Raw genomic sequence first — 142,985 nt, 5'->3', positions numbered from 1 at the left:
GATGGGTGCAGACAGCACAAGGGCAGCAGGGGCTGGGGGTGGGGGCAGTGTCCATTATGAGGGTCCATGCAGAGGTCAGGTGAGGGCAAATGAAGCTGGGGTGAAATAACAGGATAGAATTTACCTAGATGTGAATAAATGCACAATGAAACCAGGGCGTGTGTGTTCATGCACTTGAAAGAAGGTAACAGCGCAGAGTTGAAATGAAAACTCTCCTAACCTGTATCTTTGTGGTGCCCCCATGGACTGACAACTGGGAACAGGCGTCCCTTCTGTCCTCCCTTCTCCACACCTCTGAGACAGGCTCAGAAATCATGCCTAGTATGAAGGGCAATCTGGAGGAACGCAGTGGGTGCCTGGTGCCTGCCCGGATCCCCTTTATCAGGCCTCCACATTCAGCCCCAGCTGCTCGATGTTCAGGGTGGTCCTCTTTTCCAGAGAATTATTCTCAGCCAACAGAGCCACCTGACAAAATGTCTGAGATGTCTGAGAGGTTCCCTGGGCTCCTCACAGCCAATGACCGCCGGATTGAGTGAAGGTGGTCATAAAAAGCCTCCTTCCTGGGGCACCTGGGTGGCTCAGTCGGTTAAGCATCTGACTTCGGCTCAGGTCACGATCTCACGGTTCGTGAGTTCGAGCCCCGCATCGGGCTCTGGGCTGATGGCTCAGAGCCTGGAGCCTGCTTCCGATTCTGTGTCTCCCTCTCTCTCTGCCCCTCCCCCGTTCATGCTCTGTCTCTCTCTGTCCCAAAAATAAATAAACGTTAAAAAAAAAAAAAGCCTCCTTCCTTCATGGGTGGTGCCGTTCATGCCCCCAAGCCTCCTGTGGGGTCAGGCCTCCCCCTTGCCTGGATTTCTCCTGGCCTTGCCTGCGTCTCCTCTCCTCCTCCACGGCAAGTCACCCGCAAAGAATTCACATCTCAGGCTTTGCTAGCAGGGAGAAGTTAGGCAAGCTGTATCTAAGACTTGTCCATTCTGAGATTCGCGGGCCTGGGCTTCATCACGCGGGGCTCCCCAGGGAGAACAATGAGCAGGAATCCTGTCTCCTCCATCTTTCTCCTCCAGTCACAGCACAGAAATTCTTCGAAAAAAATGTTTTAATTTGAACATAGTTGGTACACAACGTTATATTAGTTTCACGTGTGCAACATGGTGACTCAACTTCTCTCTGTTATGTTGTGCTCTCCGCTAGTGTAGTGGCCATCTGTCACCACACAACCTAATTACCATACCGTCAACCATATTCCCTATGCTGTGCCTTTTACTCCCATGACTTATTCATTCCATAACTGGAAGCCTGTATCTCTCACTCCCCTTCACCCATTGCGCCTGTGTTTCCAACCCCTTCCCCACTGGCAGCCACTAGTTTGTTCGTGCTTCTTGTGTATTCATTTGTTTTCTTTGATTCCACATGAGTGCAATCATATGGTATTTCCCTCTCTCAGTCTGACTTATTTTACTTAGCATCATTCCTGCTAGGTCCGTCCATGTTGACGCAAATGGCTCAATATCACCCTTTTTAAGGCTGCATAATATTCCATTATATATCTTCCATATGCATTCACCTATCAGTGGACATTTAGGTTGTTTCCATATCACGGCGATTGTAAATAAGCTGCAATAAACACAGGGGTGCATGTATCTTTTTGAATTAGTGTTTTCATTTTATTTGGGTAAATACCCAGTAGTAGCATTATTAGATCACATAGTGTTTCTATTTTTAATTTTTTGAGGGACCTCCAGACTGTTTTCCACAGCGGGTGTAGCAATTTACATTCCCACCAACAGGGTATGAATATCCCTTTTTCTCCACATCCTCGCCAACGCTCGTTATTTCTTGTCTTTTTGATTTCAGCCATTCTGACTGGTGTGAGGTAATACCTCATTGTGGTTTTGATTTGCATTTCTCTAATGATGAGTGATGTTGAGCATCTTTTTTTTTTTTTTTTTGATATATGAAATTTACTGTCAAATTGGTTTCCATACAACACCCAGTGCTCATCCCAAAAGGTGCCCTCCTCAATACCCATCACCCACCCTGCCCTCCCTCCCACCCCCCATCAACCCTCAGTTTGTTCTCAGTTTTTAACAGTCTCTTATGCTTTGGGTCTCTCCCACTCTAACCTCTTTTTTTTTTTTTTCCTTCCCCTCCCCCATGGGTTTCTGTTACGTTTCTCAGGATCCACATAAGAGTGAAACCATATGGTATCTGTCTTTCTCTGTATGGCTTATTTCACTTAGCATCACACTCTCCAGTTCCATCCACGTTGCTACAAAAGGCCATATTTCATTTTTTCTCATTGCCACGTAGTATTCCATTGTGTATATAAACCACAATTTCTTTATCCATTCATCAGTTGATGGACATTTAGTGTTGAGCATCTTTTCGTGAGTCTGTTGGCCGTCTTGTCTGTTGGTCATCTGTATGTCTTTTTTTTTTTTCTGAAAAATATCTATTTAGTTCTTCTGCCTTTATTTATTTACTTATTTACTTATTTCTTTTTGAGAGTGAGAGAAAGCACAAGCCGGGGAGAGGGGCAGAGGGGAGAGAAAGAGAGAGAGAGAGAGAGAGAGAGAATCTCAAGCAGGCTCTATGTGCAGCACAGAGCCCAACACAGGGCTTGACCTCACAACTATGACATCATGACCTGAGCCGAAATCAAAAGTCAGATGTTTAACCAACAGAGCCACCCATGTGCCCCTCCTCTGTCCATTTTTTTTTTTTTAAAGATTGCTTGTTTTTAGTGGAGGTGTATAAGTTCTTCATGTATTTTGGATATTAACCCCTTATTGGATACATCCTTTGCAAATATATTCCCCCATTCAGGAGGTTGCCTTTTTGTTTTATTGATGATAACCATCCTTCACTGTGCAAAAGCTTTTTTATTTTGATGAAGTCCCAAATGTTTATTTTTTCTTTTGTTTCCCTTGCCTCAGGAGACATATCCAGAAAAATGTTGCTACAGCTGATGGCAGAGAAAGTATTGTCTATGCTCTCTTCTAGGATTTTTATGGTTCAGGTCTTACATTTAGGTCTTTAATCCATCTTGAGTTTATTTTTGTGTATAGTATCAGAAAGTGATCCAGTTTCATTCTTTGGCATGTAGCTGTCCAGTTTTCCCAGCGTAAGAGACTTTTTCCCATTGTATATTCTTTTCTCCTTTATCACAGAGTAGTTGACCATAAGCATGTGTATTTAGTTCTGGGTCCTCTCTTCTTTTTTATTGACCTATGTGTCTATTTCTGTGCCAGTGCCATACTGTTTTGATTACTATACCTTCATAGTGTATCTTGAAATCTGGAATTGTGATGCCTCCAGCTTTCTTTTTCTTTCTCAAGATTACTTTGGCTATTTGGGGTCTTTTGAGGTTCCACACAAATTTTAATATTATTTATTCTAGTTCTGTGAAAAATGCTGTTGGAATTTTGATAAGGATTGCATTGAATCTGTAGATTGCTTTCGAAGCACACACATTTTAACAATATTAATTCTTCCAGTCCATGAGCATGGGATGTCTTTCCATTTGTTTTTGTCACCTTCAATTTCTTTCATCAGTGTTGTATAGTTTTCAGAGTATAGGTGTTTCACCTCCTTGGTTAAGTTTATTCCTAGATATTTTATTCTTTTTAGTGCAATTGTAAATGGAATTGTCTTCTTAATTTCTCTTTATGCTACAACATTATTAGTGTATAGAAACACTATGGATTTCTGGGTATTAATTTCGTATCCTGCAAAGAAATTCTTAGAGCACCTACTATGTGCTACATACACTATTGGGCTCTGTAAGAAGTTAAGAGGCACAAGACAAGGCCTCTGATTTCAAAGGGTTTAAGTTCTGGTTAGTGGGAGAGAACATACCTGTCAAAAGGGAAACAGTCATATATGCAAGCAGCATATGCCAGGGCCCAAAGGTTGAGAGACCAATAGATGTGCAGAGAAGGAAGATGATGCTGCAGTCCGGAAGGGCTCCCTGGAGGAGACGCTAGGTGATTTAAAACGCCCATAAGCAGAAAGGAGGCCTGGGGAAGGAGCTAGGGTTCAGGTGGCCCAGTGCTCAGGCCACACAGCAAAGTGGAACTCTGCAAGGAAGCAAGAGAGGTAAGATGAGAGGCCTGGGGGTGGCAGGAGAGACAGGATGGCGCATGAGACCAAAGTTCAGAGTCAGGGTGATCAAGGGAAGGAGGCTCAAAATAGGGAAGTCCATTTGTCTCGTTCACTGTCATCCTGCTTCCTCCCCTACAACACCTAGCGCAGTGCTGGGCACAGAGCTGGTGGGTTGTAAGTGTTTGCTGAACAGGGCCCTGAACATGGCTCCCCCCTCCTCCTCACCCTCTTCTCAGATCCAGGCTCTTCCAAGCAGGAGCAAAGGCTGTGTGATGGGGATGGGAGGAGTGGGAGGGGCCTTCCGGGTCAGCGTGATCTGGTCCCCTAAGAATCAGGGAAGGAGAAGGCCCCTCCTTTCATCCCAGCAGGAATTTAATTAGGAGAGCTAATTAGTGGCCCAGGAGGGAAAGATGAGGCGCTGGTGCCCGTGTGCGTGCAGGAGCCTACGGGCTGAGGATAATTTCAGGCTTGTCTTCGGCAGGGAATGAAGCCGCAGGAGCCAGGGCTGCTGTGGTCAGACAAGAGCCAGGGCCCATCCCCCTCCACCAGGGACAGGCCCCGGGGACACGCACCTGCATATATACACGCACATGCACACTCACACAGACACATCACATCACACACCTACACACCCACACACGTGCTCACACGTGTGTGAGTAAGTGTGAGTAAGTGGCCTTTCACCCACGTACCCACCCGCACAGTTCAGACACCGACACACGTACACATCCACATGCACGTTCGTGTACAGCCACGTTACACGCATACACACTCATGCACGTGTTCACAGCCACACACACCTTCACACACTTGCCCACACACGCACATACATTTCCCACACACTCATACGCACTCACACACTCGCATACACATTCACACACATACAGGGGGAGCAGTTTTGACCTTCACGGCTCCACACCCCACCCAGATCCCTCCGTCTTCACTGCGCTCCAGTGTTCTCAGCTGTGTCCCAGGGCCGTTAGCAGAGCCGGCACCCTGCACCATATGAACACCAGGGCTCACACCTCGGCCCTTGACAAGGTCCTCTCCCACCCCTCTGGCTTTCTCAAAAGGAAAAGAAACTTCAGAAAACGGATGCTGTAGTCTCCCTTGCTCCCATGGCTTGCACATCCCAATGTGAGAAAGTTCCTCCTCCCAGCTACCATCAATTCTTTGCAGATTCAAGCCAGGCCAGGCCAGTTCTCACGGAAAGAGAATGTTCTCACTTGACAGCAAGAGGTCCAATGAGAGCCAGAGCCAGCCACACCCCAGAGCCACATCATAGGATAAGGTTGGGGGCTTTGGGTCTGGGCTCCAAGGGTTCTACACCAGCTCTGAGCAATCTTGGGCAACTAAACCTCTTGGAGCCTCAGTCTCCTTGTCTATAAATGAGGGCAGGCACAGTTCCGGACTGTGTAAGAGTAAGTGAAATTATACATGTAACGTGCTTAGCACGGAGCATGGCATAGAGTATATGCTCAGTAAGTTGAACGCGTACCATCACGGAGGCCAAACCCAGCTCTCCTGGCTTCCCGCTTCCCCACCAGGGTTCACTCTTGCCCTCCGGGTCTGGCTCCCTCTTGCCTTCCTTCCCTGTCTCAGAATAAGGAGACAGATTATTAGTACAAATTTGATCAAAATGACACATGGATTAGCATGTACGCTGCAAAGTCTAATTCTGTTTACTGTTCTAGGGGAGCATGCAATTATTACAGGGGCTGGGACAGAGTGTTTTTAATAACATTTCTTGTTAAGATTTAATTATAGGAAATTGTATTTTCTTAATCACTGAAAACTCAACTGGCTAGGAAGAGAATCGTGATAATTTTGTTTGCAGTTTATTAAATCCTTAGGATATTCTTTCTCTTACTTTTGCTTTTATTATGTGCTGCTGCTAAGTGCTTTTTTATCCTTGGATCTGTGAGGAGGGAGGCCTTTGGCTCCCTGCCTCTCCCGCCCCCAGGCCCTCCACTCCTGGCAAACTCAGATGCCAATAACCACAGAACTAAAGGAACTTATGAACTTGAGTTGTTCAGTTTCCTGCTCAGTAAGAAGAACAGGTGTGTTCTCCTTGTCTGAAGTTTGGTGGGCTGAGAAGTCGTCCACTGAATACCTGGCCCTCATACCCACCTCCCCTAGAAACCCAGCCTCAGGTATCTCTGTGTCAAGAACCCCCAAAGGATTGCAAAGGTGACACTGTCACCTGCCTGCATTCACAGGGTGTTCCTGACCCCCTCAGGGAGTCCAGAGCCTAGTAAAGTGCCCTGAGGGCACTGTAGGAACCATCAGACCCCCTGTCTGTTCTCTTTTGGATGAGGCAGAACTGGGCAGGGGGTTGGGGGAGGTTATGCCTATAATTGATCTTGTATGAGGCCACTTTCCTACCAGACGTGAAGAACTGGGGACACGGAAATGGATATGACAGAGCCCTGCCCGGGTTGTCCACAGGGCCCTCCTGCTTCCTTTCTGCAGCTTCTGCGCGTGCGTGGGGAGGCTCAGGGAGTCAAGGGGGCCGTGGAGAGAGGTTTACACGGAGGAAGCAGGATGTCTGCAAACGAGAGGCACAAAGGAGCCACAGTCTACCAGTCTACCAGGAAGCCATGCTCAGGGGAAAAGATGCAATATTATCAACAACATGAAGAGTGATGCTTATAAACCAATGTGAGATGCTGGCCCCACAGGGATTTGTGCTGCCGTGGTTAAGTAAGAATTCTTGAGCCAAAGGAAAGCATCTCTGACTGTGAAAGCCTGTGATTCCTGAATTGTGTGTGTGTGTGTGTGTTGGTGGGGGTCCTCTTGGCCTCAGTCACGGCTCCAGCTCTATCTCTACCCAACCCCATGACTCTCCAAGCCTGGACCATCTCCATACCAATGCTGTGTTCACAGGCCCCATTTCCTCCAGAGAGCTCCACCCTTTCAGTCAAAAAGTGCCAACCTGTGTCTAGCCTCGGGCTCTCCTGCTGCAAATCAAACCCATGTCCTCTTGATCCTTTGGGAGGTGGCAGAGAGGGATGGTGAGACAACAGATCCAATTCCCAGCGGAACAGCCTTCCCCGGACACATCTCCAGTTCTTTCCACTCCTCGCCAAACTCTGAGCCCCCAGCTCTCCTAATGACCCCCCAGTGGCCTCTCTGTTCCCTCCATGTCCCTTTGGTGTCTTTGTTCTCTGGGGCTGGCGAAAGCATGCCTGACAGTGTTAACCCCTGATGGCAGAGTGCAGGACATCAAAGAGGCGGCAAGAGAGGTGATGGATAATAGATGTCTGAAAGCATGAATGATACATATGCAGATAAATGATGGATAATGGGGCCTGCATGATGTATAGGCAGCTGCCGGAGTAATAGATGTGTAGGTACATGTAGATTAATGGAGGGAGACAGTTTCAGAGACACAGGGGCAGCTGGAAGGACTGATCCCGGATCAGTGGTAGACGCATTGATCCTAGATAGGCAGGGAGATCAGAGGCAGGGCCGGTAGCTAGGAGACAAGACAGAGAGATATACACAGAGAGGGACTTTCTGGACACAGGGGACTGGAGAAAAGACAACAGGCAACAAACGGACACCCACTGCTGCTGCCCAGGTATGCATGGTAGGTCGCAGGATACAGGGGGTGACCTGAAGGAGCCGGAACACATGGACAGGTGCTGGATGTGCCAAAAGATGACGAATAAATGGGCAGACCCTCTAATTGGGGGGGGGGGGGGTCGTTTCTCCCCGTGGCCTCCCTGGGCCCTGGGCTGAGCTCCCGCGCCACCGGGTGAAGCCCCGGAGGCGGGGTGCTGAGCCTCTGGTGGCCGCGCGGGGGCGCCCACGGAGGGGGTAGGCGAGAGGAGGGGCGCCGAAGGTGGGGGCTGCGGGCTGCCGCGGGGCCCGCACCGGAGTTTGTTTCCATGACGGCCGGGCCCACGTGACCCCCTCCCCACTTCCCCCCGCCCCGCCTCCTTCCCTTCATAAATAATGTCCCTCGTTGAAAACTGCTCCCCAAGGAAGGGCAGGAGAAAGGCTTCTTGCTGGGCTGCTTCCCTCACAATCGGAGCGAGTCTTTGAAGCCCGTCCGCCTTCCAGAGCCGCCCGAGTCCGTTTGGTCCTTTTCCCTGTCCCTCCCTCTGTTTGTCCCTCTTGCCCTGTTTTAAATCCTTTCTCTCTCACTACCCCGCCTCCCTGCTCCCCCGGTCTTCAGGGTCTTACCGACCCCAGCTCCTCTCCGGAGCCAGCAGGAATGGGGTGGAGAAGACAGTGAGGGAAGCTATTGTTCTGGAAAGGGCAAGGCAAACTCCTGGGAGAATTGGGGTGGGGGTGGAGGGGGCTGGCTGGAGCAGATGAGACCCCCTATCAGCTGAAGCTGTCATGAAGCCGAGCTGGGGCGAGGGGCTTGTCACAGCCTGAGTCTGGCTCAGCAGTCCATCCCAGCACCCCACTCCTCACCCCCACGTCTCTCCACCCCCCCACCCCCCACACCCCGGGAATAGAAGCATCCGGAAGGAGGGAAAGGCAGGGCCCTCCCTCAGGCCCAGCTTGGGTGGTACAGCACTGCATGGGAGGAGACAGGAGGGGCATTAGCCCCAGTAGTGGTGGTCTCAGGGAGGGTTAGGGTCCTGGGGGTGAGGCAGTCACTCTGGAACAAAAGACCCCTTGCCTGAACCCTTGGTTTCCTTGTGTCCCCTGGAAGCTGGAGCCACAGACTCAACCCCCCAGAAGAGACAGACCCTGCTGACTCCAAGGCATGCCTTCACAGCTCTTGTTACTTATTACTTATTACTAAGTAATAACCACTTATTACTACCCACCCCCCCCACCCCCCCCCACCCCCCCCACCCCCCCCACCCCCCCCGCCCCAGGCACCTTGCAACAGAGAACCCTGGAGAACCTTCTGCCGAGAGGCCAGCCAGGGAGGCACAGAGAGGTTAAGTGACTGGCTTAGTGCACCACAGCCTGGAAGCTGCAGGGTTGTAGCCACCACCAAATCCAGAAATTCTCAGTCCTGGAGAATTAGGGAAAGCAGCAAGGAAGGAATGTGAGACACACAGAGAAGTAGTCAAAGCGGGGCACAGTTTTCAGGAACTGGTTTCCCCTTCAAACAATGGCCAAGTCCCCATCCCTGCTTCACATACCCCCCTCCAGTTCTATACCCTGAAGATTAAAAAAAAAAAGCCAAGCTGACTACTTGGCCTCTGCCTGGAGGAAGTGATACCAAAGCAGTCTTTAAGAAACAGTGGGGGTGGGGGTGCCTGGCTGGCTCAAGTTGGAAGAGCATGTGACTCTTAATCTCGGGGTCAGGGATTCGAGCCTGAATCCTATGTTGGATGTAGAGATTACTTAAATAAATAAATAAACTTAAAAAAAAACACGGAGAAGCAGTGGGGGTCCTCCAGGATCAACTGGAGGTTAAAAGGGACAGAGAGGGAAATCCAGGCAGAAGGGGAAGCATAGCAAAGACAGAGAGACACGGAGTGTGAGAGGAGTAGAGACAGCTCTGTATTCCTGGGGTGAAGTTTCAGCAGGAGCAGAAAGATATTTCAGAAGAAAGAGGCAGAGCCTAGTTCCGGAGGTCTTGCTGTCCATCTGAGGAGTTCACAGTAGGGAACTGAAGGGTTTTGCACAAAGGAGTAGTAAGTTGAGATTTGTGACATAGGGGGTGGATTGGAGGCCGTGGGTATTAGAGACAGGGAGGCCAGTTAGTAGGCTACTACAACAGTCTGTGGGGGCAGGGAATGATGGGGAACCACATCAGGGCAGTAAGAATTGGGTTGGGGGAAAAGGGAGAGTCCAGAAATATTTTGGAGGTCAAAGCATCGGGACCTAAAAGAATAGAGACAGAGTGAAGAAAACTGAGGTCAAGGCTGACCCCTGGATGTCTGGCTTGGTTGTGGTAAAGGTAGAGCCACCCTCTGAATGGTCCTAGGAGAAGAAGAACAGACTCAGGGGACTCGTCCAGGTGGAGCATGTTGAGTTTGAGGATGTGCAGACCAACTGGGGGTAGTTGAATATTCTGGCCTGAGCCCCATTGTTTGTGGTGGCTGAATTCCCAAAGGGGAGTAGAGGCGACTGCCTGCGGCGGAGAGAGCAGGGGCCCAGCAACAGACACATGAAAGGATGCTCAACATCACTTATCACCAGGGAAATGCAAGTCAAAACCACAGTGAGATATCGCCTCCCTCCTGTCAGAATGGCTAGTATCAAAAAGACAAGAAATAACAAGTGTTGGTGAGGATGTGGAGAAAAGGGAACCCTCGTGCGCTGTTGGTGGGAATGCAAACTGGTGCAGCCGCTGTGGAAAACAGTATGGAGGACGCTCCAAAACCTAAAAATAGAACTACCCTAGGATCCAGTAATTCTGCTCCTGGGTATTTATCCACAGAAATTGAAAACACTAATTCAAAAAGATATATGCACCTCTATGTTTCCTGCAGAATTATTTATAATAGCCAAGGTATGGAGGCAAGCCAACTGTCCATCAATAGATGAATGGATAAGGAAGATGTGGTGTATACATACAATGCAATATTAGCCATAAAAAAGAATGATACCTTGCCATTTGCAACAACACGGATGGACCTAGAGGGTATTACGCTAAGTGAAATAAGTCAGACAGAGAAAGACAAGCACTATGTGATTTCACTTATATGTGGAATCTAAGAAACAAAACAGATGAACAACAACAACAAAAACCAAATGGACTCTTAAATACAGAGAACAAACTGGTGGTTGCCAGAGGGGAGGGGAGTGGGGCACAAACTTCCAGTTATAAATTAAATAAGTCACAGAGATGAAAAGTACAGCATAGGGAACAGAGTCAATAGTATTGTAATAATGTTGTATGGTGACAGATGGTGACTACACCTGTGGCGAGCATTGAGCAATATATGGAATTGTCAAATCACTGTGTTGCCCACTTGACTTGAAACTAATATAACATTCTATGTCAACTATACTTCAGTAATAAATTTTTTTAAATAAAAATAAAAAAGAAGGGGCCAAGACAAAACTATCAGAGAGAGAGAGAGAAGGAAGCTAGTAGAACACTGTGTTGGGGAGGGAGGGGAGGAGAGAGGGGCTGATGAAGGAGGGAGGGAGAGAGGGGTGCCAGGTCAGATGCTGCAGAAGGTGCCGGTGAGAAAAAACACCAAGGGTGCCCCAAGGACTTGGCACCAGGGATTTAAAATTTGCTTTCATGTTTATTTGTTTATTTTTGAGAGAAAGAGAAAGTGAGGAGGGCAGGGGTGGGGAGACAGGGAGACAGAATCCCAAGCAGGCTCCACACCTGTCAGCTCAGAGACCGGCACGGGGCTCGAACTCATAAACCATGAGATCAGGACCTGAGCCGAAACCAAGAGCCGGACACTCAACCAACTGAGCCACCTGAGTACCCCTGACACTCGGGATCTTATTTATAATCAGGGTCTGGCAGGAAACTCAGGATATGTTCAAACTGAGTAATCCGAAGGGAGTTTCATGAAGGTGCTGGCAAGGTGCAAAGGTGTGGAGAAGACGTAGGGAAATCAGGAGGGTGCGGTGAGGGGCCAGGCCAAAGGAGACCTGGGTGGGGGAGCCATGTGGAGGAGTCACTGGCCAGGAGCCATAGGCAAGGGGAGAGGAACACAGCCAGCCTCCTGCAGCTGACAGGGAACAAGTCAGGAGATTAAATACCTCGGCCTCACTCTCCCCCTTCTCTCCACCACCTGTGGGGCTCCCCATTAGCAGGGCCCACCTGAAGCCACAAGGCAGGGATCCTGGGCCATGCAGCCTGGAGCCCAGGCGCTGACCACCAGGCCCCACAACCCTGGTGAGCAAACAGATAAATGCACTGACCCATGGAACTAGCAAGAATGGGGTGGCACTGGCTCCGGGCCCGTCTCATTCCTTTCTCTCCTCTCTGTTTCTTTCTGCCTGATCACTCATTCCTCCCTGACAGGGGTAGCCCACATCTAGCCCCTTCCTGTGTCTGTCACCCCAAAGGAAAAGTTGCTCTTCCCTGCTGGCTCCAACGGCAAAATCCCAGGAAAGACGTCTGAGTGGTCTGGCCCAGGTCACATGCCCATCCCAGAAGCACTCATTCCACTTGGGGTGGGGAAGAGGAGACTTGTCCACGGCAGGAGCCGCCCCAGGAGCACTCAGCCTGGGGAGAGGGCGGCAGCTGCTGAAAAGCGGATACTTGTGGATTAAAGCTGGGAAAGTGGTGAGGAGGCAGGCTGGGACCAAGATACAGCCCTTGGTGTTTCTAAATGAGACAGGAGGTGAGAAGGCAGCAGAGGGAAGCTTTCCTTCCTTGCCTCCTGCTGGGCGGACACCAAAAATACAGAGATCTGTACTCCCACACACCCACAAACACACATGCTTGCATATATATCACTATAAATATATGTATATATAGGCACATACGCATGCCTATACAAACATGCTTGCTCACTTTACACTCCTGCACAAACATATACATAGTCACCGATGTTTATACGGTATCAGTCAGGATAGGCAAGGTTGTGCTGCCCTAACAAACAGCTCCAAACAATCTCCGTGGCTTAAGACCACAAAGGCTTCATTCTTGCTTATACGCGATGTCCATCACAGCCCTTGTTCATTGTGGTCAGCCCAAACCTTGCTGGGCACCGTGCCAGAGGGAAAGAAAGACCTTTGGAAGGTCTTGGGTGATTAAATCTTTACACCCAGAAGTGACACTTTCTCTTCTGTTCACTGGCCAGAACTGGTCCTATGGTCCCCACCCAAGGAAACCGGAGACCCAGAACTTCTTAGCAAATAGCACTAATGATGACCACAACATAACACAGACATGTGTTCACACACACACACACACGCACGCACTCACTGCCCTTCCCATGGCTTTTTCATTTCTCATATCCTTGTGTTTCTCAGACCCTCACAACTCCCTGTTCCCAGCAATCAGGGTTAAAAGTCCCTTCCTGGAAACCAGAGGTCATGGAAACCCCCACCCTCTTTTACTTCAGGCCCAGTCAGCTGCTAGCAGCTCTCCCTCTCCCAGCAGGGCACAGCCAGGCATCTCCCCTCCCCTGGGTGACTACTCCTCCTTACCTCCCTTGCCCCTGCTTCCTCCCTCCTGCTGAGGACAGATAAAAGGGACAGCTGCAAGCTCCCCACTCCCTCCCTGCCTTTCTTCTTTCTGCGATTGCCTTGGGAGCTTACTGAGTGTGTGCTGGTAGCACAAGAGAGGCAGGCTTCTAGGGGGCTAGAGAGACAAGGAGGCGAGGCCCAGAGGGCCTGGGGGTGAAGGGAGGTCAGGCAGACACCAGCAAGGACCCTGAGAGGGCCTGTGATGCAGGGAGACGGACACAAATGGAGAGAGGCAGAAAGGAGACGAAAAACGTGGCAGAGAGACCCAAAAACACAGCAGAGCAACAGAGGCAGATGGAAAGAGACACAGATTGACAGAGACGAAAACAGAGACAGAGAGATGACAGAAATAGGTGGAAACAGAGACACGGAGACTGGGCAAGAGAGATGCTTGCAGAAAGGAGCGGGACAGAAAAGACTGTTGAGCTCCAGTGTGGAAGTAGGGATGTGTCAAGAGTGAGTGAGTGTGTGTGTGTGTGTGTGTGTGTGTGTGTGTATTACCATACAGCCCTGGTTTTGAAGCCATTTTATCATTCGTTAAAATGGACCAGTGAGAGGCCCCTGAGTGGCTCAGTCGGTTAAGCGTCTGACCCTTGATTTCGGCTCAGGTCATGATCTCATGGTTCCTGAGACTGAGCCCTGAGTCAGGCTCTACACTGACAGCACAGAGTCCGCTTGGGATTCTCTCTCTCCCTCTTTCTCTGTTCCACCCCTACTTGCACTCACTCTCTCCCTCTCAAGATAAATAAATAAACTTAAAAAAAAAAAAAGAAATGGGCTAATGAAAGTGGGCTCTGAGGTATCTTTAGAGATGGGGAGAAGATGTGTCCCTTTTCAAGCAAGTGGCCGGGTTTGGGGCCAGGCAGTAAGCTCAGGGGACTGGCGGGGGTTTCCTTGGAGATGTCTACTGTTCGGCTCAATCATGCTCGTTCTGTGGGTTGGAGAAAACTGCAGGGTCTGAGCTGTGAATATATTCCCAGCTATCTCTGCCCCACCTCTGCCACCTGCTGCAGCTGTGGCCCGGCAAGACGACCCTGGAAGAAACACAGAGGGAGACATGTGGTCCCTGTTCTGTGCAAGGAGTGGAGGTGTCCCAGGCTGGGAAGAGAGGCAGATTCCTGCCTTCAGGGGGCCCTGGGTCTGAGTGGAGACTTGGGCTTCATTCATTCCTTCACCAAAAAATCATGGAACCTGTGCCAGACTCTGTGCCTGACCCCAGAGACGCTGTGGAAGACAAAAGCCACAGGCTCCCCGTATAGTTTAGTACAGCTGACAGACTCCAAACAAACTGCAATTGTATAATGACAAATCAGGTTAAACGCTACAAAGGAAGACAGCGTCATGTGCGAGGGAGATTCTTCAGACTGGGTGCTCAGGAAGGTCTCTCCAAGAGGTAATATTGTGACCAAGACCTTCCTGATGAGAGGGGGCCAAGCAAGAGGAAGAGTGGGTGCGGCATGGGGTGGGGAGTGGGGAGACAGGGCCCAGGTGGAGAGAACAGCCTCAGCAAAGGCCTGTAAAGCAACACCAAGCTTGGGCGCCATACCAAGACCCAAGGAAGGCCAGTATGGCGGGAGCCGTGAGCCAGGGCGGCCCCGGGAGTAGGACCAGCCAAGTGGGCAGGCGTGTCCAGGGCAAGCCCTGCACTGTGGAGTGTATTCTAAGGGCAACAGGAGAGACATGAGTGGTATCCCTCCATTCGTGTGCTGGCACCTACTATTTGTCAGGCGCTGGAAGCCAGCTAAGGTGTTGGGGTAGGAGTCAGAGGACTGTGGAGCAAGGAGACTAATGCACATGGTCATGTTGCTGCTTTGCTTAATCCCCCTCAGTGGCTCCCACTGAACAAAGTCCAGACCCTTTAGCAGGACTGGCAACGCCCTGCCATCCTGTCTCCACCTTCCTCCCCTGTCATTCCTCTGCCTCAGACTCAACGCTCCCCACCAGGCCTTTGCACATGCTGTGCCCTCTGCCTGGAACACCCTCCCTGCTGCTCTTTCCCTCCCTCTGCCGACTCCTAGCCGTCCTCCAAGACTAGCTGCAATCTCTTTCCTCTTGGCGAAGGTTTTCATGAGTCTGGTCCCCTCCCCAGTGAAACGGACCACCCCCACTTTGGGCTTCCCAGCATCAGGGGCTCGGGAACATTTCCCTGCCCTTGTCTGTCTGTGTGTCTGTCTCCTGGATGGAGTCCTGGAGACCACCGCTCTGCAGGCCAGCTCAGGATCCCCGGATGAATTGCCCACCTGTTTAGAGGCAGGGCTCTTTGTCCCAAGGGGTTTTCCAACGTCCACACCCCAATGCCACCTCAGGAGAATCGGAGCTGAACGCTTGTTTGTAGGGAGAAGAGACAGAGGGCCAGAATCTAGGAGATGTGTCTAAGAAATGTTCGCAAGCCTTTTGCCTCGGTGCATCCGTGAAAGCAAGACGGGGCACCGGCATCCGTACCGGAGCCCTCTGGGAAAATGTGACCAGAGTTCCCGTTCTTGCAGCATCTGCGCAAACCTGCGGTCCCATCTGGAAATATGGCCTCAATAAGTGCTGCTAGTGTCCCCCTTAGTACGCAGAGGACACAGGCTTCATTAAGCTGGATCAGTGACCTTCCTGGAATGGATCATTCGAGACATCTTCCCAACAACCGAAGTAGTGCTGGCTCTTTGTATGTGAAATTGTTAAAACTTTAAAAAAGAAATGTTTCGAGGCAATGAATGGGGGGCAGGGTTCAGGAGACAAGGCAGGGTCATGGTTTAGCAGCGGGGCTAAGGGGTTCGGAGCTGGGAGAAGGGGTGGACCGGGCAGCGGGGCCGTGCTGAGGACTCTGGGTAATTGAGGCAGGGACCCGGAGAGAAGGTCAGGGAGGGGAGATGCTCTCCATCTCTGCTGTCAGGTGCGCGTGACTCGGGGCACCGTCCGGGAGCGCCAGCCTGAACCTCTGCCTAACCCCGGGCAAGTGCTGCTGCCACATGGAGATTGTTATCCAATTTGCCACTGTCTCCTCCAGAGACTTCATGTGCTGCCAGGACGGAGGCATAGGGAAAGCCTGTCCCCCAGGAGATGACCTCTCCAAGATTCTTGCCATGCTTCTATTTCAAGGAGGACATAGATGTCTGTGCCGCGGCATCCCCTTGGGAGGACCTGGGAGTGGGCGGCGGCAGGGGACAAAGCTAAAAAGTCAGGGAGAGGGGGACAGAGGTCAGGAGAAGCAAGGCAGGGGCGAGGGAGCCTGGGGAGAAGGAACTATCACAGAAAATGGTACAAATTCACCAGGCCCCCAGCCCACCATCAGGGAGGCAGCAGGAGGAGGGCCCGTAGAGGGCTTGCCTCCGAAAGATGGAAAGCTAGGGAGAGAAGAGTGGAGGCCAAGGCGAACTGTTCCCATGGCTGCTGGCTCTTCTCTTCCTGAGCACTCCTGGCGGGAAAGGGACATTACCAAAGTCCAGCGTGGTTTGGATTCCCATAAACCAGTCCCCAGAGGCCCATACAACTGAGTGAGATCCCTGGATGGCCAGACTATCCTGTCAGCACCTACTGAGGCTGGGACTGCCCTTGGCATCTAGAAAAAGAAGGCCGCACTTTGCCCAGAGCCTGACAACGGAGACAGCTGCATTCGGCCCCTGATGCACAGCAGGGCAGTGGGCCTGGGGTGGGGGAAAGGCCCTGTGACGTGGGAGATGGAACAGCCTGACCTGGAGAGATGTGGCAGCAGCAGGGAGGAGGACACAGGCCCACTCCAGACCGTGAGCTCAAACAGAAAGACAAACAGGGATAGAGACAGGGACTGGAGGTTGTGGGGAATGGAGAAAAAACCAAGAAGCAACACCAGTTGCTGTAACAGGCAGGTCCCTGCATCTCAAGGGCCTGGCCTATGAAAGTTCACTTCTCTCTCAGCCACAATCCAATGCGAGTGTTGGGGTGGCCTGCCATGTGGCCCGTTAGGGCCCAGGCTCCTTTCTTTTGTGCCTCTGCCTCCCTTAAGATCTCTGACTCCTCCTTGTTCAGCCAGCAGAGCGGGAGAGACACCGGAAGGGTGCCCCCAACCCTTGATGCTTCTGCCTGGAAGTGACACGCCCCCATTCCACTGGGGAGAACTAGGAATGTGGCCCCACCTAGATGGAAAGGGGCCTCAAGCATGGCCAAAACTCAGCCCAAAACTCGTCACCGTGGAATGGGGTTCGTGAAATTGTGGCGGACTGCTGGTCAGCTCTGTTTCTGTTGCCAGCATTAATTGGACATTTCTCCTGGGCCACACCTCTTACAAAATGCAGTTTATTCTAGTCTTCACAACAAGCCCTGAAAACCAAAGACTGTTAATCCCTTTATACAAGGAGAAACCAAAGCTCAGAGGGGTTAAGAGGCTTAGCCCTTGGTGGGGAAGCGGGGATTTGAACCCTGGGACTTTCAGGTCAGGGCCCAAGGCATTTCATTTTCCCAGATCACCAGGCTGTTTCTCTAGCAAATGGCTGAGAGCTGGAGATGGGCAAACAGGAGGGAAGCAGGAGGCAGCGATGAGGAGTAAAGGAAAAGGACGAGGGAGAGAGGACAGGAAAGAGGGAACTACAAATAAAAAGAAAACTGGAGATTCCCATGGAAGGAAGCAAGTAGTGAAGCTTGAGGAGAGAAAGAGCTGGAAGGAGATTCCAGGAAGCTCTTGGTCCAGACACCGAGTCACTTGTCACACCCTCGCACCTCCTCCAGTGAAAATGAGCTATTCTCATAGACAGTGTGGGCCCGGCCTCTCCCCTCTTCACTCCTCTGCCGCTTCGGGGCTGCTCAAGGCCGCCTCCTTTGTGAGCTTCTCTGCTTGGCCTCACCCCTTTGAGGAAGGATCTGGCTTTAGCTGTCCGCCACAGGCCTGAATTTGAGTCCCACCTCTGCAAGTACGAGCACCAGGTGTTGAACAGTTGAGGGCTCAGTGACAATGCAAGCACTTTATAAACGCCAACAAGAAATGGTCCCGGGAGCGGGGGGGCATTCTGAGGGGCGTCCGCTGGAAAGAGTGGCAAGACGGGGAGCAGCCCAAGGGCTGGGGAGGCAGCTTGAAGCCTTGCTGCCTTCCTGCCCTGGATGGCACGGGAGGGAGGGGAGGACGGAGATAAGGCATCTGAAGGCAGCTGTGTTTCCCAGCTGCCCTAAGTCAGGAGCAGCTTTCCTGACAGGGTGACTCGGGAAATGAAAAGAAAATGAGTTGCTAAAATGTTTTATTTCCCTGGCTGCGTCATCACCGTGGGTGCAAGGACTGCAGTGAGGAGCCGTGCATCACTTGACCCCTCACCTTAGTGGATGATGGAGGGTCACTGCTCCCCGCCTTGCAGGCCCCAGAGCAACCCTGCCGCTGCACAGCTTGTAAATCGTTATGGCCCGATGAAGAGCTCACCCTTAAATGTCACTTACTGGGGAATTAAGGCGAAGACAGGCATTGGGCCCGAGGTGGGGGCTGACGGGGTGGGGAGTCAGCCTCCCCAGGAAGGGCAGTGGGACACTAGGTCTGGGGTTAATGAAAAGTGCCCCTGTCCCCCTGGGTGATCATTATCTCCAATAATTATCCCTGCTCCTGTGGCGGAGGCGGGGTGGGGGAGACGCTTGAAAAGCTGTCATTAGCCTAGATGGGCTAAGAATAGAGAGCTGGCTGGCACCATGGACCTGGGGTCCTCATCCCCTCCTGCCTCCTCTCTCTCTCTGTCCCTCTGTTTCTCTCCCGCTCCCTCTCTCTCTCTCCCCCTCTCTCTTTCCTTCCCCCTCCCTCTCCCCCACCCCTTCTTTCTTGTCTTTCTCACCCCAGAGATCTGCATGGTTCATGGGCTTCTCTCTGCCCCAGTGGACTCTGAGCGCAGAACTGAGGAGGAATCTTAATGAGTCTCCGGGCCAGAGGGCCATGGTTGGGGGCTGCCACGCCAGCTTCACTTTCTAGCTTTGGGGCCAAGGAGAGGTCAGCTTCCAGCTTTTCCTTGGAGGCTCTTTCCTGGAAGAAGTGACACCACAAGTCTCAAGTCATCCCAGCAGTGACCCTTCATGCCTCCTCTCTGTCCCATAACCTTTTTTTTTTTTCATTGCAAAATAAGTCTCGCATCCAGAAAAGGACACGGAACAAATGTGCCATTTAATAAATTATTTTATGGGCACCCGGTTGGCTCAGTCAGTTAGCGTCTGACTCTCGGTTTCAGCTCAGGTCATGATCTCACGGTTTCGTGAGTTCGAGCCCCGTGTGGGGCTCTGTGCTGACAGCGCAGAGCCTGCTTGGGGATTCTCTCTCACGCCCTCTCTCTCTACCGCTCTCCCACTCACACCGTCTCTGTCTCTCTCAAAATAAATAAATAAGCATTTAAAAAATAATACATTATTTTAAACAAACACTAGGGTAGCCACCACCCCAGCCAAGGACCAGCTCTAGCAACCCATGGACCCCTTGCCCATCCGCCTCCCTCTTCCCCAGGAGGTCCCAGGCAATCACTTCCTGCTTCTCTTTCTAGTCTGTGTGCTCCCTCAGTAATACGGTGCTGTTTTGCCTGTTTCTGAACTTTACATAAATAGAATCGTATGTTACATATTCTTTCATGTCTAGCTTTATTCAACCAACCTGGTGGTGTTTGTGCGACTCAGCAGTGTGGTCGGTGTAGTCACAGTTCATTCGTTCTCATTGTTGTAGAGAAGTGTTGTCTTCGTGCCCATCTGCCCAGTCCCGCTGTCACCAGCTGCAGCACCTTAGCGCTTCAGGCCACCCATACGGTGGGGACACAGCTTGAGTCTCGCAGCAGCTAGGCAGAGCCCTCTGCAGCCTCTGCAGACAGACTTGTCTAGATGGCACGGTAGGAGTGCTGGGTCAAAGTGAGCCCCGGGCTCTGGGCCCTGAACCCAAGCTCTCCCACCCTCCTGGGAGTGCTGTGTGCTAACAGGGAGCCTAGGGAGACTCTGGCACCCACAGAGAGAAGTTCTAATGGTGGCATCCCAGGCATGGGCAGTAGCTGGGGAGAGAACTTGAAATAGCATTTGGAGCCCAAGTGTTGCCTGGTAGACGTTTGCTGAGTTAATGAATGATCGCCTTCCCAGGATCCCTCCAACCAGGCTTCTAGGTGGCCAGCCCTTGTTCCCTTCCCCGCCGCTGCCAACCACACCAGCTCTCGGCTGAGAGCTTTCTGAGACTCCAGCTTTCTGAGATTCCAGACTCATAACCTCCCTCCTGCCTTGCCTCTCGGTGACATTAACTGCTCTACACACGATACCTGCTTGCTCCTGGGCCCTGGAAGGAGCCGTGTGGACTGCTTCCTGTCACCTGTTGCAGGTCTCCCAGCCCGTCCTGCCCGGAAGTTCCCTTAGGTCTAATCACCATCCCCCTCACCTTCCTCACCTGACCCCCGCGCCTTGACGTTGCTGCCTTGCTGGCTGTGATCAACAACAGTAACTCATCAACTGCATTTTGAATGTATAAAGCGCTTCCTAATAACACTAATCGCGTGTGGACAGCTATTATCATCCTGTTCCAAGCATTGTACATTTTAAACTCATTTAACCCTCAGAACCACCTCTGCGGCGGGGACTATTATTATCCCCACTTTATAAAGGAGGGAGCTGAGGAGTTAAGGAGCTTGTCCAAGCTAGAGTTGCCAGATAAAATACAGAATGAGCAGTTAAATTTGAATTTCAGATAAACAAGGAATTTTTTTAAAGTATAAATATGTCCCAAATGTTGCATATCAAATTCAAATGGGCATCCTATATTTTTGATTTCCTAAATCTGCCAGCCCTAGCCCAAAGTCCCCCAACAAGTAATGGTGGAGTCGGATTCAACCCCCAGCTCGCCTCTGCTCCACCGGGACCCACGCTAAGGCCCTGGCGCTGGCAAAAGGCACAGATGGATTTTAGACTCTTTTGTAAATCAAACCAGCAGAGCTAGGAAGCAGACTTGCTATGGAGGCTGAAAGGAGCCCAGTTTCTGGCTCCAGGAGATAAGATTTAGAGAAGAGGCTGCTTGCTGGGAATCACTCAGCTCAGAGCCTCCAAAGGCCAAGGTCAAGTCCCCTGGGTTTCAGATCACCTGGGGGCCAGTGACCATACCCTTTGATTCCTGTTTTCCATGCAGCCACAGGGGTTGGCCCTGCCCTGCCCTGCCCGGCTCAAACCCAGGCACCCCAGTCCTTCCAGCTCTCCAGAGGACCCCCGTTTCCAGCCTTAAGACTCATAAACCACCTCGTCTGACTGCTAAAACCTCGCTAGGGCCTTCTGCCCTCTGCCCTCTGCCCTCTGCCCTATGCCCTCTACCCCGTCCTCCGCCAGAGCTAATTGCTTTATTTAGATGTGATGTGGCCACAAGATGTAACTATGAAAATTGCAAAAATGACTATGTGGTGGTGTCGGAGGCTGCAAATGGGGGTATGTGCTTTTATTTTGCACCAAATAACGCATTTACTTCTTCGGGGGGAAGCCTGTTTGGCAGATAGCGAAGGCACTGCTAATAACACTTTGCACTGAGTGCCTCAAACATAGAGGAAGAGCCATGAAAGGGTCCCATTTCTGTTCCCGACAACTTGAAAGCTCCGCGAACACGCGTGCCTCCTTCCTCAAGAGCAGAGGGAATTGTGAAGAAAATGCTGTGCATTTTCGCTTTTAACTTGCTGTTTTGATCCTTTCCAGCCACCACATTGTAGAACCCCTGGAGAGACTGGGGGGGGGGGGCAGCTGCGGGGAAGTGGGTGTCTGGATGTGGAGGTCGGGGCTCCCCCCTTCTCCCTCCTTCCACCACCCTCTTAAAGGGCAGAGCAAGAGGGAGCCGCCTAAAACAACTTCTGCCCTGGCTGAGGCGCAGATCTGTGGGCAGAAAAATGAATCAGGAGAATTCTGTTTTGCCAGTTTGGGCAAATGATGCTCCATATCTGGGCCTCAGTCTTGCTGGGGGGTGTCGGGCTTCATGATCCTCGTCCGGACAAGGGGGCTCGTAACGAGCCCCGTACAAGGATGCCGTGAGGGCTAAATAAGTCAGTTCATATAAACGGGCTTAGAACAGGGTCTGACACATAGAAGAGCTCAATGCATTTAGCCAGAATAACAGTTATCATTTTCTGAACAATGAGGAGTTTAGAACAGCTCGGGGACCAAGGAGATAAGCGTGTGAGGAGATGGGGTGTGAGGCCATAGGGAATGGAGCAGACTATGACTAAACTACAACCTGTGTGGACAAAGTCAAACATAAATTGAAAAAAATACTCGGCAAGGCAAACGAAATGGGTCTGCGGGCTGCCCACAGCTCTGGGTCCACCTGTTATAACTTGGTTGAGCTTCAGGAGGGTCCCTTCTACCATTAAAAACCTATGATTTAGGGGCGCCTGGGTGGCTCAGTTGGTTGAGCGTCCAACTCTTGACTTCAGCTCAGATCATGATCCCAGGGGTGTGGGATAGAGCCCCATGTCAAGCTCCACACTGAGGGTGGAGCCTGCTTGGGATTCTCTCTCTCCCTCAGCCCCTCCCAACCTCCCCCCCCCCCCCCCGCCAATTAACAATAAATAAATAAATCTATGATTTAGATCCAGCCTCTAGCACTCAGAACTAGAAAGTGCCTTGGACCCATCAAGTCTGACCAACTCCCTCACCCATTTTACAGGTGAGGAAATGGAGGCCTAGAGGCGGAATGTGCCTTGTGAGTTGTACGTGTGGAGGAGGGGGTGGACTCCAACCCAGGGTGTCTGTCACCCATGCAGGGCTCTTTCCCATTCATCCTCCTGGCTTGCTGCTGTGTGCTCTTGGGGAAGCTCCTGTACCACTCCAGGCTCACTGTTTCCTTCCCTGTGGAAGGAAAGGCTTGGACTGCATGCCGAATGTGGGTTTAGGAGCAAGGGAGGCCTGGATCCGAATCCTTGCTGTGTGACCTGGGCAAGCAATGTCAGTCCCCAAGCCTCATCCATCGTCATCCACACTACCACCACCAACACAGCTCACTCTCTATAGGGCTTGCTGTGTGGAGGCCCTATTTATCCTAAGTTGCTTTACCTGGATGGACTCGTTTGTTCCTGACGACAACACTGGGAGGTGAGTCCTATTATTATCCCCAATTTGTAGATGAGACAACTGAGGCCCACAGAGGTCAAGTAGCTTGTCCAAGGTCATGCGCCTCTCTTGGCTTATTAGTGGGAAGGAGTCAATGTCCACTGTATACGCCAGTGTGAACATCAGTGCCCCACCCCCAGCCCCAATCTAGCCAGTGCCTTCTAGGAATCTGTCATCACAGCCAAGACTCCCAGGAACCAGGAGACCTATTATGCACCATATGGCTATAGAATTAATAAAGTGTTGTAACCAAAGATTGGAAAAGAGATCAGGGGACTCAGCTCCCGGAGTGAAACTATTAAAAAAAGAAAGAAGCCACTCAGCTCTGCAACAGGGGAGTGGGAATGGGGCCCAGGTCTCCTCTTAGATGCTGGGCAAACACCAGGCGAGGGAACATCCCTAACCGGCTCAATGTGTCTGCTGTTGGTCATAAAGACACAGTTTATTGGTGCTGTGGTGATAGGAGAGCCGAGAAGTAACAAGAGGACCTCTTTGCAAGGGGGTAAGGAGGCAGGTTTATTACTTCGGCAAAGAGAGCCACTCAGCGCTGTGACTCCCATCCTGACGACAGAAGGCAGAGCCCACCTCACCGGGCCTTGGGGCTGCAACCCCCCATCAACCTCTGCTCACAGGCGGGGGGATGAATCAGACTCAGCATAGCCTTTGCCCTTCCTCTTTGTTTTTCTGGAGCGATGTCTACACTCTACCCCAATGGCAGAAGCCAGAATAGGCTTCCTGACTTCTGCTGTCCTCCCTCCTTGCCTGTCCAGGCAGAACTGAATTGTTCTCACCTTCTTCTGCCTTTCCTGGTGCCAGGGCTGCCTGGGTTCAAATACCAGCTCTGTCACTTACTGGCTGGGTGACTTGGGCAAGTCACTTCACCTCTCTGGGCTTCAGTGCCATCATCTGTGAAATGGGCATAATAACAGAAACCACTTCATGGGATTGGTATGGCGATTAAATGAGGCACGTAAAGCCCAGTGTTTGACACTGTGTAAACACTCAATAAATGTATTTTTAAATTATTATTAATACCAGTTTGGCCCTTACCCTATTGTATTATAATTTGACAATGAGTCTGTCTCCTCGACTAGACCATGGGCTCCGGACTTCTCCTGTCCTCCTAACAACCTCATGATGTAGTTTCTTTTGTCTTCTTAATGTTTCTTTATTTACTTTGAGAGAGAGAGAAAGAAAGGGACAGCAGGGGAGGAGCAGAGAGAGGGAGAGAGAGAATCTGCTGCCAGCGCGGAGCCCAACGCAGGGCTCGAGTCCACGAACCATGAGATCATGACCTGAGCCGAAATCAAGAGTCAGACGCTTAACCGACTGAGCCACCCAGGCGCCCCTCCTGATGTAGTTTCTATCGTCTCCATTTTAAATATAATGGCATTGAAACTCAGAGCGATTAACCAACCGGCTGCCCCAGAGTCACACAGCTGGTACCAGACGGGGAACAGATCTGAAAATTAGACTCTGTGACCCTTACATTTTGCAACCAGGTCCTCAGCCTGGGTGACATCCAGGGGCTCCCAGTTCTGCTGCTTCAGTGCTGGGCTTTTGGGCAGTAAATAGTTAAAGATGCTACTCCAGACTTCAGGCAGGAAACAGTTAAGGAAAAGTACAATTCCAGGGAGGGCCCAGAAGCCAGAAGCCAGAAGCCAGGTCTGCCGGCCTCTGGGACACGGTGCCAGGAGGCTCAGAGGAATCTGAGCTGCAGAGGGCAGCTGCCATCACTCAGACAAGGAAACACCAGCTGGAATGCCTTCATCACCGGGAAGGTGCTGCTGCTGTCAACCAGCGTGCACACACGGGGCCAGATATGCAGAGATGCATACACACGGATGTATACACACACAAACACGCACGCGTGCATGCACACGGGTGTGCACACACACTCTCACACACACCCACTCACCCCCTGCAAAGCTGCGCCAGAGGGAACCACTGTGCCTGCTTCCTCAGGAGGGAGGCTCAGTGTTTTGCCAAGGACGCCTGGGGGGTCCTTGTCATAGGAGAGGAATTTGGATGAACGTGGAAAGTGCAACTCTGGCAGGCAGCACTATAGGGAGGGCAGGGGGCTTCCTAGAGTTTTGCTCAGCAGGAGTTCAGTGTGAAGGGGTGAGAGGTCAGAGGACCTTAGGGTTAGCAGATCTGATCTCCCTTGGCTGACATCCATCCAAACAAGTCTATGACCCGACCCTGCCTTTCCCCTCAAAGAGGCTTTGCATTTTTTTTTTTTTTAAGTTTATATGTTTTGGAGAGAGAGAGAAAGTGAGTGCGAGCAGAGGAAGGGCAGAGAGAGGGGGGACAGAGGATCTGAATCAGGCTCTGTGCTGACAGCAGAGAGCCCAATGTGGAGCTCAAACTCACAAACCGTGAGATCATGACCTGAGCCAAAGTCAGACACTTAACCGACTGAGCCCCCCAGGCATCCCAGAGGCTTCACATTTTAGCGGACATCAGATCCACCTGGGAAGCTAATTTAAAAATTCAGATCCCTGGGTCACCCCACCCACAATCATCCTCCCCATTTGGCAGGTGTGGAAACTAAGGCTCAGAGAGGCTAGGTAACTTGCTCAGGACCACACAGCAGAGCTGGAATGGAACTCTGGGGCCCAAGTCCTGAGAGGCCAGTGCCAGGCTCTGTCTCAGGGGTAGGCATCTGAGGAAGCCACAACCGATCCCTTGGGGAGTGAGACCAGGAGCAGGGGGCAAAGGTAGGAAAAAGGGTCGGGACCCCATACTCAGAGGCAGGCATTCCAGGCAGGGTTCTGTTTCTACTGGGGGCTGGAGGCTCAGAGAAGAAACTGAGGCATGGTCACAACTATGTGGACTGGCTCGGCATCGCTTCAAGACAAGTGCCTAGTGGTCAAGGACACTGGCTGGGACTATGTGACCTCGGGCAAGTGATTTGGCCTCTTTGAACCTATAAAAAAAACAACAACTGGGGTAGCAGCCATCCCTACCGCACAGGGCTGTTGTGAGGACTAAGTGAGCTAATGTGCCAGGGGTCCCCGGAGTGGGGGCGGGGGGTGTCTAGCCTCGTACAGACCCAACCACGGGTGACCCCCCTCCCCCCAGCCCGAGGTGGGTATACCACCCCAAAGCTGCCTGAGGGCTGGTGCACTCCTCCCGGCCCACCCCGGGCCACCTTGAAGCCAGCCCGACTCACCTTGCTCTCCAGGAGGGGAGCAGAAAGGAGGCCGACCCTGGCTCCGGATGCAGTCAGCCGGAGCTGCTAATAGAGTCTCCTGCCCCCGCCCTGGGCTGCCATCTGTGCAGGGCCGGACGGACCTGACAGTCTCAGAGGGCAGTTCATTTATAACCGGCCCTGCTCCCCATTTGTGCCCAGCCAGAAGGGCCACGAGCCCCAAACCCTCAGCCTCTCGGCAGGAGAAAGAGAGGAGAGCGAAATCGGGAAGAAGTTCCAGCCTCGAATCCTTTCTTCCCAGGGACGGGTAGACAAAGGGGCACGGAGGTGAGGCCTCTGTCCTTTAATTCCATCTATCAAAGCCTTGGACTCACATCCACACCTCATTAATCTGCACACTTTACTGAGAGGCAGGAGGGTGAGAGAGCCCGCCAGAGCGGGGGCTCTGCAGCCCGACGGACCCAACCTCCAGTGCCCACCAGCTCTGCAGCCTTGGACAAGTTGTTGACGCTCTCTGGGCCTCTGTTTCCTCGTCTATAAACCAGAGACCATAACAGAAGCCACCTCCCAGCGCTGTTGTAAGGATTAAGTAATAATACAGATAAAGATTTCGAACAATCGCGGGCACATGGTAAATGCTCAACTGTCATTATCAGCTGCTGGACCATCTGGCCTCATCGTGGGCACTGGGGGGGGGGGGGCCCACATATGAAAAAGGAGGCAGACGCGCCTCAAGGTCTCCCTGGGGGATGGGGGAGGCATCTGATGTGTAACAGGTTGGGTGATTGGAGAAGGGCCACACGGTGGGGCGGGTAGTAGATGGGGAGGGTAGCAGAGGGTGTCCCAAGGAGCAGCGGCAGAAGTCCAGGGGTCTTTACGGAAGGGACTGGAAGTCTGGGCTTAAGCCACTCGGCCTGGCTTATGTTTTTCCCTCCTTCATTCTTTGTTCACTTTCTGTACGACTCCTGAGGGAGAAACCGACAGAGAACTCATCTGTGGTTGGTCATTTTCCTGTCAAGGGACTGGCCTCAGGCCACCAGGCATTCCTTTAGGATCTCTGCCCCCTGGTTGGCCTAGGACTCCATCAGGCCAGCGTGGTCACCGCGGAAGGGGAAAGCACAGTGTTGACCAGGAACCAGGACGCTCTGTTGTTTTTTGAGGAGTAACCCAGCAAGGGCCCCGACCAGGAGGCATCTTGTCCTAACTGTGCATGGGGGTGAGGCTCCCTCACATGTGGTATCTCCCCCACTCAGATATTCAGCTCTCTGAAGACGCAGTCACTGTTCTGTCCCCTTGTTTAGGGGCTCCCTGAGGACAGGGTTGTCTCCTCCCTCAGGCTGGGGTTCACTGAGGGCAGGACTGTGTCTCCCCCTCAGACTGGGCTCCCTGCCGACAGGGCTGTGTCTCCTCCCTCAGACTGGGGTTCACTGAGGGCAGGACTGTGTCTCCCCCCCGCCCCAGACTGGGACTCCCTGAGGGCAGGGCTGTGTCTCCTCCCTCAGACTGGACTCCCTGAGGGCAGGGCTGTGTCTCCTCCCTCAGACTGGGGTTTGCTGAGGCAGGGCTGTGTCTCCCTCCTCAGACTGGGGTTTGCTGAGGACAGGGCTGTGTCTCCTCCCTCAGACTGGACTCCCTGAGGGCAGGGCTGTGTCTCCTCCCTCAGACTGGGGTTTGCTGAGGCAGGGCTGTGTCTCCCTCCTCAGACTGGGGTTTGCTGAGTCAGGGCTGAGTCTCCCCCTCAGACTGGGTCTCCCTGAGGGCAGGGCTATGTCTCCCCCTCAGACGGGGACTCCCTGAGGGCAGGGCTGTGTCTCCTCCCTCAGACTGGGGTTTGCTGAGGCAGGACTGTGTCTCCCCCTCAGACTGGGTTTGCTGAGTTCAAAGCTGTGTCTCCCCTCAAGCTGGGGCTCCCTGAGGGCAGGGCTGTGTCTCCCCCCTCAGACTGGACTCCCTGAGGGCAGGGCTGTGTCTCCTCCCTCAGACTGGGTCTCCCTGAGGGCAGGACTGTGTCTCCTCCTTCAGACTGGGATTTTCTGAGGCCGGGCTGTCTCCCCTCTCAGACTGGGGCTCCCTGAGCGCAGGGCTGTGTCTCCCATCTCAGACCGGGGGTCCCTGAGGGCAGGGCTGTGTCTCCCCTCAGACTGGGGCTCCCTGAGGGCAGGGTTGTGTCTCCCCCCTCAGACTGGGGCTCCCTGAGGACAGGGCTGTGTCTCCCCCCTCAGACTGGGTCTCCCTGAGGGCAGGGCTGTGTCTCCCCCCTCAGACTGGGGCTCCCTGAGGACAGGGCTATGTCTCCCCCCTCAGACTGGGACTCCCTGAGGACAGGGCTGTGTCTCCCCCCTCAGACTGGACTCCCTGAGGGCAAGGCTGTGACTCCCCCCTCAGACTGGACTCCCCCCTCAGACTGGACTCCCTGAGGGCAAGGCTGGTCTCTTCCTTCAGACTGGGGTTTGCTGAGTCAGGGCTGTGTCTCCACCTCAGACTGGGACTCCCTGAGGGCAGGGCTGTGTCTCCTCCTTCAGACTGGGATTTGCTGAGGCAGGGCTGTCTACCCCCTCAGACTGGACTCCCTGAGGTCAGGTCTATGTCTCCTCCTTCAGACTGGGGCTTTCTGAGTCAGGGCTGAGTCTCCCCCTCAGACTGGGTCTCCCTGAGGGCAGGGCCATGTCTCCTCCTTCAGACTATGGGTCCCTGAGGGCAGGGCTGTGTCTCTCCCCCCCCCCCTCGGACTGGACTCCCTGAGGGCAGGGCTGTGTCTCCTCCTTCAGACTGGGATTCACTGATGCAGGGCTGTGTCCCCCCCTCAGACTGGGACTCCCTGAGGGTAGGGCTTCTCCCTCTCAGACTGGGGCTCCCTGAGGACAGGGCTGTGTCTCCTCCCTCAGGCTGGGGTTTGCTGAGGCTGGGCTGTGTCTCCCCTGTCAGACTGGTCTCCCTGAGGGCAGGGATGTGAGATAGAGAATTAAAGTGCAGGCAGGTAGTGGAAAGCCCGGTGAGAGGCGTAGAGCCCATGTTTAGGCAGTGGGGGTTGATGGAGGGCATGTCCGGAACACCCTCTCTTCCCGGCTCCTGCCCCAGCCAGCAGCTTTCACAGACCTGTCTCTGGCTTCAGGGGCAGGGAGGAGTGTGAAGGGCTCCCCAGTGCCCAGCCCTCTCCAGAGCCCCAGAAGGAAGCTCCTGTGCTGTGAGAGCCAGAAGGACCCACTCTACGCATAAACCACACAGACTGCTTAGGTTTGAGTTGCTGCCCAGCTAGTGTTTGTTGAGTGAATAAATGCAAACATGCCCGCCAGTGATTCCCCAGCCTAGATGGCTCACCTTTACCACACTCCATCTTTCCAAATCCTCCCAGGCCAGCCCGAATTCCAAACGGCCCAGGCACAGACTCTCTCAACCTTCTTTGACCCCCTGCTGCATTCGAGCACGGCCCCGGCCCTCGACTCCAGTCTTCAACCGTGGCACGCACTGGACTCGACCTGGGGAGTTCCCTAAAACACTAATGCCCGGCCTCCCCATCGCGGATTCTGATTTGATTGCCTGGGTGTGGGGCTGCAGGGCATTGCTTCTGTCTCCTTCCCCCGGGTAATGCCAACAGCTGCAAGGTTGAGAGCCATGCAATTGAGAGATCGGGCTGAGGTCTCCTCTAGAGGAAGGGGAAGTTTTGTCACCACTAAATCCCAGTGCCTAGCACCATGCTTAGCACATAGTCCATGCTCAATAAGTGTTTGCTAATAAACGATTGCATGACAGGTGGGCCGATCCCCCTCCTGGAGGTGAGGTAGTGATTAAGAGCTTATCTCTGCGGACCGACAGACTAGAGTCAAGTTCTGCCGCGTCCTCAGTCTTGGGCACGTTGAACCTCAGTTCCCTCATCTGTAAATGGGGCGAATAACCGCCCCTTACCTCGCAGAGTTGTTCTGAGGGAGGATGGAGAGCATATCTGCCAAGGCTTAGCTCAGGCTGTTTGTGTTGATCTGGGTCCTGGCAGGAAACAGACGGTTCATTCAAACCACCGAGGAGAGTCTATCAGAGGGGTTAGTTGCAAAGATATGGGCAGGATTGAGGAAGGAGCAAGGGATGGGAAGAACCCCGGAGGCTGGCAACACTGGGAAGCTATTAGCACCCCTAGGCCTAGAGGAAGATGAGGAGAAAGCAGTCGTGGGGAGCCGGGAGACAAAGCTGTGCTGCAGGAGAGGGACCGAGACGGGGCATCGTGAGCACTGAGGAAGCAGCCACCGCATCCCGAAACACCTACCTCAACCTTACCCCCCTCCCTCCTCCATTTCTCAGCGCAGCCTCCTCCTGGACACTGCCAAGCAGGGGAGGTCATGGCGTTGTCCATGAGGTCAGGCTCCTGGAGCCACAGTGCAGGGAGGAAGAGGGCAGAGAGTGGGTTTGGAGGAACAGACAGAAGATACGCAGCACTTGCCATATGGTAAACACTGATGAAATAGTATGACTATTATTACTGTTCAGGTGGCTCGCGCGGACCATTTTGTGACATCTGACTTTGACATTTAGCGGTATCATCTGCACATGTCAGCTCTCGCTAGCGTAGCAGACGGTTTAGGGGCCAGGCCCAGCTCCTCAGCTACCCCATCTGCACACAGCAGGTGCCCCATACGCACTGGAGAGAGAAAGGACCGCAGGAAGGAATGACAGCACATTTCCGTGTTCAGCCATGGGCTTCAGCATGTTTGACAAGCCATCAAAATGGCTTTGCGATAGCAAGCTTCATTAAAATGGAAGCATGGTGCTCTAGTATGCAGATGGGGCCACTTTATTACTTTTTAATTTGTTTACAGAAAGCCCATGTTTGGTGTTCACCATCTTCGCAAATAGTAACAAATGGGCATGTTTGCTGCCTCCAAAGCTGTGGTGTCCCTGGATAAATAGGCTGAAACCGCGTTTGAACACTGCGCGTGGTTACTCTTAATAGAATCTGACATGCTCCTCAAAATGTGTGGGAGGCTGAGGGGAGGGGGATGCTAAGTGTGTGGTTTGCGGCGTGTGTATCTTTGGGTGACTCATGCCCTTCTCTGGACTCACCTTCGCCATCTACACGATAAGAGCCCTGGGCCAGAAGGTCCCCACAGCCTTTGCGGCTTTCCTATCCCAGGGCTTTGTAATGCCTCTATCACCCTAGAAGCTACCAACCTCCCTGAACCACCAGCTTCCTGACTCCCAAGAGAAGCCCTCTTCACGAAAATAAAATAAAACTACACATTACCAAATGCATTTTGAAAATGGGTCAAATTGAATGAAGAATACTTAATGGAGCATAACTATTCGAGCGACAGTTACAAATACTTACGCTGTAGTCCCCCAACGCAACAACATTCATAAACCCACCGGGACCCTTGAATCCCAGTTTCACTCGTTATTAGCTATGCGATGTTGGGAGAGTTACTTAACCTCTCTGTGGATCGGTTTGCTCATCCCTGAAGTGGGGTTAATAACGACACCCTCCTCATACGGCTGTTGTGGGGCTTAGATGCATAGTAGTATTTGTATCAGAGAGAAAGGATTTAGGACAATCTCTGTTTCATAGAGTTGCCCATTCAGCGGAGCCTGTCCCATCCTGACCATGCCCAAGGAAGTGGCCCAGCCCCATGGGTTTATTTTCTTTGCAATGCTCATCACAACCTTCTTATTTATCTCTCTCTTTAATGGCGTTCTCTCTCCACTTCAGTTAGGGCTGCGGGAGGGCACGAACCTTGTCAGTCTTATTCCTGGCTGCCTTCCCAGCGCCTAGAACGGCATCCGACTGGTTCTCCACAGATTCTTGTCCAGTGAATGAACGTGCAGGGCATGGGGACCAGACTGGAGCATAAACTCTGAAAACCAGTGGTCAAGATCGGGCCCCACATGGACCCCACACGCACGTACTGTGTGTTTCATACACACATATCCAACCTCTGAAGTCTTGGCTCACGGGACTGTCCTTTAACTGGATTTGCGTTTTGACTTTTAGGATAAAGCAAGATCAGCAAAGAAGGCACAGAAGCACCTTCTGTTCCTTGGGGCGGAGTCTGAGACCCAGCAGCCTTGCGCCATTACCTGGGCCTTCGCTCCAGGGGCTGGGGATAATGTAACTTCTTATCCTGGAAAGGGGCCCCCAGCAGAGGCTCCCAGATGATGTACCCCTTTGGGTGCCCAGGGCTTTACAGTTTAGAAAGTTCTCTTGGAGCCCTCATCCCACCTGATACCTCCATGTGAGAAGGGAAAGCCTGCACTCGCTCAGGGATCATGACCCCACCCCCCACCACCCCATTTTATAAATGCAGAAGCCAGGCGTGGAGGCAGGACAGACTTGCCAGCCTTAGGCAGCCTGGCCTGGGCTCTTTCCAATAATGCCAGGAGGCCACCCGCAGAAAAGAATATTAAGTACCCTGCTGATTAAATCAAAGAAAGGAGTTTGTGCATTTCAAATAAATTTCCAACCACAAAGGGAATGAAACTGAAAGGAATGGGCTACTCTCAGTTAACCAGAGTATTCTGTTAACCAGGAACATACCCTCCCCCAACCGTCAGCACGCTACCTGGAAGCATACCTTGGAGATCATCCTGTCCGGTGTTCTCAGGATTTCAGAAATTATATCTATTTCTATGTATCTTTTTTTTAAGTTTATTTATTTTGAGGGGGGGAGGGAGAGAGAGAGGAGAGAGAGAGAGAGAGAGAGAGAGAGAGAGAGAAGGAATCCCACGCAGAATCCACACTGCCAGCACGGAGCCAGATGAGGGGCTTGAACTCACAAACTGTGAAATCATGACCTGAGCTGAAATCAAGAGTCAGACACTTAACCGGCTGAACCACCCAGGTGGCCCAGAAATTATATATTTCTAATTGATCACTCTAGCAAAGACTCAGGACCCAGTACAATAAAAACAAAGAGTCCACCTTTCCTGAGAAGCATTTAAAGGCATTCCGTTATTACCCAACGGAATGGGTAAAAATACCCAACCAAGTATGCACTTACGATGCTCCAAGCACTCTTCTCAGCCCTTCAGGTCACAACCCTTAAGATACATCATTTTCCCCTATTTTATAGACGAGGTACAGAGACGTTAAGAAACGTGCTCAAGGTCACACAGCTCGTAAGTCGTAGAACCAGGATTCACATCCAAATAGTCAGGTTCCTGAACTCATGCTCTCCAAGGGAAAAAAAAAATCTCAGTAAATTTTAAAGAAGTAAAAAGACACAGCAATATTGGTAAAAAAAAAAAAAAAAAAAAAAAATCATTTTATTGCCAAGGTTTTAAATCACAAAGATAATGGTTAGCAGTTGAAAGTCCTGACTATCATATCATATAACTTTCCTTATAATTGTACTACCAGTGAGTGAGGCTGCAGCAGACGGTGTATCCCATTGACTGGCAGAGGTGGCAGAAAGTGAGTTTGGGTCACGGTTATAAAACACTGCTAACGACCGTGATTATGCTATGTCTTCTCACCTCTGTTCTTCTTTTATGTGTACAAAACCCAAAGCCCAGAGAGGTTGGGTGATTTGCCAGAGGTCACACAGCAAGTGAGCTGGAGAAGCTAACCCACTCAATTCAATGAATGTTTATATAACATCTGCCACGTGACTGAGTTATGTTCTTTGCACCAGAAGCGAAATAGGAAGCCGGAGGCCAGATCGTCGTAAGCCAACTTGTTAGCCAGTCTAGGACTAAAACAGCTCCTTCCCTTGCCCCAGCTGTAGCCCGGGGCTATTTTCTGCTGTTAGTGCAGTGGCCACTGTGGGGTAGTCACTTAAAGGTTTTAGACCTTGGTTCTCCTCAGGAGAGGAAAAAGGAAAAGGCCAGACGCCTACTGTTCCTTTTATTTGGGGGCCAATGAATCCCTCTCACCTCTCAGAAACTTCCAAATAACCCTCTCCCTTCCAGTAATTCTAGGAGAATGAAAATTGACTCCCACCTGCTTCTCCTACCACCATTCAAGCTAATCGCTCAGGGAAAGGCAGGGACAAGCTTCTCTGTGTGCCAGGGGTCTCCCCTTTCTCCTCACCCGCCTGCCTGGGGAGACTGATAATCCCCATCAGTGATGTCACAGGACTAGGTGGGGAGGGGGGCCGCTGTCATGCAGGGGACGTGAAGACAGAGGTCTCCAGCCAGGTGGCTGGGCAGCGGTCAGAGCAGAGGAAGGGGCCCCGGAGCCCCTCCCAGGGTCTGCGTTGGAGGCTTTCGCATGAAGCGACAGCAGCTTATTACAGCTAATTTCCTTCCCCTTGCTAGAACTGCAAATCCACAGGGTTTTCACAGCATATTTGTGTATCTGGCACTCTCAGCCCGCCTCCCCTCGGGGACCATAAGAGATGCTGAGGAAAGAAGCAACATGGTCTTCCATAATTTCAAAGTCAGTTCCAGAGTTAATAATAAATTAAGAGCTGGGGGCGGGTAGAAGGGGACTAGATGTGGAAGGCCCACTCACTCCCTGCCAGTGTAGACCGGCCCCTCCAGGAACATCTTCTAGGCGTCGGGGGAAATAATGGGAGCTCCGGGGTCTGAGATGCTGAGGTGGCTTCCCCAAGGTTACAAGGCCACTAGACCCCAGATCTTTGTGGTACCTAACCCGGTGGGTCCCCCACCCCCCAGGATGGCCGGGTGGGGGATGGAAGAATTGAAGCACATTCTCTCCCATAGCTATCTTTCTCCCTGTCCGTGGAGGGTTGGGGCACCCTAGCAGGCCCCAGCCCCCCTCAGAGCACCTGCTGATCCCAGAGAAAAGGCGAGACAGCTTTTTCAGACAGAACTGGAAAATTCTTCTCCCTGGAAGACAACTAAACCCACTCACCTCTGAGGAGGTTTCCAGACCAGCAACCACGCCAGTTGGAAATTCAACAGTTCCAAATGCCTGTGTAATTTTGTTATTCATTTTTTGGTCCTAGGAAGACTATCTCCCAGACTGGGAGCTCCCTGAAGACCAGGGGCTCTGCCATCAGACTGGAGGCTCAATCAATTCTTGTCAGAGCTAAGATCTCGAGGGGACTTGGAAGCAGCAGCAAGAGGACGCTGGGCACCACTGGGTGGGTTGAGCCTGGAGAAGACAGGGTGGGGTTGGACAAGATGGCTGCCTTGGAATCCCAGAAGGGCCGTCCTGTGAAGGCTGTAGAATTCACTCTTTCTATGTGCTACCCCCAAGAAGAAGGCTAGAATTAAGGAGAGATGATACAGGGAACTGGACTTTGGTTACAGAAAAGGATGAACTTTCTAAGAGAATGGATGGGCAAGAGGTAGTGAGCCTCCCATTATTAAAGGGGGAGCTTCTGAGGAGGGGTCTGAAGCACCAGGTCATAGCTGGACCAAGTGCCTTTAAGATCCTTTCCAAACCCAAGGGTCAATCAGTGATGGTGGGTGTTCTAGTCTCCTCCACCCTCACACCTAGGACTGTTCCTCCTGATAACCCCAGGAATGGGCCAGAGGCAAATGGGCAGGAGGACACAGGGACCCAGCCCCAGCCAAGGAGGCCACTGAATAAATTAGTCAGGCAAACAGCTACAACAGAGATGCATGAACACATTGTGGCTGCTGCAGGCCTGGAAGATGGCCCCACTCTCTGTAGCTGAACAGAACAAATAAATAGGAAAATAAATCTTCCTTGCTGACCGGGATCGTGTTCCATCCTTACTACTGCGGGAGAGCAAGGCCTCTGCCCACCTAGGACACTACGGGGGACCCGCTCATTCTTCATAAGGGAACCTGGGCCAGAACCAGGGAATGACTTGCCCACAGTCACACTGTGGCTAGTGGCTAGCAAGGGGCAGGGCCAGGGCAAAGCCCTGGAGCTCCTTCCTTGCAAGCCAGTGCTTTCTCTCAGTCTTGGCTGCCCCCACAGTGCCATCCGCTCCTGCAGCAGCTGGGATTCCTCTTTAAAAATATGTTCATCGCAGGCAAGTCCCAAAGTGGACAGAGAGATGATATGTGCATTATTTGCTGACCCAGGAAGAGCAGGCACAATGAGCTCCTGACATTTCTGGAATATCAAGGAATGTGTTACACTCAGTCTCCCATATTTCCTCCCCAAGCCATGTTGTCTCCTGAGCAATTGGGAAGCACAGACCTTCGTCATCCTTCACCTTCCTGTGCCTTTTGATTCCTTCCAGGAGCCCCTCCACACCTAGTTCCTCCAGCTGCCTGATGGGCTGATAAACTCCTCCACTGGAAGATAGTAGCCGTTCAAAGTATTGTTCCTTCCAGAAGAATTTACTTACTAAGTAAGGCTCTGCTAAGAGGGGAAGGCTTAATATAGAGCCAGAACCCGGACATCAAGGGCTTTCAGGATGACAGGGAAAGATGTGGGGGGTCAGAGATGCCTTCCCGGGGCTCCTTGGCTGCTCCCTGATGAGGAAGGAAGGCTCAGGTGGAGGTGGGGGCACTATCCAGGAGGGGAGGGAGATAAAAAGGAGCCTGGGCACACCCGGAAGGCTGGGGGCAGCCCTCTCCACCAGGAACCAATGGCAAGGCTGTCCCCAGCCACCATCTGAACCAACCAACCACCATGAACCCACCGCAGACCATCCACTTCACCCACCAAAACAGACATCACCAAAACGTTGCTGTGGGGTGACTTGGGTGGGCTCTCTCTTGGAGCTAGTTTATCACATGTTGTCGGCATGCCAGGGACTGGATGCAGTGACCTCCGGGGGTCCCCTGCTGGAGATTTCTAGCCCCATCAATCCCAGGGCACTGGAAGAAAGGAGCAAATTCTATGTCCGGGGACTCCTAGGAGCGTGTTCACAGGCTCCAGAGCAGGGCCTGAGCAGGGCCTGTGGCTCCTGATCCCTCCCCCACCCCTCCTCCCCGACCCAGGGCAATTTCCCCAGAAGTGTGCTCATGCTGCGCCCTTCGAGCCTCAGCGCCAATTGACTGGATTTCAATCAGAAATCCATCTCCCTTAAGGACCGCTTTGGATAAAAGCAGAAGTAACCTGCAATCTAGATGCTGATGCCAAGTCATAATGGGGGAGCCGGAGAGAGGCCAGCTGCCCGACTCGGGTCCCCAGCCCCCAGCGAGAATGAAACCAAGCTTTGGCTGCGGCTGCGGCCGGCCGACTCAGCTTCCACGGACTTACAGGAGAGGGGTAGAGCCTGGTCTCCCTCCATCTCTGCTACCCGCCGCCGGCCGAGCCACCGAGCCTCGCCGAGGGGTTAATGGGCTGCTAGCAGTTGGCCAGGGTCCGGGAGCAGCTGTGCGCCCTGGGCGCGCCCTCCGGGTGGTTCCCGAAGCGCGCGTGGCAGGGGCTCCGGTAGGCTGGCTAAAGGGGACCCGACATGCCCTTAAGAGCAGGAGGAACCGGGGGCTCAGTACTTCTCCCCACCCACAGACCCCAACCTCATCGGAAGCTGCCACTTCTGTCACCCGTTCCTCTCCTGACCTATACTGGAGTCAGGAAAGGGTCCCTCCGAGAGAGGACGGCTGCTCCAGTCCCCTCCCCGCCAAGACCCCGCACCCTGCGGGCGGGGCCGGGGCTGCAGGGACAGGCGGGACCCCGCGGAGCGCTGGCGGCTCTGGTGCGCAGCGCGGGCAGCCTCCCTGGTAAATAATGCACGCCTCCCAGTCGCGGCTGCAGCAGGTAGTGTATCAAAGTAATATCGCGCCGCGAATTGCAGTGTAATCGCCGTAATTTAGGGCCCCATGGGTGAGCCCGTTTCGGAAAGGCTGCGCGCCCGGACGGGCAAGGTGACTGGAGCGTCTGCGCTGGCTTTGACCTCTGGATTTCCTCCAAGCTAAGTGAGGCCATAAAAAATTCAGAAGCCCAGGCTGTCTCCTAGCAAATGGGGTGTGGGCAGAGAGATTGTATTATCTATCTAGACCCAGAGAGACGGATGCGGGGCCGGGAGTAAAGCGCTGTGGCTGTGCGCGCACAGCCAGACACGTTGGTCGTTGGCGCGCTGCATTCATCCTCTCCCAGGTGGCCGAGAAAGGCCCGGACGGTGTGTCCAGGGCGCCCTGCCAGAAGCGAGGCGATGTTTTCATTAGGACTTGGGCGGCCCCTGCAGCCAGCCGGCGGATCCGTTCCTCCCGCGGGCTGCTCAGCAACCAGCTTCCAGACCCTCCGAGGACCCCGTTTGGCGGCCGCCGCCGCTGCTCCTCCTCCCCCCCACCCCCGGAGCTGGGAAGTCGTAGGGCATTAATATTCCTGCCCAGGTCACCCTGAGGGGCAAGCTGCCCGCGTCCCCTCCCCCAACCCCGCCAGGGAACGTCGCTGTGGGGTGGAAAGATGATAACAGGAGATGTATTTGCAGGCTCCCTTCTAACTTCTTGATGGGAGCCAGCTGGAAGCGCACGAGCTGCGCTGTCCCTCTGCGCTCCGCCTCTGGTGACCTACAAGGTGATAATCAGGAGCTTCTCTCAGGAAAGACAAAGAAATGGAAAAACTTATCAGGCCCTGCAGCCCTGTCACATTGCATTAGCGGGGAGCCTGTGTATTTGGCCCTACTTTCACTTGGGTGTCAGAGGGGCTGTTTCCTGGATCTGTAAAAGCCCCTCCCCCCACCCCAGGCCTAACTGTCTGGACTCAGGCGTTCTCTTCCCTCCTCACCCCTCTCCAAATCATTTCCATCTCTCAGGGAAGAGATGTGACATACATCAAGCTTTCCTGGACTGACAGTCAGCTGATGTTCCCCACCCCGGTTCCACCCCCTGGTTTTCTCTCTGTTGCCTGGGCAGTGAGCTAGTAGGGCCCCCACAAACCAGCAGTTCCGGCTGAAACTAATCTAACGCTGTTTATTTATTACACTTCAATTAAAAATTAAAAACAACAAGAAAGAGATTTCTGTGTGTGTGTGTGTGTGTGTGTAAAGATGTCCAGACTATATTGTTAAACAGAAAAAGCAAGTTGCAGAATAGCATGTAGAGAGCGATCTCATTTGTGTTACATTTTAAATAAAGGCTATATATACTCACATGCTTGCATATGCATAGAAAATGTCTGAGAAGATAAAAAAGACTGTTAACAGCGGTTGTCCCACGGGATGGAGAGAAAGGGACTTTAACCTCTTACTCTTAAATTTTTGTACTGTTCAATTTTTTTCAACAAACAATTGCATTGCTTTCATAATTTAAACATAAATCTTTTTGAAAATAAAAGAAAAGAAAGAAAGAAAGAAAGAAAGAAAGAAAGATCTTCCAGTATAACCCCTTCATTTTAAACCAGGCCCAGAGAGAGAAAAGGAGTCTCCCAGGTTGCACAGTGCCCACATGGTAACCCAGTCCCTGTCCTACACTGTTCCCACACCAAGCCCCTTCCCAGGCACACAGCCCTGCCAGTCAGGCTCAATGGGACTGCAGGGGGATCATGGACCCCTTTCCCAGAGCAGGAAAGGCCTCTGACAGGAGCATGACCTGATTCAAGGGACCAGCCAGATAAAAGAGGGGGAACCAAAGACAAGAGTTGGAGCCAGATTTGGACGCGTAGCCAGTGTGGCCTTTACTTGCCGGTGGCCCTGCTTTCATCCAGCCCCCACAGACCCAATCTTCTCATGTAGCTGGCTTCTCTTGGTCCAGCCTTAGCAAGGATGAGTACTGAAAGGTCATGCCTAGAGTGTCTAACCATCCTGACTTGTCCAGAACCGAGAGGGTTCTCAGAATGTAGGATTTTCAGTGCTACAACTGAAACTCTCCTAGGCAACCCGGGACATGGACAGCCTCGTGCTAGCCATGTCTACAGCAACCCCCTGAGAGTTTGGCAAGGGCACCCCTTGACAACTCAAAGATGAAGATTCTAGGTTATCTCCAGGCGAGGACAGCCAGCACCTGCTCTGGCTTTTCTCAGAAGTATGAAGCGGTAAGAGTTAATTGATGTCTTGTCAGTTGTGATTTCCCCTCAGTTCAAGTACATGCATGCATGTGCGCATGCACACACGCACACAAAACACCTCCCTACCTCCCTTAGTCTGTCCAGAGGCACGTCAGCCAGGGCCCAGCAATACCGCCCAGAGCCCCCATGTGTCTCTGAGCAACATAATCCTCAAGAAATTCTAGAGCCTTTAATTACACACGGGGTGCATCGCAATTTCTCATCTCTCCCTCCCCACCTCAGGAGACAAAAAGGAAATTTCACACCCTAGTGAGCCCAGCTCGTCTTTTCCTTTTTGATGCCAGCCTGGGGTTAAAAAGCAGGGACAGGCAACACAAACCTCCTCTGGGTTCTGATACTTTTTCTGATTTTGAGATTCAAGGCACGCGTCTTAAAGATCATAATCTGGTTTTGCCATGCTCGCCTTCCCCGCCGATTAATGGCACCCTGGCTTCTGTATTACAGCACCCAGAGTTCTGCAGAATGCCACCTTCCACATACCCTCCACCTGCCTCTGGCCCTGCTTGAGACTGATAGCCCAGAGGAGAAAAGGCTAAGGTTAAGCAAGGGAATCTTCACAGAACAAATGGGAGATCCCAGATCAAGTGCTGGTTCTGTCACTAGCTAGCTGTGTGACGTTGGACAAATTGCTTCCCCTCTCTGATCTTCGGTTTCCTCATTCATAAAATAAAGGGGTTGACCTAGGTGGTCTCTAAAGTCCCCATAGGCCTCAGCTTAAATCCTGGCTTCCCCTTCTAGGCGGGTGAACTTGGGCCAGTTACTTAACCTTTCTGTGCCTCGGTATCTTCATGTAGCTCATTGGGTTGCAGTAAGGTTTAAATATGTTAATATTTGTAAAATCCTTAGAGCAGTGCCAAACACATACTAAAGCACTTGTGACAGAGATATCGGTGCCCCTACCACATGCCCTCTGCTCTCACGAGTCCACATGTAGCACTTGGATTTGTCGGTTTCAAGGATCTGCATTTCTGTGTCTGACAGCTTTCTTCGATCCCCCCCCCCCCCCACCACCTACCCCACCCCTGAGCTCCAGGCAGCCTGGAAATGCAAGCAGTTTAAGTACCTGCTCACAGTAGGGAGTTGCCATATAAATGCCCAGCAACCTTGTCCCTCGTTGAGACAACTCTGAGGCTTGTTCCACGCGGTTTCCCAGAGGCCCAGCAGAACTGAACCCAGGATCCAGGACGGTAAGTGCTCTTCAACACACCCTTTATCGGCTTTCCTCCTTTCTCCGCCTGCCTCCCAGTGCTTCCCAAGATCACCCTCCAAATAAACTCCTTGCCCACAAACCCTTCCCTCAGTTATCAGTCTGTGCCAAGGCACTTTAGGCATTACTTTCACTCGCTGCAACAACTCTGTGAAGTGTGTGTGTGATTGTTCTGGGTTACAGGTATGGAAACTGAGGCCCACAAAAGCTAAATGCCCTGCCCAAGATCATGCAAGTAAGTAAGTGGCCCGGCTGGGATTTGAACCCAAGTGTGTCTGACTCCGTAGGCTCTGTATTTCCATCCGCCTGCCTCTGAATCTTGCTCCAGGGACAGACACCTCATTCCTTCGGAGCTACAGCAGCAGCTCCTTTGCTCCAGGCAGGGAAAAGGGGCACGGGGCCAGGGCCATCTGTGAAATTTCCTCCCTGGCAGCCACTGAGAGGCCACCCAAGGACTCTTTTTCCAATCACACAGACAGCCACAGAGCCCTTGGGTGGCGCAGTCCTGGGCAGAGCCGTCAGGCGCTTGGTACCACAGCCCCAGTTTTAGCGCAAACATGTGGGGTCCCTTGGGGGAAAGCGGCCTCCCAGGGCGCCAGGAATGGACGAAGCGGCTGCCTGCCCCGAGGGGGCCCCATGTTTCCTGGCCCCCCCCACGGAGCCTCCCTCTTGGCCTCAGAAGTATGTGCAGGAAGCAAGAGCAATGGACCATATGCCTGAAACTGGAGGAACCAAGCCTCACAGCCATCCCCCAGCAGAAGACCTCGCTTCAGACTCGGGCTCATTACGGTCCCTGATGTTTTAAGTCAGATTTTATACTTATCAATAGCTTTTATACGCACATGGTTCCAAATTCACCAAAGACTCCCTCCCTTCTTTGCACTCCACTTTCCCTCCCTGAAGACAACAGCTGCTGTTGCTGATTTACTGTGAATCCTCTCAGAGATATTCTACGGATAGACAAGCACACAAATGTAGGCATTATAGCACGTCGTTCTTTTTTCTCCAGAACAATATATCTTGGAGATCTTTCTATATGAGTACATAAAGAACTTCCTCGTTCCCTTTTATGGCTGTTAGTATCCCAGTGTATTTATGTCCCATAATTGATTTAACCAATCCCCAATGGATGGATATGACCACCCATTTCCACTCCTTTGCTAATACACACCTTGTACATATGTTATTTTGCATGCTTGGGAGCAGGTAGGAAAAATAGCTACACATGGAATTTCTGGGCCAAGAGATACGTGCATTTGTAATTTTGAAATATGCTGCCACACTGACCTCCAAAGATGGCGAGTCATTTGCGCGCCCACCAGCCATGTGCCCTGCAGAGGGCCGGCTGTGCCTGGCATATATGTGCGTGCTGACTTTGATCTCACAAAGTGAGAGGGTGGCGTTATTATCCTTCTTTGATGAGAAAATTGAGAGCGATTCAACTTTGCCTAAGATGACCCAATAAACCTTTTTATTGAGCCTTTAATTGCATGCCAGGCTCTGTGCTAAGCGTTTTACGCTCATTATCGTGTTTAACACTCCCAATAACACTATGAGGCAGTTACTCTTACCATCATCATTCATTTTACAGAGGAACCAAGTGTGGGAGCTCAGAGATGTTAGGTTTTCCCAGCATCACACAGCTGCCTGTGTGCACACACTTGAACAAAGAGAACCCGACTAAGCAGCCTAGTATCTGTGTGGAGGGAGTCTTATTTATTAAGCACCTGCTGCATACACATAATCATTTAAGTTCCACAATAACTGTATCATTTTACATTCCCAGCTGAAGGGGAGCACTAAGAATTCAGGAGCACAGGAGTAAGTAAGTGAAGGCAGATTTGGGAAGAAGCCTAAAACCCAAGCCGAAGGCATGCCACCTACAACATGGACAACAGTGAGCTAACAGGGCTGATTATAGGTTCTCGAACCAGGACGTGACTTCATCAAAGTCGTGTTTTAGCATACTAACTCTGGTGGCAGTGCTTTGCACATGCTATTCCCCTGCTCAGAATGCCTTTTCTCCTTTTTACACCTGATACACATGGAGAATTATAGCTGAAAGTTCTCTGTGAAGCATTCCCTGACCCCTGGGAGTTTGACTAGGTGCATCCACACCCCTATGATAGACGGAGAACCCCCAAAAGCAGTGGCTGGGTCTTATCTTTGCTTCCCCAGGCTCTTGGTCCGGTGTCAGGTACGGAGTGGGAGCTCCATAAATAGTTATAGAATGAATGAATGAATGAACGAACGAAGGCCTGACAGAGATAGTGGCAGCAGGAAGAGAAAGGAAATAGGAAGCCAAGTTGAAGAAAGACAGAGAGGGCCTCTTGACTGGTTAGGTATAATAATAACAGCTTACATGCATATAGCACCTACTGTATACCAGACCCCATAAAGGAGGTACTATTATTATCCCCACTTGACAGATGAGGACACTAAGGCTTGGAGACATTACCCAGTCAGTCAGTGCCTGAGGTCACACAGCTAGTAAGTGGTGGAACTAAGCTTTGAACCCAAATGAGTAAAGTCAAAACTCTCTGTCCCGGGAAACTGGCATCACGATGCCCAGAGCCCCTAGGTCTTCTGATCTCTGCTCTGTTGCATTCGCCCTGCCTTCCCACCTCCCGCTCAGTTATCACCTCGAACACTCTTACAGGACCCAAGCTGCGGCCCCTGTAAAATGTACAGCCTGGACAGAAGGGGCAGAGTCCCCTCCTTTTCTAGCCCTGTGTGCAGAAACGGGAGAGCATGTGGAAGTGCGGGCAGGAATCAGAGCCCCACCCCAGTGGCTTTTGGCCTGCCCCAGTGGGCTCTGGGCGGGCAGCCAGTGCAGGCTGTAGTGCCTGCCATCTCTCAGCTGCACCTCCTCCTTCACCCAAGTCACACTCCACACGCTCAGGTTCCTTTGTGGTGGGTGTTTTGATTAATTTTATTCTAATTAATTCAGTAATCTCAAGCTGTTTGCAAAATCTGCACCGAGCACTTCTCTGTGATGGATCTGCAGAAGGGGCTGCAGACAAACACACGATTCATTTCTCTGTTGGCGCTATATATATCTTACGGCTCGGAGAGGGTGGGCTGGGGAAAGGCGCAGGAGCGCTGCCTGCTTGCTGGCTTTCAGAGTCGTCTCCCAGATGCCCTCTGCTTGCTCGGGGCCGGGGCTTTTATGGTTGGTGGCGGGAGGACCAACACCCCAGAGGCTTTCCTGTAGGCAGGCTTGGTGGCACTTCTGCTTCTTCTTTTTTGTGGTTCCTTGGGCAGTTTGCTTAACCTCTCCAACTTCGGCACCCTCACCTGGAAAATGTAGGTGAAACACCTGCCCTGGCTGCCTCATGGGCACTCAGAACCATCTAGAACTAGGAGGACAGGCTTGGGAAACTGTACAGAAACAAAGCGCTGCTGACATCATTATTGGAGAGGCAGTAGAGCATGATGGTTAAGATTGCCGTACCCTCTTTCTATCTGGATACTTTTGGAGAGGTTACTTCACCTCTCTGTACCTCAGTTTCCACACCAGTAAGACGGGGATGAAAAGAGCACCCTCTTTATAAGGATTCTTGTAAGGATTAAATGAATACGAGTTTTTAGAACAGTGCTTGGCATGGAATCAAGCACTGTACAAAATTACTATTATTATGGTTATCTCAGCCATCTTCATCCCTTTAAAATCTTTGCAGTGGAACACAAGTGCCCAGTTAGGCAGGAAGCCTTTTCTTATTAACAGTAGTGAAACTTGCACCCCAGTCCCAAAGCATCCATCTGTCCCTCATTTCTCTGAATGTATTGAAGTCTTCAGTCATAATCTCTATGTCCTCCTTGGGTGGCCCATTTTCTTTTCTTTTTTTCTTTTCTTTTCTTTTCTTTTTTTTTGCCTGCTCAATGGAACAACCCAGATTACAGGACCTGTCTTGCCCTGAGTCTGTAACTCCCATGATCCTGAGATTAAAGGGGCTCCGTCTGTGGCTATTCCAGAAGTCCCATCCAAAGGGACCTAGAGGCAGCAAGCTGATGAGAAGGGAGCTCATCTTGAAGCTGAGTTTGCTAAGTATACACAAAGATTTTACTTACAACTAAATAAATATAGGAAAGTTTCTTTTTAATTGAGGCAATATCAGTTGTCTATATAAATAACGATTTTCCTTTGTATGGAGGGACACTGGAAGGGAAATATGGAAATAGTGGATGAGAATCTCACCCAAATATACCCTTGGAATCTGTACCACGAAGAAGAAAAACCAACCAACCAACAACCCGGAAGAAAATGGAATGGAAAGGGAAGTGATGCTTTTGATGGGTACTCAGGGAAGGCCTCTCTGAGAAGGTATCATGTCAGCCAACTCCTGAGAAATGAGAGGAAGCCCCTTGTGTTACCATATGGGTTATCATCAGTTCATGGGGCACCTGAGTGGCTCAGTCGGTTAAGAATCCGACTTTGGCTCAGGTCATGATCACTATCAGTGCAGAGCATGCTTGCGATTCTCTCTCTCTCCCCGTCCCCCTCCCTGTCTCCCTCCCTCCCCCCCCCCCCCACCCATGCATGTGTGTGAGCACTTTAAAAAATAAATGAATAAAAATAAGGAACTTTCACCATCTGGGCCATGAGCACCTCAGACAGAGGGCACAGTCATGCAAAGGCCCTGAGATAGGAATGAAATGAACTTGGGGTGTTTGGAAGACCGACAGCAGTGGCTGAGGAGGACAGAAGGATAAATCAGAGTCACAAGGCCACCAGGCCCAGACTAAAGGATCTCATAGGCCATGGTAAGGAGCTAGGTTTCATTCTAAATGCACTGGGAGCCCTTGGAAGGTTTTAAGCAAGAAAGTGACCCAATCTCATTTGTTTTTAAAGGTCACCTTAGCTACCTTTTTAGAATTCATTCATTCATCATTCCATCCATTCATCAACAAGATTTACTGTGCACCTACTGTGTGCCAGTCTGTGCCAGGAACTGGCAGTTCAGAGTTGAGTAGGACATTATCCTCCCCTTATAAAGCTCAGCATTGATGAAGAAACGGACATAGAGATGACTTAAAGGCGGGGTGGCAAGTGTCATGGTAGAACAGGGTGCCAGGGGCCTGGGATTGGGAACAGAAAAAGCCATTGTAAGAGTAGTTGTCCAAACTGAGTGGCTTCAGAATACCCTGGAGGGATTGCTAAAAATAGATTGCTGTTGCACACAGTCTCTCCCCACAGATTCTGATTCATTGAATCTGGAGTGGGGTCTGGGAATTTGCATTTCTAGCCAGTTTCCAGATGATGCTGATGCTGCTGGTCCAGGGAGTGCACTTTGAGAACCACTGGATCAGAGGCTTTCAGCTTCTATGGACCAAAAAAGGCCTAGTTCCTGGAATCTGTTTCAGGACTTGAGATCCTGGACAGTTCCTGGCATCTCCCTTTCATATTTTTCTTCCCGCCCCCACAAGGCCTGAGACAGGGGAGCCTGCTGAGCAGGTGAGATTGGCGATTTCCCCACGATCTCCCTCCATCGGCTTCCCCTTGAATTCCACTCAATTCCTCCTTTCCCCTCTCCCTCCCTGGGAGGCACATCTTCAAACTCTGTCCTGCAACTGAAGGAGCAATTTCACTCTCAGTCGCTTTCATTGATTCCTTTCAGGATGCAGAAGACTTCAGTCACCACTAACACAGTTCCCATTCAGCCAGCCGACAGCCTTCATCTCCCTCCTTCTCAAAACTGTGCCTTGGGCTGGGGGATTCCAAGTCCCGTAGCCTTCATCTGCATGTCATAGACTTTATTCATTTCACACCCTAGTGGTCAGACATCTCCCCACCCCCTTCCTCTCTTCCTGCCCCCTGCCTTTCTCTGTGCCTTGAATCTCCCCTTCTCTGTCATTTTCCCCCAGTCCCCTCCCCTCCTCACCCCTTTGCCCATGCCTTTTGTGCTAAATTTGGCCAGCTCTCCCACGAAAACCTAAATTACCAGGGTTCCTGGTTTCCTTGGCCCTAAGTCCCTCAAAGGGACAGGGCTGAGGTTTCCAACATCAATCAAGAGCCTGAATTTCAAAATTTATTAATTCTCCAATTTGGGGTTTTCCCAACTATCCTTCAAGACTAGAAATATCCTTGGATTTTCAGGGGGCAGTTAATTCCCCTCCCCTCTCCTCCACCAGACTATAAACTCTCTGAGAACAAGGAGCTCTGCTACTCAATTCTGAGATAATATGCTCAGCACACTGCCTAGCACCTAGTACACACTCAGTAAATGGCCGCTTTATTATCACCAGTATGATTGCCTCGCTATTGTTATTGTTATTGTTATTGTTCCCTCCTTTGCTTGTGTCTTGCCCGATACCTGGCACATAGGGTCTCAAAGCCTTCCAGGTAAACACATAACAGAATGCAGAGCTGTCATTCTTACCTCACTGGTCTCGCCTCCTACTGCCTCATTCGCCTGTAACAGCTTCGCTCTCATTTGCCTTTTTTTTTTTTTTCTTAACTGCCGCTGTGTTCCGAGCCGGAGCATTTGAACGATTTTTGTGCAATAACTCCCCACCCCCAACGCCCAGATCTTAGAGGCCTGGGAGATTAGTGTCAGGAGATTTGGTGGGTAATGGGTTCTGGGCAGTAGCAAACGGCCCCCTTTGCAGAGATACAATTATGCAGGTTACACTTCCCTGGCTTCAGACACAGCCACGGACCTCAGGGAAACCGGTGTCAGCACGTATGGTGCATGGGGCCACATTATACAGAATATTCTCCACTTGCCGTAAAGCTGTTGACAAATATATAAGAAACAAGATGGTTTTCTTTTCCTTCTTTTTTTTTTTCTCTGTTAGCCAAATACCGCAGGCCCTCGTGAGTCACAAAAGTTTTGAGATATTACTCAGGAATGTAGGAGGAAAACTCCATATTTCCCCCTGTCAAAGGTTTGGTTTTCTTATTTATTTACTAGCGTGCCACTGGGTAAATTGAACCCTGAACAACATTAAAAGGAAATAAACATATCTCTCAGCTGCTCACGGACCTGGCGCTCACCAGGGAGCTGGGTTATCAACAGGCCTCCCCAGCCAGGGATGAAGTTGCAGCCTAGAGGTGCAGTGGGGTGGGGGGGGGGGGGCGGTCCAGGGGCCTGCAAAGCAAGCGACCTTCAGCTCCCCACTCCAGGTATATTGGAGGTCCCTTCCCATCCACCAGCCTCCGAGACTCACGACAGACAAACCCCTGTACTCGGTGTCCACAGCAGCTCCAGGTAGCAGAATGGCTCCCTTTTTATCCCCACCTTTGTCCTTCTTGTGCTTCTTATCAACCCCTACACACACACACACCCAGCAATGACAAACAAACCAGAACCATAGGAGGAATGTCATCTCAGAGTCATATCTGCATGGTTGAAATCTAAGGGTGAGAGGCATGAGAGCCTCTTAAGGCCTGTTTACAGTCACTGAGAATCAGTACTTACTTTTGGGGAAAAAAATACACACACACACACACACACACACACTCACAGCTATGGTGAATGGATGGATCCCTCTCACCCTGAAAACCATGACAGATGAGTTTTGTTCAGACCTCTATGCATTTTAAAGGTGCATTTAAACTAAATCTGGGTCAGTGGAGGCACCCACCCAGCCCTGGCCTGGCCTCCTCTCTCCCTCAGCAGGGGGGCAGCTGACCAGGGCTTCGTTCAGAATTCAATCTCGCCTGGTGGGGTGACTGCTTCTCTCTCTCTCTGCTCAGTTTCCATAATGAGAAAAGCTGGACCTTCTCCCCAGGGGACAAGCCTGGCCCAGGTGGGTTTATAGGGGTGAAGGCAACGTCCCCACTCTCCTGTCATTTTCAGAGACCTTGACCCCACCACAGTTGTGCCTCAAGGCTGACCTGGATTATGACAAGCAGTCCCCACAGTCTCCTAGAATGCAAAACCCGTTTTGGCATTCCTTCTCTTGCTCAAGAACCTGCAGAGGCTTCCATTCTTGCTCAAGAACCTCCCAGAAGCTCCCACCACAACAAAGCTTCTTCTCAGTCACAAACCACAGGCAGGGTCTGCCTGGAGCTTTGGGTTGAACAGAACTCCAAGGCCCAGCGTGGCTCAGCAGGGAGAGTGTAGTGACTGATTGGCAGGGCCTGCCATGGATGAAGGTGAGATATTGGAAGCACCTTTGCTGAAAAGCTGTCTTCCCTGGGCTAGAATTGAGACCAAATACCTCTGCTGTTCTTCCAAATCCCTCCACTGTCTGGCCCCTCTCCAGTATCATCACCCACTACTCGCCAAGGCCATCCCATCACGTTGTACCTGGCGTGGGCCACCTCCGCCCAGCTTCCGTGCCTTTACTCCGGCTGGTATCCTCACCCTCCTGCCATCTCTCCATCCTTTGTCTATGAGTTTGATTCCTAATCCTTCTCATGGTCCAGTTTAAATCCCCCTCTCCCATTAAATTTTCTTAACTGCTACAGTCCGGCTCTCAAAGCACCCAAGGGCACTACCACACATTGAAATATCTGTATGTGAGGCATGTTTCCTATTCTAAGTGCTCATCTCCCCAACGTGATTGCAAAACCCTCACCCCGCCATCACCTCCCAATAAGAATCACATCTTAATTTCTTTTTGCACCCCCCACAGCACTTCACACGATTCTTGCCAACACCCAGCCTGGCCACAAGCACTTGCAGATTACCAGGCCTTCTACAGGTTTAGACAAGTGCTCTGAGATCTCTGGGGTCTTAGAAACCAAACCTGTGAGGCCAAAGATGGAGTCAGATGGGCCTGCCTTCACTGTGCACCCTGTGGCCTGGGCACAGCCTAAATTTCCGAGCCTTGTTGCACCCATCTGCAAGATAGTCAGCCACTTTTGTGCCCCCTCCTTCCCTGCCCTCCAGGCGAGGGGCAGAGTTTCAATTTCTCCCCTGCTACCAACAAGCCAGAAACCCAGGGCCAGGGACCAGGCCTCTCTGAGTCCCGGGGTCCACCCCTATAACATTCTCAAAGGAGAATAGGTCTTCAGAAAGGGTTTGCTCCTTTCTCTTTGGTCCTATTCCCTGACGCACAGTGGAGGGTGACTGGGGAGTAGGTGAGGAAGGGGGAGGCAGGAAAGTTGTGGGGCCCAGCATCTTACCCTTGGTACCACTCGCCTTATTCCAGAGCTCTCTAATTCCGCCCACCTCTCCTTGGGCTAGGGAAGGGTTTGGGAAGACAGATGTGCTTTACAGAGTCCACAAGGCAGGAGTCGGGGGAGCCTTTAGGCCTCCACCGGCTAGAGGAGGAAGGCAAATCTGAGGCCTACAAGTCAGTCATAGGATAAGTCAAGGTGGGGTGGGGAAGGCTGAAGGCCCAGCAGCTTCCCTGAGGAGCAGGGTCAAGTGGAGAAGGGCTGAGAAGACAGACCCCAGTTGGAGGTTCAAAGAAGGATATAGAGCAAAGGTCCCCCAAGCCCGCAGGGCCCTGGTCCCACCAGTCACAGGACCCTGCCAATCAGATACACACAGATCTTTCTTTACACCCCCCCCCAACCCCCGCACAAGGACCACACCCCACCCCCTTCTGCATACGCATAGATCACAGCTGTTCTGCCCCGCCTTCCCCCAGAGGAAGGGGGGGCTGCCACAAATAGTGATTACACGAGTTATGGAAAAATATCTGTGGCCCAGTTAAGTGCAGAAAGCAGGACACAGCACAGTTTGTACAGTCGGAGTACCACAGGGTAAGAAACGTTGAGAGGCCAGATCCAGCAGATGCTGAGGGAACAGGCTCTAGAGCCAGACCACTTGGGCTTAAATCTCGGCTGTCTCTTCCACGCTGCGTGACCTTGACAGGGTACTTGACCTTTCTGTGCTTCAGTCTCCTCATCTATAAAATAGAGAGGACTAATATGGGCACCCCTCTTGAGCGAGTTAATCCTCAGAAAGCACTCAGCACAGTGCTTCGTAGCACCGTAGAAGCCACTGGGAAGCAAGCTCAAAAGCGTGCAGACTTTTGTGTCTTTGACGGACCGCTTTATCCCTGCACCTAGAATACCACCTAGCACGTAGGAGGCATCAACAAATCTTTATAAACGAATGAATGGTGGTGGAGAGGGGAGACACACAGATCAGTCAGAGGCTGCCACACCCCCCACTCTGGGGGAAGCAAGCACACACTCTGTGACCATCTATATGAGTCTGTCTTTCCACAAACACTGAGCATTCACTCTCTGCCCAGCAATGCGCTTTGGGGTGGCAGGGGTACAACACGGGGTGGAGGGAAGCCAGAGACTGCTGGTTATCTCCATTCCTTTCTCCCCTTCTTCCCCAGTCCTGGAAATTTGGCAGATCATATGACCAAATAGAATAAAGACTACATTTCCTGGCCTCCCTTGCAGCTAGATATACTCACGGGACTAAATTCTGACAACTAATGTTTAAAGGGAAGCGTCAAGCGATAGCTTCTGGAAGTCTCCTTAATAGACAGGTAGCACTCACTCTTCCCCCGGTTGACTGGAAAGTGATGTAAGGACTGGCATTGGAGCAGTCATGTTAGTCTGTGAGGGGTCATTGGTCATGAAAGCCATCTGTCACAGAGCAACAAGATGATAGGAGCCTAGATCTTGGGGGACAGAGCCACCTGGGTGCCAGACTTTCAAGAGAGAAAGAAATAAAACCTCTACATTGTATAAACCAATATTTGAAGGCAGCCCATCTCCATCCTAACTGATGCCTACTGCTCCATTGCTGGTAACCATAGTCAACCAGGGAAACGGACCAACTCTGCTGAGTCAGGTGGTAAAGGACACGCACAGGGCACTTACCGTGGGAAGAAGCACAGAGGCTAGGGGTGGGTGGGGGGGCGAGGAGGGGAGAGACCACAACCCAACTGGGAGGAGGATGTGGGGGAAGGGGATTTCAAAGGATGGGGAGGAGTTTTCAAGATGGCAGGGGGGAGAAGGGAGAACTCTGGGAGGGGGGAACAGAATTTTGTCCCCAAAGACCAAAGAAGGTTTTCCAGAGTGAGTGGAGCCAGACTCTGATAAGAAGGACTTTGTCAGGGGGCGCCTGGGTGGCTCAGTCAGTTGAACGTCTGACTTTGGCTCAAGTCATGGTCTCGCGGTTTGTGAGTTGGAGCCTTGTGTCGGGCTCTGGGCCGACAGCACAGAGCCTGGAGCCTGCTTCAGATTCTGTGTCTCCTCTCTCTGCCCCTCCCCTGCTCATGCCCTGTCTCTCAGAAATAAATAAACATTAAAAAAAAAAAAATTTTTTTTTAAAGAAGGACTTTGTCAGGCCAAGGCTGGGAGGAAGGGCATTCCTGGATGAGGAATGGCAAGTACAAGGCTAAGAGGCCGGGGCTGAGGGACAGAGACAGTTTGGTGTGGTTTGAGCACAGTGTGCACAGGGAGAGGGTAAGAATCATGGAAGAGGAGTCACGAGTGTTTTAAACCATGTCTGGAGCAAGACTTGAAAGCTGTGAACAGGTACCTAGTGTTTTAAGTGGTTTAAGGAGTAAAAATCCCTCAACTTCACCACAATCCGATGAGGCAAGCACTCTCCTAATCTCCTTAGTAGATGCAGAAACCAGGCACAGGGAGATGAAACCCCTTGCTCCTGGCTGCATGGCAGTGAGAGATGGGGTTCAGACTGACATCTGGGCAGTGGGACCCCTCAGCCTGCGTGCTCCCCCCGAGACCCAATGTACTTTCTCAGAACCGTGGACTTCACTCTAAGTTCTTTCTTTCCTTCCACCTGCCCAGGCAAACCCCTGCCCCGTCCACACCTGGCATCCTCTGCGGGCTCATATGAGCGCCGGGCCCCCTTATGGCAATGCCAGGAGATTTTGGTCTTGATCCTGAAGGGAAAGGGAGAGAAGGGACTCCAGGGAGGCCCAGAAAGTACAGAGCAGCCAAAGAGAAAGGCACATCGAAAAAGGGGGGCCTTTTGTGTTGGGGGTGAGATTTCCAAAAGGAAACATCACGTATCTAATCTCGTGTATACGATGGGGAGTTAACGACCATCTACATGTTAGTGCTTTTCTTACGTGTTCTCATTTACACCCACACATCAACACTATGCAGCTGACACTCTCACCGTCATTTTACAGACAAGACGAGGCACAGAGATGGCAAGTAACTTGCCTGGGGTTGCCCAGCTCGTAAATGTTAGAGCCCGTCTGTGTGACCCCCCAAGCCCACCCTAGGTGGCCTCACTCTTACAAGATCTCTGTCAGAGATCTTTATATCCATGACAGAATTCTGTTCAGATGCTGCTGCCTCTTCCCTCACCACCCTCCCATCCCCCTCCCATCCTGCTACCACAATCTGTAGTCAACATATGCCTCGAAAAGGCGACAAAGCCACAGACGTCCTCAGAGGTTTAAAAAAAAAAAAGTAGTATTATTATGCAAGAGCTGAGAGAATCATCGCTAGAAACACCCCTTGCCTTACGCAGTCCTGGCACGTTTGGAAAACCCGTCCTAAGACAAGGATCTGACTGCCTTCGGGCACCAAAGACCTTGGACTGGTCCTCCTCCACCCCCTGCCTCAGGGAAGGAGGCCTCTCAAATACCGGCTGAGCTGGGGAAGCGCCCCTCTGGAGATGGAGATTTATGTTTCCCCAGCTCGGGCCATGGATTTGTGATAACCTCTCCACAGGGAGAGGCCCAAAGCAGGGGTGCAAATCCGGGGGCCCGGGGGTGGGGGAGTCGGTGCTGCTCGCTCAGAGCTCAGCGTGCCTTGGTCCCTGGAGCTGCTGCCGTGGGCCCACCGCCTCCCCAACTGGCCTCAGCCCCTCAGGGCCCCACTGCCCAGCTGTCAGTCCTTCCAGGGCTTTGCACCAGCCTATGGGTGGCCTGCTCCAGACCTTGTGGTATTTTAAGCCCCAACTTGAGGCTGACTGATGGCTGGATACTGGGCGGCCCACACGTCTAGAGTTCTTCCCGGGAGAAGCCCCAAGTACAGCCCAGTAAATCAATAAACAAATTAATAAGCAAATACTGCTGTCTGCTGAGCCGAACTGGGACTCCCGGAGAACAGATTTCAAATCAACAACAGACGGCCACAGGGCATGCCGGGAACCAGGGCATCATTTCTGGGTGGAATTTTCAAAGCCCCCCCTTGCTCCCAGGACTAGAGACAAGGTTGGGGGCCGGAGCCAGCAGGGAGCTGAGGGGGACAGAGTCTGTTATGGAGGAAAGCGTCTTTCGGTCCCGAGTTCATCTTTCATTCTCACTTGCGCGGGTCCGCTGTTTCCTGCCGAGAGCGGGGCTTGGTGCGCAGCTGGCAGGAGCTTTGATCTGGGTACCACGGATGATGATGTGGGTGACAAAGGAGCCCTGAGTCACACAAGGCACCAATTAAGGGAGTTGGCCCTTTATTGCCGACTCTCATCTACACGAACAGGGGCTTCTGTTCACTTCCCAGAGGGGCCTGCACAGGCAGGAGGAGGAAGGCCCAGCAGCCAGGTGGAAACAGGTGCCTGTGGCAAAGGACAGACCCCGGTGGGCGCCACCCCCATCACCCCAGTTTTTGAGAAAGTGTGCACATAGGGTGCCTGGGCCTGGGGAAGACTGTTACTCCAGCTCTGGGCAGCCCGCACCAGATCCTCCAGGCTAGGAGGCCCTGGTAGAAATCCCTGTGCCAGCCCCCTCCCCGGGGAACAGACCCCCCACCCCGCCCCACCCCCACCCTGCACTGCCCAGGGCCAGGGTCAGGACGCAAACAGAAATGCCCAACAGCCGAAAATAGACTCAACCAGACCTCCAGAGAATCTCCAGCCAGGAGGCCGGTGGCGCCCTTTTCTGAAAGGGACTCCAGAATGCTCGCGTCTTCTCTTTTGTGCTCACAAATGCCACCCAATCGCAGCGAGGCCACTGAAGCTGAATAATAAGGCAGAAAGAGTGTCTGCCTGGGGCGCTGGCCTCTGGGCTGTCTGCCAGGGCTGTCAGGCCGCCCAGACTTCAATACCAACAGAGAGAAGGGACAAGAACACAGCTCCGGTAAAGGCTTGGAAGCTGGGGAGGGAAATGACCTGTCTTGTGAAGTGACAGAGTTCAGCCTGCCGGAGGCCTTGTGACGCGAGGCTGTCGCGAGGAGGCCCCGGGTGGGCAGGCTCTCCCCCACTGGGCGGGCACTTAATGGTGCCCACGGTCAGCAAAGCGGACCTTGTAAGCGCTGCCCTGCCTGGTTGCCTTACGGCTGGTGCTGCTCATGAGCCTGGGCCTACCGTTTCTCTTACAGTCGTTGGCGAGGGGTCTTGTCAAGCAAACAATCTTCAGAAAGGAGGACAGAGGCCAGCCCCAAACACCCCAGGACACTGGGAGGATTCTGATCGTGCAGTGCAGATGCTGACAAACCCCCCGTGATCCTCCACGGGCTCACAGAACAACATCAAGACTCATGAATATGTTCCCCTGCTGATTCAGTCAGAGGGTACCTGCTCCGTCCCAAGCACCTTTGGAGGAAGGTGTCCAGCTGGTGACAGTGAGCAAGACAGACATGGTTCCTACCCTCCCTGAGCTTGTGGTAAGAAGGAAGCCCAGCTTGCAGATTCAAAAGGTGGGCTGGGGTGGGCAGGACACTCTCCAGAGGGAGGGCAGGATTTCAACAGGGCCTAGAAGCGGGCTGGGATGGGCTGGGAGCAGAACACATTGCAGACAGTGGGGAGGAGGCTGGCAAAGGGCAGAGGCCAGGATCAGCCAGTCAGGGAGAAGAGGAGGCCAGCCTGCCCAGAGGGAAAGGGTATGGGGCAAACATAAACCTCTCCCCCTTCCAGGCCAGGTGGAGGGGCAGAGGGCCCAGCTCCAGGGCCTGACTCCTACCTCCCAGGCCACTGGCCCTGAGGTGCCCAGCTAGCCCAGGCCAGGACGGATCCCATACCAATCACCACATGACAGGAAGAGAGTAGCGGGGGAGGGGTTTGGAGGAGCTGAGAGAGGAAAAGAGATCAGGGCACAAGACGGCTTCCTTGCCTGCCCCAGGGAAGCTACACAACTATAGAGCACAGACCTGGGGGCCGAATCCTAGCTCTGCCTCTTAATAGCTGTGTGGCCTTGGGTGAGTCACTTCCCTTCTCTGTGTTTTGGTTTCCTCATTTGTTAGATGAACGTAAAAATAGTACCAATGTCCATAAGTTGTCATGGGATTAGATGAGTTCCTGTGTGTGAAGTGCCTAGAAGAGCTTCCAGCACATAGTAAGAGCCCTGTAAGTTTGACTCATTACGCTCAGGAACAGGCAGCTGGGCCTCCTCCCGAGGAGGGTGCACCGGGCCCAGACACTGTCAGTGTGGACAAAGGGAGAAAAGAGAAGAAAGGGGGGAGAAGTAGCCCTGGACGACAGGCTGCTCTACCGTTTCGGATGAGCCATGGAAGCCAGGTAGGAAACCACTGAGCTCTGATGTGTGTGTGTGTGTGTGTGTGTGTGTGTGTGTGTGTGTGTGTGAGAGAGAGATTTAGGTACAGTCGAATGCACTACTCTTAAGTGCACAGCTCAGTCAGTTTTTACACACGTGTACACTCCTGTAATCACGATGCAGGTCAAGATGATATTTCCGTCACCCCAGAATGTTCCTACAGGGACATTGGCCTTTACAAAGCAGTCTGCATCAAAGCAGGGAGCCCACATCCCAAGGAGGCATGAAATAATCTATTGGGGTGCCGCTTCTATTTTACCTTATCCTTTTCAATTTGGCTTTTTGTGTGTACTTTATAATACATATAATACATTAACACAGTTGTGTGTGTTTAGAATTATTAATAGATAAACACATATTTGCTGGGGATATGAGCTGAATATCTCCCCCCTTGGCCCTCCTCCACCCTGCCCCGAGGCTCCCTGCCCTGGCGTTTTGGGTAAGATTTGGTTAATAGGAGGGTTTGTTGGAGGACAGTCCAGGGAAGGAATTTATTCTCGTGCCTCCCCCCACTGCAGAGCCACCTCAGACCGCTGTGTCCCTTACTAGAAAGCTCCTCACAAGTTGACTCTCTCCCTCCAAATTTCTATAATCATTCCCTTCTCTTCCCTGTGGACAGAGGGGTGGTCTTTTCTCTGCTTACTGCACAGTCCCCTTGTGGTTCCTGTACACCCACATCTCTTTTTTTTAAGTTTATTTATTTTGAGAGAGAGAGAGAGCGGGGGAGGGACAGAGAGAGAGGGAGAGAGAGAGAGAATTCCAAGCAGGCTCCCCACTGTGGGTGCAGACCCCGACACAGGGCTTGAACTCATGAACCATGAAATCGTGACCTGAGCCGAAGTCAGACGCTCAACCGACTGAGCCGCCCGGGCTCCCATACACGTACATCTTTACAAAGAATCCTTTGTATATAAACTCTCTTGGATTACCCTCATTTAAATAGGACATCTGTTTCCCCGCCGGGACCCTGGCTGATACACAGGCACATCCTCAAAAATGTTTCACCCACAGGAGTATGTGATCCAAACATTTGGAGATCGCTGTTAACTCCGTGCTCTGTTACCCAGAAATCTGGACCCATCGGGGCGGCCTGGCTCTTCCAAAGGGGAGAGGGGAAGACAGCAGTCTCCAGCGTTTGTTTCCCCTCTAAACTTGGAAGCAGCAGGTGTTTGGTCTGCTTTAGAGATGGACCTGACTGAACTCCCACCTGTGGCTCCTCATCCAGAAGACGGGACAGTGGGGGCTGGGGTGGCCATGCCTCCTGCTCACCCCACTGCCTCTCGGTCCCCATTTCCTGTCCGTGAGGGGAGTTTAATGGTTTGCTTACAGAGGTACAGACAGGGTTTAGGGAAGCCCGCAAGGGGTAGCCCAGCACCCTAGGGCTGAAGAAAGTGGGGAGCCCCTGAGAGAGTAGCAGTGTGGATGGGGCCGCCTGACAGTGCGTAAGGGTGGGTGGAGGGCACAGCCAGCCCGTGATGACCTCACCAGGAGGGAACTGGATAATAAAGTTCCCGTCCTCACTCCCTTCCCTTCCTCCAAACGCAGCAGGAAGCCAGAGGTCAGGGGAGCCCTCGGAGGCGGCCAGGAGGCAGCAGGATGTGGGAAGGTGGGATGTGGATCTGGAGGGACAAGGAGAAGGTTTCCTGTCCAGCACCAGAAACGACCTCTGTTCCCGAAAGGCCTTGCCGCTGCCCCCGGGGCCCCCGGCCCCCCAGGCGCTCAGCGTGGCCACAGCCCAGCTCCACACAGCCCTCCAGGTACCAGCGGGAGGGACTCTCACCCCAAGCAGAGGCTGGAGGAGTGAGTGGGAGGATCCAGGCAAGCCGAAGGTTGGAGGAAGAAATCTGAGCCTTCCAGGCAGGCGGGTGGAGGCAGCTAAGCTGTAATCTGGCTAACTCCTAGCCTGAGCCGGCACCCAGCAAGGACAGAATCTCTCTGAGTCCTCACAGCCTCAACGAGAGGAGGTGAGGGAGAGGGGAGGCCATAGATAAAAACGCCGGTGCCTCCAGCAAACCATTTAGGAACAGCTCCTCCTGAGCCTTTGTTCACCAAGAGCACACGGAACTGATTCTCTCTTTCCCTGGAGCAGGGGTTCTGGTGTTTATGGCTGAGAAGGAGAGGGGAGGGGAGGGAGAAGGGGAGAGGTGGCTGGCAGAGAAGGTGGAAATGAGTTCTCTCGCCCTCACCCCTGGGAAAACTCGGACCCCCCCCTCAGACCCGGCTTGCATCTTTCTGACTGTGTAGCTCCGGGCAGGTTCCTGCATTTCTCTGGGCCGCAGTGTCCTCATCTGGAAAGTGGCAATCATAGCACCCTCTTCCCCGGGTTCTTGGAGGAGTAAATGCGACAACACGTGTGGAAGCATATGTTCCTCACCAGAAGAAACGGGGGATGGTGGGCAAGTGCCATTTTATGGAAGACCCAAAAGGAATACTCGTCTCTAAATGTGTCTTGTTGAAATAACAGGACCTTTCCCCCGCCCCCTATGGGTTTGCTGAGTGTCTTCGTGGGCCCCCCTGCCCTGCAGGCTGCCTTGGAGCAGGGGAGAGGATGGGGGCTGGCAGCTGGGCTGGAGGTCAAACACAGACATAAAATGTGGGAACTTTGGGGGTAGGGGACACAATTTGGGGCGCATTTGGCAATTCTGGCAAGGGGAAATTGCCCCAGAGGAGGCAGGCAGTGTGGCTAATCATAGCTAGAGTCAGAATTCCAGGGGAGGGGCACCTGGGTGGCTCAGTTAGTTGAGCGACAGACTCTTGATTTCAGCTCAGGTTGTGACCCCAGGGTCGCGGGATGGAGCTCCAGTCAGCGCGAAGACTGTTTAAGATTCTCTCTCCCTCTCGGGGCGCCTGGGTGGCTCAGTCGGTTGAGCATCCGACTTCGGCTCAGGTCATGATCTCACGGCTCGTGACTTCGAGCCCCGCATCAGGCTCTGTGCTGACAGCTCAGGGCCTGGAGCCTGCTTCGGATTCTGTGTCTCCCTCTTTCTCTGCTCCTCTTCCACTCACACTCTGTCTCTCTCTCAAAAATAAAGATCAAAAAAAATTAAAAAAAAGAGATTCTCTCTCCCTTTCCCTCTACCCCTCCCCTGTGCTCTCGCTTGCTCTCCTCTCTCTCTCTCTCTCAAATAAAAATAAAAAAGAATTCCAGGTGAGGGGAGCCACCGAAGTAGAAGCAGGAGACTGGAACAGGAACATCACCCAGGAGGGAGGCAGGGCAGGGGGCTCTGTGCTGGGGCGGGCTGGTAGGAAGGGCCACATACAGGTCCTGGGACAGTCCATGCTGTCAAACACCACACCATGTGTCTTGATAACCTCAGATGTAGAGACCCTACCCCAGAGAAGCCCCTCCAAACCTTTGTCCCTCTTGCTGTCTTTCTGCTACTCCCTCTGAGCAAAGCCCATCCCTGAATTAGTCCAGCCATCTGCCTTTATTCTCCAGATTGCTGAGGTCTGCAAGAGAAAATGATTCCTTCTTATTTGTCCTGGAGCCCCTGCAAATTCATTCATTCATTCATTCATTCATTCATTCCCACATTTATTCATTCAACCAATATTTATTGAACATCTACTACTTATGTTCACTATTCTAGGCCCTGGGGGATACATCAGTGAATGAAATGGAGCCAGGTCCTCAGGGAGAGAGACAATGAACAAAATAAATGAGCAAAATATAGAGGAGGTGCTATGGAAGAACAGGAAGGAGAATAAGGGGACTTGGGAGGGGGCATCAACTTAAAGAAAGTAGCCAGAGAGTATCTCATCCAGAAGGTGGCTTCTGAGTAAAGACCTGAAGAGAGCGAGAGAGGAAGCCATGGAGGCATCTGGGGGGAGAGTATTCCAAGCAGCGTGAACAGCAGGTACAAAGACACTGGGGAGTGTGGAGGTGGGAGTGGGCCTGGCATGTCTGAGCAACAGCAAAGGCCAATGTGGCTGAGGTAGAGTGAGCAAGTGAGAGTAATAGGAGGTGACATCAGAGTTAGTGGGCGGGAAATCCAGCTGTGGAGGGTTGTGGAGGCTATTGGAAGAGCCTCAAGACCTTAACACTGCATTTGGTTTCCTTCTTTCAAGCCACACTTCGGTTATTTCAAAATGTCAAATCCCCTGTGTCAATTAGGGTGCATTCGGCAATTAGGATGCATTTGAAAAACCAACAGTCAGTGGCTCAAATCGTGAGGGTATATGTTGTGTACTGGACAAGTATCTGCAGGGAGCAGGTCCCAACACTAGTTTAGCAGTTCTACAGATGTCATCAAGGCCCCAGACTCTTCCTGTTTTTTTCATTCTGCCACCCTTAATGTGTCTCCTCGTGGTGACAAGATGGCTGCTGCAGTTCCGAGCCTTGCACGCCCTCCCAACGGCTGCCCAAGTAGAAATGAAAGGGTCAGGCAGAGAAAAATTGTATGTGTACCGTGAGAAGACAGGAAGATTTTCTTCTCACGTATGTCTCTTATCATGGAGGAAACAGTTTCCTAGAAAACCCAGCAGACCTTTGGTTTTGTTGACCAGAATGGGGTCACATGTCTACTCCTAAGCCGATCACTGGCAGAGGGGACTAGATGGTCATAACTGATTTGTATCTATCATGATTCATCTTGGGCCTGGGCACACTGACTGGTGGAGAGGATTTGGCCTCTCTTAGTGAGGGAGAAGGAATCCTGTAGAGTAAGTGATAGGTAGTGTCTGCCATGCCCATCCCAGTCCCCACTGCTCCCCTTCTAGAGCACAAAGAACACAGAGAACTTCAGGCTCCCTCAACCACCCACCTGCCCTCCCATCCCATCTATGACCCCTCCAGCTGTACCCTGGAGCCCAGCCCTCAGGGTCACCACTCCATTGAACTCATCACTGTTCTTCCTAAATCAGCCACTCTGCCCGACTTTCCTGTCCCAGCAAATGGCAAGACCATCCACTGGTCCAAGACAGAATTACCTGCTTGTAATATGTCAACCAGTGTACCGGTGACATATTACATTAGCATCATGTGACGTATTACATTAAAAGAGAACGTGATACACAAAAAGAGGTTTTGAAAGTACCCGCATGGTTTCGCTTGGCCTCTTGCAGTCTTGCCATTTGCTGCGAGGAGAGGAAATTCCCAGCAAACTGTTGTCTCCTCTGCCTGAGTCCCCAAATGAGACATACACGGAGCAGATGCGAACCTGAGCAGGATCACCCCAGCTAACCTGAAATCCTGTGAGCAAGAAGTAAATGTTTGTTGTTATAAGCCAGGGAGATTTTCTTAGGATTATTTGTTACTTAGCATTTTTTGCCAAATCGCGGTAGTAGCTGACTAATACAAGGGACGTTTAAGTTGTTTCCAGTTCTTTGCTATTGCAACAAGACACATGCTTGTAACATGTCAGCTGGTGCACGGGTCCATCTTCAACTTTTCTGGTTAATGCTGATTTGTTTTCCAAAATATTGTACTAATTCACATTCCACCAGCAGTGTTTCAGAGCTTCCGTGGCTCCACACTCTTGTCAACCCTTGGTTTTGTCAGATGTCTGCTGATCTGATGGGTGTGAAATCGCATTGCCTGTCTAACTCTTACTCACCTTTGCCTTCCTCTGAGCCTTCTTCCCTAGCTCCCCAGTCTGTTTTTTTTTTAATATTTATTTCTTTCTTGGGAGAGCGCAAGCAGGGGAAGGGCAGAGAGAGGGGTTACAGAGGATCTGAAGTGGGATCTGCGCTGACAGGCTGACAGCAGTGAGCCTGATGTGGGGTGCAAACTCACAAACCGTGAGATCATGACCTGGCCTGAAGTTGGACGCTCAACCGGTTGAGCCACCCAGGTGCCCCCCTAAGTCCCCAGTCTGAACTAGGTCCACATTCTCAACACATCCCTAGCTCCTTACGTTTGCCTCTCTTACAGGGCTGGTAACATGGCATTGTATTTCTCTTTCAACCTGTCTGCCAGCCCCAGTATAGAGATCAGCACTTAGTAGGCACTTAGTAAATAATTATTGAATGAATGTTTGATGAGAAACTTTAAGCAAGCTGGTCAGTTCCTGAGTGTACGAGTTAAGACAACTGACTCATCACAGGTACAATACACATCAAGGTGTGTAAAATGTCAGAGACTGATTGCTTTTCATGTGGGTCTCTGATTTGGGCTTTGAATGCTGCTGGTTTTTATGCCGAAAATGTGATCAGACCAAGGTGGATCTCAGGAGACTAGCAGCAGCTACAGAAGTGAGTGAAAGCTAAACCCTAAGGGTCTGGGAATGTTTTGCGGGGAAATGCGATGTAAAAAAAGCAGGTAATAGTAAACAGCTAGCATTTACTATTGTTGCACACTGTTCTAAGCACTTTCTACATGTATGGAGGCTTACAGCAACCCTGTGGGAGTAAATATCAGAGGAGGAATCTGAGAAAAGCAACTTGCCCGAGGTACACAGCTGGTGTGGAGGACCTTGATGGGTTTGAACTCAGGCAGTCGGGCTTCGGAGCCTGAACTTTTAATCTCCATTCTCTGTTGCTGTTGGAAACCATCACATGCACCTCCAAGGCAATTGCTTTAGAGATCATGGAATTTGCCCCCCCCCCCCCAGAGATCCCTTCCCTGAAGTGCTGAGGACCCCTTTGGATGGCATGGTTTTGTTTGATATATCTAAGGTCATATTCAAAAGCCAGAGTTCTGAGGGATCCTTGAAAATGCATCTCTGCTGCCAGTCAGCGTGATGGAAAGAACACAGATCTGGGAGCCAGAAGACTTGGGTTTAATCCACTCTTGGCCACAGTCTTAGTTTAGGTTATTTTTGTTGTGAGAAGGAAGAAAAAACAACAACAACAACTCCAAAATTCCCAAAATGAAGACGAAATACAATAAGGGGTGGGTGGTGTTCGTGGCATACCCAAGTGTTGAACCAAGAACTGGTGCATTGATCGGACCATGCATTCTTTCTGTGCCTTTCTTGCTAGGCTTAAGACCATCATCTCGTTCCAGGGTCAGATTCTTAGGTGATGAAATCTGATTGGTCCAGCTTCAGTCAGGTGCTCTCCTCAGGTCCCAACAGCTGTGATGTGGAAGGCAAGATCCCATAAACCTCAGAAAAGGGGGATCGTTGTGAGCTAGGCAGATTATCTCTAGAAGGTGTCTAATAAAGTTGCAAATTCATTGTAGACCTTAGGGAATCCATCTTCCTTCCCGGGACTCAGTTTTCTCATTTGTAAAATAAGAGCTTGGATCTGTGTCTGTTTACCATTTTATTTGCTATGCTTGGCATATGGTAGATGTTTAACAAATGTTTGTTGAATGAATGAATGGGATCCAGCCATCTCTGTATTACCTTCTGATTCTGATAGTCTGCCTTCTGGAATGCTTATTTTCAAACTGTGGGGGTTGTGAGAGCTGACAGTGAGGAAGAAGAGGGAGAGGAGGGTAGACAGACACCAGCTGGAGGTGTCCAGGGAAGCCATTTGAAGCAGCCCTTTCTCTGGGCATCTTTCCAGTGTCAATCCTCTATCCTCACCAAGCACAGCCTCCTGGACAGAATTTGGCTTCTCTAATGGACTCTGCCCCTGGAGGGATAGTGCCCTTTGTAACTGAAATTGGCTTCCTGACAATAGACAGCACAGTGTCATTTGGTCTCAAGGAGATGACCCTGGTTTCGTTTTTTGTTTTGTTTTGTTTCGTTTTTCCCCTGGATTTGACTCCAGTGTCTAGAATCCAGACTCTTCCAGTTATTCTATGACCCAGGTGGGTCACTTAACCGCTCTGAACATCAAAGTCTTCATCAGCCACACAGATATGAGAATATTTGTTCTGCCTCATTCATAGGAGCGCTTGAGGAATATTGCACGTAAATTACCCAAAATAATTGAACTACATTTATGGCGTGCTAATAAGGTGCTAGGCGCATCATTGTATGCTAAAAGGGATGATTTCATATAATCCTCACACGAATTTTATGAGGTATCTACTATTATTATCCTCATTTTTTTATAGATGAGGAAACTGAGGCTCAGACGTTAAATGACTTGCCCAAGTTCACACAGTTGATGAGCAACAAAGCCATGTTCGGAGCCACTCTGAACCACTAAGCTCTACGGCCTTTGTCGATGGCCCAGCTATAGACAGGTGCATGACAAGGTGGTGGTAATTACTATTATTGTTGCCCAGAGCCTAAGCCCCCTTGGTGAAGCTAAACATTGAGGTTCCTGACATGGGATCCAGGAAACCAAAATTTGCACCCCAGAGAAACAGAACTTCAGAGTATACTCCCTTAGAAAAGAAAAAAAAAAAGTCTAAATATTATATGAATTAAGAAATCTCTAGGCTGTAAGTGAAAGAAACTTAGCTCAAACTAGCTTACTCAAAAAAGGAGATTTCTTGGCCTCCATCCTGGGAGGGGCAAGGGTGAGGAACATGAGCTCCAAACAGCTGCTGGGCATCCTCTGTCTGTCATAGCTGCTGTTTTCTGCATGCTGCCAGCCTTCTCTCATATTTCACATGAGCTGCTTCTTCTCGAGAAGAGTATAGCTCCCAGCCGTTCCAGGATCACATCCCAACAGCTCTACAAGCAGAGCTGAGGTGGAATTTCATTTCCCAGCTAGAGATTAAAAATCTCAGTGAAGAACTCCATTGGCCCAGCTCAGGTCATGCGATTGGTCTGAACCAATCACTATGGTCAGGGGCATGTAGTTCTATGATTGGCTGCCCAACTTGAGTCACATGCCACCCATATGAGCAGTGGGAGTGGGTCTATTACCAGAAAGGAGGGGCCAATAGAGATGGCCACACAGAGATGGACTCTGAGGAGGGAGGAGATTTCCGAAGCCAGCGGTCACCCCAGTTTGTGTCCTCTCCAACTGGCGACTCCAACCTTGGTTGGAGTCCTTCTCCTTCTCAATCGACATCTTCTAATAGAAAGTTACTTAATGGGCTGTTAGTTTCATATTCCTGTCTTTTTCTTTAAAGGTGTTCAGTGGTCTAGATATATAGAGGGTGAGTCTGTCCTTTTCTGCAAGTTACTGCATTCATGGATGCACCTCAGCTTCCTTGCCTACAAAATGGGGCTGATTGAGCGTCTACCTAACTTTCCTTACGGGGGCGTGTGAGGATCCACAGAGCCAATGGATGCGAAAATTGCTTTAGAAAGAACAAAGTGCCATATTTACAAACACAGGATGTATTTATTGATTTATTTATGTTCTTTGTGTTCCAAAACAGGATTTGAGGTAGTTTACCAAGATGCACACAATAGAGTGAGATAAAAATAGAGTGAGAGAGCAAAGGGAAAACAAGGGTAGAAAAATAAAATAAAGCCAGGGAAAACACTAGTCCTTTGAAACCTATGCTCAAAATCCCTGAACAAGTTCACACCTGAGCTTCCTCATGAACCAAAATGTGGGAAGCGTGATCAGTTACAAAAGAGACAGTAGCCATCAAGGCAAAAACCTAACAACATGCCGGGGAAGGTCACACAGCTTATCTTGGCACTAGCATCTGATCAAGAGGATATTGTGGATATCAAGGCATTAAGGATATGCATATTCAATAATATTTAGATCCCTGTCCTTTTGTTTTTGCGATGTCACGTGACATCTACTTCAGGGTCTCATGGAGACTCATCATTTATGATTTGATTCAATTTAGCTAAAAAGCAGATGCCAATTAAATAGCGAGCAAAACATCCCTTTCGTCTCTTTTGCTTTCTGTTTATGGTAAAATGAGATTGGGCGCAAGGAGTGCTACATCGGTTCCCCAGTGAAGTACAGGACAGAAAAGTTCGAGCACCTTGGCTTAGCCGAAATGAATAAAAATCACCAAGACATAAAACTGATCCAAGCAGGCCATAAAGACACCGCTGCCTTTGCCTCAGAACTTGGGCTGTAATCTGCTGTCCTGGAACAAAATTCAAACATAAATCAGCCTCCACTGTATTTTTAACCACCTACGAAATTCTTCATTTCCTGCCTGAAATGCTTCTGACAGTGAAGGATTCCACTCTCCCCCACTCCTGCTCTGAGAAGGTGCCCTCGAGGCAGTGGGGGCGCGGAGATGAGGGTTGGGGTCCAGGTATGGGCCCCACGGGTCAGGCAAGCCCAGGATGGAACAAGGGATAGAAGAATCGACCCAAGGGTCTCCATGACAAATAAGACAGGGCTGTGGCTAGCCTACACAGCGCTTTTGTGCAAAGTTGAAAGGGTGACCCTGTAGGCATGGGAAGGCCCTTGGGGTCCCACCTGCACTGTCCTCTCTTCCATCGTCACCTAACTTAACCTTGTCCATCCTGGGACCCACAGCCTAGACAAAGCCCACAGCATTCTCTTTTTTTTCTGAGCTCTAATGCATTAATGCCAGACAGCTGGCATTTAATTATATGATGTCTGGCGTTCACTATTTCATGTTGTCAGTCTGTCTCTCTAACTAGATCGAAGCTATCTTGAGGTTAATGATTGGTTCTTATTTTACATGTCTCCTTTACGGTCAAGGAGGGCACCTTATGTCTAGGCACTTGACATATTACAAGGTCATTAAAACAGAATCTTAAGGTGTCTAAGCTATCCAGTCCCCCGCCCCATGCCCATTTCACAGATGAGGAAATTGAAAACCAAAGAGGAGGCTTTACCTGCCCAAGGCCATGCAGTGAGAACCTGGCCTTGCCAGGAATGAACCAGTTCTCCTGCCTGCCAATGCAGTGCTCTATTTCCCTTAAACACTTCGCTCTAAAACTCATAAATAGTTCAGAACCACAGCCCTCTGGAGAACAAAGATGGACAGACAACTGGCCCACAGTAATCCATCTGTGTGTGGGCAGAATTTCCAGCACAAAGCCAGGCCAAGCTGCAATAGGCTTGGCAGACAGCTCCCATGGGAATCAAAGCTGGTCTTTATATGTACCAGGGGGACGAAAGGACGTCGGGGGCTTACCTGGGGCTTTTCAGCCTCCCCAGCACCACGGGGATCACACTGACTATATGTCTGGACACGTGAAACCCATGACTGATGTTCTCAGCAGGAAAGACAAGTAGAGAGGTGGAGAGAGCATCACAGAGAGACCCTTGTGCATGTTGGGGGCTGCCTTTTGCAGTGAAGCACTCATCCTTGACAGCAGGAAACAACCCAAGTATTTGCCCCAAACTCCTTACAACAGATGCTTTACAACAGTGTCAAAGCTGATTGCAACCAATACCAAAACAATGTCAAAAAATACCAATGGCAGAAGTTACTAAGTGAAACCTATACTGGAAAGCTGGCCCCAGAGGCATCTCTCCTGGTCATTCACAAAGCACAGCACCAACCACTTCAGAATTCTCACAACAACCCTACAAGCCCGGCTCCACAAGCTCATTTTGCAGACGTAGAAAACATGGCTTAGGGAACTTAAGTGTCTCGTCCCAAATCACACCACTGCTAAGTGGCAGAGCTGGGATTGGAGTTCGGGGCAGTCTCCCTCACTTCCCTTACACCCCAACTCACACACACTCTGATTCCAGCCCCATTTCAAGTACTTGTCCCATCATCAGAACCATGGGGCAAGGTTTGGTGTGGAAAATCTGAGGCTCTTCCAGGAGAAGGATGATAGCTTGCCCAGCATTTCACAGGGGAATTGGGGACAGAGACAAGGGACCGAAGCCCACTTAGATCTCTGTGGCTTTTTCTTGGTGCAAACAAATGCAGAAGGAACCACTTCTAAAAGAACACAGTGTTTTTCCCCCCCTCTTCTCACCTCCCCTGTGCCTGTGCCTGTGATAATTGGGAAGACAGAGTCTGGTTTTTCTGGGATTGGAACCAATACTGTGAAGAGTGTTCTGACAATAAATGCTGTTGATTGACAGTTGATGGACAATGTTCTTGAGTAAGTTTTTCCTGTGCTGGGTGTTGAGAACTGCTCTAAACAACTGCTCAACAGCCTGCCTCCTGTTCAGACAGGATTTACTATACTTTCCCTCTGTGGGCCTCAGTCAGGCAGCCAGGCGAGATGGTATCTCAGGTCCCTTCCAGCTCCATCACTCAATGACTCTATCAAGAAGAGAACACAGATCTGAAAACATTTTTCCTTTCCCCCCCCAAGACATTGAGTTGGGGTTATCACTCACACACACAAACACAGGTTCCAGTGGAGAGATAACTAGTCAGAAAGTAAGGAGCTTTGACTCTGGTATCATCCTCTTTGACCCAAAATTCCACTTGTGTGAATTTATCATAAAAAGCTATGTACACAAAGATGTTTGCTTTGGCATTATTTGGAAGTAATGACTAATGGAAGAATGTCCGATACAAGAATGGCATATACTTACCTGGCAATATATACAGCTATCACAAATGATGATTTGAAAGACATGGGAAAATGTTTATGACTATTTTTGAAATTGCAGTTCAATATCCATTAATGGGCCATGAAAGAAACTTAAAAGGTTTCCTACCACCAACTTTATTTTTTATTTTGTTTGTTTGTTTATTTACTTATTTATTTTATTTTTTTTTAATTTTTTTAACATTTACTTTTTTTTAATTTTTTTACTTTTTTTTTTTTTTTTTTTTTTGAGACAGAGAATGAGCAGGGGAGGGGCAGAGAGAGAGGGAGACACAGAATCCACAGCAGGCTCCAGGCTCTGAGCTGTCAGCACAGAGCCCGACGCGGGGCTCGAACTCACAGACTGTGAGATCATGACCTGAGCTGAAGTTGGACACTTAACCGACTGAGCCACCCAGGCGCCCCTACTTATTTATTTTTAAGTAGACTTCATGCCCAGCATGGAGCCCAATGTGGGCTTGAACTCACGACTCTGAGATCAAGACCTGAGCTGAGATCAAGAGTCGGAAGCTTAACCAACCAAGCCACTCAGTCACCTCCCACCAGCTCTTTTTAAAAATGAAATACGGGTGTCTGGGTGCTCAGTGAGTTGAGCATCCAACTCTTTTTCAGCTCAGGTCATGATCCCAGGGTCGTGGGATCAAGCCCTGCGTTGGGTTCTGCCTGAGTGTGGAGGCTGCTTGGGATTCTCTCTCTTTTTCTCTCTCTCTCTCAAAAAAAAAAAAAAAAAAAACAACAAAATAAAATGAAATAGAATGGAATGCGGTGAAAAAAGATGCGAAATGGTTTTGAACTAGAAAGAAAAGGAGCAACTCCATCCCTAGAGGGTGGGCCATTGCTCCTCACGGGCCAATCTAGCCATCCTCTCCACGCCCCTAGCCTGAGACCTCAAATTAGAGGTTGCCCCTCATAAACATGGCCGCCCCAAGCTGGCCACGCCCCTCAATAAGATGGTGACCTCCAGCAGCCCCACGCCCCCCGCCGCCGCCACGGCCAATGAGGGAGAAGCACGATTTTTGCTCATGCGTGGTGCCGCCAGTGGGTGCGTCCAATAATGACTGGGGGATCCCTGCGAGTAACATGACCAAAAAGAAGCGGGAGAATCTGGGCGTCGCTCTAGAGGTGAGGGGAGAAATGGGGGGTGGGCCGGGTCGTTCGTTGCCTTCTCCCCGCGGCGGGGAAGTGGGTCGGCCCGGCTGCAGGTTGGAGGAGGGGTGAGGGGAGAAAGTGAGGGTGACGCGGGTTCGGGCGAGGGACGTGAGGGGCCATAGAGAGTCCGAGGGGGTGCCCGGGGATGAGGGGCGGGCTGAGGGAAAGGCAAGTTGGAAAGTCCGAGGGGGCACCAGAAGTGAGGGGACCTCCAGGGGGAAAGAGACGTGGGGGTGAAGGGAAAGCCCCAAAGAAGGCGGGACACGGAAATAAGGAGGCCGTAGTGAAAACGTGTAACTGAAGAGGACGTAAAAGGGGCGGGCACTGGGAGGTGAGGGGGACCCCAAAAGCATGCCTGTGGATGAGGGAACCCCCGCAGAAGTGAGGGGGCCCATACCGTTTACTATATTACTAAATGGCTTAAATATCTCCTGAGATAGGAAGTTTTCCCTCTGGGGTGCTGAAGCTTGTAGCTTGAAAATTACTTTGGCGATCTGTGGGATTTTGTAGAGAATTGTGGAATGATGAAGTTCCCAAAGAGCTTAAAAATAATTGACTGCATATGGAAGGGAAAGAAGATTGAGGCATATTGAGCAACTGACTGCTACATTGTACTTCATTTGCGTTCTCAGTCCTCGCTATGGGCCTGTGAGATTTTTACAGGTGGGGAAACTGAGGTTGCAGATTGAGGCCAGGTCGAAGCAGTGGAGGAGCTGAGAATCAGCACAGGTGATTTGCCCTGTAATGCATCTTGTTTCTTCTGGGTTACAGTTCCCTAGATTACTGTCCCAGTGCAAGAGAGATAGATACAGGGTAATAGTCTTCCTGAACTTACTACCAGTAAGTAGTTCTCAGACTTTAGAATGTATTAAGAATAATTTGTCGAGCCTGGTAAAAATGGAGAGTTGTGGGGCACCTGGGTGGCTCAGTCGGTTAAGCATCCGACTTTGGCTCAGGTCATGATCTCCTGGTCTGTGAGTTCAAGCCCCGCGCCAGGCTCTGTGCTGACAGCTCAGAGCCTGGAGCCTGTTTCAGATTCTGTGTCTCCCTCTCTCTCTGACCCTCGCCCGTTCATGCTGTCTCTCCCTGTCTCAAAAATAAATAAACATTAAAAAAAATTTTTTTAAAAAAATGGAGAGTTGAATTGTCTTCTACCCCGAGTAATTTAGTAGGACTTGGGTGTGTATTTTCAACAAAGAATCTGCTTTTTTTTTTTTTTTTTTAAGTAGGCTCCGTGTCCAATGGGGGCTTGAACTCATGAACCAGAGATTGAAAGCCAAATGCTTTACCAGCTGAACCAGCCAGGCACCCCCAGGAAGCTCCATTTTTAACCAGCTGCACACACCCATGCCGATGCAGAAGGTTTTTTATACCACCTCTTGAGAAATACTAGCCTACGTGGCACGAAAAAAAAGGTTGATGGAAATGTGAACCTCCCTCCAGAAGAGAATATGATTGGAAAAATGAGGTAGCAGTGTGTGGTGGGAAGAGCATAGACTTTATAACCTGCATTAGGACATAGGCTGCTGAAACAAATTCAAAAATTCAGTGGCTTCAGAAAGTTTATTTTTTTCTAATAGGACAGAGCAGGGATTGGCAGATGTTGTCTATAAATGGCCAGATAGTACATTTCTAGGCTTTGTGGGCCATATGTCTCTGCTGCAACTATAGTTGATCCTAATTATTCACGGATTCTGTATTTGTGAATTTGCCTTCTTGCTAAAATGTATTCGTAACCCCCAGATCAGTACTTGCGATGCTGTTGCAGTAATTCCTACACAAACCGGTGAAAAATTGGAGTCACCTGAGGCCCAGCTAAGGTCGAACAAAGCAGTGCTCTGCCTTCGTGTTTCATCTTATGCTGTAAACATGTGTCTTTTTTGTGGTCTGTGTAGTGCCATGTTCTTTGTGTCTCTGTGCTTTTTGTTGGTGATTTTGTTGTTTAAAATGGCCCTCACGTGTAGTACCCAAGTGCTATCTAGTTTTCCTAAAGCACAAGAAGGCTGTATTTGCCTTCCAGAGAAAATATATGTTAGATAAGCTTTGTTCAGAGATGAGTTATAGTGCTGTTGGCTCTGAGTTCGATGTTAATGAATCAATAATATATATTAAATAAGGTCTCTAAACAGAAACACAAAAACCAAGGTTTTGTATTGATCAGTTGATAAAACTGTTGTGACCAGAGGCTCACAGGAATCTAACCTGGTTCAGTATTTGCTAATTCATTGTTGGCAGTAACTGTAATAGAACATAACTACCATGAATAAGGAGCATCAACCATGCTTAGACAGGCTGTCTTAGCACAAAAGCAGCCATAGACAATGTGTGAATTAATGGGTGTGGCTGTGTTCCAATAAAACTTTATTAATGAAAAAAGGCAGGGACTGTATTTGGTCCCCAGGCCAACAGTTTACCAATCCCTGGTCTAGAGTACCAGGGCAGTAGTGGTTCTGCCATATTCCTCTCATCTTGTGACTCTGCCCTTCTTCAGTGCCTTAATTTCACCTCATGAATGAAACTAAGTCACATCCCATTGATGTGTCCACTGGCAGGGAAAGAGAGCAGAGGAAGCATAAACATCACTGTCTTAAGAGTCGTGGGCCCAGAGCGCCCACTTTCGGTTGGCAAAGATGCGAGCTAAGACTCCAGAGCTCACCTAACTGTAAGGGGGCGCTGGGAAATGCATTAATTGGCCAGGAGGCCGCATGCCCAGCTACAGCCCCATCACTGTGGAAGAAGGGCCTAGTGTGTTTAGTGAACAGCCTGCAGTCTCTATTGCAGATTGCAGTTTGCCTCAAGTGTGGTTTCGAGGCTCACATGAGACCATAATGTGTGAAATGCCTAGCTCACGCCTGGCTCAGGGTGGATAATCAACAAACAGCGCTCTTTCGAGTAGCCTTTGTAGTCCTTTTGCAACCTTCCATCATGGCTTAGGCCCCACATTTGGACTTTAGTTGCCTTTTCTGTGGCATGAAGGCCTTAAACTTAACCGGAGATTAGAAATTCATTGACCGTGATCCCAATACGGATCACAGATGTTTTTGTTTGGCTGACACAGGTTTCTAAAATGTTTCAAATTTGGTGGGCATATGCTCTCCTGGTGTCTTTACTGGTCACGTTCGCCTTTTTTTTTTTTAATCTTGTCGATACTGATTTATTTACATATGTGATCTTGTTCTCTAAGGTTACTTTTTGCTTGGATATTCTAAGATTCGAGATCTATAACTGTGCACCTTAGGAAAAGCTTGGCATCTGGCTGTCTCCCCACCTGTTCCTCTGTTGCCTTCAGCAGATCTGAGTTTTGAATGTGCACTGATATTCAGTAGCAGGGGATATTGTCCTCTTATTAAAAGTCATGTGCTCAGAGCCAGTGAAGTGGTGATTTAATCAAAATGTTTGTTAATCTGACGAGTGCAGTAAAACCCCCACAAGTGAGTGATCTCAGCACCTGCAAACAGTCTCCGCTTGTTGTAATGAACCAATTACCACTGCCTGCTTGGTGGTTCTCACCCGAAGACTGGCTTGGGCCAGCTGTACTGGGCTGTACCAGGCAGTCACCTCCCAGGACAACCAAGACACCTCCTAGCCGCCTCTGCTTGTGTCTCTTCTTAAGGTCTTTTTGTCCAACCCATTTGCTACTTTCCAAGATCTCAGAGTTGGAAAAGACTGGCTATGAGTTTTAGCTTCTGAGAGTTAATTCTGCATAATGAGAGAGCATTCAGATGAGATTGATTTTAATGTGTGGAAGGAGGGAAAGGTGGCGTTTCAGTCTAAACTGATAGGATTTGGGCTGATACAAAACCTGTTTCTGTTTTTTTTTAATGTCTGACAGTAATGAGCTGTTGGTCACTGTACTTTTCTTTTGTAGCTACACCGTCCATTTAGGTTGGTGTCTTTAGATGTTTCAACAGCCAGTGGGTCTTAAGAGATGTGTGGTGTCCTAGCTGACATCTTAAGGGAGATAACTGGCTTAGATCTGGTCCCCAGTACAAAAATCTGTCAGTTTGGAAACTTTTTGCTACAAGGTACAGGAAACTGACCTATATGGCCTAAGTAAATAGGAATATACTTTTTTCTCTCTAACAAATTTGGAGGTAAATGTCCCCTGGCATTTATTGGTTCAAAAGCTCAGCTAAGTCAAGGGCTGGTATTTCTGCATTCTCTTAGCTATTTCCTCATAGTCACAAGGTAGCTGCCACAGCTCCAGTCATCATATCCAACTTTTAAGTCAGGAAGAAGGATAAAGGAACTACAACACTCTCCCTTTTATCAGCAACGCATAAACTGTCCCAGGAGTCTTCCAGCTGACTTCTGGAACATCTCATTGGCCAGAACTGGATCATGACCACCCCTAGCTGCAGTGAGTCTGGGAAAGCACCTGTTGAGCTTTTCTAACCTCTGTAATGGAGGTGGGCAGAGGAAGAGGGGTTTGGGAATCAGTGTTGGGTTGGCCAACTAATAGTATCTGCTATAGGGAAGAAAAGTTAATGGGAGTCATTAGAATTCACTGGAATCCTTACCAGAAAAAGAGGTCAGGATCACTGAGGAGTAAGGAGAGTTGGTAAATTGAGGGGAGAAAATGGCCTACGCAGGATGAGCACCAGGAGGAAAGAACCTTGACATTGTAATTATTTGTTCGATGATAAGCCACTGCTGTAAACTCCCAGCAGGCATAGAGGGGCAGAAGCACCAAGTTGTTGGTTTGCAAACAGCCCCCTGACCTGGAGGGCAGAGAGAGACCCAAGAAAGGGCAGGCCACTCCAGACTGGTAGGTGGCAGGTTTAATAAGCAAGGGAACAGGGGCGCCTGGGTGGTTTAGTGGGTTGAGCACCCGATTTGGGTGATCTCGCAGTCCATGAGTTTGAGCCCTGTGCTGACAGCTCAGAGCCTGGAGCCTGCTTCGGATTCTGTGTCTCCCTCTCTGCCCCACCCCTGCTCACGCTCTCTCTCTCTCTCTCTCTTTCTGTCTCTCAAAAATAAATAAAAACATTAAAAAAATTGATAAGCAAGGGAATTCACATATGAGGCTTGTCTTGGGTGGTGAGTAGACCTCCACACCCGCCTGCCAAATCTTAAGTTTGTATAGAGGCCTTAACTGGGTTCAGTCATGTATGCTGTCCAGATGGTCTCCACAACACATTGGTCTCTCAAGGCTATGTCCTTAGAACAGCTCCCACTGTGGGAACAGTGGGCAGAACGTACATTCCAAGGTCAGGGGAGGGGTGAGGAGCCTCCAATTGCCCTAGTCCTGCGCGCAGGTCAACCTGCCTGCGGTCACGCTCCCTTCATTACCTCCTGCGGCACAAAGGTGAAGACACAGTACTGGGATAGGCTGTGTACAAGGCTAAGGGGAACCTACCGGTTTTCTGAGACAAGGGGAAGCAGCAGCTTAGTGGATCATCAATATATATTTACTGAATTGGCTTGAGTGGCTGGAGGAAGCACTTGAACCCGCGCCCCTGACGTCTGGGCCCCATTGAGTGGTTCACTGGTCAGAGGTTAGGAGGCCACGGTGGGGCAGGCAGCTGGATGCCTCCCATCCAGGGGCCGGGAGAGAGGCTCATGGCGTGCGGAGACTGTTCAAGGGCCACTGACCATTAAATGAGCCTCACCTGCTGCCAGGCGCAAGCGACAGGTTGCCGTTGGGCAGGTGATTTCTCTCGGCAGCCCGTGTCTGGCTCCGTTCCACTTGACGGGGGTCAGGAGACTAAAACCTCATTACCTAACACGGCTGGATGTCAGCATGTGTGGAGTGGCTGTTTGCCAGCATCTTAATTAATGAATTCATAAGGCATGGGGTGGATGCCAGTTCTTGAACAGTGCTTTGAGCCTTTCAGCGATGAAGAAGCTTTTGCTAATTTATCAAAAAACATATATTGGGGGAAAGAAGGGAAAACAAACCCCAAACAGCGTTCTGGCCTGGGGACAGCTGAAGGCCTCAGGCCGGGACTGACGTGGCTCTCCTCGCAGAGCTGCTCGGCACGCCAGAAGGTCTCGCGGGATCTCAGAGCTGCCGTGTGCTTCGGCAGGGCCCCTCGTGATCCTGACCCAGGGTGGGGGGCGATTCTCCAGAGAAATGACAAGCCCTTTGGCTGTCTGCTTTTCCTGGAAGTTGTTTGTTGATTAAAAACTCGGAGCGTTTACTGTCTTCATCTGCTCAGCCTGGGAGAGAAACTTCTGATGATTTGGGGAGCCATGGGTGAGGTTTTTGTTTTCTGAGCCACCTCCACAGAAAAACACCCCTTAAGCGGTGTCAGGGTAACCGGCCCTTTGGGGTTTGAGGCTGGTCACCCAGAAAATCGAGGCCCGTGACCCCCATGTGACTTGGCTGTGTGGTCTGACGGCCTCAGATGGAAAGCCCCAGTGCTCTTGCCAGAGACCATCTGTGCAGGTGTTCTGGCCTCTTTACCCATTATAATAAATGTCCCAGGGCCTCCCTGATGTGTGAAAATGATTCCAGAAATCCAGTTCCCGGGCCACTGGGGCTGGAGGTGAAGCCACTGACACCCTCTTCAGGGCTGTAAATTGGCAGGTGAAAAGAAAGGCCTTGCCCCCCACTGGGGAAAGAAGGACTTGTCAGGGCTAACTAGACCACCTTTTCCTTCTCGAAACTGGGTCTTTTTGTGTGAATTTTGGAGGGTGCTGTGGCAGTTTAGGCAATCTGGGGGAGGGTGCCAGGGATGTTGAAGAAGCTGGAAGGTGGGGGCGGGGGTAATTGCCTTTAACATGAGGACAGGCGCTCTGCTCCTGTCTTACTGTCTCCAAGCAGATTGCAGTCAGGTTCTTCCCTCACCGAGAGTATCTGTTCCGTGGACAGAGACCAAGCAAAGCCCTCGTACAAGATTATTCAGAGTAGAGAATCTGTTGAAGCCAGATCAACAAGCTTAGATTGGCTTCGACTGGGATGTGGGATGACTTTGTTCCCCAGAACCCTTCTTTGTCATGAATGTTTTCATGAGGGATTTTGGAGAAAGAGCTTGCAGTATTGGAAGGAGCATAAGCTCTGAAGCAGAAAAACTCAGATTCAGATCCCCAATTCTGCCACTTCCCAGTTACATGACCTTAAAATCTCCCCACCGGGAGTTTGCTCCCCTCTACAACAGGGACAGTCCCTTCCTTGCAGAGCTGATGCCAACATCGGTAGCATATACGAAGCCATCTCAGACTGCCTAGCCTGGGGTACAAGGAGCGGAGGTTACGCCCAGGAGCTGAGTGGCTTCGGGCTGGTAGCTCTCTGCTTTCTTTGTTGGGGGTTGGGGGGGGGCAGCTAACAGCACAGACTCGGACTGCGCAGTTCCCCTATGGGTAGCCCTGGACAAATGGCTTCATTTCCATGACCTTAGTTTCCTCATCTGCAAAAGGCGAATACAGGAGATCCCCCTTACCCGTGATGTCAGTTACCTGCGGCCAACTCGGTCTGGAAGCAGATGATCCTCCCCCTGACATATTGTCAAAAGGTGGCAGGCAGGTCAATGCTCCCTTGCAAAGCCTGCGTCATTCACTTCATATCATTCTCATCACGTAGGCATTTTGTCATCTCATATCACAGGAAAGGTGAATACAGTACATACAGTAAGATAGTTTGAGAAAGAGACTCCATTCACATAACTTTTATTATAGTTTTACTATTATTGTTAATCTCTTACTGTGCCTAGTTTATAAATTAAACTTTATCATAGGTATGTGCGGATAGGAAAAAACACCATATATGTATATATATAGGGTTCAGTAGTATCTGTGGTTTCAGGCATCCACTGGGGGCCTTGGAGCGTGTTCCCAGCAGACAGGGGGGACCACTGAGCAGGGGGGACCACCTCATAGGGTTATCGTAAGCATTCCGTGAGTGAAGTGCTCAGAACAACCTGGAATATAGCTCATGCTATAGAAGTGTTGGCTGCTACTGGTAGTGTGATTTAGTTTTGCATGGACTTTCGGCTTCCAGAAGCTGCTTTGACTCATGCTGTGCCATCTAATACCCTGACACCATGCTCTCTATTAGCAAGTACCTGGCCAGGCAGGTGTGGGATATGCCCTGTGACCACTGTCTGACTTCGGAGGTTAACCTATTCTGGCAATTTCTGTCAGTCACTGGCCAGAAGCTCTTGAGAGCAAGACTGGGAAAACCAGAAATAACTTCCCAAACCGGAAAGTAGAGTGATCTGCATTGTAACCCAGAGCTAAGCCCTGAGGGTGCTTTCTGCCCTTTCCCAGAAGAAAGCCTGGCCCTAGACGGTGGTTTGGGGTAGGCAGGGAGTCACCTCCCAGGCCATCAAGATGCTCATGGGAGCACCATTCAGCCACCTTCAGTAGGAACACCTGCAGCAGAGAAGCGGCAGCCTGTGGCTCAAGCTTGTCAGCAGAATATGAGCTGTGCACAGGGCCCAGCAGCAGCCAGACCTGGGGCTGCTCCCCCACCCCTGCGGGGCCTGACCCGACCAGCGTGCTGGGCAGTTACCCATGCGTGAGCTGGCACCCGGGTTCACCGTCCCCAAAGAGGCTTTATTCAGGGTTTCGATTCCAGGAGGCTCCACACTCCTGAAAAAAGTGCCTCACGGGATTTCAGACAAATTTTACAGTTTCTCTTAACACAGTGGTTTTATGGCGTTATAGGACCCCAGGGAGACTTCCCGAAAGCTCTGAGAATAAGGTGTTATTCCCCAAGTCAGGTGGCAGAGGGGCTTTTCTTAGCTGGCTCAGGGCTCCTGAACTGCCGGGGCGGCACACAGAGCACACGGCACTCAGCCGCATCTGAAGGGCACTTGAGGAAGAGGCTGCAGGAACTCTGCCCCCCAAGGACTGGAAACGAAGAAGCCCTTTCTTCCCTTGGCACCTGCCAACAGGATCAGTGGCCCCACTTGGTCTCTGCTGACCTTGACTGCTGGGCTGACTTCAGATCTTCACCTTGTTGTGCAGGAAACATCCCCCGCTCTGTGGAGAATCCCTGGTCCTAAACTTCTCACTGAGCCTGCTCCTCTGCCCGCTCTCGAAGGTGCCCCCCAGGCTCTGGGCTCTGATGCCCCAATCCATGTTTGGGGCATCAGAAAGACAGCGGTTCTCATCCTGATGGCAATGGAATCACTTGTGGGCTTTCTTGTTCAAGTACACCCTTCCTGGACCCTGGTTCCAGGACCGCCTCTGGGACCTTCAACTCCTTCCTGTATCCTTCTGCCTCCCTACCTTACATACTTCTTTTTCCCTCCTCCTCTGCATCTTCCTGCCTGGGCTCAGACCCATAGTCCCCATGGTCTCGTCTCGGGGATAAGAACAGACTTTGCTACCAGGACACCCTGCACACTCCCCACCTACTTCTCTGTCCACTGAACTGCTGCACACAGGTTTTCACACCTTCCAGGTCCTCAACTCTGCGTGAAGTGCCAGAGGTCACAGCTAATGATAGCTCACACCGCCACCTTTCTGACTTCTGGTGTGCCTTTATATCTGTGCTTCACTGGCTGACCGTCATCTCAAAGACTTACAATATTCTTTTTCCCTGTATGAAAATGGACACTTGGTCTTCTGAATATAAACGTAATGCATTTTTTAAATGTTTATTTTGAGAGGGAACACACATGCGAGGAGAAGGGCAGAGAGAGAAAATTCCAGGCAGGCGCCTCGCCCAGCACGGAGCCCCACACGGGGTTCAGTCTCACGAATTGTGAGATCATACATGATCTGAGCTGAAATCAGGAGTCAGACACTTAACCACCTCAGCCACCCAGGCGCCCCTTGGTATTTTTTAATGTAATTTTACATCAGTATCCACTCTGTGCTCCCACACTGTGTCTAAATGAGTGCCTTGTCTGAGTCCCCCCTGGCTGTTACCACTTTGCCTGTGACAGTCACAGCCAGCAATGTTGTCCCCTTTAGCTCCAGAAAAGCCCCAGTACCTGAGCTTGCCTCGGGCCAGCCGTGCTCTTCTTGCCAGTTGACCCTGTATCGTCCATTGGGCAGGAGTCCTAGGAGACACTATGGCCTCCAGAGTGTAACCTTCTCTTCCTATTTGAGTCAGTCCAGTCTCTTTGACAGTCCCTTTCTTAGTCCCGGGGCTTCACATTCCTGCTGTCGGCTTAACTGGATGCCAGGCCCATGGTGTGGCCAAACACGGTCTCCAACTGCCAGGGTCCGCCTGCCATTTCATGTCTCCTCAGAGGCCCATCTGTGCCCACACCACACCTGAATCTGTTCTGCCCTTAGGCACTGCTCTGGCCTCATCCTTGGGCCCAGCCTCAGCAGGCTGGTGCTGGCTCCAGAGCCCCACGCTTCCAGCTTCATCCTCAGACAGGAACATGAGGTTCCCAGCATGCTGTGTCCTAAGCCAGCGTGGTGGGCCAGCCTTTAGAGGCAGTGCTGTTTTGATGGTCTGTGCTGCAGGCCCCCCCCCCCCCCGCCCCACCGAACCCCACCACAGACCCAGAGGATGGCCATATCCCAGCTAGAGGGTCTCCCCTTCCCACTGCTGCCAGCCAGTGAGGAGTGGAGATTCCTCTCCATCACACACCCCACCCACTTCTGTCTCCTCCTCTTACTCTCACCTCACATTAACTCCCTTTCCTTTTTGTTCTCCGAAGATCCAGTGAAAGCCATTCTCTGCTAATAGTGATAGCACACACTTCTTTAACTTTTAGGCACTATTCTAAGCACCTTACATGTATTGCCTCTTATTCTGACAACAGTTTTTGAAATATGAAACATTAACTTTGTTTTGCACATGAATAATAGGTGCAGAATTAAGGAAGTCCTTTAGAGGGCAAGTGAGCAGTCAGCTGAGGCACCTGATCACAGCCCACACTCCTGACTACCACACTTTTCAGGAACCACAATTTCAGGTTTCTGGGCACTTGGACTCCCAACTGCTTGTCCAGCTCTGACCCTATGTTTCTAGAATCTGCTTGACATTCATCTCTTTATTCTGGTCCTCACCCTGTTGTCCTCTCTCTTGTCCTGGCTGTATTGTCCTCTATTGCCTTTAGCCTGGCAGCAGAGAGAAAGCTAACCAAGGATTATAGATTTGCACTGGGGAATCTGCAAGGTGAATAATCCACCTTGAGAGTGTCATTGTGAGTTGACTGAAAACCCAATGAGAGGCTTCCTTTAAGGCCCACTTTCTAGGTCCTCTCCCCCACTTCGGGGCCCATCTTGAGTCAGTCCCACTCTGTAGCCACCACTCCTGACCCCAGTCATAACTAAAAGCTGCGTCCTGACCTTCCCTCCCTGCCTTCTCTGCAGCCAGGTCACCCTGGATCTTTGCACCCATTATTAAGCTGCTTGAAAGCTGCCTCCTGCTTCAGCAAATGCTGCAGGGTGGTTGCCAGCAGAGTCACCTACTGAGGACAGGTTTGTGGCCTACTGAAGAGCTTCCTGACAGTCTCAGCCTCCCCTCACTCGGCCCACATCAAGCAGCTGGGTTATAAAAAAAAGGGGGGGGAACTTGCTATTTAGAAGGGAATCAGAGAGAGCTGTCAGCAGGACATAAATATTCATAGAGGGAGGTTAGAACTTGAGTCCCTAAAACCTTGATTTGTGTTCGTCCGTTTAAGCGTCATTAAAAAGTGGTAAATGAAAGTGGGGATATTCAGTGGAACTGCAGATAAATTGGGCTTGTTCAGATAAAGGCCTCCTACTGCCAGCTCCACACGCCCTGCCCAGAGCACGACAGCAGATTGGCTTGGCCACTTGTGGTTTGCCAACCTCAATTTAACGATTTTGCTTAGCGTGAGTTCCCGGTCTTGTTCTGGGCCAATTACCACTTGTTTGGGCACCCGGTAGCCTTCCAGAGATGTTTAGGCGTGGAAATACCGAGCCTGCTTGGGGACATTTGAACCAGGACTTGGCCCAAGGAGTGGCAGGAAGACATCTGACGCAAGAGTGAGCTCTAAGGGAGGGTTTCAGGCTCTAGTTTCTACATGAGGCCTAGATGTATCTGTAGCCCCTCAGCCCCATCCACGTTCAACTGCAGTCCTTCCTCCGTGGCTACAAACACAAAGACTGCAGCAGGACAGGCTTTGTGGTGATCACAAAGGGGAGACAGACGGCCGCCATTCTAGGATAGGAGCTACAAAGTCAGGTATCCTTAGGAGCCGGGCAGTCACATTTACAAGTGGAATGGGCCAGTCTGGGCTAGACTTGATCCCTGGGGTACAAGTTTACAACATCTGCCCTAGGGGTTCCCAGAGTATAGGAAGGTGAGGTTTAGACACCCGTAGCTGGGATGACATCGTGTGCAGTCAGCCTTAGGAGAGCCAAGGGAAGGAAGTGATACTGCTCCAGTCAAGGGCAGTAGAGAAGGCCTGTGGAGGGGGTAGCACTTCAAGAACTAAGCTTTGGGACCTAGCGTGGAATTTGGTGCCCTGATTGTGGTTTGCACACCATGGGATGGAAACAGCAAGTCTCAGGGCCCCAGGAGCTGGGCTGTGTGTGTTGAGGGTGCTGCTGGAAGAGGGGGCTGCGTGGCGGCCTACACCACCTGCTGTTCTCGTTCAGCTCCACTGACCATCACGTCACGCTCTTGCTGTTCCGAGCCTGACTGCCCAGTGCTTATTTCCCTGTAGTGCAGGTTCCAGGATAGCCTTCGGCCTCCCAAGGCACAGGCCCCAGCTCGTGGCTGGGGCTGTTCCCCAGGACAGTCCTTCCTTTGGTGCCCATTAGCAGAGAAATGACACAATTAACCAGGCAATCAACTCAGGGCTCTTCAGTTGCTCCCTCCCACAGGGCCTTGCCTCTGGAGCTGCAGTTGGCAGGTGGCTGAGGCTGTAGGGAAGGGAATAGATGGTATGTCTAGAGCTAGGCGTTGGGACAAGGCAAAGTGGCTGACCCAGAAGTGGCTGGGATGGGTGCTGGCCAGGGAGAGGGGCAGAAGGCTTCAAGTACATCTCTCCTAACACAGGCCTCAGAACACCTGCCTGGGACTCTGGGATCTGCACTTGTAATCATTGATCACTGTCTCTGCAGGGGCCTCTCCGGGAGGAACTGGATAGAGAACTGGCTGAGACCAGTTAAGGAGAGGGGTGCTCCAGTCTGACTCCTCGAAAAAGTCCTTCCCTTTGGGGATCCCAGCCTCCCATATAGAGGTCATATTTGCTATCCCTCTCCAGGGATGTGATGGAAAATTGAGCATCATGGGACCCCAGGCACTATTCAGTCACCTGCCACTGAGGGACACTGGGCCCTCTGAATCTTCCCACTGACCGAGATCTAGGCTGCCTCCAGCAGGGCAGAAGTACAGGAACAGACCTGGGCCCAGAGAGTTGGCAGATTAGACACCTGGAGACAGATGGACAGAGATGAACTTTCAAAGCCACATACATGATACCAGGAATCAGGCTTGAACGATCCAGTCCAGTATTTTAGAAAACATTTTCCTACAACTCACATTATTTCCCCAAGAACATGACTCTGAAACTATAATAAATTTAAAAAAAAAAGGGGGGGGGGGGAAACTGATACCTTTGTCAGCCAGCCTTTGAGGAGCTTAGCTACTTTGCCCCACAAGCAACAGCTACCTTGATGATAGGCAATGTTTTTGCACAAGAACCAAGTCAGAAACAAGTTTTTGAGCTGTGTTTTTTTACAGTCCGTGATTTTTATTGATTCTCATGGGAAAATATATATATATATTCTTACAACTTAAAACTACTTTAAGTGTGTCAACGCAAGAAATACCTCTGCTTCTTGGCCCCTATATGTCTAATCCCCATCCCTCATGTGTGTGGAGTGCTGGGGAAAGGCAGGGCCTCCCATAGCAGTGCCTTGTTCCCTCCTAGACCAGGACTGTCTCAGGTCACTTCTGTCAGCCTGGCCGGCATGCGTCCTGGGAAGACAGGGAGATTGCTCCCGACGGCCCCCCACCCATGCCTGGTCCAGAGAAGCAGGGCAACTGTGGGAACCGCACCACACCCATAGCTGTCTGCAGTGGGGCTCAGGCTGCACTGTGTGGAGGTAGAGGACGGCAAAACAAAGATGCTGGGGGGACGGGGTGCCGTCCAGGAAGACTCCTAGAGGCCCCTTCCTCCCCATCCGAGGACCCCAACTGTTTTGAAAGTTGAAAGGCTCTGTCACCCATCTCTATCTGCCCATGTGCTGTGTGTTTCAGATCGATGGGCTGGAGGAGAAGCTGTCACAGTGTCGGAAAGACCTGGAAGCTGTAAACTCCAGGCTCTGTGGGACGGAGCTGAGCCCAGAGGCCAGGTAAGGCATCTGCCCTTGGCCCCTCATTCTCATCCTGGGGACCTGGCCCTGAGCTTCCATTTGCCCTACTCCTTGCCGCTGGAGATTTGGGCTCCTTGTCCATCCTGCCCCGGTGTGCCAGCTGCCCCTCAGATGGGAAGGAAAAGGGCTTGAGCCATAATACTCCTTCTCCCCTTACAGGAAGTCTCTGGAGAAGGAGAAAAACAGCCTGATGAACAAAGCCTCTAACTATGGTAAGAAAGTTCCCTTCCTTTACCAGCCCCATCCTCCAGGCCCAGGGAGCCCACCGGGTGATGGGGATCGAGAGGGTTCTTTGGGAGGGAGCCATCCCCCCCTGCTCCTCCACCGAGGCTGTAGGAACCCACTGTAGGCCCAGCAGCCTGGAAGGAGAGCAGGTTTGTTTCTTTGTTCCAGGGGAGATGGAGAGGCCTACGGGCCTCTTCTTCCTCTGTGGGATGAAGGGGAATGGCTGCAGTCAGGTTCAAAAGAGACTCTCATATCCACCCAGACTTGGGACATCTGTTCTCCGAACCACCCCCCCCCCGCCCCCTTCCCCTCCATTCCATCCCAGGATGAACCTCCCACTTGGGCAGCAGGAAGGGCTACTATGGGTGGAGCAATGCTGCCACCTTCTGGGCGCTGGGGGCAGAGCCAGGTAGAACCAGGTAGGGTGCAGAGCGGGAAGGTGGCTGGTACCACCCCTACCCCCACCCTGCCCCAGCCAACCTCAGAGGAACATGGTCTACAGAGGCTCATCAGACTTCTCTGTTCTGTCCTCCCCGAGAGACCAGACCTGGCCAAGAATCAGCCCCAGAACAGTCCAGGTGACAGGGAACCTCCCAGAGGGACCAGTTTGAATCAACACTGTAAGCACATACACACCCCTGCGTGGGCCCCAATCTCAGTCTGGCCTGCCCAGCGCTGATTTACAGGTACATACCCACTCTTTTATGCAAGTAGGAGTGGGATATCCATTTTGCCTCAAGCCCAGCAATTTTTTTTTTTTAATGTTTATTTTTGAGAGACAGAGAGTGAGCCGGGGAAGGTCAGAGAAAGGAAGACAGAGGATCTGAAGCCGGCTCTGCGCTAACAGCGCAAGATGCAGAGCTTGAACTCACAAACTGTGAAATCATGACCTGAGCCGAAGTCAGACACTTAAGTGAACTAGCCAGGTGCCCCTTAAGCCTAGCAATTTTTACAGCCACAGCATCAACCCCATTTCCCTGAGAGGTACGGTACCTCAGTACCACCCACCTGCATGTCACACGAGGGGATGAATGGATTCAGTGTGGCCATAGGACTGGCCTCCTCTAGAGGCGAGCCCAACCACCTTGTGGGTACAAACTGCTTTCTCTTAGTGTCCCTGGTTCCTGCTTAGCTGGGTGTCCAGCAGGGGGCAGGACTGGAAGCCCTGATGGCGTGGCCCCACCCTGTACCCGCTCCAGCGTCAGGCCCCAAAAGTCCCAGCTACCCCGAGTCTCTAGTTGGCCAGATGAGAACACCTGAAAGGATGAGCACCACGTAGCCCCCACCCCCAGCCCAAAGGACTCACCTGGTGATGCCATGCCAACACCTAGCTTGGCTTTCAGGTGTGGCCTTTTTGATAACCCCCTCACACACTCCATCCTCAACTTTCACTGCGTTTGAAGAGAAACGGCTGAGCAGCATTGCGTGGTGGGATTCCTTTGGGCCAGGATCTGTAGCCAAAAGGTTGTGAGAATCTGGGCAGATCAAGGACAGTCATTTTTAGAGATAAGGAAGTGGAGAAGCTGGGAAGGAACACGTCTGCCCCTCAGAGCAATGTATGTGCCCATTTGTGAGAGAAGCAGACAGAGGAGAGTAGCATATGGGCCCAAACTACCTGTCCACTCCTGTTTCCTCCCAGAGAAGGAGTTAAAGTTGCTTCGGCAGGAGAACCGGAAGAACATGCTGCTCTCTGTGGCCATCTTTATTCTCCTGACCCTCATCTACACCTACTGGACCATGTGAGCCTGAGACTTCTCCAGAGTCAGCACGGGGTTCCTCCTTGGCCCCCTGGTCACAACCAAGCAGGCCCTTCAAGCCTCAAGACAACCAAGGTACAGGCGTATTTCTCCCCGACCCCGACACTGGATCAGGGCTGCCAGCCCAGCCCCTCTTCACTCCTGGTCCTGCTGTGGGGCCTGGGTCTCCAGAAGGACTTTGTGCTGATTCCCCTCTCAGCCCAAGGGAGAGGCAATAAAGAACAGCCAGGCTGCTTCTGTCTGCTGAGTAAATGTCATGGTCTGACTGCAGCTGGAGGGCAGTGGGGGTGGCACTCGGGAATCAAGGAAGAAAAGATGTTCAAGGGGAAGTGTTCAGCTTAGAACTCAGAAAGGAGAGGGAAGGCAGGGCTGCGAAGGTGAGTCCCCAGCTTAAGTGGGGAATAAGGAGACAGGAGGAAGCATGTAAAAGCCAAAACTATTCTGGGAGCCATTTCCAGGGCTTAGGCCTTGCACTACCAGTCCACCGTGCCCACCAAACACACTTTCTTGCCCTCCAGTCACGGTCACTGCCTGTAATTGTGGCATGAAAAAAAAACAAAAACACACGCCATGCAGCAAAGGGTGACCAGGGAAGTGGTCATGTGGAGGTACCACAGAGTTAACCCATCTTCAAGAGGCAAGCAGGGCTGGTGAGGCCCGGCAGAGTGAGTAGGCGGCAAGAGCCATGGTAATGACCAGACTTACAGTGACAGTGGGCAGCAAATCAGGCAGGGTTGGCTGGAGTGAGGGCAGGAGCAACGAACACGGCCACCCCCCAACTCTGCTCCCAGCACCAGGGGCAGGAGTGGGAGGCTGAGCAAAGCCGAGCATAGTAGGGCAACCAGAAGGATCAGGGGCTTGGCCTGGAGACTACACCAGTTAGGAAAGTGGAGTTGCCCTAGGAGCTCAGGGTGTGAGACATCAAGGACCCTCAGGGCCAGGGTGAAGGAAGGAGCCAAAATACAGCAGGCTAGAGGAGGCCAACACCAGAGCTGTGGAGCTGGTGGAGCAGCTCTAGCCCTGGGCCGAGAGGGAGGCACCATCAGCACCTGCACACCTCACCCCAAGCACCGCCCCCCCACCCCCACCGGTGCAGGCGCAGAACAGAGGGGAGGCTGGCCAGGGGTCAGTGCAACCGTCTCTCCCTCCCTCTCTCCCGTCTAGTGACACTAATTGGTCTGACACCTCTGTTATTTTAGTCACACAAACTGATCCTGGATTGTCACAGTGCTACCATGGGGTGAGCCGTGTGATTTATGTAAGGGGGAAGGTGCCTCCCTGCCCTGCTGGGCAGTAGGTTCTTTCATTCTCCAGTCCCTGCTTCCAACAGGAGCTGCATAATTTCCGGACTCTTCCTAGGTGGGGCCCCTCTCTAGCAGCAGGGCCCACGAGGCCCAGGAGCTTGTAGAGGCTCTGATTAAACAAACCTGCTTTCCTCCCCGCTTCTTAAGTAGAGCTTCCTCCCCTTCTCCAGCCCAAACTGTTTCATCCAAGCCAATCCCAGACCACACAGCACCAAGGACAAACAGCACTAGCCCCAGCACAGAGCCACACAGGCATTAAAAATATGTTTATCTTTAATGATCCAAGATTCTGCAAGACACACTGATATACCCAGAACGGGGTGGAAACACACCTTTCTCAGCCGTGCTGCCACCAACCTGGGGGGAGGGAGGGGCTGGATGCTGGCTAGGCGACACCGCCCCCCCCCCCCCCCCACCCCCAGGTAGAGTCATTTCCAACCTCACAGGGAGTCTCTGTGGCCTATCGCCATGGAAACCAGCCTAGCACTGGGATGGGGCTCTAGGGAGCCCATAAGAGCATCTCTGAGAGGTATTTCCCATTAAAAACAACCACAAGTACCCTCCCCCACCCAAAGCTACTGCCCAGCTTCCCTTCTTCCCCCTCTGCCAAGACAGAGGAAATGGAGTGACCACAAAAGGACAAACAAAAGTGACTGTACTTCCTACTGGGGAAGAAAAAGGGGGTGAGTAGCAAGGTGGCTGTGGCAAATGGGGGGGGGGGTGCCATGATTGCCAGAAGGCTGGGTGTGACCCAACCCGAGGTACCTCTGTTGCCAGGGGGCCACTGCTGCTGGGGCATAGAAAAAGGTCTTTAAAGGCTGCTTCCTCTTCTAGAGCTGCCCAAGGTTCAGAACAAAAGGGAATGGGGCCCAGGAAGGTTCTACAACCCCAGGAGGCAGTCATGCCCGCTATCGAGACAGCACTGTGTCCCGATGCAGTGGCAGGGAAGTATGGCCCACGTGCCTCCCTTCCCGGCCTGCGGGACTGTCAGAGGTCCGGCTGGGACGAACTCCAGGGAAGACCAGGACAGAGGTCAGGGAGGAGATAAAATCATCTCCAACTTGGCATCAAAACAGAGCAAGTTCAAAGAAACAAAACCTTGATTTGTACAGCAGCTGCCCCTGGCCTACACCCACTCAGGGTCGGCCCAATAAAAAGCTGGGCAGAGCACGGGCATGGCCGCTCTCAGGGCAGTGCACGGAACTCAGAAAAGTGAGTCTACAGGATACAAGAGAGAATGGCAGAAACAAAGCCCTGCTGTTCTCTGACACGTCCTCCACTGGCCACACATGCCCTCGGCCCTGACCTCAAACCCGCCTGTAGGAGCAGCATCCTTCAGGCTGATTCCTGGCAGGGAAGACAATTCCCAGGCAGGTCTCTGGGGAGGGAAGTCCAAAAGGTGTCCCAGAAGGAATGTCAGAGTCCTCAGAAGGCCCCCGACTGAGTTCTTCAGGGAGAATGGAGAGGAGACCACCCACCCCTTATGGTCAGGCTGCAGTGACTGTGCTCCCCAGTCCCTTTCCGAGAAGGGGTAAAAAACCAGTACTGTGAGCCCCAGGCAGAGCGCCCTGACTCAGAGAATGACAGATCATTCAGCAGGGGTGGGCATCCCCACACCCTCAGGCGCTGTGCATCTGGATGAATGAGAGGACATCTTCCTTGGACAGCTTGTCTGGGTCCTGGGGCTTCTGGGAGTCATGAACACGGATGCCATCCCCCCACTCCCAGAAGAGCCTGCCATAGTAGCAGATGCTGGGGAGAAGGAAGAGAAAGGAGGTCAGAGGGCTGTACCCGGGTGGAGCAGGACCAAGAGATCACCACCCCAACCCTGGCAACCATGACTTAGAGGACTGATCCTTAAAGGGGTGGGTCATTTAACTCCAGTTGAGGGTCTTCCCTCTAGCAGCCAACAGGTACCCAGTAGGCCCCAGCTCCTTTCCAACAAACAGATGCTGATGCTAATTGTGTCCAACTAGATTCCTAGAATTACTGATATTCCTGGTTTATCTGTCTGTGCCGTTCTAATAAAACAGTATTAGTGTAGCAACAGACACTGGTGTCAGTGGCTAATTATAGGCGCATTAGAGCTACTGGCTGCTGTCAAAACCTATGACTGTAACAGTCTGGCAAACGGACTCTGGGTGCTCATGAGAGACACCTAAGACCCCTGAATCCCAAGGGGCAGGGCTGCAGGCCCTTGGTAGGTTTGCACCACCAGGCCAGTGTCAGAAGGTCACATAAGCAGTGGCTGCTCCATGGGGCAGACAGATGCCCTGCCTGGATGAGGCTCTTCCCACCCAGGACCCCCAGCCATCACAGCAGGTCTTGGTGTCACTTGCTTCTCACTGAGCTTCTATCCAGAACTGGGGGCCACGCCCTAGAGGGGGCATAGCCCCACCCTTGGGAGGAGCCCAGTCTATGCTAGGGGAGCCCCTGCTTGGGCAGCCATCTTTCTCAGGACCTGGGGTATGCCCCAAGAGGGCTGGCCGGCATCCTGGCAGGAGGACCTGGGGTTGTGGAGAGGACAGGCACAGAGGAGGGCCACTTACTGAAAGGGGGCGATGGAGTCTGCAGGGAGGTCAAAGGTAGAGATCTTGGTTTTCTTATTGTAGAAGAACTTCCTCTTGAAGCTTTTGCTGAATCCCATAGTCCATGGCTCTGACAGAAGGAAGAAGGGAAAGCTCAGAAAAGGACACAAAATATTCATGCGGGACAGGAACAGACCAACATAGGGGTGTGCCTTTCTGCACTTGTGTTCTTCCATTGCCCTCTCTCCCAAAAAGCAGGCAGAGAACAGCCTGTGAGGAGGATGCAGCCTTTATCACCAGCCCAAAGGGGCTCAAGGAGGACGACTAAGATAATTACTTCTCAACAACCCCACCCCAGTCCTGCCAACCTGCCACCAGGGCAACAACTCTGGGACCCTGGCAGAGGGCAGGCTCTTTAGCCAGAAGGCACTGAAGAAAAGGGACTGTACAGAGGATACAAATGGCCAAGCCTGACTTGCTGCCACCCCCAGAGAAGGCCCTTTACCTGCATGAGGACACTGTGTGTGCACAAACCAACTGGGCTCCTCTCTCTCAGCCCCAACCTGACCCCCAGGACCCACCAAGGAACAGAAGAGGCTCGGGAAACAGTCCCCAACCCCACACCTCATAGAAACGCCAGCCTGGCTGCCATGCACCTTAGTAGGCAGCCTTCAGCTCCGGCTCAGACAGGGTCTGGGCCAGTCACCCTGGCTGCAGGAAAGAGGACAGGCAACAATCACCCATCACCTACCATTCACCGTCCTGACGATGTAGAGGCCAGTGGGCACAAAGTGCCGGTCATCCCGCCCTGTGTAGCTGAGCTTCGGGGTGCCACTGGAGCCCTTGATGATCTTCATTTCTAACCTAATTTCCCCGAGGTGAGTAAACAGCAAGTGTGGTTTTGTGCATGAGAGCGAGCCCTCACATTATTCTCCGGCTAATATTAAAATCCCACCACCCACAGCATTTTATCTCAGTTCAACATAAGAAATGGAAACTGAGGCAGAGATGTGAGTTGCTCCAGGCTACCCATCGAGGGAGTCTGTGCAGAGCTGGATGGAGGACTCAGGCTCTAAACTCTAAGCAATGGAGTCAGGAAAGTGACAGATGTCCCTGCTCTGTTGCTGCCGTTTGGGGGACAGGTGGGGGGGGGGGGGGTGTTTCAAGGGTGACACAAGTAAGGTTAAGATCTGAGACCAGAGGTGCCACTGGGTCTTCGATCCCCCACCAAAGGCATCACTGTGGCCACTAAAGAGTTAACACGAGACCACGGAGACCTGGCCCAGCTCCCATGGCCGCAGCAGGCACAAACCCAGGATGAGACCCCCCAGATGAGAGCACCCTGCACACCACTAATGCAAGGAAGCAGTTATGCCCCCCTGCCCCTCCAGGCTCAATCTCTCTGTCAGCACCAGGAGCTGGGATTTATAGTGTTTCAAGCAGCTTGCTGCTCTGCCCCTCGCAGGGACAATCGTAACTATTACAGCATCAATGAGCCCGTATTTCTGCCTGACACACACCGCCCTGCTCCCCTCCTGATGGTGCTGAATCAGCTCTCAGCCGGGGGGCTCTTGGCTGCAGCAGGGGGGCTAAAGGCAGCCTGCCAGGACCAACTCACCACCTGCCCCACGACACACCTCTGCAAAAAGAGAACGCTGCTGCACCCCCACCCCAACTCTCCTCTCAGATCCTGCACTAAGACTGAGTCACTCACCTGACAAAAATCTTCTCCATCTCCTCCAACCTGTACACCTCCTTCACCCTGTGTGTAGAGGGACAGAGAGAGGACAAAGGTTTTCTGGGGTGTGGGGCGCAGATATTCTTACCCAGCAGCAGCTGGAGGCAGGAGGCTGTGCCTGTCCTTGTCTTCTTCTGGCCCCAGTACCCCAACCCACCAGAATGAGGACCTCCAGCCCCGTGTGCTGCTGTCCAACACAGATGCCCTAGCTCAGAGCTACCAAACACCCCCTTGGGCCTGCCCCACGGCAACTGAGGAGCACAACTATGGTTACTGAAGAAGGGGGAGAGAGGAAGATCTGGCAGACACCCAAGTCATCTTCACTGTCACCAGGGGCCCAAATACCAAGGTCCAGGCTCTTGTGTAGGTCACCATGGATTTTAGGGCTTCCTGTAGTAGAGTTATTTCCAAACAGTCCTAACGGGCCTTTTACCATAGGGGGTAGGGAGACCTCTACCCAGGGTGCAGGGTTCCTTCACCTCTAGGGGCCTCTGAACACATCTTTGGAACTGCTGGGTAAGGTCTCCAGGGACCCAGCAACTAGACAACAAGCAACACAGGGAGGGTCCCCAGAAGGTGTCCCTCAGGACCTGGCAGACAGGACATTTTATAAAAAGTGTAGAGAGACACCTCGGTCTCCAGTCATATAGTCTGGGTCTCCAAGCCCCAAAGGTAATAACCTCTGACCCGGGCACAGCCTGGAAAGTCTGGTCTCCCTATGTGGGCTCCCTGACTGTCCTCATCCTCCTCTCCTACCTCAGGGCCTGGAACTTTCACACCATCTAACATGGCAACAAACACTCTCTTCTTCCTGTTCAAAAACTCCCATTCCCTTAGCACCCTTTTCTCACCTGAAAAAAAAGAAAAGGCCAGGTGGTATGCTAATGAGTGTGAATGTGCAAGGTGTGTCAGTGCCCCGAGAAGCATGTGCATCTTCAATGACACCTTAACCCCTAGGAATGCATCTCCTGTGGAGGCTGGCCCACCATGACAGGCGGGATGGGGAGACACTCTGGGGCGAAGGACACACCTACCCAGCACCCCACCCCAATTCACAATCACCAAGGGTAGTCTTATCTCTAACCACAACTTTGCCTGGTCCTCTCTACTGAGCCCTCCCATCCTCCACAGGATGGGGAAGCAGGCACTGGCCAGAAAGAAGCAATGGGGAATGGGGGTTTGGGAGGGAGACCATATGCTCACCTGATGGGATTCATGTCAGGCCGACTGGGCTTGGAAACAGCTTTCACAAATTTCTCAGCAAGCTGAATTCTAGAGCACAAACACAGTCTCTCAGAGGTGAGCCAAGGCGCCTCCACTAGCACCCCTGCCCCCAGGGCATCTGCGTGGCACCAGAGACGGAACACTTCTGAATGTGGAGCAAAGCCGCTCCAAGAGGCAGCACTCCTATGCCTGAGGAAGCCCACCCTGCCCTTCTCCACTAACATCTTTGTGCACGCCCTCCCTCTGTAGATTTGGACATCCAGTTTTGCTACATGTTGGTAGGCTTTTCTGAAGTGTGCCTTGAGTTGTGCTCAGTCCCCTCCACTAGAACTTCAGATGTCATCTGTATCGTGTATGTCGACTCACCCCAAACCACTGATGCCACAGCACACCCACTCAGAAGAACCAACTTAGGCATATCAGTATCACGGCAGTGTGAGAGGTCCCTCCTTTGTGTCCTCCACCCCCCTTCTAACAACTGATCAGTCATCCATCCACAAGCAAAAGGGCCGCTGTGGGATCCAGATGAACAGACTTAAACGGGACCACCCATGCTCAAGACATGTTCTTCAGAGACCCTCCCTCTCTCCATAAGCCTATCCTCTTGCTCAACCTGAATCAAAACATCACTTCTGATCTGAACAGCTGTGGCCAAACGGAGTGTGCTGGTATCTGTGGCAATGGAGGCCCCCAAGCCCCAGCAAACTCTGCAGTGCAGATACTAATTCCTCACCCTGGCCCTGGAACCAGCCCACGGGTGGGGAAGGAAAACTAACGACAGCCTTAGGCAAGAAGGCCTGGGTGAGGGACCAAGCCTCAGAGGCTGCTGCCGCACAGCTGACCTGGCCTACCCTGCCCTCCCTCCCCAGGACCCAGGTCAAACCGCTGGTTAAAGTGCTGCTCCCGCACGTCACTGCCATTCAGCACGAGGACATCGAGGATGTGGATGGCACTAATCTTCCGCTGGGCCTTCCCCTAGAAGAAGAAGTGCGCTGCCCATCCTGCCAAGCATCGGCCTGGGGCCCACTGCCCACCATGGCATGCTGGCCTCCGTTCTACCTATATATCACCGGGGGAAGAGAAGGACTCCAAACACAGAACTTTCTTGTGCCTCCCTCCCAGATCATTCTCAGCACCACACCAGCCCAGACTTCCGAGCAGCCAGAGATCTGAGGCTTTAGGTGATGAGCACCCCTGAACCTCAAACTCAGTGAGGCTGCCGCCATGGTGCTCCATTCGGGGCCTAGCTTCCCAATCTTGTCCACTGTTCCCATTGACTGTTCTGAAAGTCATCTGTATGGCTGTCATGGCCAAAGCTCAAGGCATCCCTGGTAAAAACAAAATCAGCAGCTAAAAAATACCCAGCAGGCCCACTAGGGCCCAGGATGCCCAGAGATGACTGAGGTTCCCTCTTGCACACATGGGGACTGTGATCCTTCCTACCTAAACGTATCATTGTTTCGAGCAACTACCCAAGGAGGAGGAATCATTTCACAGCCTTCCCCCAGCTCTGGGCCCTGTCAAGCACCACAATGTGACCCAGTTAACTTGGGGGGAAAAGGGCCAGGCTCAGCCGTGCCCCAGTTCCCTAGCTGGCAGGGCCAGAACACATGAGCAGAACCACCTCTGACCTCCCCTTTCAGTTCATGGACGATCTCCACAGACAGTAGAGTATCCCGGGGTAGCTCTGTCTTCAGGTCTAGCTTGACCCAGCGGTCTGACTGGCGGCCGTCCCACGTGTAGATCTGGGACTTCTACAGGCAGAGAGAAAGGGCCTCATGAGGCAGGCATGGAGATTGAGGGGTGAGCGCTCAAAAGAGCTTTCAGTTGGCGGTTATAAGCTGATGGGGCTGGGAAATGTCAGAAGAAAATGTCTAGGAGAGATTAGTGTTATACTTCAGCGACAGAGATCTGGCTCAGTCCTGGTGGTAGGGAACAGGCCCAGGGCACCATTCAAAAGGCCTAAGTCCAGGGGTATCTGGGTGGCTCAGTTGGTTAAGTGTCCAATTTTGGCTCAGCCATGGTCTCTCGGTTCAAGGGTTCGAGCCCTGTGTCGGGCTCTGTGCTGACAGCTCAGAGCCTGCTTCAGATTCTGTGTCTCCTTCTCTCTCTGCCCCTCCCCTGCTCATGCTCTGTCTCTCCCTCAAAAATAAACAAACATTAAGAAAAAAAAAAAAGGCCCAAGTCCATGATTAGTGACCCTCAAAAAAGATCAAGCCTATGGAGCACCTGGGCCTGGGTGGCTCAGTTGGCTGAGCACTTTTTTTTTTTTTTTTTTTTTTTTTTTTTTTAAGTTTATTTATTTGTTTTGGGAAAGAGAGAGGCAGAGAGAGCGAATCCCAAGCAGGCTCCAGGCTGTCAGCACAGAACCCGATGGGGGTGGTGTTACAAAGAAATGGTTGCATGGATTCAAGCCACAGTAGCCTGCTGACAATCCTGTTAGCCTAGGAAGCTTAGTATCACAAGAAAAGAAGCAGTGTTCCCTTTACAATGCACAGAGATGAATACGCAAATGTGAATGAATGAAAAACTGAATGGATGAATGACACTTGGCTAACTCACAGAAAGGAAGTGAAGCTTTAAGAAATACCTTCCCTGGGGTCAAAGCCCCAGCTCCCTAGTGCCAAGAGAACACGCACCGAGGGTGGCAGGCAGCTGTCCAGACTCCCACAGACACAGAGCAAGGTTCCACCACCCCGACAGTAGAGAGGAAGCCAGCAGCAGACTTACCCCCAGACCGATGAGGAACTTCTGCTCGCTGCCAGACACCATGCAGCGGTAGTCAAGCACTGGGCGGATCTTCTCCAGGGTTTTGGAGGTGAGCAGCGTGGGCTTATAGCTGAAGATGTCAATCTCAGTGCCCTGCAGCCCCGGGTCAGAGAAAACATGGCTGGGTTGGGGGAAGGGACAGGCGCTCAGTATGGGTGCCTGTATGAGGGATGGGGGCAGGCTGGGAGAGGCGAGGGACAGGAAGCACTTGCTCTCTGAAACATGCCCCCCTGCTCTCCCTAACCATGCACTAACTGGGATCTAATTCCATCTGCTTGGAGTGTTCCTTTAGGACCTATTAGAAGAGGCTGGGAAGGGAAAGAACACCAACTCCCTGAGTACAGATCAATTTACCGGAGCTATAAGGAAATGCCGCCAGAATATAAAAGCCACCCCTTCAATAAAACTGAAGGCGAGGACTCATCAGTAGTTGGTCTGAGAGCAGTTAAGTGACCGCTCCACCCCATTCAGAAATATGTACACATGCTACTCTTCTGAGGTCATCTGGAACCTCATTCTCCAGTCCGTGACCTCACAAAACCAGCACAACGGCCCCATAATCTGGGCTAGATTTAAATGAAGCCCAGCCCCTCAGAATCCAGGAGGTGCCTACACAAGCCCTCTGGAGGCCAGGCATCTGGAGGGAGGATGGCACGGGTCTGATACCTTCCACATCTGAAGTTAGGCCTCTCTGACTTTTTATTTTCAACAGATACCAAACTCACCTGGATTAGCTCAAAGAACTTAGATTTGGGGTCTGAGGAAGAAGGAGCAACTCGAGCCTGGTCTGGGATCTGAAAGGAGACAGCAAAGAGCTTTGATTTGCAAATGTATTTTCAATGAAAGCTGTGTGTATGCACATGCAGGCGAGGGGATAGGTCCAGACAGGGGAAGAGGCAATGGCCCCCAACAAAGGGGGCTAGAAAGCAGGAGATGGGAGTGGGTAATCCGGTCACTACCTCACTTCAAGCCCTGTGGTTGCACACCACAAAGGCCCCTTCCCTCTGTCTGGGACTCTCTGTGGGCAGAGAGTTGCTGTATAGGGCCCTGGCAACAAAATGAGGCCTGGTCACCCACCACCCTTGTCCTTTTTGACCCAACTGCAGGACCACAATGTCAGTGAAAGGGCCAAAAAGGTAACTCCTGACAATGCTAAGACGTCTAACTCTGGAACCCTGTGAGGGTAGGGAGACGTTTACATGTAAGGAGAAACCCTAAGTAGACAGGGTTGGTCAATCCATTCTTCTCTACAGCTTCCCTGCTCTGGAGTAATAATGGGCTAGGGAGATGCTCACCCCCCAAAGTCGAAGGCACTCTTTCCGGATCTCTGCCTGCCGAGGCTCACTCAGGGTTCTGGGAAAATAAAACCAACAAGTGATTAAAACCTCCAAGAGGTACAAGGAGTGTGCATCCCATGCACCCCTCAGAACTCCCAAGAGAGGAAGCCCAGATGAATAAACGTGTGTGCACACAGAGGCCATGCTGCCATTAGCCCAGAATGCTTACAACACTCACATGGCTCTGCCCCTTAAAGAAGGGGGATCAGATGTAGACAAAATGGATGACCTCCCCTTCTCACCACAAAGGGAAGGAAGACTACCCTCCCGATCACCCTGAATGCCAGAGTTCCCCACACACTCTCCTCTCTGAGCATGTTCTGGCTTTTCCTCTGCTGATACACATTAAGTCCATCCCAAAGGATGCCACTATGCTCCAGAAAGCTTTATCAGCTTATGCTGACCCCCTACCAGAAGAATGGTTTTCTTAGACCAGTCCTATCTCCCCTCTCTTGATCACTCTTTATTCTATGTCCCCTCAACAGGGGACTGTTGGTGTGGCATTCTACTCATACTATGCCACTCTACACCCTCTGATGCACCCTCTACATTCCTCCTGTATCCTTTTCCTGGGGTACTCTTATCTGCCTAAACACAAACATAAAGTCTTTGAGGGCAAGGTTCATGCCATCTACTTCTCTGGTATGCTTCACAGACCACAGCAGAGTAAAAGATTAAAAAAAAATAGACGTTTTTAAATGTTTGTTGAAATGAAATAAAGAGCTCAGAGGAAGGAGCAAAATGAAAAGATCTTTCCTTGAAATAAAAGAATTCTGGGGAGTGGGCAACACTCACGTGTCTTGAACAAAGGCATGGATTTTGGCCAGAGCTTTGATCTGCAGACTACAGTGGCTAGAGAGAGGGGGGGGAAAAAAAAAGATTTAATTTCAGAAGGATTACCAAAAAAAGGCAAAAGATATCAAAAAAGAGAAGCTCAGCCAGAGCAGTGGCCATCTACATTTGGGGGAGAGGGGCGGGAGAACTGAAAGAGAACCCCCTTGACTACACCCCAAGATACAGTTACATGGGGCCTGCTAAAGGCTTACAATAAAGCAGAACTGAGTCAAACCCGCTAGACACCCAGCTCCCAAGTCCTGCTAAAAGGAAAGTTCTGATCCCATCCTTAAAAACTTGAAAGCAGTAGTGAATTAATTCTAAATAAAGCAACGACAAAGCCCAGACCCAGTTCAGCTGCAGACTGAACTGACTCAACCCACCTACACTAGCAGCTGCCCTTGCTACTGTAATCCCCACTATCCTTTTATACAATGTCTGGCGTTAAATTAAAGAGTGTGTGACATGTGATAAAGCAAGAAAATGTGACCAGCTAACAAGAGGGGAAACAATCCAATAGCAGAAGATCCAGAAATGGTCCAGATGTTTATATTATCAGACATGGCCCTTAAAATAACTGAAGAACATATTAAAGGATCTAGTAGAAAAGATGTACAACATTCATGGAAAGATAGAGAATTTCAGCAGAGGTACAGAAACCATATTTCTAAAAAACCAAGATTCTAGGATTGAAAACTATGATATTAGAGATGAAGAATGATTTTGATGGGCTTATCACCAGACTGAAAACAGTAGAGGAAAGAATCAGTGAACTTGGGGACAATGAGGTCAACAGAAACTCAAACCAAAACATAGAGAAAAAAGTGAAAAAAAAAAAAAATACCAGTATTAGAACTCTACAGGACAATAGCAAACAGTTAAACATAAATAAGTAGAGTCTCAGAAGCAGAAAAAAGAATAAGACAAAAATACTAACAAGATAATAGCCAAGAATTTTCCCAAACTGGTAAATGAAATCAATCCACAGATCCAAGGTCAGAGAACCCCAGGCAGAATCAGTACAAAGAAAACCATATATAAACACACTGTGGTCAAAATGTTGAAAACAAAGGGAAAATCTTAAAAGCACTCAGAGGAAAAAGGACACATGATATGCATGAAAACAGTAACAGTAATGACTGACTTCTCTCATCAGAAACAAGGAAGGCAGAAAACAATGGAACATTATCTTTAAAGTGCTGAAAGAGAAACACGACCAACCTCAAATTCTATATCCAATAAAAGTATCCTTCAAAGAGGAGAGGGAAATAAATACATTTTCAAAAGACAAATTACTCCAGCATACTTGCACAATAAAAATAGGCTAAAAGAAATTCTTTAGGCCAAAGGGAAAGGATTCCAAACAGAAACCCAGTTCTGCAAGAACTAGAAATGAAGAACACCAAAATGTGTAAATAGGTCAGTAGATACAAAGGACCTTTGTAAAAAATGTAAATGTACATATGCAGGCATACCTCGTTTTATTGCACTTCACATTACTGCACCTGACAGATAATGCATTTTTTATAAATTGCAGGTGGCAACCCTGTGTTGAGCAAGTCTATTGGTGCCATTTTCCCAACAGCATTTGCTCGCTGCATGTCTCTGTGTCATATTTTGGTAATTCTCATAATATTTCAAACTTTTACATTATTGTTATATTTGTTATGGTAATCTGTGATCAGTGAACTCTGGAGCCTGAAGATGTGGCTGAATTGCTATAAAACTTTATCAGATGAGGAGGTGCTTCTTATGAATGAGCAAAGTAAGTAGTTTCTTGAGATGGAATCTACTCGTGGTGAAGATGCTGTACAGACTGTTGAAATGACAACAAAGGATTGAGAGTATTACATAAATTTAGCTGATAAAGCAGTGTCAGGGTTTGAGAGGATGGACTCCAATTTTGAAAGAAGTTCTGTCAGTAAGATGTTATCAAACATCACATGCTACAGAGAACCCATTCATAAAAGGAAGAGTCAATCAATGTGGCAAATGTCATTGTCTTATTTTAAGAAACTGCCACAACCATCCCAACCTTCAATAATCACCACCCTGATCAGTCAGCAGCCATCAGCACTGAGGCAAAACCCTGCACCAGCAAAAAGATTATGACTCACTAAAAGCCCCGACAATGGTTAACATTTTTTTTAGCAATAAAGCATTTTTTAAATTAAGATTTGTACATTGTTTTTTGTACACAGTGTTACTGCACACTTAGTAACCTATAGTATAAACAACTTTATATGCACTAAGAAACAAAAATTAATTTGACTTGCCATATTGCAATATTCACCTTACTGCAGTGATCTAGAACCATACCTGCAATATCTCTGAGGTATGCCTGTACAGGCAGATATACTTTAAATCTCTTTAAAAGATGATATAGACTTTATGGTTTAAAATAAAAATAATAGCAAGCTAAAGTAGGGTTTATATAAAACAAGAACACAAAGGCAGAACTGTAAATGCATATATACTGTGGTAATAAGGTTCTTACATTGTTCATAAAGCAGGATACTCTTTGAAAGTAAACCATGATAAATTAAAGATGAATACTGTTATCTTTAAAAGAGCTAAAATAACTCTCAACAATAGCCAAATTCTGGAAAAAGCCTAAATGTCCATCAACTGATGAATGGATAAAGAAATTGTGGTTTATATACACAATGGAGTACTACGTGGCAATGAGAAAGAATGAAATATGGCCCTTTGTAGCAACATGGATGGAACTGGAGAGTGTGATGCTAAGTGAAATAAGCCATACAGAGAAAGACAGATACCATATGTTTTTACTCTTATGTGGATCCTGAGAAGCTTAACAGAAACCCACGGGGGAGGGGAAGAAAAAAAAAAAAGAGGTTAGAGTGGGAGAGAGCCAAAGCATAAGAGACTCTTAAACACTGAGAACAAACTGAGGGTTGATGGGGTATTGGAAGGAGGGGAGGGTGGGTGATGGGTATTGAGGAGGGCACCTTTTGGGATGAGCACTGGGTGTTGTATGGAAACCAACTGGACAATAAATTTCATATATTAAATAAATAAATAAATTAGCTAAAATATAAAACAAAAAGACATAAAAAAGAAAAAATCCAAGGAGATATAAACGAATATTAAAAAATACCAACCAGCCCCCCCCCCAAAAAAGGAAGGAACTGAGACACAAAAAGAAAACAGGATAAAGAGATACTAAACAACCAAGATAAGAGGATTTAAAAAAAAATTTTTTTTTAATGTTTATTTTTGAGAGAGACAGAGTACGAGCAGGGGAAGGACAGAGAGAGAGAGGGAGACACAGAATCCAAAGCAGGCTCCAGGCTCTGAGCTGTCAGCACAGAGCCTGACACGGGGCTCAAACCCCGTGCTCTGTGCTAACAGTGCAGAGCCTATATAGGATTCTCTTTCTCTTCTCTTTCTCCCTCTCTCTCTGCCCCTTGCTCACTCACACTCTCTCAAAAATAAATAAATGAATTGAAGAAAAAAAGACAAATCAATACTAAGCAAAAGAAAGTTGATGTGACTATATTAATACCAGATGAGGTATTAATATACTCAAGACAAAGAGTATTACTAGAGATAAAGAAGGATATTTCATAATGACAAAGGTCAATTCATTAAGAATAACAGAATACAGATTTAGAGACTAATAACCCTTATGAACACAGACTCAACTCAATAAAATATTAGTAAATCAAATACAGAATATATAAGAATGATATTCATAACCAAAGCATATTAAAAAATGCAAGACTGGTTTACCATCTGAAAATCATTCAATGTAATTCATTGTATTAATGGAATAAAGAATAATACCATAATAATTTCTATAGATACAAAAAGTATCTGACAGAACTAAACATCCATTCAAAATAAAAACGCTCAACAATCTCAAAATAGAAGAAAACTCAATCTGATAAAGGACGTCTACAAAAACCTATTGCCAACACCACACTTAATGATTAAACACTTTATGCTTAAAATTAAGAGTAAGGCAAGGCTGTCTGCTTTTATCACTTCAATTCAACATCAAATTGAAGGAATTAGTCAGTTCAATAAGGCAAGAAAAAAACCAGAACTACCATATGATCCAGCAATTACACTTCTGGGTATTTATCCAAAAGAACTGAAATCAGGATCTTGCAAAAATATTAGCACCCCCATGTTCACTGAAGCACTATTCACAGTAACCAAGATGTAGAAACAACCTAAATGTCCACTGACAGATGAACAGATAAAGAAAATGTGGTAATATATATACAATGGAATATCTTTTTAAATTTTTTTAAGTAAACTGCACACCACATGTAGGACTTGAACTCACAACCCCAAGATCAAGAGCCATACGCTCTACCCACTGAGACAGCCAGGCACCCCTTTACATACAATAGAGTATTTAGACAGACAGAAAGGAAGGAAGGAAGGAAGGAAGGAAGGAAGGAAGGAAGAAAGGAAGACAGGAAGGAAGGAAGACAGGAAGGAAGGAAGGAAGACAGGAAGGAAGGAAGACAGACAGGAAGGAAGGAAGACAGGAAGGAAGGAAGACAGGAAGGAAGGAAGACAGGAAGAAAGAAAGAAAAAGAAAGAGAGAGAGAGAGAGAGAGAAAGAAAGAAAGAAAGAAAGAGGAAAGAAATTAAGCAATATGAGACAACATGAATGAACCTTGAGGATATCATGCTAAGTGAAATAAGCCAGTCACAGAAAGACAAATACTACATGATTCCATAACTTATATAAGTTCTCTAAAATAGTCAAATTCGGGGCGCCTGGGTGGCGCAGTCGGTTAAGCGTCCGACTTCAGCCAGGTCACGATCTCGCGGTCCGTGAGTTCGAGCCCCGCGTCGGGCTCTGGGCTGATGGCTCGGAGCCTGGAGCCTGTTTCCGATTCTGTGTCTCCCTCTCTCTCTGCCCCTCCCCCGTTCATGCTCTGTCTCTCTCTGTCCCAAAAATAAATAAGAAAACGTTGGAAAAAAAAAAAAATTTTAAATAGTCAAATTCATAGAACCAATAAGTAAATTAAGCATTCTCACAAGATACACAGTCAATATACAAAAGTCAACTGTATTTCCACATACTAACAATGAACAACTGGAAAACAAAATTTTTAAAATACCCCTTACAGGACACATGATGGATCAGTCAGTTAAACATCCAACTCTCGATTTCGGCTCAGGCCATGGTCTCATGAGATCAAGCCCTGTGTCAGGCTCTGAGCTGAGCGTGGGGCATGCTTGGAATTCTCTCTCCCCCTGCCACTCCCCCACTCTCTCTCTGCCTCTTTCTCAAACAAACTTAGAAATAAATAAATAAATAAATAAATAAATAAATAAATAAAAATACCACTTATAAGAGCATCCAAATACACAAAATTCTTAAGGATAAATTTAACAAAAGATGTGCAAGACCTCTATACTGAAAACTATAAAACACTGCTGAGAGACATTTAAGAAACTAAATAAATGGGTATTGTTTAATTTATGGATAGAAAGATTCAGTGTTAAGATGTCACTTCTTGCCAAAATGATTCATAAATTCAATGTAATCTTCATCAAATCTTATAGAAATTGACAAACTGATTCTAAAATTTACATAGAACTGCAAACAACACACCTAGACTAAGCTGAAACAGTCCTGAAAAAGATCAATGCTGGAGAACACACACTACCTGACCTCAAGATGACCTGTTTGAAGGTACAGTCATCAAGAGAATATGGCAGAAGACAAACAGATTAACAGAAGAGAATGCTCTAGATAAATTTTCAACAAGAGTGCCAAGACAATTAAATGGAAAAAGAAAAGTATTTTTAACAAATGGTGTTAGAACTGGGTATCTCTAAGGAAAAAAAAAGAACTTCAACCCCTACCATTACACCACATACAAAAAGTTAATTTCAGGTGGGCTATAGACCTAAACAAAAGAAATGTCTACATGAAAAGAGAAGAATATTTTCATGACTTTAGGCCAAGACTGTTTAGAAAGAAAAATCACTAACAAAAAGAAAAAACTGATAAGCTGGATTTCATTATCAAAATTTAAAAGTTGTAGGCATCCAAACTGAAAAAAAAAAAAAAAAGTAAAATTATCTCAGTTCACAGACAGCATAATCTTTCATGCAAAAAAACCCTAAAGATTCCACCAAAAACTATTACAACTAATAATCAAATCTGGCCAATTTGCAGGATACAAAATCAACACACAAAAACCAGTCATTTCTACACAATAATGAATAATCTGAAAGGATGAAGAAAATAACTCCATTTACAATAGCATCAGAAAGAATAAAATACTCAGAAATAAACTAAAGAAGTGTAAGACTTGTACACTAAAAGCTACAAATCACTGCTGACAAAAATGGAAAAAGACATAAATGGAAAGACATCCTGTGATCATGGATTGGAAGACTCAATATTGTTAACAAGACAATATTATCTAAAGCAATCTACAGATTCAATGTAATCCCTTTCAAAATCCCAAAGGCAATTTTTGCGAAAATGGAAAAACCCATCCTAAAATTCATATGGAATCTCAAGGGGCCCCATAGCCAGAACAATCTTGAACGAGAAAAACAAACTGAAGGTCTCATATTTCCTAGTTTCAAAACTTACTACAAAGCTAGAATAATCACAACTGTGGTACTGGCATAAAGATAGGCATACAGAACCAAAGGTACAGAATAGACAGCCCAGAAGTAAACCTCTGCATATATGATCAAATGATTTTCAACAAGGGTACCAAAACCATTTCATGAGGAAAGAATAGTCTTTTCAACAAATGGTGCTGGGAAAACTGGTTGTCTACATGCAAATGTATGAAGTTGGACCCTTACTTTATAACATCTACAAAAATTAACTCAAAATGGATCAAAGACCTAAAGATGAGAGCTAAAAGTATAAAACACTTCGAAAAAAGCACAGTGAAAAGTTTCATGATGCTGGATTCAGCAATGATTTCCTGAATATTACACCAAAAGCATAAACAATAAAAGAAAAAAAAGAAATTGAACCACATCAAATTAAAATCTGTGCATTGAAGGACACAATCAATGCAGGAAAAAAAACACATAATGAGAGAAAATATTTTCAAATCATATATCTGATGAGGGATTAATATCCAGAATATTAATAAAGAATCCTACCATTTGACAATGAAAAACACCAATTTAAAAATAGGCAAAGGACTAGATAGAATAAGCATTTCTCCAAAGATACACAAACAGCCCGATACGAAAATATACTCAATATCAAAACTCAAAACTACAATGAGACACCACCTCACACCAATTAGGAGGGCTATTATCCAAAAAAAACAAAAACAGAAACAAAAACAGAGAGACAACAACGGGTGTTGGTGAGAATGTGGAGAAACTGGAACCCTTGAGCATGACTGTTGGTAACATGAAATAGGGCAAGTGTTGTAAAAAATAGTATGGCAGTTGTAGCTGCACCATTTTAAGCACAATTACCATAGGATCCAACAACTCCACCAAGTGTATACACGAAAGAACTGAAAGCAGGGGCTCAGTTACTTGCACACCAATATTCAAAGCAGTATTATTCACAGGAGCTAAAATGTGGGGACAATCCAAATATCCAACAACAGATGAATGGGTAAACAAAATGTGGTGTGTGTGTGTGTGTGGAATATTATTTAGCCCTAAAAGGAATGGAATTCTGACACATGCTACAACATGATATAAACCTTAAAAACATTATGTGAAGTGAAATAAGCCAGACACAAAAGAACAAATATCGTTATGATTTCACTTATATGAGGTACCTAGAACAGGCAAATTCATTGAGCTTCAAGGTGGGAGAAATGGGGAGTTATTGTTTAATGGGTACAGAATTTCTGTTTTGGATGATTAAAACATTCTGGAAATATACAGTGATGATGGTTGCACAACAATGTGAATGTATTTAATGCCAGTGAATTATACTTTTTTTTTTTTTTAACATTTATTCATTTTTGAGAGACACAGAGACAGGGAGTGAGCATGGGAGGGGCAGAGAGAGGGAGACAAAATCTGAAATAGGCTCCAGGCTCCGAGCTGTCAGCACAAAGCCCGACATGGGGCTCAAACCCACAAACTGTGAGATCATGACCTGAGCTGAAGTCAGACACTTAACCGACTGAGCCACCCAGGTGCCCCAGAATTACACATTTTAAAAATAGAGGCACCTGGGTGGCTCAGTTGGTTAAACCTCCAACTTTGGCTCACGTCATAATCTCACGGTTTGTGGGTTCAAGCCCCACCCCACGGTCGGCTCTGTGCTGACAGCTCGGGGCCTAGAGCCTGCTTCGGATTCTGTGTGTGTGTGTGTGTGTGTGTGTGTGTGTGTGTGTGTCTCTCTCTCTCTCTCTCTGCCCTCCCCTGTTTGTACTCTCTCTCAAAAATAAACAAACAAATAAAAAGGGTCAAAGTAGGGGGCACCTGGGTGAGTTGGAGCCCTGCAATGGGCTTTGTGCTGTCAGCAGGCTCTATACAGAGCCTGCTTGGGATTCTCTCTCCCTCTCTCTCTCTCTCTCTCTCTCTCTGGCCCTCCCCTACTTATTTATATTCTCTCTCAAAATAAATAAACTTAAAAAAAACTTTTTTTAACTTCTGTTTATCAAAATATACCATTAAGAAAATGAATAGGCATGTCACACATTAGGACAAAATATTCACAACACACATATTTGAAATCAGACTTGTATTCAAAATATAGAAAATAGAAAATATATTACAATTTAATAAAAAGAGGGGCACCTGGGTGACTCAGTCAGTTGAGCGTCTGACTCTTGATTTTGCTCAGGTCATGATCCTAGGGTTACGGGATTGAGTCCCATGTCAGCCTCCATGCTGAGCATGGAGTCTGCTTGGGATTCTCTTTCCCCAGCTTGTGCTCTCACAAAAAAAGAAAAAAAAAAAAAATCAACTTTTTTTAAAAAGTTTATTTATTTACTTTGCGAAAGTGAGGAAAGGGATAAGAAAGAGGGAGAGAGAGAATCCCAAGCAGGCTCCGCACTGAGAGTGTGGCTTGATCCCACAAACCGTGAGATCATGAGTCACATGTTCAACAGCCAATAAACACATGAAAAGAGGTTCAACGTCATTAGTCACCACAGATATACAAATCCAAACCACAATGAGATATCACTTCACAGAACTATTATCAAGAATAAAAAATAAAACAAGTTAAAAAAAAAAAAGAAACTGAAAACCAACCCCCCTCCCCAAAAAAAGACAAGAAATAACAAGTGCTAGAGAGGATGTGGAGAAGAGAACCCTTGTGCAGTGATGGTAGGAATGTTAATTGGTACAGCCACTATGGAACACAGTATAGCATTTTCTCAGAAAATTAAAGATATAAAACTACCACGGTCCAACAATTCTTCTAGGTATTTATCAAAAGAAAACAAAAACACTAATTTGAAAAGACATATGTCCCCCTAGAGTCATCACACCATTATTTATAATAGCCAAAATGTGGAAGCAATCTGAATGTTCAACAGATGAATGGACAAATAAAATGTATATATACAATGGAATATTACTTGGCCACAAAAAAGAATGAAATCTTATTATTTCCAACAATATGGATGGATCTAGAGGATATTATGCTATGTGAAATAAGTCAAAATAAGAAAAAGACAAAAACACTTATACGTAGAATCTAAAACACAAAACAAATTAACAAATAAAACAAAACAGAAACAGACTTACAGAGAACCAACTGATGGCTGCCAGGAGGGAAAGAGTGGAGGGGGAATGGACAAAATAGGTGAAGGAGATTAAGTGGTACAAGTGGTACAATCTTCCAGTTAAATAAATGAGAGACGGGAATGTAACATATAGCACAGGGAATATAGTTAACAATATCGTAACAACTTTATATGGTAACAGATGGTAACTAGACTTATTGTAGTTACCATTTCATATATGTATATAAATGCTGAATCACTATGTTGTACTCCTGAAACTAACACAGGTACTTAATTAACTATACACACATACACACACACACACACACACACACACACACACATATAAACAAAAATAGAAACCCCCACCAGAATAGCTAAAATGAAAAAGACTAACAATACCAAATGTTGGCAAAGATGTAGAACAATCAGAATTCTCACACTCTGCTACAGGGAATATAAACTCATATAAGCACTTGAGAAAACTGTATGGCATTATTAAAAAGTACTCATCTAACCTATGACCTACAATTTCCACTCTTGGGTATTTATCTAAGAAAGGTGAAAACATTTGTCCACCAAAATCGCTGTACAAGAATGTTTTAGCAGCTTTATTCAGAATAGCCCCAAACTGGAAATAAAGTGTCCATTAACAGAAGAATAAATTTGGTATGCCCATACAATGGAATACTATTCAGCAATAAAGAGGAACAAACTAACACCACATGAGAGAATCTCAAAAATGTTATGGTAAGGAAAAAAGACAAATTAAACAAAAAACAGACACATAAGTGTGTATGTATATATGATTCCACTTACACTAAGTTCTAGAATGGGCAAAATCAGCCTAAGATAAAAATCAGAAGAGTGGTTACTTCCAGGTTGACTAGGTAGGGGCACAAAGAAATTTCCTGAGGTTAATTGTTTTTTTTTAATCTTAATAGGAATGTAGGCTATATGAAGATATGCATTTGTCAAAAATACACATAAGATCTGCATTTCAATTATGGAATTATCCATCAATCTTTAAAAAAAAAAAAGCAAACTGATTCATTGTAGGTCTGCTTAAACACTGCACTATTGGGAGCACTGCAGAGTCCAGTTCCGCCATGCGTCCACACACATTCATAGCAGACGGCAGCACGGTTCAGCAAACAGAAATGTTACAAAGCCCTGGCGTTGCTGACTCTAGACCAGTTCCCGGACCTGTTTCCTCATGTATAACATGCCGAAGCTTAGTGTCTTCTCCACCGTGGTGCCTAGCATTACCATCAAGATGAAAGCGCTGATGTGGCAGTACTGTGCAAAGTTAAAACACTGTAGGATGGTGGGCAAATGGGTAAAGACGTTCTATCCTTCTGTGATTCTCCAGGGCCACCTATACGTTCAAACTTCCATGGGAGACAGGATTATACCCTTAGAAATGACACCAACACCTGTTTGGCCCTGTGAGAAAGCACTTCTACTGATCCACTGTTACTATACAACTCTCCAACTTACCTCAAAAAATTTTTCTCCCAAGTTTTCCCTTAGAAAACTGAGTCAACTGTCAACTTTAAATTATTACCAATAACAAGAAGGGGGCAGAAACCAAAAAAAGGCTTCAAACAAACAAACAAACAAACAAAAAAACCCCCAGCATTCAGATCACGCATCTAAAGAATTCATGAACTGGCAAAAAAGTTTTACTACCAGAAATTTCCAAAGCATGTTGCATATTTGCTTTCTAGCCATCTCCTATTTCCAAACAGGGAGTTTCACAAGGCAACAACCATGATGGCTTTTCACAAACAGAAGCAAATAGAGTTACTCCTGCCTCCAGGGACCGGGCAAGGCTGCTCTCTATCAGGTTCCACTATCATATTCAGGCTCCCATGGGCAGGGCAACACCAACCAGGTTCCCACTGGCCACCCTAGGGACAGGGCATGGGAGTAGGACAAGGGTCCCCAAGGTCCCCCACGTCCCAGAGAGCCCTGGAACAAGCACACCGATCCTAGTTACCAATGTTTGGGAATCGACAAAGTGATACTAAGAGCCATTCAGTCCTTCAATCTCTGGTCTTCCTTGATAACTACAGTGGTATCAGCAAAAAACACTGGGTTTGCTTACCTCTCATTGGACCGTATCATGTAGTCAGTAAATTCATGGTCTCCCTTGATTACCTCCAAGGGGACCACAAGGTTGACATCAGAATCAGTGTTCCGCAGCTGGTTGAGTTTAATATTGACTGAGAAGAGGTAATCGCGCACGTCATCTATGCCCACCTTCAGGCCCTTGCACACCACATACCTGGCAGAAGATATCCTGTCACTCCACTGAGCAAGGGCTTCTCCCCCACATTCCTCCTCCCCAAACTCCTTGCTGAGTCATAAAGCTAAAGAATCTTAAGTCTATGCACAAAGAACAGTACCAATTCTGTGCTGCAAAAGTTCAATTCAATTCCTTCCTTTTTATGTTGGGCTATATTTCTACTCTCTGTGGCAGTGGTTCCCAACTGCCCGGTGCCAGGCTGGCTGTATCACTGTCACTAGGCAGTCTGTTAAATTACAGACCTTGTCAATCAGACTCCCCAGGAACAGGGCCCAGAAATCTGTGTTTTTAACAAGCCACCTAGCAATTCAGACTGGCCACATCTTCTCTCACGTCATGCATGAGCACTGTGTCCCAATTAGGATGCCAACAGTGCCTCTGGTTGGTGGCCCTCCTGCCCTGGCCCAGCCCATAGGTGCCCCTTTTCACTTTCTCTTTCCCGGACCAAGCCAAGGATCCCCGACCTAAGTGTGAGGAATAAGGCTTGTGGAGAAGGAGGCAGACGTTGCACTGACACACCACAGAACCAGTAAGATCCAAATCTTGACTCCTCTTGGCTCTAATCACTTCCTTAAAATCAGGGTTTTAATGTAGCTTGAGTACAAGCTTGAGTAGTTATGCCAGAGAGCTGCACTTTTCTGTTCTAACATTTAGTCAACTAGTCTGATTAGAATGGAGAGGAAGGCTTTACCTCTCGGAGTTGGCAGGACGGCTGGTAATCGGCTTAAAGAGACACACTCGTTCAAAGCAGCAGTACAACAGGTAGATGAGCCCCACGCTGAACGGTGTGAACAGGTCAAAGGTTTTACAGATGAAGTGGCCTCCTAGATTAGAGTGAAGACACCAACAGCCGTCAGTGGGCTCTTACCCAGTGGTAAGGTAGTCTGAAGGAGTAAATGTGACAAAGCCAGGGACCCAGCACTCGGGTCCATTAAAAGAGGCAATTTAAGGGGTAGTCTCAGTTTTAGAGGGGACTCTGGGGGATTCTATTGCACTAACTTCCCTAAATTCCTCATTTAGCCAACTGACACCTGATTTAAGCAGGTTTTTTTTTTTTTCTTACTCCAAAACCCCATACGTGCTCGTGTCCAAACGGGGCCTCTAGCGGACCCAAGGCTGGGGAGACACCTGAGGAAGCATTACCTGTTCGGACAACAGACAGCGCCATGAGGAACTGACAGAGCAGCAGCTGCTTGCTGAGGATCTCTTGCAGGTTCTCCTGTCCCTCCACTGAGAAACCCTGAAATGAGAGTATAAGAATCGGGAGTAGGAAAGAGTAGTGATGAGGACCTCGTTCATCCCTACTACATCTTCATTAAGATTTCCTGAAGCGTTTCCATTGATTTCCACCATCAGACTGATAAAAAATACAGCTCAGCATTTAGATTATTTTCACAGTCATATGGCTCCTCGCAGACGGAGCCAGTACCAGGACCCAGGCCTGACTCCTAGCACAGGGCCACTCTTCTGCTCCATCACTCCCAGGGGATACAACCAAGACTACTTTTCCAAGGAGATGGTCCAGAAAATTTTAAAACCCATTTGGGAACCCAGGGGAAGAGTAAGGCAGGGCAGAGGCAAAATACTGGCTGGTCACAGGCCAACTACAAGATAGGAAACAGAATGCCCTGGTCAGTCCAAGACCCTGAGAGTGGTGTGAATACTCTGCCTGGGCTTAGCCACTGTTCAGGCCCCAGGATGGTGATAGGTGAAAAGTTAACACAACTGACAGTCACAATAATCTCGTTCTCTGCTAACCAAAACCCCCTTCCTGTCTCAAGACCCTGGAGCCTCTCCCTCTAGCTGGCAGGGTCTCTGGCCAGGGTGTTTGTTCAAAGAATGTGCCTTGCCACCCCTGGAGTGGTCTCCCTCTCTGTGAGATACCAGCAGGGAGCAGAGAGCCAAGCTCGCACAGAAGTAAAGGAGGCTAGGAGTTGGAGGAGGGGGGAGAGGAGAGTTGTTTAATGACTACAGAGTTTCAATTTTACAAAAAGGAAAAAAGCATGGAAATCTGTTTCACAAAAATTTGAACATACTCAACACTACTGAACTTAAAAATGGTTGCAATGGGGGGGCGCCTGGGTGGCTCAGTCAGTTGAGAGTCCAACTCTTGATTTTGGCTCAGATCATGATCCCAGGGTCGTGAGATCAGGCCCTGCATTGTGTTCCACGCTGAACATGGAGCCTGCTTGGGATTGATTCATTCATTCTCTCTCTCTCTCCCTCTCTCTCTCTCTCCCTCTGCCCTGTTTGCACTCTCTCTCAAATAAAAAAATTAAAATTAAAAACAATTTAAAAAAAATTTTTAATGGCTGAGATGGTAAATTGTATGTGTGTTGTTGTTGTTTTAACAATAACTTTCTTAAAATGTAAAGGACGCTGATGACTGTTAAGCTGGCACCAGCCAGGCCAGGTCTCCCTGCCTCAGTCCTACAAAGGTAATAGCTAAATGACTCAGAATCAGAAATTATTTAACAATGTCCTCCAGATTTGTAGATGTTTCTCAAAATGCATGCCTGTTCACAGAGTCAAATAAATAAATAAATAAATATCCCAAGTCATCAGGCTCCAATGCCCAAACAGAAAGACAATCCTTGAGTTTGTGCTCTAGCTGCCACAATGCAACAACAGCCCCCCAAGCACTATCAGGCCCTCACATCTGCTCAGCTGGAGCAGCCCCTCCCTCTTCTCCCCCAAGCCTATCTGCTGTTCCCTGCCACGCACGGTGCTGTGGAAAGCCAAGGCATCTTCAGAGCCTATGCTGACATCCTACACACTCTTTCACCTTTCCACATGGTTACTGCTTGAGAGGCCACCCAAGGAGCTCTAGAGGCTCTTCTCAATTCTAGCCATGTGACCCTGGAGCAACTGCCACATTCTGTCTTTCCTCTTAGTGAGTGGTGGCTTCCTCCAAAAAAGACTACCTGCAGCATCAGATTTCTAGGTGAGAAAGCTACAGTGGGCTCCCCTCTGTGCCTCAAGCAGCTGCCCGAAGAACAAGGTTCCTTGAATATTCACTTCAGCCCAGTCACTGACAGGGCTTCCAGTGGATTCCCCTGAGCCACTGCCTTTGGTTATGTGGTCATCTTCAGCCCATCCAGAGGCTTAGGTATGGTCATGTAAGGACAGCCTCTACCAGGAGCCACACCCAGGTGACCAACGATGGAAATGTTCTTTCCAGTCAGTTTTACGTAGTCCATCTTAGTCATGGTTCTTCCCTACCATTTCTCACAGCCAACCAAGGCCCTTCGAAGAAGTGAGCTCAGAAGGTCCACTTGCTCTAAGCAAAGGTGTCCACAAAATCACAGCATTGACAAAGTTATCATTGAAAATATGTGCAGAAAGAATAAAAAAATGTATCACATATCCCTACTATCTGAATAGTGAACTACCATTTTCTAGGGCAGCCAAAAGGACCAAGTAAAATAAAACAAAACAAAAGCAACTCTCAAGCTTCTAACATGATAAATCCTTAAAGCATCGCTCTATGGAGAACAGATCACCTACCCCATCAGCCATCAGAAAGTGGACACCCTTGCGATCTGTGTTATCCAGGACAAAATTCCGAAAAGCAGTGATGTTCTCTGGGCGGGTAATATCCCCATCTCCATCGATGCCACCCTCACCTGGCAGGACACAAGATTCACATTTAGCTCATCTGCCCTGTGGATCCCAGGAGCCGGAACACAAGCTCTCTGGGACTGTGAACACAGGTTCTCCTCAAGGACCTGGAGAAAAGGCCCTGTGAGGAGCAACTCAATGCAGGATCCATCCTGCAAGGCTGCCTTACAGTGATGGACCAAGAGGCAAAAACAGGGCCTGTTGTGATAAAGCAGAATTCAAAAAGAGTTGTCCAGCCAAGAGTCATCAATTGAAGTAGAGGGCCTTCCTCTTCAAGACTCAAGTTGTGTTTAAAGCACCTATATTTAGGAACCAACATCCACTTTTAAATAAGAACTGTTAAGAAAGAACTTGGGACTTTCTGCCAAATCACAACAATCAAGAAAGAGTGGAGGGGACTGCTGTGGGGCTGCTGAGCTGTCCGTTATCCAGTGAATTCCACACCCCGTGCACAGGCTGGAGATGGGCATGGAGTTTGTATTTGTTAATAACCCTGTCATTTCTCAGCTGGAGATCAGGCAGTTTCATTATCTCCTGTCACCACAAGAGAAGAAAAGGGGAATTAATATGGTTTTGATGAGAGTTTGCCTAGTGGAGTGTTTAACCTGTATCCTACAGGCCTGGGGTAAAAAGGGAAGGTCTAGAGGGAACGGAGATCTTCAGGACAAGGACTGGAAACCCCAGGCTGAGAGACCTAGGAAAGAAAGCATGCCAAGTGGATAATAACTGCATCTGACCTAAAGTCCCCACAGAGGACTCTCTCAAAGCCCATCACCCTCCTCCATGTTCCTACCATAGTAGGGTTCGAAGAGCTCACTGGAGGCCGAGTAGAAGTCCTCCAGCTTGAAGTCATTTGGGCCCTTCAGAGTCATTCCAAAGCCCTTCGCATGCCACTTCTTCCTCCACAGCACATACTCAGAAAAACCGCCTGGGCCTGCGCAGACGTCAGCAAAGTACAGAAGCTCAGCTTCCCGGTCCTTTACCAGTGGTTTCTGCAAAGGTAAGTGGAGGACAGGGGAGGAAGGGAAAAAGTCTGGCTCAACGGGCAACAGGAAGGAGAATGCAGGGGGGTAAAACGAGCCTTTCAGCAAGCGGAGTGCAGAACTCCCGCCAGGGCCACGACACCCAGGATATGTATCCTCTGTGATCATCACCCCCTGGAGTTGCCCGTTCGTGCTTCAAGATACCCCTAATGCCTTTCAACTACATGGCCTGGCTCAGACTCCTAATAAAAACATCTTAATGGGAATCTGAGTATTCGTTTTTATTTCTGAGTCCTTTTCTTACCATATCCTGCCTCTAAGAGTCCCATTGAGCAGAACAGATGCTGTATCCCCCACTTACAGACAGGGAAAAAAGACACCAAGACACAAAGCAACCTGTTCATAGCCTGTGTGCAACAAAGCTCAATCAGAATCCAGTTGGCCTGACTGCTGGACTCCGGTCTTCCTATCCAAAGTCTGAGAGGTCAGGGTTCCTGGGTGGCTTAGTCGGTTGACTGTCTGACTTCGGCTCAGGTCATGATCTCACAGCTTGTGAGTTCGAGCCCCGTGTCGGGTTCTGTGCTGACAGCTCAGAGCCTGAAGCCTGCTTCAGATTGTGTCTCCCTCTCTCTTTGCCTCTCTCTCTCTCTCTCTCTCTCAACCATAAATAAAAAACATTAAGAAAACAAACAAAAACAAAGTCTGAGAGGCTTTAACATGTCTCCCTCCTGGTCACAGGGCCTACCTTTCCAAACCATAGCCTTTGCTTCCCTTCTCCCCTTCCTTCTTGGTTCTCCCTATTTTTTTCCAATTAACTTTTTATCTTGGAATAATTTTAGATTTACAAAAAAGTTGCAAAGACAGAGTTCTCATATACTCTTCATCCAGATTCCAATTTTGTTAGCATCTTACAAAATCTGTCAAAATTAAGAAACCAACACTGGTACACTGCTATTAACTAAATTCAACTTGATTCATATTTCACTAGAGTCCTTGTTTTGTTCCAAGATCCAGTCCAATATATCACAGTGCTTTGAGTCTCCTCCTTTTATGCACTCCCTTCTTCTCCTGCCTTTGCCCCTCTGCTAGCCAGGAGTACGGGGCAGTGCAGAGCTGGAGGCTGACAAGGCAGAGGGGGAAGGAGACACTGGCATGGAGCTTCCAGGCAGCCCCCAGGGTACCCACCCACACTTTAGGAATAACTAAATTACAACAAGTATTTGAATTTTTGCTGGATTATAGTTTTTAACCCTCCAGTAGCTTTTAACCCTTAATCTGAAATTTACGCTGAACCAGCACCGGCCCATATTGCGTTTATCTTTTATACACCTGGCCCTGGAGGGTGAATTCTACTTGTTCCGACCTGGCTCCAAGGCAGAGGGGATATACCACCTGCACACTGGTGACAACAAGAGGTTGAGCTCTAGAGCAGGTAACTAGAGGACCCTGAGGAACATCCAGCTAGAAGGAGCTTAGGCAGCTCAGCCTTCCCTCTCCATAGGTTTGTCTTGGCTGAGTACTTATCCAGAGTTCTGTAACTGCTAGATAAAGATCAGAAAGCTTTCAGGGAAAGAGCTGTAAGAAAGAAATGGAAAATACTAATGTTCACAATCTAGTCACTTTCTGGGCGAAAAGGGCCTAGCCTCTGATGATAGCTATCCTGCTTAACCAAAACAGTTGAAGAAGTCTCTGGACTTTAGCTAAAAATAAACTTCATCATCCTAAGACAAGCCTACCCAGGCATGCTGAGATGTATCAGTTCCTTCTCTTCTTTCCCACCAATCGGCCTCAGTATTCTTCCTTTCTGAGCCATCAATTATTCATATTTTTGGATTATATTCACTTGCACACATACAAAAAAGGCCTAATGGCATTTGCTGAGAACATTATGTAGCATTTTCTAGGCAGCCCAGTGGTAATGAGGCAGGGGTCACAAGTTTAAGGCCTGCACACACTGGAAAGAGGAAAAACAATGTTTCTCATCACTGGCTATGCCCTAGCCCCAGGCTCTAGGCTCTCCAGGTGAGCCACTGGCCCAAAGGAAGACCAGGCAGAGGAAGGAAAATGAATCAGTGAAAGAATCTCACCTCCAAAAAGAGCACTTAAGTATGATCTCCATCTGTGATTTCAAGACCTCACAGGTCATGGCCAGAAGGTCTTTTCATAGAAAGGACAGCTGGAGTTCTCACCTCTGCCACTTACTGGCTGCGCAGTTAAGGGCAAGCATAAGATTTATGCCTCTAAGCTCACATTCCCTCAACTGTAAACTGGGATTAATGTAACTAATTTCTCAAGGCTGTTGTAGAATTAAAGTATCATATGTCAAAGATCTTTATAAACTGTAAATACTAAATGTAAGATGACACAACATTCAACTGATCAACTTCCTTGGAGTCAAAACTCTTATCTTTTCCCATCTTTTTCCTTTTCCAATGCCTAGTGCAGTACTCCACACTCAGTAGGCACTTTATAAGTGCTATCTAATTTCCTCTAAGATAGCACTGAAACTTAAAGATCTACATTCAATTTTTGTCTCCTGAGGCTACACAATGTTTACTACCTCAGCAATACCCCCAGGCACACAGAGCCTGCACATAACGTGCTAGCATATACCCAAAGAATCTTAAACTCTCTTCTTTCCCTTATCTCTTCCAATTCATATTTACAATTTGTTTCCCTAGTCTCTTTTCTCCTTTTACCACAACCCACAGAACCAGAAACCCAGTAAAAAAATTCACAGTCCCCTCTGCTTCCCACCTCGAACCTCCTCACACCTATCTAAGCTTCAAATTCTCCATGCTCTTATTCTAAAGTTTGTGTGATCCCAGAGCCACTGAGATTCTAGCAAACCCAGTGTGTGTCTGGACCTTCAGCCACTCCCATCTCTGCTGGGGATTGCTCTGGAGTGTCTCTGCTCGCCTGAAAAACACACCAAGACTACTGGGCTTGGCTATCACTCTGGTCCTCAGGGGAAAACAGAGATGAAAAGAGGGAAGAAAACACTAGGGGCTGGAGAAAAATCCCTTTTTATAGCAGAGTATAGAGAAACATCTCAGAAAGGGCAATTCTCCGTGGCCACTAACAATCAATTCAGGTCAAGAAGCTGCCTGAAGCGTTACAAACACAGTTGCCTTTTCCTATGTAACTAACATCTCCACCCTTGACCTGAATGGTACAACCCTGGCGCCTACTTCATTTTCCTGACAGCAAAAGACAATAACCAGATACCAGCTGCTGGAGGCGTTTACATTCAAAAGCCCAAAATGATGCTGTGACTTCCCATCAGCTTGACAGAGCTCCTCTGCCAGGCAGGGGTTTAAAGGAAATCATTTGGAACTCAGAAAATTAAACCAACATTATATCAACCTAATTTTCTCAAGATGCTAATTCCAAGAGCCCTTTTGTGCTGCCTGCTGGTCCTGGCAAACAGGGAGGGAGACCTGGGAGAGAGAAATGACTACAGGCTGGAGGGGTCTACATGCCAGTTTTGCCAGCATTGAGGGAAGCAGTAAGGGAGGTGGAGCTGAAACACTAAAAAACTTGGAAGATAAGTTCCTTTAGCAGGTGGATAATCATGGGGCCTATTGGAAGGACAGAGTGTGAAGCAGAAACAGGTTTGGGAACAGCTGGCTGCTGACCCTTCACTGTCAAAGAGAACTAACTTTCTAGGACCGGGCAAAAATGCTTTGAAACCCTAAAGGAAATGCCAGAATGAAATTTCCTTTTTTCTTTCTCTATAATTATTGTGTGTCTGGGTTCAGATAAATGAGATGTAGCAAAGTAGAAAATCATTCTGCTCTACCACTTCTTGAGAAGGGCCAAAATCTAATAATTATGATCCCACGCAAAGCTGGTTCAGAAAGGCAGAAAGGGAAAGTGGCCACATCTGAAATCACAGATCTTAGATCTGGAACAAACCTTAAGGGCCTTTGGTCCAACCCTCTGGCAGGTTAGTAGGACTAATTCCAGAGATGAGGCAGCCGAGCCCCAAAGAAGGGATAAACTTAAGTGACACTACTTGCGATGGACGTTCTGTACTTCCTGCCCCCCGCGACCCCTCACTGAAAAACACAGCCTAGATTTTCAGACGTGACACTGATTTTAAATAGACCAGTGAAAGGACCCAGATGCCCACATTTCATTCAACACTCACATCACATTTGCCAGAGCACTCCCTTCTCATACCAGCAGCAGCACTGAAGTCAGACGATATCACAAATTTGAATTTGGAAAATAAGCTCACTGTAAGGACTACATACTCACCCTTACCACTCCACCTCATCCATGGTAGGAAGGCAGCAGTCTAAAGCTCCCTGGCCGCAGCTGCCCTCCACACACCAATGAGCCCAGAAAGGCTTTACAAGCATCTCAACCCTGCACCCTTACCAGTTCTCAAATCCACCAGAACATCCGGAACCTAAGTGCCACGGGGGAAGGGATCACATCTATCTCATTTAAAATTATATTCCTGGTACCTGGCACATAGTAGGATAAATACATGTTTACCGGATGCAGGAGGAGGGCCCACGCCCTATCTCATAGCCTCACCTCCCTGCTCCCTAGGCCTGTAGGTAGCACAACTGCCGACTTTGCCCAGAAATGTCCCTTTGCCACTGCTGCAAGCCCTGCCCTCCTCCACTTGGGGTGGGCAGGAGGATCTGCAGAGTTGGGGGCTGGAACTCTGGGCCTGAAGCCCTAGGCACAACTGCCTTGTGGAGCATCCCTGGGACCAGAGGAAGCACTGAGGGACCCAATTTGAGGAGCTCCAAGCAAAATCTATCTCTACCACATAGCAGGAATACTCTCTTAGCATTGCACGAATGGCAATTTCTGGGCCGCTGAAGCTTAAGCTATAAATTCACACACAGAATCTTGTTCTCACCCCACAAGAGTCCCGCGGATTTGTAAACATGCGATCAAACACAAAATCCATGTTAGCCATCTTCATTGCCGCCCTGCAACAAAGACAGAAAAGTGCAACTCAGTACACCAGATGTATGGAAAGCTGAGGCTCAGATGAAATGTGCAACAGTACATATCAGGGCAGGGGAGGGGAACGTCCGCAAACCTGTTTAGGAAGAAGACTCCACGGATCATTTCGTAGGGATTAGCCCGGGTCCGAGCTCGCCGCATCTCCTCCCCATCCAGGACATCAAACACACTCTGCCCAGAGACAATCAGAACCTCGAGGTGAGCATCACCCTCCAGGATGGGACAGGGGACTCAAGTGCTAGAGGAGCCCAACTCAGCCCTCTGAGGAGGTAGAATACTGCTGCATCTCAGCTCTGAAACGACCGGTTGTGTGACCCCAGACAAGTTGCCCAATCACTCTGACCCTCCACTATCTCACCTATTAAGTGGAAAAGAGAAAATGTAAGCACTTATCCCTGCATGGTAAGTGGTTAATAAATGGCACCTGTGGTTATGCAGAAAGCCACCTGTTGGCATCACAAATCCTTAGAGCAAATCTGTTTCTCCACTCCAACAGCAACTTTCCAGGGACCAGAATTCTGATATTGAGCTCACTCAGAGAGGGCAAACAAACCAAGACCAGTGTTTTCTGATGGCACCTAATGCACAACGGAGACCCCTTCTTCCTTCTCCCAATTTTTTCCCTGGGGAACAAAAAGCCTCATTTCACCTGAGTTCCAGTCACCTTAAGGATATTCCCAACCCTCTGCCGGCAAAAAACATAAGTTCAGTGAGGCTGGTCTGAGGTATTACTTCTTCTCCAAACCATTTCTTCCTCAGAGGTTCCCTGGCTCATTCTGCCCCAGGCAATGTACTTCCTGACACAAAATCACTCCAAAAGTATCAAGGAGAGGCTAACATTCACCCAGTGTGTCATGAGCTTCACGTGGATTATTTCATTTAATTCTCATAACAATCCTGGAAAGTATTCTCTCCCCATTTTATAGATGAGGAAACTCAAACTCAAAGCAGCTAAAGCAACTGGCCCAAGGTCACACAACAAAAAAAAACCTGAAAAACAAGGATTTGAATTCAGGTCTGATGGTAAAGAACGGACCCACTGAGTTGTTAAGTGAATCCTTTCCTGGCTACTGACCACAGGGACAGTGCACTACTGCAGGGAACCAGGAAAAAGGATACTATCTCAGAGAAATGTAGCAAGACACACATCTGATCTCCAGGAAAAACCTCAGCTAAACTTCAGCCCCACAACCAATTCAAAAGAACTGGAAGAGCCCAGAACATCCCCTCACACAAGGTTTTCAACCCCAGCTCTAGCCACAGGCCTTACCTTACACTGCAACACACTGTGAAGCAGCTCTTCCCCACAAAACTCTGTCTCATCTTCAATAATCATCTTTCTCTACAGAAAGAAGAAAACAATCAATAACGACCACGTGTGACTGCATTTAGGGGAATGAATGGAGAAACGAGGGTTCCAAGTGAGTAGAGCAAGAAGGGGCTTGAGTGTCTGCCAAGGAACATCAATCCCTGGGGGAAGGGAAAGAGAAAACCTTAAATCCCTCTGGCTACACTCCAGATGGCTGTGAGATGAAGCAGCCCCCTGGGTGCTCTGACTAGAGCACCATATGGATATAAGACTCATGAACGCTGAGGCTGAGAAAAGCAAACAGGAAGGAAACGTTCAAGCTGTCTGCCCCCAGAGCATGGAGGCAGACGGATGGGGACCACCCTAAATGACAGAAGCCTGTTCTTCCTTCAACCAGGAAGCCTCCTGATCGATGAGGAGTACAAAGGTAGGACACCAGGCACCAGGTAGGAGCTGGTAGCATCAGAGAAGACAAGGGTTCAAGAGACCTTCACATGGGTGTCAAATCCAACCTCAGGTCTGAGTGAGGCTACCTCTAAACCAACGATGCTCAGACTTGGGTGTTCTCAGGTTTTACACACTTCAAAATCACTGAGGACCCCAAAGAGCTTTTGTTTATGTGGCGGATATATACGTATCAACATTATTAGAAATTAAAACTGAGAAAATGCTAAAATGTCATTCAGTGTAAAAAAGCAATACATTGTGTTAACATAACATATTTATGAAAAGTAACTATATTTCCCCAAAAAACTTTTAATGAGTGGCACTATTTTCCATTTTTACAAATCTCTTAATATCTGGCTAGATTCTCCTCTCTACATTTACATTCAATTGGTTGTGGTGCAGCCTCTGGAAGACTCCACTGGACACTTATGAGAGAATGAGTGAAAAGACAAGTAACTTTCCAGTACCATTATGAAAATAACCGTGACCCTGCAGAGCCCCTGAAAGGGTCCTGGAGATCCCCAGGGGGCCCTACACTTTGAGAACTGTTCTCCAGACCATACTGATTTGGTGGCTATCTACTTTATTCTTACAATTTTCCAGAAGGAGATTAAACAAATTCCCTCTGTAACAACTCCCTCATTATTTTCTGAGGACAGGGACGGTGTCTTTTCATCTACCTGGAACAGTGCCCAGCAGTGACCAGAATATACACAAATGTATAATCAGCTACTCTAAAAAGCATCCATGAGGAAGACAGAAGTTATGCATTTTGTGCTGCCTTGCAAGTTAAATGACTAGGAGAAAAAAACCTTGTCACATCTCCTAGGGGAATATCTGTAAAGCCCTTGACACACCATCTTGACACAGCTTTACTCTTGCCAGAATGGCAGATTTACATTTTTCTTAAACTATGAGTATACATACTAGACTCAAGGAGAAAAGTCAGGAGATAAGTGCCAATAATTCAGGGTGTATTTTCCTGAAATCCTACCTTTCCCACAACCATCCAATCACTCATTTCCTGAGTGTCAGGAATTTCAGTGGTACATTCTGGAAACCATGACACCTGCTCACAGGCACTGGGCTACAAACAAAAAAGAGGCAAGTAAGTCAAGTAAAACAACCCCTTAGGGCTATGCCCCAACTCATTAGGGTTTCCCCCAAAACAATCAAAAGGGACTCAGACAAGACTAGGAAGGGTCCCTTCAGAAAGCTGAGACCAAATGCAGTGGTCAGACATGAGAATTGAGAGTCATGATGCTAAAGTTTAACTTCTGAAGGCCAGCAACAATTCTAGTTTGAATCTCTAGAAACTTCCCAAAACTTCAAAGTTTCTTTTATTTGTTCCAATGTTATTTCAAAAATACATACTATGGGCTAAGTACTCAGAATGCAGTTAAAAAGACATGGTCCTTGACCCAAGGGGCCTACAATCAGAGCAGTAGGGACACAGGGAAGCACACATAGGATATAAGTCTATGAAAAGGTAATTATACCAGGAAGACCCAATGGCAATGTGTCTCACCTCCTGATGCCTTTCAAAGTGTTATGAACAAATAAGATTCTTCACCTATTCATTCCAAAGCCGAAACTGGCACCTCAATGGTGTATTCTCTTAATTTTTCAATTACATTATACATTAGAAATATCTTCAGTCCTGGTTTTTTTTTTTTTTTTTTTAAGATTTTATTTATTTTTAAGTAATCTCTTCACCCCACGTCGGGCTTGAACTCACAACCCAAGATCGAGAGTCGCGTGCTCCGCTGACTGAGCCAGCCAGGCACCCCTCTGCGGTCCTTTTAAAAACTACTGATAGCTAGGCCCCACCCTCAGAGTATATAATTCTATCAGTCTGAGGCAGAATCTGGTTCTAAGTACATTTTTAGCTGTCCCCAAATGATTCTAATGTCCAACCAGGACTACATTCACTGGATTATAAAACCTAAACAGGTGGCTAACCTGCGTGGCAACACTACACACTGCCTCCCAAGCAAGTGTGGAGAAGAGACTCACCATTGCAAACTGAAGCAATGTGATTAAAGGCAATATTCCATGCTCTGAAAAGCATAAAATGGTAACGCAATGCAAGGTCATGAGAGCAAGCCAACCATCAACTAGAGAGAGAAAGTTTCAAAGAAAAATTACTGAAGCCTTTTGTCAATGAATCTGGCAGTGAATCATGGCTTTCCCCCCTCCCCCCACCCCGGTCAAATCCATTTGTAAATGGTTATACATTATAAACTCTAGGGGGAAGAAAACTCACATACACTTGGCATGTCCTTTTGGAGAAAAGAAGCAGACTCAATCTCCCCACAGAAGTGCGAACATTAAGGGCAAAAATAGACCACAAAGAGGACTTTGTCCGAAGGGTCAAACCTTGCATTCCACATTCCTGGGCTGCAGCAGGCACCAAGCACTTTCTCTGCAGCGACTCCAGGATTGGACAGTCACCCCAAGGCAACCCAGACTCATCTACCTTAAAGAAGTGGACACCAACTAATAGGCCAAACTCTTAAACAATAGGGCATCTCTTTTAAGAGAAAAACTGAATCACAGTAAGTGATAATTAGGACAGCCTTGCCTCAGAAAGGAATTTCAATAGCCTGTGTCCATTAAAAACAGAGATCTTACAGGCAAATTTGAGATTCTGAGTTAAGTTAGTTCTAATTCTGCCCCACTAAGAGAATCAAATCAAGACTCTTTACTGGTTTTCATACAAATGAAGACATGGAAAGCACCAAGTATTTCTGAGGTAAAAACCTCTACCTAGCACCCAATTACAAATATTTACCCTATTCTGCACTGTGTCATCTGCTATTCTGCTGGTCTCGTCTCCTCACAACTACAAGGCAACACAGCAGGACCACCTCCAGAAACCATTAGCTCCTGACTTGTCAGCGTCTTATTCTGAAGCCTTATTAGGCTTTTATCATGTGCATTCACGAGAGTTCTTTCCTGAACTGGAATATCAGGGAGACAAAATATCAATTCTCCAGAGTTCAGAGCCACGTGTGAAGCTCAACTACAGCAACTAGGTAGAAGACTAGACATTTGTGTTCTATTTTCTCTAGTTTCAACTCCGTAATGGTAATATTTCATCATTATTTTTAGTTGCTTTTATCACATCTACTTCAAATCCTCTGTGAAATACGATAGGACACAAATAAACGAATAAAAATAAAATCTCAACATCATCTGTGCCATGAAAAAGGACAGGAGTCCCTTTTGGTAGTTGGGGTTAGAACTGGTACCCAACCAGATAAGCAGACCAAACAGTAACTTATGGAGTATAAACAAACACCTACATAGAGATGGGGTGTCATAAACCCATAGAGGTGCAAGACCTTAGAGGGCATCTAATCCAGTCACTCACACAATGGGTAAACGGGTCCTCATTCAGCGCCTCTGAATCCTTTCAGCAGAGAGAGGGACCTCACTATCTCATGAGGTACCTTAACCACTAGTGGAAAGGTATACCTATTTATTAAAGTTCTTTGTGGGAGCACGTGGGTGGCTCAAGTCGATTAAGCATCTGACTTCGGCTCAGGTCATGATCTCACAGCTTGTGAGTTCAAGCCCCGCGTAGGGCTCTGTGCTGACAGCTCAAAGCCTGGAACTTGCTTTGGATTCTGTGTCTCCCTCTCTCTCTGCCCCTCCCCACTCACTGTCTCTGTCTCCGTCTCTCTCTCTCTCAAAAAATAAACGTTAAAAACAATTTTTTTAAGCTCTTTGTGAAGTCAAACTCTGTCTTCCAGCATCTTCTACCCACCGGTCCTTAATAGAAAACAAACCCACATCCTATCATATCTCCCTCAGTATATCTCTTCTGTTTCCATTATGGACATCCCCAGTACAAGTCCATGTAAAAAAAACCAGTTCCAATCCCCACTGCCTCTGGAGACTTCTAATTTGTTAATATGGCTACTTAAGGCCACGTATACAAATTGGCTTTCCTGTCTCCTCCTCCCCTCACCAGTTACCTCTGGCTCATCTCGCCAGTCCACATTCAGCTCTTGATCAAAACCTTGCAGGGTCAGACCCAGGCCTCTTCGACCTTTTTGATTAGAGGCCTCAACGATGTCCTTCCGACCCTGGCTGTATTTACCCAATCCTTCACCTTCCCTGAAGCCCATCTTGGCCTGAAAAAGAAATAAGATAGAGCATTTATATAAATAAACAGATAATAAGGGAGCACTTCTATAAACAGACATTTACTTAGCCCCTATCACGTGTCAGACATTGTGCTAAGCTCTGAAAAAACATGAGTTTTTTTTGAGTAAGGCCTGAAGTTTTCCTTTAAGAAAGGCCTAATGAAGAAAATAAGCACAAAAAGTAACTGCAGTTTAACTGTGGGTCCAGTGGCTGTCTATTCTGGAGGTGAAAGTCTAGGGCAACCAGAAGCTGGATAAATGAGAAGGAACCTCATAGCTGTAATTAAAAGCACCAAGAGCACTTAACAAATCTCATTGGACATTTGCACAACTACCCTTCCAGCTAATTTGTCTGATTAACTGAAATGTAGCTCTAGAGTAGAGTTGATAAAGAGAACGTAATTTAAAATGGAAATGCTTCAAGCAGCAACTCTACCTTACTCTCAGCCACTCAAACAGCCTTACCAGGTAAAGACAATGAGGGCTTGCAGGAGCCCACTTAATCAAGATATCAACTGAAAAATCACTTCATGTAACACTGAGGTATGGAAGGTACCATAAGATACTGGACAGGAATGTTTTTTAAATGTCACCATTGTCCATAAGCTCACACTAATCCCCTGAGGCATTGGGCCCAGTTATATGCCCCCAAAATCAGAAACCCAAATCCCAAACCCAAGCACCCTTATCTAATAAAAGAACTCCAGTCCTAAGAAAACATAGTTCCTCCTTGAGGGTCTATATTCCCTTTGGAAGGAGCATTACCAACTCAAGAACTGGACAGAATTCCTACAGCAGCCACAAATCTCTCCCCAGGTCAAAAAGGCTGACTGAGCTACAAACCTCCCCACTGTCCACTTCCCCAAAGTTTGTGGCCCCCCCAGACTAGAATCCGGACTATGACTTCAGAAGTTGCAGTTCTTACTCTTAAATGAATCCAAAAGAAAATGGAGGGGTTAACTATAATATTAATATTTCTAGTCAGAAAGCAAACTTGAATTTCCCTAACCTTTGTGCACTAACGTTTGATACGGAAAGCAAGCAGGTCTTCCTGGTCGCTTTCCTTCTTCTGATATATCAATGGAGTATAGAAATTGGGAAGGAGAACCGGACCTTCTTTCGAAATAATATAAAAGACTGTTCTGCTCCCACTTATTTTAGGCATCTGAGAGTGAGCAGGATTTTAGTCATTTCTCTTGAGATTACTCACTAGAGCAAAAATTCACAGCATGAAGCCTCTTTACCCATCCACACACATCTATGTGTAGGGAAGTATGTTCACATGTACTTACAATAAGCTTTCATTACTAGGGAGACTAAAGAGTGATCCAGCTCTGGACAGAAGAAGCAGGCTTGTGCAGCCACTTACCATGGATGATTCAAATGTGACAGATAGTTCTATTAAGAAGGGGGCCACGCTCTCTCTACTAAATTTCAGTGGCTGAAAAGCAGAGGAAAAACTCATGCCCTAGCTTTTCTTCTTTTCATACCAATACAATTTCCCTTCTCTTACTCTGCTGGTGGAGCTTTAGAAACCCAACCCGAGCACTGACATACCATAAGCTTCTGGGAGACACTATTATACATGGAATAGCGAGAAGAAGTTCCCTCCACAAGGGAGTCTGCTTTGAACGCATCGTCAAAAGAGTCAGAGCTGTGTTGCTTCCCCTCAGTCTCACTGTCGGACCCACTTAGGCTCGTGGTAGATGCTGGAAAAGAAGAAAAGAAACTGTTTAGGTGAGCTTATGGCACGAAGTATCCTCTAGAAGTCCAGGTTTCATTTATTCAACTAGTGTTCAGTTTATGCATCGCACACATAAAGTCCATTAAATGACCCAGGGTCAAACGTATTCTCTACCTCTTACTATGTTAACGTGAGCAAGTCACTCAAAGTTCCTAATAGTACCTGACACACGACGGGAGCTCAGAAATAACAGGTGTCCTTTCCCATCCTTTCAATTTCTCCCCCACAAAACTGAGATGATAATACCTACCTCATGGGGTTGTATGAAAGTTAAATGAAACCAGTGTTTGGAAGTACACTGTCAAATATAAAATGTATTTATTGAAATTGTATTTGTTTATTATTTGAACATCAACTTCCAAACACTGATACTTAGCTCCATTTTCAACAATTTTATCATGGGACTAACAGTTTCTGATTGCTTAATCTCCTGGTTTCCTCTGTTTTCACAGTCCTTCAAACATGTAGGTAAGAGGGCAGATCTACAGCACTGCCCCAGAGAAGAGGTAGAAGAAGAGCAAGGGAAAAGAGAAGGGTGGGAAGAAGGAAAAAGAGCAGGAAGGGGGAAAAGAAAGGAAGGACAGGGAAGAGGAAAGGTGCTTATGCAGCAGCATCAACTAAGGCAAACAGCAGAGGAGCTACACCTAAATGCTTCAGGAGGAAGCTGGTGGCCTAAATAAGCTAAACCATTATCTTCATGGTCAACCACCTCGTTACCAAAGGACTCCAAATAAGACCCACCTTAGCAGCTGCCAGAAGTGGTCGGTTACCTGTATCCTGGCTCAAAGTGGGATGACTCACACTCTATTCACTATGTCTGTCTGGCTCTTACCCTCTCTTTTATAGATACATGAATTTCTTAAATTGAAAGCGATTTCAACCTGATGTAATTTTATTCAGGTAGTTTCTCAGACAAACCCAACCAAATTTAGAAATGGACCGTATCTCAAAAACTTATCGATTTCTGCATATTCCCATTGAAAATGGTATAACTTGCAAGCCAGGAAGAATGCAAGACAGAAAATGAGGGTGGTGGTGTCTAATCTCATCCCAAGGCTTGAGATGTTGTACAGTGCTCAACGGTATACACATTTCATTAATAAGTAACTGTACTTATTTAAGAATAAAATAAAATTTTTTTTTCCAGTTTACATATATTATGCTTTCAAACATGTCCTAGTTGTTACACTAGAAATGCTTGTTACTTAGACCTAAATATTAATAACACAAACTTTTAGGTATTTCTTTTGGTCTAGGAGCATGGTGAAAAAAGTTAAGGGAACACTGAGGGTGCCAAGAATCAAAAAAAAAAAAAAAAACACTTGGGAGTCTCTGCTCTATGTACTGAAATGAACAGATCACCAGGACATACTGTCAAATGAGTAACAGAAGAGCTAGACCATATGCATGACACATGGCATCCTAAGTCTATACTAAAGAGAAAATAAGAATATATATTTATATTTCTTGTAATTGCACAAAGAGCTTTTGGAAGGAAAGATGTACAAAAAGACCAATAAAAGTGATTATCCACATATGCGGAGTTGAGGCATGGAGACAGAATGCCAAAATGATTACTTGGAACAAGTGAAAGACATGACATTTGATTTACATTTTATATCACTGGAGTTTATACTTACTATCTTTTTATATTTTTGATTTATGAACCATGTGAATATATTACCTATTAAAATTTAAAATAAATGTGAAAAAGAAAGTGACTGACACAATTCTCTTAAGGAAGAAAGGAAGTCCCGGAGAAGAGATGCGGAGTCAAAGCCTGGCTGCTTGTTAAGGAAAGGCACTCGGGTAAAACAATTCTTCAAAAACCCAAGATGGTTACTATTCAGGTATTCGTAACTTGCAATGACGTCATAATTCTAAAGCCTATCTGCACTGATCCGCCCACTTCCCCATGAGAACACAAACTCACTAAGGGTGAACATTTGAGAAGAGCCAAGCCTTCCTCCAGCACCCCAGGCCTGATTCTCCCTCCCACCGCGCCCCAGCAGCAGCAGCAGCAGCACTATCAGCCCAGCACTCATCACAAATACTAGGACAGGGTCACTCCCAGAGAGCAAGAACTGTGTCACACTCCACATCCCATCTCCAACACCTGGACTGAATCTTTCCATTTAACAAAAATTAAGTACTCACTGCAGTGAATTTAAAAAAAAATTTTAAGCCTTGATTTATGGTCTTAATGTATTAACTACGAATACATTTGTCTATAGAATGAGACATGTACAAAGTAATCTAGAAATTGCAACATAAATTTTCCCTTCAATAGTTTCATATAGAGGAGAAAACTTGAAAATAGTAATACCCACGGGACAAAATGTACAGTATTGCCAAGAATGGCTTCATGTCTCACTTAGGTACATTTAACTTTGTTTTACCGTTAAAACTCTGACAAAGATGGTTTTTAAAAAAGCTGCTTTATGACCTAATGCCATAAAAATTTTTTAAATTAAGTCTTTAAACTTTTTTTTAAAAAAGGTTAAGTAAGAACAAAAAGTTTAAGCATGAGTGTGAAATGCCTATACCTTAACAGAGAATTGGGCCTTCCTTGGACTATTAACAAAGCCCATTCCCCCACCCCTCCCACCAGTAGGCTGAAATAGGACATGTGTCAGATCTGTCAGAAAACAAAACACTGGTATTGTTTAATTGATCAGACAACCACTCTGGTTCAGAACCTGTTCTATAAAAGGTCCATGCTATATATAATGGGGCACTCCCCTAAAGTAATAACTCTACCCTCAGAGTTTAAAAATCAGATAGCTAAGGTCCTGGTTGAAAATGGTGGCAGCAGCTGGGTACAGGTTTCTAGGCCACTGGGTTGGTCCAGGGCACAACTGGGGTGGTCCATGTCAGATGGCACACATGGCAAGGAAGGCTCAGCCTGCACGTGTAAGGCCCTCACCCACTCTGTAGGGCTCCCCAGTGTGGAAGTGAGCATGCTGAACATCTTCCTGAAGTCATCTCATGGAGAGCACGAGAGATTGGGAGTTCATCACCTACCTCCATTTCCACATCAGGTCCAAGCCCTTTCCATGGGGAGATGGTAATCATACTCTATTCCATAACTCTCACATGAATTCACTTCCCACTAGCTATGAAGATGAATAAAGAGAACCTGGACCACTGCCCCGTGGGGACCACAGCACTGGTTTAGACCATGACTCAGCACAAGGACCAGAAAAGTATATAGGACCTTAAGCCCACCTTCCTTACTTGTATCAGATGATGACTGGTACACTGATCTTGAGTCCCTTTGCTTATGGCAGGAGATGGCTTAAATAAATAACTTAGATTGGTCCATGAAAAAAAAAATTTAATAATAATAAATAAAAATCAGATAACTAAATATGCATTTCTTTTCTTTCAAGGATATAGCATTTTGCAAAATAAAGAAAAGTCCTATGAACATGTTTGAAAAAAATAGAATAAACTTAAAACCAACATTCTGGTTCCTAAGCAGTTAGCAAGGAGAAATTTTGGTTGAGAACGTCCTGTATGAGAGGTTATCAAATCTACCCTTTCCTCTTAAGGTTTCTCCAATTCTCTCAAAAAGGAACTGACTTGCTTACACAGACCAATGCAGCACATGTCACAGAGTGCCAGAGAATGCCACTCAGAAGGAAAGACCCAGAACAATGAGTAACCATGGAAACTGTGAGGTGAGGTTATATTTATTTTCTGTTTTGCACTTGTCTACATTTTCTGTGTGAGAAATAAGAATATATTCATTAGAGGGCGGCTGGGTGGCTCAATTGTTAAGCATCTGACTTCGGCTCAGGTCATGATCTCACAGTTCGTGAGTTCGAGTCCCACATCGGGTGAGCATGAGCCCTGCTTGAGGTGAACACGAGCCCCGCTTTGGGTAAAAAAAAAAAAAAAAAAAGTCCTGCCTCTCCCTCTCTCCTCCTCTCGTGGGATATTTTCTCTCTCTCTCCCCGCCAAGCCCCGCCTCTGCCCCTCCCTCACTTGCACACACACACACTCTCTCTCAAAAAAAAAAAAAAAAAAAAGAATACATTTGAGTTAAAAAATAAATAAATAAATAAAGCTATAAAGAAATAAAGTACCATTCCACACCTTGAGAAAAAGCCAGTTCCTTTTTAGACCAATCTTCAGAGGGCAGCAGATCTAAAGAGGAAGAGCTCTCAAGTGGCTCAAGACTAACCCTGGGTTTCTCATCTATTCTCTCACATACAGAGGAAACAGATACACTCTACAGCACAGTGCCCACATACTAAAGAATTGTGCTTCCAAAGGTGAAATTCTCTTTACTCAATTGTTTCCATGCCTTCAACCTGTACCAAATGACACAGAAAGAGGTGGTATGTGGGCAGGTCCCTAAGCACAGCCCTTAAGTTTCTTTCTGTGTAGCCCAGGGATTCAGGGTCCTGACTAACCAGAAGCTACAATGTTAAATCAGATACTACTCCTTTCACCAGCTCTCTGGGGATTCATAGGCCTACCTACGACAAGTTAGGAAAACCTGGTATCCTCACCAAAGGAGAGTGTGCCCTTGGTCTAGCTCCAGTTAGAGTTGCAGGCTCTCAGGTTTGCTTGAGGACCTATCTGTGGTCACTCATCAATGGTATGAATATCATTCCTGGGCATGCAGGGCACACACCACCCTCAAATCTCAAAGAGAAATCTTTTGTCTTTTTTGTCTTCGTAACATTCTTGGACCAAAATGACAGGGAGAACCAAATTTGAGTGGAAGGCTTATCAGGCAAATCAGTGGTGACTCTGGTGCAAACTACCAGCACCAGATTCTGGCACAAATTACCTTTCCACTCCGTTCCTCTTCCTTAGGCGTTACCTAGCATGCAGCTGTCTACATGGTTCTGAGAGTGAGGTTGACGGGAGCTAAAATATCACCTTACCAGGCATTTGTGAGATCAAGAAGTGTCTTGGATAAGCCTTATTTCTTTTATTTCATGCAGTATTTGAAGCCAATTCTTAGCCTGCCATGATTTAAGATAAAGTTGCCTGGATTAATCCTGATGTCCACAGACTGCCACAGTCACTACCCATTTTACCCCTGGGCCTTTGGGGCCACTCTTTTCAGATGAAAAGGAGACAACTGTCATTGCTGCAGCAGTAACTAAAGAGGAGATTTAGCCTCCCAAGACTGATAAGAATTTAGCAAACACTGGGCAATTTTGTAATGAAGATATAAATTAACAGGAGTAATAAGGTCAGTCTATTAAAATGATTAGTTTCATTAAGAACTTGCCAAAGCTGGGTGGCACTCCCATTTACCTCCCCAGGAGCTCCCCTTCTAAAACCTAGCAGAGAGCCCAAAACATTATTTAGAGTTTTCATTTAAGAATTCTTCTCTACCTGATAGAAATCATTACTTCTAAGTCATTTTAAAGAAGAAAAGTTCAAAATTTTTCACATAGCAATACAACAGTAGGGAAGAATTTTTTACATGGCAATAGAACAGTAGGGCAAACAAGCCAAGATTAAAAATGAGAGTGACAACACATATAGAGAGGCAGTTCCAACCACTAACGGCCAAGGTGAGCAGCACACAGATACAGAAGAGTAAATTATGGATTTTAATAAATATCGCATCCTGCCTAACAACTGCTTTGGAATACACTCATTCCTGTTTAAAGACTCAATTTCTCCTTCATGCCAGACAAATGGTAACTCGTTAGAGCAATTTAAGCAGATACCGATAAAGGAAGTTTTTGATTAAGGTCATGAATCTGGGCTGACAGGAAAGCGATGGTGTTTCAGGGAAAATAGCCTATTTAGGGAAGAATTAAACCTGGTGGAGGGGAAGACGCTACTAGCGTGGTGCCAGCAAAAGGGCCTGGCAACATCCAAAGCAACACACTGTGGGAGGGCCAGGAGCCCGCACTGGATACACACACAGCTAAAGAGAAAAGGAAACTGTCTTGGAGCCTAGACCGCATTTTCCCTGAGAGAAACAACTAAAAAGAACAAAATGACCTCCACCTGCCTCTTCTTACTTCAAAAGGTTGTTACTTAATAGCAAATTTCCAAGAGTTTATTTAGGCTTAAAAATCCTTCAAAGTCCTCTTAAAATACTCAAAAGAGGGGCACCTGGGTGGCTCAGCTGGTTGAGCATCCATCTTCAGCTCAGGTCATGATCTCGAGGTTAGGGAGTTCGAGCCCCACGTCAGGCTCTGTGCTGACAGCTCAGAGCCTGGAGCCGGCTTTGGATTCTGTGTCTCAGTCTCTCTCTGCCCCTCCCCTGCTCACACTCTGTCTCTCTCCCTCTTTCAAAAATGAATAAACTTAACAAAACAAAACTCAAAAGAACACATGATGCCATAGTGGCCATTACAATAACATCCCTTTTTTCCTTTACTCTGGTCAAATGTCAATCTCTGACCAGGCAACGCAGTTACCTTGTCAATAAAGTAAAATAAACACACTGATTAAACTAAATAGATCTATTAATGAGTCATTGCACTGAAGTAGCAGACAAAGCACAAATAAAGACAGAAAGCACAAGAAAGCACAGAAAGACAAAAACAGTAACTACTATTTTTTGTTTTTCTATTTGTACTCCCTAAAGAGCATTTTTCAGTCATCTGTTCAACAGTATGTTCAGGTAGAAGTGGCTGAAGCAAAAGGAAACACATTTGCTTTAATGTAATGACCTCACTAGGAAAGCTGTATATAAACCCCAGCAAATGTAGTTTCTGGAGAGACAGTAAACTACCAGGGCACACCGTCCAGGGGACACCTAAGAAAAGCCAATACAGAACAGAAATGATATAAATGCTAAGTACTTAGTGAAATGATCTTCTACAGAATGGAGGAGGACAGGCAAAATGAAAGAGGTGAAGCATTTTAAGCTTCTTGGAAAAGATGCTACTGGTACTTCTATCAATTCTATTCAGTGAATATTTATTAAGCATTTATTCCATGCGGGAGGTGGGGTGGGGGCAGCACAGAAAGCAATCTTGCTGATGAAGACACCAGACTCCAGCCTTCAGTTTTTGTGACGTGGAGCTGCCCCTTCCTAAAATAAGCTAAACCAGGGAAATCTCACAATGTTTCTTTGCCTCTGCCTCCCGCCTCATTTCCTGAAAAATGAAAAGGACCAAATGGCCTACTGCCAGACACATACAAGGTACTGGCCACATCTAGACTTCCATTCTGTACACACAACAGCAATAGTCAATCCTAACTGAATCATATGGCGCTACTTCCAGAAAAGGTTAAAGCTATTTGGTGCAATTAAGGGGGATGCAGGGGGGAGTTGGGTAATCTCAATTCAGTCCATTTTAAAAGCTTGAAATTTAAATCAGACTGGTTCCCTTATAAGATCCTTAACCATGTACCTTCCTCTACCTGGGCGTTGCCCTCTCCTTACCTCAAAGAGATGTCCCCTGAGAACCGCTTAGACCTAAATACTGCCGGCACCTGAGCACATCTGAGAAACGTGAAAAGCATTTGAGAAATTGTGAAAGCACAGATGTGCTTTCTCTTCTTCTCTTGTAGGCCATCTCTCCCAATAACCCACAGTTCTACCTAAGGAGACTCTACTTTCACCAAGCTGCTCAAACCCCAGGTGAAAAGCAAAACTCCCTTTCTTCAACATCCCTAGAACCAACGCACCCAGTATGTTTTTGCCTTCCCACTTAGTAACCTCAATTACATACAGCCTTTCTCAGCTACCTGGAATGGAAGCTACCATGACAACTTTAAAGGCAAACATATCTCCACACACAAGGTTAATGAGTCTCTTATTCAACCAGGACCACAGTTGCACCAAACGCTTCATTCAGCTCTACTGCCAGTCAAGCTTCTCCTCTCGGAACCAGCTTCTCAGTACAATTGATGAGTAACTGTCCTTCCATTAGTCTACCACTTGTAAACTGTATTTCCTACCACTCTCAAAGGATGCTTCACACCCTTTCAGTCACCAATCTGTCACCAAATTTCATTCTAATTTACCAGTGATCCAGCAAAGGATCCAAAATCCAAGATGGCTGGTATACTGGACTGACTAGCGTCCCTCCAAAAAGCTATATCCACTCAGCACCTGGGAAATGTGAGATTTGGAAATATGGTCTTTGCAGATGTAATCAAATTAAAATGAGGTCATACTAGATTAGGGTGGGCCCTGATCCAATGACTGATGTCGTTATAAAGGAAAATTTGCACACAGACACACACAGAGGGAAGTCAGAGGCAGACTGGAGTTATGCTGCTATAAGCCAAGAACACCAAGGACTGCCAGCAACTACTAGAAGCTAGAAGAGGCAAGGAAGGATCCTTCCCAAGAGACTTAGGAGGGAGCACAGCTCTGCCGACACCTTGATTTCAGACATGGAGCCTCCAGAACTATGGAGAATAAATTTGTTGTCTTAAGCCACCCAGTTTGTGGTAATTTGTTACAGTAGCCCTAGGAAATACAGCTGGCAAGTCAAGGTAAATGTAAGTGGAACTACTTCTAATTGCTTGGTATCTGAGGCAAGCTCGTAGGCACCTTACAATTTCTCACAGAAAGTTACCTATGGAAACTGTGAATGTCCATAACCCTAAAAAACAGGCAAAGCAAATGTCAGTTTCAACCAGATCAGTGAAATCTTTTGAGTTTAACGTCAATAGTGAGCACAGGATGCCCCAATTCATTTAGGTGTTTCTGGTCACACATGCTGAGGGAATTGAGAAAACAGAATACAAAAACCTGAGGGGAATTAGGCCAGATCACTGCAGCAAAGAGCCCATCCCCTGTGAAAGAGCCCCAGGATCATTAACAGCAATTAAGAGCACAGGGCACTCAATGCTCACCACTACTTCCAACAGGTTTAAGGCAGCAAAAGAGTGCCACCTGCTGGAAGGCCAGCAGCAGAACTAAGGCACTACTGTCAAAATTCCAATTTTTTTATTTAAAACAAGTTGCCCGTTCCTAGTAGAAGAATGGCAGAAGCAAGAGAAGCTATAGCAAACAACTCTCTGTAGAACTTGCCTAATTTCCCTCAAGGGGCAGTGGACTGTGTTCTGCCCAATTCAGGCACCAGGGATTCAAATAACCAGATGGCCAGTGGCCTCACATCACATGGGCAAGCATACCTTTTGCTGCATGATTGACAGAAGAGGGAGGTTCGTCATCAGACGTAGAGCTGAGGTTCAGGGCAAGCTCTGCAACTCTTTTCTTCTGTTTCTTGATAGGGGCAGTGCATTCTGGATCATTTCTCCTCCTCATTGTTACTGCAACCATAAATCCAGATAGTCAGCTGCCCTTGTCAGAGCCACTAGGATCAGAGCAGGGATTCCAAGGTAAAAGTCATCAATGGAATGGGATTTGGCAATTCTAAATAGCTTCCAGTGCCAGCACTTGAATAGCCTCTTCCTCAAATTGAAGTCCAGGAAGGATGCTAGCCAAGCTTGTCTTCAATAATAGCAGTTAATTTTACTGGATAATGTGTGGTGCTTACAGACCCAGAGGCCTCAGGGAAAGGGTGTCAGATACCAAAAAGTCATGGATCAACTCCACAGGCCACAAAGAGGAAAAAAAAAAAAAAAAGCCTTGGGAACTTATCATTCTATACTTTTCATGCAACACTAGCCATGCATGACAACAGTGCAAACTGGACCTAATGAGTATCAACCATTCCAGAAGGTGAAGGGACCACCCCAGAATGACTGCTCCATCACCATTATTTTAGCAAGACAATTAACGGATTACATAATATGATAAAAATACTGGCTTTGGTTTATTTCGGGATATTTGAAAGCATGGAAGAATTGGGAAAGTTTTTAATGAGTAAGGAATGGAAACAGTAGTTGACTCAGGGCTGAGGATACAGAAGAGTAGGAAAATTACTGAAACCAGAAGTAGCCACGTCATAGGACTCAGGTACAAAAATAATTTTAAGAACACGAACACACCTCCGTGAAAAGAGGATGGAAACAATCAGGCACCACATCACCATCACCCATGCCCATGTGTAGGCACAGGAGGTAAGCATGAGGGGGAAAAAATGCGATGGAATGAAGTGATTATTACATCTAGAAACTTTAAGGAATGATCAAGTCAAAGAGCAAGCAAGAGTAGTAGTGAATACAGTGTGGTTTACACACAACTGACTGTCTGTTAAGACTCAGAAAAGAGAAAGAACTCAAAACATAGGAGCCAACAGGTGGGTGACCAGCTGGGCTGCAATTCCTTGAGGAAGGGGAGGTGCAGAGGCACAAAATGGTCTTTTAACATGAATCACAGCAGGAAGAAAGCAATGAAATGCACAGATATCACTGATCCCTTCAATCTCACAAAACCCTGAATCACATGTTTCACTTCTCTCCAGCTCAAGGATGAGCCCATCAACCCAATGCATAATCTTATCCTCTTTAAGGAAGCAGCCTTTTACTAGGCACAGGCAGGGGTTATCCCAGGGAAGAAAAACGGGAGACACTGAACAAAGAGAAAGTAAGACCACGTTTCACTTTAAACCAGCGTCTTAAATGCCCCCAAAGGCCCATAACAAAAGTAAAAGGGCCATCTGATTACTAGCGACTCTGAGAGATGGTAAGCAACGGGAATTCAACGTGGACTGCGTCGCGGTGGGTGCAAAAAAAGAATACATAGTTGTGTGAAAGGCAGGAGACACTGATGCTCCTCCCCAAACCATCTTAGATTTGGGCCTTCCAAATCATCTACTCCAGCGCTCTCATTTTCCACTGGAAAAAAACCGAGGCCTGAGAGGGGAAGGCCGCACACCTTAACCAGTGCCCTGCTCCAGTGACCGACACAGGCCAGAAGAATGTGCCCAGGCAGGGAACTTCTGCGTGGAAGGCAAGAGGCCTGGTTCTACCTGCTGCTCCCCCAAGGGACGGGTTCAAATCCCCTCTCCAGTCTTCTCTCCCGGGGTGTCGGTTTCGCACTGCCACCCCTATCCACTGAGGGAGGAGATGAGCTCCCATCTCTCCGAGCCAGTCTTTTCATTTGAAAACAACGTGTGTGAATATGTGCGCAGAAACGTTTGTCAGCGGCAGCTCGGGCTGCGGGAGCTGGAAGAGCGGGTGGGGAGCGGGGGAGGGTGGAGAGGAGGAGGGGAGAGAGAAGGGGCGGCGAGGGTCACCACCGCCGGTGCGTGGCCGAGGCGGCGGTGGAGGGGAGAGGGATGCTGAGCCCGCGCGCCCGCCCGCTCGCTCCCCCCGGGCCGCGCGTCGGCACTCACGCTGAGGGGAGAGGGTGAGCTGCCTGGGAGCGGAGAGGGGGGGGTCAGGCCGCCGTTGCCGCCGCCTCCTCCACCAGGCCTGGCCCTGCCGCTGCCAGAGCCGCCGCCTCCTCCCTCAGTTTCGTTTCCCCCACAAGCCAGCCAGGTCCGCCGGCCGCGCTGTCGCGCTCGGGTCCCGCCCTGCGGGCTGCGCAGTTTGATGACGTCACGGGCAGCCCGCTCCTTCCCGCGGCCGGGTCCTGGCCCCGGGGAAGAAGACCCAGGTTAGGGCCCGCCCCACCCCCACCCAGGGCCTTCCAAGGCGCCTGCGCGGAAGAGCCTAGCGGGGAAGGATACGAAAGTAAAAGTAACCGAGGTACCTTCTCTTCCCGCTCTGGGGACGACAAACAAATATAAAAATTGGAAGAGCAGGTGTCGTCACATCACCTCATTTCACTTAATCTCATTGTCTTCAGTTTACAGATTAAGAACAAGTTGAGAAAGGTAAATGGTGAACTGGTTGAGGGCAGAAACCCAGTCTTCTTGTTCACTGCTGGCTGTATCCCCAACATCCAGCATATAGTATATCCTAACCAGATGTTGAACGAAGGTCGGGAGGAAAGAAGGAATGCTGCCTATGGCATCTTACCATATGGACGCAGATGGTTTCCCATCCCAAACCCTCTTCCAGTTTTCTAGCCAATATGGCCAGACGTGTGCTGAACATTCTCACTCAGTCACTTCACACCCATAAATTCTAATCTGACTTTATGTTCTGTAAACCTGCCCTTTTCCCAGTGAATGGCACCACCATTCATCCTGTTGATCCAACCAGAAATCTGAGATGGCCCATTTTCCTCATTCCCCAAGTCCTCCCAATATACACTTAATTGAGTTTACCTCCTAATTATGTCTCATATATATCCATTCTTCTCCATCCCCATTGCCACAACCCATGCACTCACTTTCTCTAACCAAGATTAGTCCAATAATCTCCAAACCATTATCCCTGTCTCCATTGGTGATGCCTCTGGTGTAGATTTTTAAAAATTTATTCTGATCCTGTCACTACCTATCAATGGTTAAAACCCAGCAAGGACTTCCTATTTCACTTAGGTTGAAGCTAATGTCCCTGAGATGGTTACAAAACTCTCCAGTCTCACCCCTTCTGCAGTCATGCCTTGTGTTACTGATCCTTTATCCCCATTGCCATGTCTCCTAAGGGTTCATCCTCCTGTCTGGATAGCTCTTCTCCCCCTTTGCTTGGCTAATGTCCACATATCCCTGATATGTGTTTAGCATCCTTATCTGGAAATCTTTCCGGACTCCCCAAGTATGGGTTGGGAGTCCCACCCTGTGTTCCCATAGCTTTGTCCTTCTGCTATCAAAGCATTTATCATAGTGTTGTGTAATGACCCCTTGACAGGTTTGCCTCCCCAACTCGGTTGTAAATTTTGTACAAGAAAGGTTCTTTCCGGGGTGCCTGGGTGGCTCAGTCTGTTAAGCATGTGACTTCAGCTCAGGTCATGATTTCACAGTTCATGAGTTCGAGCTCTGCATCAGGCTCTGTGCTGACAGCTCAGAGCCTGGGCACTGCTTCAGACTGTGTCTCCCTCTCTCTCTTCCCCTCCCCAGCTCATGCTCTGTCTTTCTCTGTCTCAAAAATAAATAAACATTAAAAGAAATTTTAAGAAAGGTTATCTCCATCTGTCTGTATTAAATCCTTAAGATCCATAAGATTTAATACAGTGGCTGGTAGTAGGTGCTCAATAGACATTTATTGAATCTGTTGAAGTATGGAAGATGAATGAAGGTTAAGTGATGTGCCCAAGGTCACAGAACCAGGAAGCAGCAGATGAGCATTTAAACCAACTCACGACAGATTCTTAACGTATGTGTGCCTTAGACACCTTTGGTAATCTTGTAAAGCTTATGGACAGACCCATTCTCAAAAATAATAATTTGAATGGTACAAAATACAAGTTTAGATAACAGGGGAAATCAATTATATTGAAATAAATTATTTAATGAACTTTGTGATTTTTTTGTAATTTTAATGTAAAGCATTAAGTAATGATTTTAAAAATAGGAAAATTAAAGATAAAATTAGTTTTTGATATATATGAGTAAAAAAACAATGAATAGAGCTGAAACAACCAAGTAAGTATTTAGGGGAATGATGAATCTTGATTTCTACCTTACACCATGTGCAGAATTAAATCAAAATGGATCAGACCTAAACATAAGAGCAAAAATGGTAAAGCTTGTAAAAGAAAACATTAGCAACTATGGAGAACAGTAATGTATATTTGAAAGTTACTAACAGAGTAGATCTTAAAAGTTCTCATCACAAGAAAAACAATTACCACTGTGTGAGGTGATGGATAGTAACTTATTTGTGGTAATCATTTCACAACATATACATACTGTCATTATGTTACACACCTTAAACTGATACTATATGTTATTATAACTCCACAAACAGGGGGACAAGGAAGTTAAAAAAAGAAAACAGGAGAATATCCTTGCAGACATGGAGTAGACAAAGGTTTTTTTCACAAAAGACCAGAACAGCATTAATCAGAAGAAAAACTTAATAGACCTCATCAAATAAAAGGCTTTTTGCTCCTGAAACCAATATTGCACTGTATGTTAAATAACTAGAATTTAAATAAAATTTTGGGAAAAAAATAAGAGGCTGTTGCTCATCAAAAGACACCATTAAGAGGGGCACCTGGGTGGCTCAGTGGGTTAAGCCTCTGACTCTTGATTTCAGCTCAGGTCATGATCTCATGGTTTGTGGGTTTGAGCCCTGCATCGGGCTCTGCACTGATGGCATGGAGCCTGCTTGGGATTCTCTGTCTCCCTCTCTCTCTGCCCCTAGCTTTTTCTCTCTCTCTCTCTCTGAAAAACATAAATAAACATTTAAAAAATAAAAAAGACACCATTAAGAAATTCAACAGGCAAAGGGCACCTAGCCGGCTCAGTCAGTAGAGCATGCAATTCTTGATCTCAGGGTTGTGAGTTCCAGCCCCGAGTTGGGTGTAGAGATTACTTAAAAATAAAATCTTTAAGAAAAAGAAATTGAATAAGCAAGCCGCAGACTGAGAGAAAAACATTCACAACACATATATCTGACAAATGACTTACATCCAAAAAACACATAATACTCAGTAATAAAAAGAAAGAAAGTTGCAATTCTTGTCAAAATGGAGAAAATACATTCCATCCCATTTCTCCAACTGAATGCAACTAAAACCTAGGAAGAATGCATGGAACATCTCTCTAAGGATTCTGAAAAGGAAATGGTAGCAGGATTAGTGGAGAAGGAAACCAGAAGTCAAAGAACCACCAAATTGGAGATAAGTTTCCCAATTCTAACCTCGTTGGTATCTCCTGGCCGGGAATGAAAGGCAGCTTGAAACGTGGAGCTATCCAACAGGTGCAGGTGAAAAGAACTCCAAGAGAAACCATGTATTTCTCATCCCAGAAGCAAGAAAGAGGTTCCTACAGATTACAGAAAGTGGGGGGGGGGGGGGGGGGTGTTTTGTCAGCTTCTTTAATTCACTTCCATCCCAGTCTCCCGGCAGTCACCAGGCGACAATGCGGACAAAGCCTACAGCCCATTAGAATCACAGCCCACAGTGGGGCGCTTGGGTGGCGCAGTCGGTTAAGCGTCCGACTTCAGCCAGGTCACGATCTCGCGGTCCGTGAGTTCGAGCCCCGCGTCAGGCTCTGGGCTGATGGCTCAGAGCCTGGAGCCTGATTCCGATTCTGTGTCTCCCTCTCTCTCTGCCCCTCCCCCGTTCATGCTCTGTCTCTCTCTGTCCCAAAAATAAATAAAAAACGTTGAAAAAAAATTAAAAAAAAAAAAAATCACAGCCCACAGAAGGTAGATAGGCAATTGTGGTTTGGACCTACTTGGGCCAGTTCCCCATTATTTTGCTTGTTTGTTTGTTTATAGTAGGCTCCACGCCCAGCACGGGGTCCAATGTGGAGCTTGAACTCATGACCCTGAGATCAAGACCTGAGCTGAGATCAAGAGTTGGACACTTCACCAACTGAGCCACCCAGGTGCCCCCAGTTCCCAGTTAAAACAAACAAAAACAGAACAAAAAACAACCAAACAAAAACAAATAAACCAAAAAAGAAAAAAAAAAAAATCAACATTCTCCATAGGATTTGAGCAAGACCCAGCATCATGTGTGTAATATTCAAAGCGTCCAAGATAAAATCCAAAACTACTCAGGTGCCTGGGTGGCTCAGTCAGTTGAGCAACCAACTCTTGATTTCAGCTCAGGTCATGATCTCAAGGTTGGTGAGATTGAACCCCGCTTCAGGCTCTGCGCTGACAGTGCAGAGCCTGCTTGGGGTTCTCTCTCCCTCCCTCCCTCCCTCTGTCTTTCTCTGCCCCTCCTCCATGCACTCTCTCTCAAAATAAACAAGTAAACTTAAAAAAAGACTTTATCTTTTCTAGAGTTTAAGGTTCACAGCAAAATTGAAGGGA

The 142,985-nt window shown here is 48.5% G+C and overlaps 2 protein-coding genes and 1 pseudogene across 5 annotated transcripts; 2 read left to right on the top strand and 1 right to left on the bottom strand.

The window, feature by feature from the left end:
- The first annotated feature begins 70,024 nt into the window (after window positions 1–70,024).
- CCDC167 (coiled-coil domain containing 167) lies at window positions 70,025–86,584 on the top strand. The gene is made up of 4 exons (XM_060615383.2): window positions 70,025–70,118; window positions 84,235–84,329; window positions 84,510–84,562; window positions 86,215–86,584. Exons 1-4 carry the CDS (start codon window positions 70,077–70,079, stop codon window positions 86,316–86,318), a joined length of 294 nt encoding a protein of 97 aa, XP_060471366.2. The 5' UTR covers window positions 70,025–70,076; the 3' UTR covers window positions 86,319–86,584.
- A 1,307-nt stretch (window positions 86,585–87,891) lies between these two features.
- CMTR1 (cap methyltransferase 1) lies at window positions 87,892–138,726 on the bottom strand. 4 transcript variants are annotated; one of them, XM_060615379.3, is made up of 24 exons: window positions 138,500–138,722; window positions 136,392–136,529; window positions 127,121–127,272; window positions 125,393–125,551; window positions 122,404–122,496; window positions 120,924–120,995; window positions 119,730–119,824; window positions 119,544–119,616; window positions 114,472–114,670; window positions 113,565–113,683; window positions 111,201–111,297; window positions 110,749–110,881; window positions 109,857–110,036; window positions 98,028–98,084; window positions 97,191–97,248; window positions 96,621–96,689; window positions 95,857–95,988; window positions 94,758–94,880; window positions 94,010–94,101; window positions 93,106–93,174; window positions 91,879–91,926; window positions 90,916–91,028; window positions 90,186–90,294; window positions 87,892–89,388 (listed from the first exon to the last, which is right to left on the bottom strand). In XM_060615379.3, exons 2-24 carry the CDS (start codon window positions 136,522–136,524, stop codon window positions 89,256–89,258), a joined length of 2,508 nt encoding a protein of 835 aa, XP_060471362.1. In that variant the 5' UTR covers window positions 136,525–136,529; window positions 138,500–138,722; the 3' UTR covers window positions 87,892–89,255. The 4 variants fall into 4 exon arrangements, with proteins under 4 accessions (XP_060471362.1, XP_060471364.1, XP_060471363.1 ...); XM_060615381.3 differs by lacking the exon at window positions 109,857–110,036 and having other exon boundaries at window positions 138,500–138,726; XM_060615380.3 differs by lacking the exon at window positions 98,028–98,084 and having other exon boundaries at window positions 138,500–138,725.
- On the top strand, window positions 130,037–130,439 carry LOC132666525 (cytochrome c oxidase subunit 6A1, mitochondrial pseudogene; annotated as a pseudogene).
- Window positions 138,727–142,985: the final 4,259 nt, after the last annotated feature.

The sequence above is a fragment of the Panthera onca genome, chromosome B2, assembly GCF_046562875.1.
Source record: "Panthera onca isolate mPanOnc1 chromosome B2, mPanOnc1 haplotype 2, whole genome shotgun sequence".
Classification (NCBI taxonomy): domain Eukaryota; kingdom Metazoa; phylum Chordata; class Mammalia; order Carnivora; family Felidae; genus Panthera; species Panthera onca.
This window is presented reverse-complemented; position numbering and strand designations above follow the sequence as displayed.

What these genes read in the sequence shown, in the direction of transcription:
- CCDC167 (XM_060615383.2), top strand. Translation starts at nt 70,077, where the DNA reads ATGACCAAAAAGAAGCGGGAGAATCTGGGCGTCGCTCTAGAG. An exon ending in GAGCTGAGCCCAGAGGCCAG is followed by an intron (nt 84,330 to 84,509) that starts GTAAGGCATCTG and finishes CTCCCCTTACAG; the next exon opens with GAAGTCTCTGGAGAAGGAGA. An exon ending in GAACAAAGCCTCTAACTATG is followed by an intron (nt 84,563 to 86,214) that starts GTAAGAAAGTTC and finishes GTTTCCTCCCAG; the next exon opens with AGAAGGAGTTAAAGTTGCTT.
- CMTR1 (XM_060615378.3), bottom strand. Translation starts at nt 136,539, where the DNA reads ATGGTTGCAGTAACAATGAGGAGGAGAAATGATCCAGAATGCACTGCC. An exon ending in CATGCCTTTGTTCAAGACAC is followed by an intron (nt 97,249 to 98,027) that starts GTGAGTGTTGCC and finishes TTATTTTCCCAG; the next exon opens with AACCCTGAGTGAGCCTCGGC. An exon ending in ATGGAGAAGATTTTTGTCAG is followed by an intron (nt 91,029 to 91,878) that starts GTGAGTGACTCA and finishes CGGGGAAATTAG; the next exon opens with GTTAGAAATGAAGATCATCA.